The sequence below is a fragment of the Phragmites australis genome, chromosome 19, assembly GCF_958298935.1.
Source record: "Phragmites australis chromosome 19, lpPhrAust1.1, whole genome shotgun sequence".
NCBI lineage: Eukaryota > Viridiplantae > Streptophyta > Magnoliopsida > Poales > Poaceae > Phragmites > Phragmites australis.
Window position 1 is genome coordinate 4,839,141 of NC_084939.1, and position 132,452 is coordinate 4,971,592.

The 132,452-nt window shown below is 42.5% G+C and overlaps 9 protein-coding genes and 2 pseudogenes across 12 annotated transcripts in view; 5 read left to right on the top strand and 6 right to left on the bottom strand.

Annotated features, from left to right (window-relative positions):
- Positions 1-1,327, bottom strand: part of LOC133900780 (ABC transporter E family member 2) — a 6,437-nt gene extending 5,110 nt beyond the window's left edge. For both annotated transcript variants that reach the window (XR_009906589.1, XM_062342015.1), the window contains exons 1-4: positions 1,095-1,327; positions 547-632; positions 361-458; positions 122-239 (exon numbers count right to left, since the gene is read on the bottom strand). Coding sequence is in view for 1 of the 2 variants with exons in the window: in XM_062342015.1 (XP_062197999.1) it covers positions 122-239; positions 361-458; positions 547-632; positions 1,095-1,197 (405 nt within the window). In the remaining variant the exon portion in view is untranslated. The remainder of the gene's footprint in view (positions 1-121; positions 240-360; positions 459-546; positions 633-1,094) is intronic.
- Positions 1,328-8,186: 6,859 nt separating this feature from the next.
- On the bottom strand, positions 8,187-9,772 carry LOC133900146 (probable glycosyltransferase 6). The gene has a single exon (XM_062341285.1). It carries the CDS (start codon positions 9,770-9,772, stop codon positions 8,447-8,449), a length of 1,326 nt encoding a protein of 441 aa, XP_062197269.1. The 3' UTR covers positions 8,187-8,446.
- Positions 9,773-11,710: 1,938 nt separating this feature from the next.
- LOC133900148 (probable glycosyltransferase 6) lies at positions 11,711-12,716 on the bottom strand (annotated as a pseudogene).
- Positions 12,717-28,801: 16,085 nt separating this feature from the next.
- LOC133900523 (centromere/kinetochore protein zw10 homolog) lies at positions 28,802-36,376 on the top strand. Its single transcript, XM_062341683.1, has 14 exons — positions 28,802-29,444; positions 29,542-29,685; positions 30,486-30,656; positions 31,076-31,234; positions 31,971-32,201; positions 32,304-32,414; positions 32,667-32,759; positions 32,918-33,013; positions 34,050-34,178; positions 34,282-34,359; positions 35,190-35,348; positions 35,422-35,578; positions 35,680-35,762; positions 36,113-36,376. The coding sequence occupies exons 1-14, from the start codon at positions 28,905-28,907 to the stop codon at positions 36,194-36,196; spliced, it is 2,235 nt and encodes a 744-aa protein (XP_062197667.1). The 5' UTR covers positions 28,802-28,904; the 3' UTR covers positions 36,197-36,376.
- Positions 36,377-40,821: 4,445 nt separating this feature from the next.
- Positions 40,822-45,677, top strand: LOC133900801 (glutamyl-tRNA(Gln) amidotransferase subunit B, chloroplastic/mitochondrial). Its single transcript, XM_062342047.1, has 9 exons — positions 40,822-41,059; positions 41,616-42,288; positions 42,780-42,989; positions 43,430-43,570; positions 43,650-43,853; positions 44,142-44,339; positions 44,681-44,749; positions 45,142-45,258; positions 45,340-45,677. Exons 2-9 carry the CDS (start codon positions 41,665-41,667, stop codon positions 45,415-45,417), a joined length of 1,641 nt encoding a protein of 546 aa, XP_062198031.1. The 5' UTR covers positions 40,822-41,059; positions 41,616-41,664; the 3' UTR covers positions 45,418-45,677.
- A 558-nt stretch (positions 45,678-46,235) lies between these two features.
- LOC133900803 (uncharacterized) lies at positions 46,236-51,421 on the bottom strand. Its single transcript, XM_062342048.1, has 6 exons — positions 51,262-51,421; positions 49,537-49,609; positions 48,961-49,054; positions 47,218-47,334; positions 47,049-47,100; positions 46,236-46,970 (listed from the first exon to the last, which is right to left on the bottom strand). The coding sequence occupies exons 1-6, from the start codon at positions 51,292-51,294 to the stop codon at positions 46,575-46,577; spliced, it is 765 nt and encodes a 254-aa protein (XP_062198032.1). The 5' UTR covers positions 51,295-51,421; the 3' UTR covers positions 46,236-46,574.
- A 980-nt stretch (positions 51,422-52,401) lies between these two features.
- LOC133900395 (uncharacterized) lies at positions 52,402-62,396 on the bottom strand. Of its 2 annotated transcripts, XM_062341514.1 has the most exons (9): positions 62,234-62,396; positions 61,294-61,399; positions 60,129-60,397; positions 56,387-56,492; positions 55,902-56,258; positions 55,754-55,830; positions 55,556-55,680; positions 55,007-55,261; positions 52,402-52,688 (listed from the first exon to the last, which is right to left on the bottom strand). In XM_062341514.1, exons 1-9 carry the CDS (start codon positions 62,326-62,328, stop codon positions 52,666-52,668), a joined length of 1,413 nt encoding a protein of 470 aa, XP_062197498.1. In that variant the 5' UTR covers positions 62,329-62,396; the 3' UTR covers positions 52,402-52,665. The 2 variants fall into 2 exon arrangements, with proteins under 2 accessions (XP_062197498.1, XP_062197499.1); XM_062341515.1 differs by lacking the exons at positions 52,402-52,688; positions 55,007-55,261 and adding an exon at positions 55,282-55,411.
- Positions 62,397-62,782: 386 nt separating this feature from the next.
- LOC133900090 (uncharacterized protein At1g10890-like) lies at positions 62,783-67,524 on the top strand. The gene is made up of 4 exons (XM_062341206.1): positions 62,783-63,105; positions 64,412-64,627; positions 66,682-66,901; positions 67,108-67,524. Exons 1-4 carry the CDS (start codon positions 62,975-62,977, stop codon positions 67,372-67,374), a joined length of 834 nt encoding a protein of 277 aa, XP_062197190.1. The 5' UTR covers positions 62,783-62,974; the 3' UTR covers positions 67,375-67,524.
- Positions 67,525-76,864: 9,340 nt separating this feature from the next.
- On the top strand, positions 76,865-79,308 carry LOC133900006 (protein AUXIN RESPONSE 4-like). Its single transcript, XM_062341071.1, has 2 exons — positions 76,865-78,077; positions 78,737-79,308. The coding sequence occupies exons 1-2, from the start codon at positions 76,956-76,958 to the stop codon at positions 78,809-78,811; spliced, it is 1,197 nt and encodes a 398-aa protein (XP_062197055.1). The 5' UTR covers positions 76,865-76,955; the 3' UTR covers positions 78,812-79,308.
- A 3,667-nt stretch (positions 79,309-82,975) lies between these two features.
- On the top strand, positions 82,976-85,779 carry LOC133900733 (protein AUXIN RESPONSE 4-like; annotated as a pseudogene).
- Positions 85,780-85,829: 50 nt separating this feature from the next.
- Positions 85,830-88,477, bottom strand: LOC133900732 (uncharacterized protein At3g49140-like). Of its 2 annotated transcripts, none has more exons than XM_062341956.1 (11): positions 88,171-88,477; positions 87,931-88,078; positions 87,749-87,851; positions 87,504-87,625; positions 87,305-87,430; positions 87,080-87,211; positions 86,885-87,002; positions 86,689-86,783; positions 86,393-86,545; positions 86,183-86,278; positions 85,830-86,009 (listed from the first exon to the last, which is right to left on the bottom strand). In XM_062341956.1, the coding sequence occupies exons 1-11, from the start codon at positions 88,401-88,403 to the stop codon at positions 85,908-85,910; spliced, it is 1,428 nt and encodes a 475-aa protein (XP_062197940.1). In that variant the 5' UTR covers positions 88,404-88,477; the 3' UTR covers positions 85,830-85,907. The 2 variants fall into 2 exon arrangements, with proteins under 2 accessions (XP_062197940.1, XP_062197941.1); XM_062341957.1 differs by having other exon boundaries at positions 87,305-87,460; positions 87,558-87,625; positions 88,171-88,476.
- Positions 88,478-132,452: the final 43,975 nt, after the last annotated feature.

Below are 132,452 nucleotides of genomic sequence, written 5' to 3' on the forward strand. Positions count from 1 at the left end.
ATCTTTTGTGAGGTCTATATGAAAGAAAAGAGGAAAGGAACTTTCTCCCAGAAAAGAAAAACTAATATGGAACCAACAGACAGGAAAAAGAAATTAGGTAGGAGCAGGTATTGCAATATACTTTGAAGCGTCCCAAATTAGGTTTCAGCTTGCCAGCCAACACTTTGAGTGCTGTCGACTTTCCAATTCCATTTGTTCCAACAAGGCCCAAAACTTGACCAGGTCTCGGGACAGGCAACCTGCAGGTGGCTAATCAGTAACACTATGAAAGGGGCAAGCTTTAAGCCAGATTAGATAACTTACAAATGGCCAACAATGCAAAAGGTTATACTTCATACCTATTCGATCAAACAAGCGTACCTGTGCAACTTGAAGGTATTTGGCCCATAACGGTGAGTAGTATCCTTTTCCAAATCTTTTGGAAGGTTGATGATTTCAATGGCATCAAATGGGCATTTCTGCAACAAAGATTACAGCAGGAGTGAGAAGCACGTATAACTTCACAGACACATCATACAAAGTTGGCTGGATAAGTTAGCTGCGTACCTTTACACAAATACCACAACCAATGCACAGCTCCTCAGAAATGAAAGCGAGCTTCGACGCTGGTGTTACTTCAATGCAAAGCTTCCCTGTTCAACAAAACAGTATATTGTCATACCATCGCTCCAGGCAAAGCCAAAAAAACTAGCTAGCGTACAGAAGAGCTGCAGGAATTGTACAATCAAAATTAGCACTACTAAGATGCACTCGTATTCGTTTCCTCAATAAAAAAAAGACGTGCTTGTTTTTGTACACTGGATTTTCACATGTTACAGCACGAACAACTAAACATCTAGCATCATGTACGAGAAGAATTCGATTTCACTAAACACGCAGTTCTTAACCGAAATCCTACAGCCGAAAAAGTTAACATCTCAGCATGCTAGCGGCTCCGATTCCCCGGATCTTGCAAGGAACAACGCATCAATCAGCGCCCGTTCTAGCACCAAATTCACCCGCGAACAGGTTGCCCGGTCACGGCAAACTTCTGGGACCTAAACTTCGAATCGCCGAAACTATGGGGGGAAAGCGCATCGAGGGAGAGGAATTACCGGTCTTGACGACGGGGCAGCTCTTCTTGCACTCCTGGCGGCACTTCTTGGGCTTGCACTTATCCTCGCTGACGATCGCGATACGGGTCAGCCGCTCCGTCATCTCTACCGCCGCCGAGAGGGCTCCGATGAGAAAGGGATGGAGCCGAGAGCCAAGCGGCGGCGGTGAGGAGGGGGGGGGGTAACCCTTTGGAAGTGTGGCGGACACGTGCGCGGCGGAGGGACGGACCAAGCCCTAGGCTCGGGTCTCCCCCTGGCTTTTATTACCCACCTGTGCGACCGGACCCGGTTTCGTTCGACCGGGACACTTCCTCTCTCTCTCTCTCTCAATAACTTACGGTCGTGGAAAAAACAGCCGGTATATTTTAAATTGTAAAAAAATAAATTATATAATTTATAGAAGTAGATGGAATCCAAATTATTGAATTATGTTTTGAAATGCTTGTTTCAGCTTGTAAATTATGAATCACAGCTAGCAATTGCAAGCTGAAACAAACAAAACCTTAAACTGTGGTATAAGCAGTAGACTAGCTAAGTGACTGTGTTGCAACCAAAATATAAATATTAGATGTGGTAACATTAAAAATAAATTCAAAATATGGGGATATGGATGTGTCATGAAAGCGCAGCTGAACGAATACGTCAAGAGCGATGTCGTGATTTGATTTTAGACATGATCCAAAAAAGAATATATGATTATCTTTTAATTTTTTTCTAACTTTTTTATTTTTTTATACGGGTCTCATATTCGTAGCTAGTAAAGATGTGGGGGAGGCTAGAGGATGGGGATTGATGATAAAAATAGGTAAAATATTTGAATTTTATAGAGTTTTATTAGATAGAAAAGGAGTAGAAAAAGATAATTTAAGAAACAACTTCTATTTTATATAATAGAGATCTTATGACTTGGATCAGAGTAAAAATATTGTGATTCGATCAGCTTTTTAACTCAAGACTGTCAAGAATACAAGCTCTAGCCCAACAAGACTCCTCAATCTCTATTGATGTCGGCTGATCAAATGAACCTAATATTGTGGAATTCTAACTTTTATGTTGTTGGATTGTCTGTACAAACCGAAATCGTATGCTTGAGTCTGCCAGCCCACGGCAAACCGTGGGGTTCTAGCCAGTTTACATCACATGTCTAACAATCGACAAATTACAGAAATTCAAATTTAATTAGTCTCTTATACTTCATTTTATTGCTAGATGTCGTTCCCTGCTATATGTTTTTGTATTTGAGCACTCAATCATGTCTTATGGTCCTCTTTCTCTCATCCGGAAGAAACACAAACATATATACCGAACGCAAGTGGCTTCGCTCTTGTTTCAAAAATATGATGCAATAACGCACGAAAAACATAGGTTACTGATCTTGCTCCACTCTACGTTCACTAAAGCAGCAGTAAGAGCGTCTATAACAATAGGTCACTGATATCTATTATTTCTTCCATATCATTTGTAGATAGTGCAATAACTAACCTCACTGATTTATAGTATAATAAATTTTTAATTAATCCATCCATCCATATTCTCTCTCAGTCAATTAATCAACATGCACCTTTTGTCTTGTTTTTAATGCTTCATATGTTATACAATTTGTTTGGCAAACCTATAGCCTCTAGCTCCACGTCAGATATTGCGTTGTACAGTGGTAGGCCCAGTAAAGTATATGGTTGTACATATATACACTCAAATTTTTATACACATTTTTTAATATGTTGTACTCAGTCCAAGCCCCATTGACACTAGTCAGGTCGTAGCTTAAGTCGTAGCCCACTGCCACGCATAGATGCGTAGGCGCAGGCGCACCCACGCCCCACAGCTCGAAGCGCGAGTGACTGCGTCGTGGGCACGAGGTAGGCCTAGACAATAGTGGCGGCGCTGGCTCTAGTGAGGGTGTGAGTGGCTGCGTGGTTGCGGGCGCGAGCTAGGCCCAGGCAGGACGCGGTGCTGGCACGTAAGCGAGCCAACCGGGTGGCGGTGACAGCTGAGGCGTGGGCATGAGCTAGGCAGGTGGCGGCAACTGTTGCTACTGCAGTGCGGGCACAAGCTAGGCAGGCGGGCGGTGGCAGCGTCTGCTGCGGCATGATCGAGCACGAGCGAGGCAACGGGTTGTGGCAGCGGTGGAACTGGTAAGACTAAGTAAGATTAAGATTTGGTATTGAATACTAATATCATCTAAAAAAGAAATGGTATTGATAACGTGTGAAGTGAAGTAAATTGACATCATGAGAAAATCCAAAGCAATTAAAAGCATGTTGACAGTACATCGATTCCTCTTGTTTTTTGTGAGATTAATAATTCAAGTGTTTGATGTTTTCTGAGCTTTGTTTGTCCAAATTCTAATATGTATGTTGACTGATACACAACGAATAAGATCTGGTTATATTTGTTGGATGGAAACTTGCTTATCAATTTACATAATCTCTTTGGAGTCAATATATACTATTTCATATAATCAATAAACAGATACAGGCTTATCAGTATTGTGTTTGTAACTTTGCATGCTTATCAGATGATGTCTAGATTTCCAAATTGCAACTGGCATTTTCCTCTATATTGTTTACAAGGACTCGGAGTGTAGGTCTGTTCCAAAAAAAAATATTTTTTTTTTGTCATTTGGTCATTGCTTATTCTTTTAGGATGGTAGTATGAAGAACAAAGATTTGGAGTGTAGACGTAACAACATGAAAGTCTAACGAATATGTTTTTTCATGTCATTTGGTCACTGCTTATTTCTTTATGATGGTTTTGTGACGGGAATACTCTCCAAGCTCATCAATAAGCAGACGTGTCACTTTTCATTAATCACATGGTTTGTTATGTGACCCATTTAATTCCTTTGGTTGTTCTTGGTTGACCATATGAGAATGCATATTGTATCATGATAGTATTTGACTTTTTTTCTTACATGTAGTGCTGATAATCAGACTGAACATGCGTACTGACTTTTTTTTTATCTAGGATGGCATTTGCCCTCTTTGGGTTGTTTTGTTGTACTGCAATGCAAAATTGAGGGAGGTTATTTGTTGTACTGTTTTGGTGTATTTGTTTAATGTTTATATGCTCATATGCTTAATATTTATGGTCGTATGCACCAAATTTATGAGCACAATATGACTCAGGTCTTTGTGATATACTTAATTGTACAATCTACTGGTGTACAATCTATTAATGTGCACTTCTTTATTTTTGGTGGATTTTGGGGTTATATGGTTTTTGTCATCTTGTGCTTTTCTTTGAAGAATGGTTTCTCTGTAAAATAATTTCCATTTTCCAAGGTGTATGCCTTCACGCACCAAATGTCTGGTTTAGTTGAACTCGCCATCATTTGAATTGGTGCTCACGAACCATGTTGGTAATTGAATTGAGTTTGTGGTTTTGTACTCTCTTTTTAATTTATGGTCAGAATAGATCTGGGTGCTAATTTGGGATAATATTGATATCCCTAACCAAATTGATGCTTGACAGCTGTGAATTGATTGTAATTTTTTGTCTTCATGATCCAAATGTAGCATGATTTGCTTCTGTATGTCTAGCATGTAGCTGATGGTCAGCGGTCACTAATGTCTAGTAAAATGCTTAGTTATTATGTATGAGTTAAATTTGGTGCATTTGTTTTTATACAGTCATGTCTTGGAATCAGTTAGAGCTCTGATTTATTAAATGAGTGTGTCATGAAATGGGATTTGATCATTTTAGTTTACTTCTTACTCTGCAATTGTGCACATAGCTTCAACTTTATGTTAGCTAATTGGATTAGTTTGGATTAGCTTTATGTAGTATATACACCCAAGTTCAAAATTTTAGGCCCACCACTGATTTGTATGCTAAGATAAAGTAGTTTAAGTCTCTATTTTTAGTCTAAAATAAAAATAAAATAACTCATACAAACACCTTCAGTGTACCCACGGCTCTAGCTGTACGAATTTCTAAAACTAGAATACCCAGCTCTAAAAATTCTTGGAGCTAAAACTCTATCAAACAGACCTATAGTCTATCTACAGATTAAAAGCTAGATTTTCTCTATTTTCTTCACCTCTCTCATTCATCTAGACAAAATCTAATATGGACAACTGTATAGCTAACAAACATATCTTGTTGTCTCAACCAAATATTCTACGAAGCAGGCCACCCCATCCACCGTGTTGCAAACCAAACACCACCGTTTGGTAGGTGGCCATCTCCCAGATGGAGCGATCGAGTGAACCAAACGGACTCTAATAAAACCACCATAAAATAAGAAAGGATTACCTCAAGTATTGCAATAATGACAAGTCACAGATGACCGTACTCAGGATACGACCCCTCTTTCCCTAATTATATAAATAAAGGTAGGGAGCACAATCAAGACAACTCAATTCAAGTATTCAAACCTAGGAGAAAAACTCAACTACCTCAAAGAACTCATCAAATAGCTTAAAATTTAAATCTAACTCAATTCAAGTATTCAAACCTAGGAGAAAAACTCAACTACCTCAAAGAACTCATCAAATAGCTTAAAATTTAAATCTAGACAATTTATATTGTAATCCTTTTCTAGAGTTAATAGAAAGCTCAAGGCAACCTATAGGACTTAGAGCTATTATTCTGTAGGAGGTTCAAACCTGTTTACATCATGTGTCTTTTGTTTTAATATATAATTGATAACTGTTGGCCAAGTGATCCCTACCCATACAAATATTGTATTGTCATTTTTATACTATTCCTCGACAACTTGATATACGTACCTTAATCACGTCTTGATCTTCATATAATACTAGGACTGGACGAAAAGCTCGAAGCTCGCGAGCTAGCTCAGCTTGTATCTGGCTCAACTCGGCTCGGCTCGTTCTAAAATTTAACGAGTCGAGCTAGAGTTTTAGCTCATTTAGATAACGAGCCGAGCTAGAGTTTTAACTCATTTAGATAACGAGTAGGTTCACGAGCAGCTCGCAAGCTAAACGAATCAGGACCATCATCTGCATCATTCACTCTCTTTCACTGTGGTTATCAGTTTGCTTATTGGTCATCTTCATCTTCAATGAAGAGGTTCCTCGCCAGTTTACTTGGCTTTCTATTAGTTAGCTCATCGTTACTATATAGCTCTTATCTTTTTTTCTCCTCCTGTCAATCATTCTTTTAGACTTTGCATGTATAAATGGATGTGTGGGAACGATGTTTCATATATTTTTGGATGAATGTTTTGTTCCAGTAGCAGAATATATATAGAGAGATCTATCTACTGATGTGTTGTATGTGGGTTTGAAAAAAATTTAGAAGAGATTCAGTTTACAGTAATTATATCTCTAATTAAACCATGCAAATAAGTATTATATTTGTAGATGTTATTGCTATTGTTGTATGATTTTATCGATACATTTTTCAGTGAATGTTTATATTCTTTTCATTTTAATAATGAGTTGCTCCTTTAAAAATAAGTACCGAGCTGCTCGCGAATCAAATTGGCTTTTCTACTCGTTATATTAAACGAGCCAAACGAGTTGAGCCCAAACAAGTCGAGCTGGCTAGTTATCTAGCCCTATATAATACACACCTTAGGGTACCAATAGTCGATTGTTTATGTTCTCTCCTCCTTCGTCATTTAGCGTGCTCTTGATGATTAGAGAACAAATACTTTTATATGTATGTACTAATACACACCATTTCTTTGGACTCTTAAACTATATGCATATCTATTTCTGTTGGACTACCGTCATGTATTGGTTCCGAATTGCCGTAATACATGAACTCATCTCTTCAGTTGGCGCATGCAGTATTTTGTCCTTGTGCTTAGCCGTAATACATGAACTGATCTCTGCTCATCGTCATGAAAGACACAAACACCCTCATGATCATGTGAGCGTGCATGCAGTACTTTTTCTTTGTGCTTTGCCGTGAGATACATATGCAGTGGACGGATGGGTGCATTTGAACCGTCATGTCCGCACGGCAAAGGACACGTGCGGTTACAGCAACTGCACCATAACTAACTTTTCTAATTAGCACAAGGTCATTAAGCCTTCTACGTGATTAGCCAAAATAATCACTATGTTGTACCGGCTATATATCCGTTGGAATATATGAGTTTGACCAATTATATTTGTGTAATTTTAAATAATCTTAAATGTCCAATATGTGGAAGGATATTGTATTTCTTTTAGTCTCACTTTAATAGTGAAGGTGGAAGAAATCAATTTAAAATAAATTATCTCATCTACTCACTTAGCAAGTGTGAATTAGAGGACTAGAAAAACGCCGAAAAACACACCTGCGTATTTGCCTTACCGGGTTGTGGTTGTGGCGAAGGGCATGGGCGAACGACATCTACGTGAATGATTTGTCAAAATTGGGTCTAAGTAGTTTGCATAGGTGCAACTCCTTTTGCAGTTTTTTTTGCTACGTAGCCAAATGAATATATATATATATATATATCATGTCGGTTAAAAATTTGATGGTGACACATCTCAACCACGCAATTTTCTCTATATACAGCTATCGGTCGTCGCCATAATAGATATACGCAATTAGGTTTTGCCTGTCTATCTCAGCTGCACCATCACACGTAGTCTGCCCTATCCCTCCAATATGCACCAGCGATCAGGAGAGCAAGTCTTCGGAACTCGTCTTCAGGAGAGAGTGAATAAGGTTTTCGGAAAGCGTTCCGCGTGACTGCTCGTGATCTACTTTATCATCACCATTGATTGTTCGCGATTAGCTTTCTGTTCGTCGTCACCTTCTGCATCGTCACCACGGGGGTTTCGGCGTCGCTCACTGCAGATTAATATGTTTGATGTGATTAATCTTATTTTAATCATGATGTGCAATATTTTGTCATTCATGTTATAGAGTGTATTAGAAATGCGTAGTTCTGTTACATACGTGTCTAGGTTACACTCTTGTTGCACAATAATGATGATATATTTGTTTCTGTTTATGATTTATCTAGAAATTAAATTAAATCTAAAAGTGTGTATTTATCCAACAATATCTCCCATGTACATACACATATACACCCATAATGTTATAAAGAAAGGAGAGAAGAGGGTATTTAAACCCAATAATTACAAATCTTTTAGAATAGCAACCGTCACAGTAGAACATTAATTATTGAGATTATCTGATAAATTACATGGGCAACATTAATTAAAAAAAATATTCTTACAATGGGACCAAGAAAATCTACACGAAAAGTTTAGCGGCCGAACTGAAGTGTTTAACAATGATAAAGTGCATGAGAAAGGCCCAAATCGATACAAATAGGGCCCAAATAAGCTCCAAATCCGTTGGTCCTTGTTTGGGAAAGCACGAGCCCTTATTGCGATGGACACTCGCATGGACAAACGCAGCTCCGATCTCGCCGCTCCTGGTCATCTGTTCCGCGCGGGCGCGGCCGGGTAGTCGAACGGCAGCGGCCGCACGCTGTCGTTGAGCGGGGCGGCGTGGCGGAACCCGTAGGCGCGCAGCACCTGGTCGTCGGCGAAGTCCAGCGCGCGGCGCATCCCGTCGTCGCAGCTTTCCCTCGAGTAGATCGGGTTCCGGTTCCCGCTGCAGGGCTGGCACCCCGCGAAGTGCGTGATGAGCGGCCGCCGCCACCCCGAGCTCCCTCCGCCCGCCGGCCCGGGGACTGCCTCCCTCACCGCCACGTTCCTCGCCGCGGCGTACCGCAGGTGCTCCCGCTCCGCGTGCCGCCGCCGCAGCCCCGGGGTGCGCCGCTCGACGGCCTCGTACCGCTCCGCGACGCCGTCGAGGCGGTCCATGACGCCCTTCCAGAAGCCCTGGAAGTAGTACTCGGTCTCGACGCAGGTCTTGTTCCCCCACCTCGCCCAGTTGTTGAGGAGCATGTACACGAGCGCGGACTGGTCGCAAGACACGTCGTCGTCCTTGTCGCTGAGCGTGGCCTTGAGCACCTTGCCCCACCGGGCGTACTCCGGCCAGGTGGGACCCATGCGCGCCCACTCATCCATGAAGTCGAGCGACCACTGGCAGTTGCGGATGAGGAACACGCCGGCGTTGAGGCCCAGCCACGACTTCTTCTCGAACAGTTTCTTGGGCCAGCCATAGACGACGAAGTTGTGGCGGCTGTACTTGGCGAGCGGGAGGGAGAAGTCCATGTCGGTGAAGATGGCGTCCTCGTCGACCCACCAGACCCACTCCGCCTCCGGGTGGGCGAGCATGGCTGCCCGCACCATGGGGATCTTGGCCCAGTAGGACGTCATGGCCGGCTGCAGAAAAGCCCTGTTGTATAAGAGCTGGATCCCGTGGAGGCGGCAGTAGTCGAGCTTGTTCTTGAGGGACCGCAGCAACAGGTGGTCGCCCGCAGCGCCGGGGCACGGCTCCGGCTGCGACCCGGACACCATCACCACGCGCTTCGCCGTCGCCTCCGCGCTGAGCCCGCGCGAACGCAGCCACTCCGCGCGCTTGGCGTCCCACCCCGTGATGCGCCGGTCGACGGTGTACGCCACCTCCGGGTCGTCGTAAAACGTGCGCGTCTCTGCGGCGGGGAAGACGGCGGGTAACAGGCTGGGCCCGCTCGCGAGGACGGACGCCGACGCCAGGACCACGAGCACGGCCGCCGCGGCGCCGGCCGCGAACACGAGCGCGTCGCGCGCGCGGCCCGCGAGCACGACGTGGCCGTGTGGGGTGGCCTTGCGCGCCGCCGAGACGCCGAACGGCGCGGCCTCCGGCGCATCCATACTCTTGACTCTTGACTCGCCAGCGCCGCACCGGCGCCGCAGCGGTGCGTTTTCAAGCGGAGAAGGGCGAAAGACCTCGCGCGAGCTCTCTCGTCCCGGGTGGCGGCCCTTTTTGACGGGAGGAGAGAGACGAGAGGAGCGTGGTGTGTGACTGACTAGACGGAGCGACGACTCGGGAGCGGGGAGGCCGAGACAGCGGGCGGGCTCGGCCGTCGCGGGTGCGCGGCATCTGCCTTCGCCGCTCGCGCTCGGTGGTCACGTGAGGCCTCGGCCTCGGCCTCGGCGCGGGACGCGGCTAGGGATCGGAGTCATTCCATTTTTTTCTGTAGTCTGGACAGTTTCAGTTCTGGGGACTGGTGATCCGCAGAGTGCATATAGAAAATAAAGCTAGTTGTACTCTCTTAAGTAAAAAAAAAGATTATATACATATATTTATCACTCAAAAACTCAAACCAGATCACCAACCAATCACCGAGCTGAGCTTAAAGGTTGAATCTACAAGTATTCTCTCCAATCACAGAAGATAGTAGTTTTGGATCGTGAGCTGAGCTTAATTATCTACATGATCCTCCTTGTTTAACTATGTTGTTGCACCTTCCTAAAGTATTAGATGGATGACAGGCTATAGGGGCGTTTGGTTGGTATTGCATGTGAATTGTCAGGGCTGCGATTCAAGCAATATTTTTTCGTTCGTATTTTGGTATTGTCTACGTTTTGGTGATATTAAAATTTTGATGAGACTAAGTTAGGGCTCAAATCAAACGAAGTCCTAAAGCTCCCTAAAACTGATGAGTAGCGTAACTAGCTCCATAGGTGGCTCTCGCTGACAGGTATTTGTATGTCTGCATGTCGATATCAGTTTCTTGAGATGCCAACGCCATGCAGTTGCTGTATTGATATGTTCATATGTATATGCAGTGATGTAAACTGTCAAATCAGTTCTATATTTATATCACACTCCTGTCTCAAAGGCGAAGGAACTGAGCTTGATGTATGTCCACACTATCTAGGTTCGAGTACTCTGGCCAAATTTAGGTGTCTATTTCGGTTTTATTAATAGCACATGTAGTTTCTCCTATGTTCATTTTTTTTTTCCTCAAGGCGTGCGGAAAGATCTGTGGTTTTTTTTAAGGATGTAAGATCCAATATAAATTTGGTTTCACCTATTTCAACTTAGCTCTAAGTTCCAATTTGAATCCGAATTTGGTGTCATGGGGATTCTATTTTCCTAACTACATGATTTTGATTTGTACGGATTCATCTGCTTCTATGTGTGTACAATGTACTGTAATTCCTAAGTACATTTGAATACAAGGTTAACTACTGCTGAGAGGAATTAGACACATGAATTTTGTAGATCTTCTCTTTGCTTGATCCCCGGTCCCTCTCTGCAGTCCATAGATTCTAAGTGAGGTAATTTTTAAGAGCATGAGAAAGGCAAAGCTAAAATTGATACAAATAACAGGTCGGTGACGTCACTGTCACTTGCAAAGCCCTGCAGTGACTCTGTGTATCTTCTCAGCAACTCGTATGTGCATAGTGTGTATACGTGTGTGCACCATACATCTTACATAATAAAAACAATCAACAATCAAAATTGTCTCCCGTCTCCTCCTCTCTTAATTGTTTAGAAACCCCAATCAATTTGAAAACATACAATTAATAGGTATCATCAGCATTAAAACATATTAATACACTATTATTTTCTTCCATCTTTATCCAATAACCAGAATCAATACATCCTTGGCTTTTTATTTTTTATGATTTTCTTCTCCTATCACATATTATTAATTTTATTTGTGTGTAACACATGCGTAGTTACTAGTACTGTAATCGTTCAAGAGTACATGCTGAAAAATTCCTTAGTCCACCTTTGGGAAGTCTGGCCATGTCCATTACTGCGATGGACATACGCAACTCCGATCTCGCCGCGCTTGATTATTTGTTCCCCGCGCGCACGGTAGGATAGTCGAACGGCAGGGGCAATATGCTGTCATTGAGCGGGGCGGCGTGGCGGAAACCGTGCGCGCGCAGCACCTGGTCATCTGCAAAGCCGAGCGCGCGGCGCATCCCGTCGTCGCAGCTCCCCCTCGAGTACATCGGGTCCCAGTTGCCGCCACAGGGATGGCACCCCGTGAAGTGCGTGATGAATGGCCGCCGCCAACCCCACTGCCCGCCGCCGTCGGGCCTCGGGACCGCTCCCCTCATGGCCGCATTCCGGGCCGCCGCGTACTGCAGGTGCTCCCACTCCGCGTGCCACCGCTGGAGCCCGGGTTCGCCCTCCCACTTCGCCACCTCGTACCGTGCCGCGACGCTGTCGAAGCAGTTCACGATCTCTGCCTAGTAACCCTGGAAGTAGTACTGGTTCCCGATGTACGTCTTCTTCCCCCACGTCTCCCGGTTCTTGAGGAGCAGGTAACCAGGTACACGAGCGTCGACTGGCGTCGGACTCATTGTCGACCTTCTTGCTGAGCGTGTCCCTGAGCACCTTGCTCCACTCGGCGTACTCCGGCGAGGCGGGGCCCATGCGTGCCCACTCGTTCATGAAGTCGAGCGACCACTGGCAGTTCCTAATGAGGAACACGCCGGCGTTGAGGCCCACCCACGACTTCACGTCGTACACCTCCTTCGGCCAGCCGTAAAAGACGATGTTGTGGCGCCTGTACTTGGCAAGCGGGAGGGAAAAGTCCATGTCGGTGAAGACGGCGTCGATGTCGACAAACCAGATCCACTCCGCCTCCGGGTGGGCGAGCATGGCGCCCCGCACGACAGGAATCTTGGTCTAGTACGCCACCATGTCCGGCTGCAGCAGCGCCATGTTGTACAGGAGCTGGATCCCGTGGAGCCGGCAGTAGTCGAGCTTGTTCTTGAGGAACCGCAGCAGGGGGTGATCGACCACAGCGCCGCAGCACGGCCCTGGCTGCAACCCGGACACCATCACCACGCGCTCCGGCGAGCTTCTTGAATGTACTTAGATGTCATCTACAGGGGGGAATAGATGTATTCTAAAAAATAAAACTTGATAACGGATTAACAGAATCCGGATACACCAGGTTTAATACGGAACTTTCGGATTCTGAAAGTTCCGAGCTCAATCCGGATAGTCTAACTGAAACACAAAATTGAAAACTAAGAATATCTAAGTGAGTCTAGTTGGTTCTAAATGTTAACACAGGTTTCAAAGGTTCCATAGAGGTTTTTACACCAAATACCTGCAGTCACAAACTCAAAAAACATAGATCAGGGCAAATCGTCCAAAATAACAACTAGAACAAGTATGAACTCGAGAAAACAAATGAGACACGAATTTGATTCCCGAAGTTCGGATCCAACGATCCTATGCCTCCGTTGAGGTGCTTATAAAGAGCTGGGTCTCTTTCAACCCTATTTTTCACCGAGCGACCACAAAGATCAAGCTTGAACTTACTCAAGTGTTCATCTTCCCTTGCGAAGGCGAGGATGACCTTTACAAACTTCTCGGGCACTCCACAGGCTTAGATGCTTTCTGAATAACGTCTAGCCATCTAGAAGCTCCAAGCTCTAAGAGTAACGAACGCGAATCGATGGCTTGATGATTAACTCAAGTGCTCAAGATTTGAATTTGGCTCAGTTGCACTCAATTTCTTGCTCCCACACCGAACTCTCAAATCTTTGTAACAATTAAAACACTAAAGGAGTAGGGAGAGCTATTGAAGGGCTATGAATGCTTTTGTATCAAGATAGTTCAGCAGCCAAAGAAAGGAGGAGGTGAAAAGGTATTTATATCCTTCCCAAAAAACTAGCTGTTATAGGCTTTTCTGGCTTAACCTGGATACTCCGGGTTCAACCCGGAACCTTCGGATTGTCAATTGAACGTGTAACCGAGAACCCCTGGCCGGAACTAATCTCGGAGGGTCTAGTTAAAACATTTAGACCTTAACCGAGCAACCATGATCGGAGCAAAGTCCAGAGACTCCGGCAACTCGGATCATCCGGGTTGGCTTAAAAACCAAAACCGAGCACCTCTGGGTCAGCCCGAAACATCCGGGTATAGACAAAGACTTATAACTTTCCGGTGTTTGTGGCGTGATTTGTGTCTCTCATCTTTGGTTTAAATGGGTACTTTGAGCATCGAGACATCTTCAAGTCAATATAAACGCATCCCTCTTTATAGTACGACACACATATACCCAAATTCAAAGATAAAACAAATTTTAATTTATTGAGTAACTACATGCCGTTTCTCTTTTCTTTTTAAGGGACGCCAACGCCTTTTAACATCTTCAATGTGACTAAACCTATGCATATTCTCATTAAACTCATTAACCCCTTAATCGTTTGTCATTAATTATCCAAAACTCACTTAGGGGACCTAGATGCACTTTCAATCTCACTTAATGGTGATTAATGATAGTTCGATTAAAGCTTACAAAAGATAATTCAATTAAAAACTTTGAATTCCAAGATATATGATGATCTCTCCCTAAATATGTGCATTAATTAAAATTTGATGTTGACATCAAATACACATATTTAAAAGATTATTTTGATAGCTCCCCTTATATCTTAGAATTCATGGGGTGCAAAGAGTGTGAGTGAACATGATAAACGTGATGCGTATGACATAATATATCACATAAAGAAAGAGAGAAACAAATATTACACCATAGAATGTCATAAAGACCTCACATTAACAAATTAAGTTTTTACAAATTTAAAGTTTGACATCAAGCACACCACACATAGTTCATCACATATTACAGTAGATCTTACATGTCCATCAACGAAAACGATAAGGATTTAAACTGATAAAGGAGACAGACTATGCCTACAGAACCTGGAACCTCCGGGTCAACCTGGAGACTTCGGGTTCAGGCAGAACAGACAGCTGACATAAAGATATCTCTCCCCTTTGGCATCAAGTCACCAAAAAGAAAGAGAAGGTGAAGGTGATAGATCTAGTCGCTGCCCACGTAGTCCTCATCTCCATGTCCATTGGCGTCACTTCCATCATCATCCTGAGAGCTTTCCTCGGCACCACCCAAGTCTTCTTCTTCTTCCTCGGTCTCTTCCTCAATGTTTTGGGCATAAGTGGATGGTTCGGTACCCCTTGCAGCAGCTTGGGTTTCATCATACCAAGCTCAAGGGTTCTCAAAAACTTCAGGCTCACTCACTTCTTCTTCGGAGGCAATCGAAGAACATGGAGGCTCAATTCCCAAATGAGTATGAATTGCTTTTTGCCTCTCCTCAATCTTCCTCAACCTCAAATTTTTCCTGTCCTTGTGCTCCTTTATCTTCACGGCATTGTGAGTGCATACATTGAATATTGCCTTGAGAGCCTCTTGATAAAGGAAGGTAAGTCATGAGAGGAAGAACTTTGCCTTAGTGCTGCTATTTGTGTTGTGCTAGGTGCTGTCCTTGGAGGGGAAGGTGGCATAGAAAGAGTTGATTTTGAGCTTACCAACCTTACCCTATAAGACTCATGCTTTACTTCTCAAGGATGTGCTTAAGAAATTTGACATGGAGAATGTTAAACCCATCAAGACTCCCATGCAAGCAAATGTACATCTCGATCTCAACGAAGATGGAAAGGTCGTGGATCAAAAGGTATATCGCTCCATGATTGGTTCTTTACTTTACCTTTGTGCATCTAGACCCGATATAATGCTTAGTGTGTGCATGTCTGCAAGACTTAAAGCCACTCCAAAAGAGTGCCATTTTGTAGTTGTTAAGAGAATTCTTAGATATTTGGTTCATACCCCTCACCTTGGCTTACGGTATCATAAAGGCTCAACCTTTGACCTTATAGGCTATTTGGACTCTGATTATACCGGTTGCAAAGTGGATGGGAAGAGTACCTCGGGGAGTTACCAATTCATGGATAGGTAATTGGTGTCTTGATCCTCAAAGAAACAAAATTCTGTAGCCCTATCTACCGCCGAAGCCAAATATGTTGCCACGGGCGCTTGTTGTGCTCAAAGTAAGTTATCACATAGGATAATCCGGTGCATGTGTCCGGTGTTCAATAAGTTATTACAGGATAATCCAATGTTCATAGATGAGTCTGAGTGAGTTCTAATGGCTAGTTTCTTCTGCTACACTCACCGGATGATCCGGTGTTCACAAAATGAACACACCGGACTATTATTCTCAGAGAGCACCAAAATAAAACATATACACATAGGATAATCTGGTGCATTTGTCTGGTGTTCAGTGAGTCATCACAGGATAATCCGGTGTTCACAGAGGGTTGAGTGGGGTTCTAACGGCTAGTTTGTGAGAGTGTACTCACCGGATGATCTGGTGTTAGTACTATTATTCTCACCGGATCATCCGGTGTTAACAGCTTTGTAGAGTCATTTGGTTAACGACTAGTACGCGAGCTTGAGGCTATAAATACTCATCCACTTAGTTATTTGAGCGTGCTGGAGTCCAGAGAAGTTCATATACAACTGAGAAGACATCCAAGCCACCAAAGTGCTTAAAGTGATCATCCAAGGTGATTAAGCACAAGATTAGTGAGTGGTTAGTACTTATAGGTTTAGAGAGTGAGTTGCTAGATGATTGCTGCCTAGAGAGTGGATCAAGGAGTGATCCAACAGTGTACCTCTTGGTACGTCGGTATCTTAGAGTCTTGGTGACTCGCCGACAAGCTTGTTGACCCTCTGACTTAGTGTGGAGCGGCGTCAAGGCGATTGTGTGGGAACGTGGAGACCCTTGACTTTGTAGCTCAAGCTCCGAAGTAATCACGACGGCGATGAACCGGAAGAGAGGCTAGTGATGAGACCTTGCCTTAGTGGTGTTGGTAATATGCCCTAGAGGCGATCGAGTTTGCGGATTGGATCTGCTAATGGGCTTTAATGTTGATTAAAGGACCATTAGGGTTTAGAGTCATAATGGGCTTTAATGTTGATTAAAGGCCCATTAGCGTGCTCTATATAAGAATAGGCAGGGGCCAAGGCGCATGGTGTTCTTTAGAAACCCTAGCCGCCTCCTATTCCCGAACTCCCTTCGAAACCCTAGCCGGGCGCGCGGTGCTAGCACACCGGCGCACGGCGATTCCATCCTTGTACGTGTGGATACCGTGGAGGCGCTGCTATTATTGCGGTGCTGATCTACTCGGGAGTACTCGGGACGTACCCGCGAGTACTCGGAAGGTGCTCGGGACGTGCTCGGGACGAGGTTGACGATCGACTACTTGACGCGCACGACGTTGGATTGGTCTGCTCCAACTCTTCTTCCGCTGCACTGCTCGTCAAGTGGTAACGATTCATGATCCCCTACTCGCATGGCTTCCTGGTTGAATAAGGTAGAGAAAATTTATTTTGTGCTAGCGTAGCCTACCCGCAACCCTTCAGTGGTATCAAAGCCATCCTGCGTAGTTTTCGATCTGGATCAGTCACATATAGAAGATATGTGATAGAAATAGATTAGATCTATTGTTTTTGATCAGTTCATATGATGGATTGATCAATGCACGGTTGGTTAGGTGAATTAGAGATTGGATGAGATGCCAGTCGATGAAACCACATAGCCAAAAAGATTAGCTCGATCTCCCACCTGTTTTTGCGTGCGACTTGCCCCTACCGGCTGGAATCACCATCGGGGCTAACTGCATGCATCGCGACATGGTCGGGAGAACAGCAGATCGAGGTCATGTGTGCTGTCATCGTTTCTGGAAAAACCTCACGCGATGATCAATGGGATTGATCTAATGGAAATTGAGACATTATGAATGACTCGGAATTGGCTCGATACGATCGATCCGATGAGATTTTCATAGCGATTTCATAGATGCGATCTATGTATTTTCGAGAGGTTTTCAGGGCGCTGCCATGAAACCCGCGGGGGGCGGCTCCCCCCTCGACCCCCCGCCCGCTGACCGGCCAGCGGGACTGCCGTCGCGTACACGCATAGATTGTTGTAATAACATGATCCCATCACGACATTAGAATTCGATTCTACGCTTAACTCGTTTTTGCAGATAATGTTGTGACTGGTATGGCCTTGTGATATGTGATGCATGTGTGTAATTTTTCATGGCCTGCGTGTCATGGTTAATTGCAGCCCAAGGCTGTCATGTTATTGTATAACGGCCTGCGTGTCGACTTGTGATGCTTCTTCTCATGTAATTTATCTAGTGCTATTAGGTGTAATAGACTAGAACAAGATCATGGAGATTTAAAGCATGATGACCCGGAGGACAGGAACCGTGGCGATGAAGATCACCATGTGAAGGGGCCATACTATGTCACAGTTAATATGATTGCCTGTGATGTTTTTATGTTCCTGTCATACTATTCTTTCATGTTTTATATGTGGTGGATATGATTTTCATGATAGAGTAGTTTCCCTCAGAAAAATCAAGAGTAATTGATGCCCTTCCAATAGCTGCACCTACAAAGGTTTTGATCATTGTGTGGTAGGTCTGCCAAAGCAGGGTGCCATTATTTATCTTAACCAGTTAGAGTGGATGTCAGACATCCACACGCATAGTATTGGTTTACTTGATAAAGCTATCAAAATGGTTTTGGGCTTTGGGGCATGGTGTTGGGCGCCGGGGCATTCGATGCCACCCAGCAAATAAGAGTCACATAGGGATGTGATTAGCAAGGCGTTGCTTACCTATGTCACTAAGTTTCTAGCAGTGATGCCAAAGCTCACTAGAACTTAGTTGAATATGGATCTTGATCCTCTATATGTTGTTAGAGGGAAAACACATATAGTGGAGTATCTTTTGTTAAATTGTTTAATAGAAGATTCACATAGGCATAGTGCTGAACTTGCATTTTCTGTTGTAGATTATGGCACCGGCCGCTAGTAACACTTCCAGTTTTAATTTGCGATCGATTCTTGAAAAAGAGAAGCTTTCTGGAACAAACTTTATTGATTGGTATAGAAATCTGAGAATTGTTCTCAAACAAGAGAAAAAGGAATATGTTCTAGAGGTCCCCTATCCTGATGAACCAGCTGATAATGCTCCTGCCACGGATCGGAGGGCTTATGAGAAGCACACCAACGATTCACTGGATGTTAGCTGCCTCATGCTTGCCTGTATGTCCTCTGAGCTTCAGAAGCAATATGAGAACAGGGATGCCCATGATATGATTGTGGGACTCCGAGGCATGTTTGAGAACCATGCTCGGGCCGAGAGGTACAACACCTCAAAGTCCTTGTTTGCGTGTAGGTTAACAGAAGGCAGTCCAGTCAGTCCTCATGTGATCAAAATGATTGGTTACATTGAGAGCCTGGAAAAACTTGGTTTTCCCCTTAGCCCTGAGTTGGCTACGGATGTAATTCTCCAGTCGCTCCCTGCGAGCTTCGAGCCGTTCATTTTGAACTTTCATATGAACAGCATGGAGAAAAGCATGACTGAATTGCATGGGATGCTAAAAACTGCTGAGGAAAGCATTAAGAAGAGCTCTAGTCATGTGATGATGGTTCAAAAGGATAGCAAGAAGAGAAAGCGCAAGGGTAAGGCTAAAACTTCGGATGAGATCTCGAGCTCTAAGCCTAAACCTGTTGGAAAGCCCAAGGCTAGCCATGCCGCTTCTGACACTTGCCACCACTGCCATAAGACTGGTCATTGGCGGAGGAACTGCAAATTGTACTTGGAAGAACTCAAAAAGAAGAAGGGAAGTAAGACTTCCTCTTCAGGTATAAATGTTATTGAAATTAATCTTGCTACTCGTCCTGATGATTCATGGGTATTTGATACCGGATCAATGATTCATACTTGCAAATCGTTGCAGGGACTGAAAAGGACTAGGAAGTGTGCAAGAGGCGAATTGGATGCTCGCGTCGGTAATGGTGCAAAAGTTGCTGCGTTGGCCGTTGGCGTTTACTCCTTATCGCTACCCTCAGGATTAGTTTTGGAATTAAATAATTGTTATTATATTCCTGCTTTGGGCAAAAACATTATCTCTTCTTCATGTTTGGAAGAAGATGGTTATGAATTCATAATAAAGAACAAGTGTTGTTCGATATTTTTGAATGGTATGCTCTATGGTAATTGTCCATTAGTAAATGGATTATATATATTGGATCTTGAGGATATAACTATCTATAACATTGATACAAAGAAGCCTCGGCTTAATGATTTGAATCCCACTTTTGTTTGGCATTGTCGATTAGGTCATATAAATGAGAAGCGTATGCAGAAGCTCCATAAAGATGGTCTTCTACATTCATTTGATTTCGAATCATTTGATACATGCGAGTCTTGTTTACTTGGCAAGATGACTAAGACGCCTTTCACTGGTCGAAGTGAGAGGACAAATGAATTATTGGCCCTAGTACATACAGATGTATGTGGACCGATGAGTTCTACAGCTAGAGGTGGTTTTCAGTATTTCATTACTTTCACCGATGACTTTAGTAGATATGGTTACATCTACCTAATGAGGCACAAGTCTGAATCCTTTGAAAAGTTCAAGGAGTTCCAGAATGAAGTACAAAATCATATAGGCAAGACAATTAAATTTCTGCGATCAGATCGTGGAGGTGAATATTTGAGCCATGAATTTGGTGATCATCTAAGGCAATGTGGAATCGTTCCACAATTAACTCCACCGGGTACGCCACAATGGAATGGGGTGTCCGAGCGGAGGAACCGAACTTTGTTAGACATGGTCCGGTCGATGATGAGCCAATCTGATCTTCCATTGTCCTTCTGGGGATACACTCTAGAAACTGCTGCTTTCACGTTAAACAGGGTTCCATCTAAGGCTGTAGAGAGGACACCATATGAGATATGGACCGGAAAGCGTCCCGGATTATCTTTCCTTAAGATATGGGGTTGTGAGGCTTATGTAAAACGTTTGTCGTCTGATAAGCTCACTCCCAAATCTGATAAATGCTTCTTTGTGGGGTATCCTAGGGAAACCAAAGGATATTATTTCTATAACCGGGAAGAAGGCAAAGTGTTTGTCGCCCGGAATGGTGTCTTTCTTGAGAAAGAGTTTCTCGCGAAGAGAGTTAGTGGGAGCACGGTGCAACTCGAAGAAATTCGGGAACCACTTGAAAGTGTTTCAGCTCCTATTGAACCACAACTCGGTATGCAAGATGTTGCAGAACCTGTTGTCGAGACACCAGCCCCACGTCGGTCGGAAAGGTTCAGTCGTGCACCCGAGCGGTTTATGTTCCTAACCACGGGGAAGCGCGACATATTATTGTTGGACAATGATGAACCTAAGACTTACTCGGAAGCAATGGTGGGACCAGACTCCGAAAAATGGCTTGGAGCCATGAGATCCGAGTTAGAATCCATGCGAGAAAACCAAGTTTGGAACTTGGTCGATCCACCTGATGGCGTGAAAACTATCGAGTGTAAATGGGTTTTTAAGAAAAAGATAGACGTTGATGGAAATGTTCACATCTATAAGGCACGATTGGTGGCAAAAGGTTTCAGGCAAATTCAAGGTGTTGATTATGATGAAACGTTTTCGCCCGTCGCAATGCTAAAGTCTATTCGGATTCTCCTAGCAATTGCTGCATATTTCGACTACGAGATATGGCAAATGGATGTCAAAACGGCTTTCCTTAATGGAAACCTAAGTGAGGATGTGTACATGACACAGCCTGAAGGTTTTGTCAATCCGAAAAATGCTGGGAAGATTTGCAAGCTGCAAAAGTCCATCTATGGACTAAAGCAAGCTTCTCGGAGTTGGAATCTTCGTTTTGATGAAGTGATCAAAGGGTTTGGTTTCATCAAGAATGAAGAAGAGCCTTGTGTTTACAAAAGAACTAGTGGGAGCGCACTTGTGTTTCTGGTCTTATATGTGGATGACATATTATTGATCGGAAATAATATTCCAATGCTCGATGCTGTCAAATCTTCATTGCAAAAGAGTTTTTCAATGAAAGATTTAGGAGAGGCAGCATACATATTGGGCATAAAGATCTATAGAGATAGGTCGAAAAGACTAATCGGATTAAGCCAGAGCACGTACATTGACAAGGTATTGAATCGGTTCAATATGCAGGATTCCAAGAAAGGTTTCTTGCCAATGTCACATGGCATCACTCTCAGCAAGAATCAATGTCCTAAGACATCTGATGAGCTCGAGAGGATGAGTGCGATCCCGTATGCTTCTGCTATCGGGTCCATCATGTATGCTATGTTTTGTACACGCCCAGATGTCTCCTATGCTCTAAGTGTTACGAGCAGATATCAATCGAACCCAAGTGAATGTCACTGGGCTATAGTAAAGAGTATCCTCAAGTACATGAGAAGAACTAAGGATATGTTCCTAGTCTATGGAGGTGAGGAGGAGCTCGTTGTAAATGGTTACACCGATGCTAGCTTCCAAACCGACAAGGACGACTCGAGATCGCAGTCTGGTTTTGTGTTTTGCCTTAATGGAGGTGCGGTGAGTTGGAAGAGTTCCAAGCAAGAAACGGTTGCTGATTCCACGACAGAGGCCGAGTATATCGCAGCTTCGGAAGTTGCAAAAGAGGCTGTTTGGATCAGAAAATTTGTTTCTGAGTTGGGTGTGGTCCCTAGTGCGTCCAGTCCAATGGACCTCTATTGTGACAATAGTGGTGCCATTGCACAAGCCAAGGAGCCTAGGTCGCACCAGAAGTCCAAGCACATACTTCGGCGCTATCACCTCATTCGAGAGATTATTGATAGAGGTGATGTAAAAATATGCAAGGTGCACACGGATTCGAATATTGCTGATCCGTTGACGAAGCCTCTCTCACAGCCCAAGCATGAGGCACACTTGAGCTCTATGGGTATTAGATACTTGCGGGATAGACTCTAGTGCATGTGAGAGAATGTGTTCTGTCTATGCTAATGTACTTTTGGATAATTGTTATCTGGTTCCATGAATAATTATCATTTACATTGATCAGCAAGTATGTGACTTGTTTGTGAAACTCTTTGTTTTTATGATATTATTCTAAATAGTCCCTAATCTCATATCATTATGTGGGACAATAATGATTTATAGATTAGCACATTTGACTGAATGATGATCATGTTTCACGGATCATAGATATGGAGATATCAAATCAGTAATGTGGACACATGTTAGAGAACATGATGTTGGATAGACCCACCCTGAGATACTGCTGGGATTGTTATTTTTAATGTGCCATCAGTTGTTATCTCAAATGGTGTACCTACAGAATCCTTTGACCTGAGATCATCATTGATTCCAGAATGTGTAGTAACACACTTAGGAGCTTCCAAACGCTATTCCGTAACTGGGTAGTTATAAAGGTTGCTTTCGGGTATGTTATGAAACATGTCGTGGGATGTGAGTGATCAAGATGGAATTTACCTCTCCTAAATAACAGGAGAGATATCTCTGGGCCCCTCGAGGTAGTTGGATTGGAAAGTGCATGGCCATGCCAATGTGATTAAAGAGTTAATCATGGTGAATCCACTACTTGATCGAGTGAATGGTCGAGCTATCACAAGGGTGGCACGAATCTCGCCTTGAGCTTGACTGGTATCGTGTGGTAAAGGGATTGGTGCATGAGTATATCAAGGTTCAGCCGATATGATCTTTGTGTGCATTCGGGAGTCAATATGTCCTGCTAGGTACCGCTATTGACTTGCAATTCGGAAAAGGGTTTCCGGATAGCGGCCGTTTACACATGAACCTAACGGGTCACACACTTAAGGGGATGGAATATAAAACTTGTGCTGACTCTAGTGCAAGTGGGAGATTGTTGGTAATATGCCCTAGAGGCGATCGAGTTTGCGGATTGGATCTGCTAATGGGCTTTAATGTTGATTAAAGGACCATTAGGGTTTAGAGTCATAATGGGCTTTAATGTTGATTAAAGGCCCATTAGTGTGCTCTATATAAGAATAGGCAGGGGCCAAGGCGCATGGTGTTCTTTAGAAACCCTAGCCGCCTCCTATTCCCGAACTCCCTTCGAAACCCTAGCCGGGCGCGCGGTGCTAGCACACCGGCGCACGGCGATTACATCCTTGTACGTGTGGATACCGTGGAGGCGCTGCTACTATTGCGGTGCTGATCTGCTCGGGAGTACTTAGGACGTACCCGCGAGTACTCGGAAGGTGCTCGGGACGTGCTCGGGACGAGGTTGACGATCGACTACTTGACGCGCACGACGTTGGATTGGTCTGCTCCAACTCTTCTTCCGCTGCACTGCTCGTCAAGTGGTAACGATTCATGATCCCCTACTCGCATGGCTTCCTGGTTGAATGCGGTAGAGAAAATTTATTTTGTGCTAGCGTAGCCTACCCGCAACCCTTCAAGTGGATCATCCGGGTGGAGGTCTTATCTTTGTGACTTAGTGGCTCAAAGGTCATGACCGGGTGTCGATCGGGAGCATATCCTTTGTAGAGCTCCAACGTAGACTAGGGGTGGCATTCATGCCATCGATACCACAGAAGAAAATCTTTGTGCCGAATTTACTATCTCTACCTTATTTACGTTTTCGCATTTACTTACTTGCAATTTACCTTCTTAGATAAGTTGCAAGCACTTTGATCGGTAGAGTAGACACATTAGATAAACCTAGAACACTTTAGATAGAAATTGATATAGGTTTATCTTATGTTGTTTGGAGCCGAAATAGTTTTAAGATTCACCCTCCTCTTAGTATGTCACCGATCCCTACATAGTTCATTGTTGTGCCACCCCCAGTTACTACAGGTCAGTTACTACAAATATATATGGTCGTAACTCAGTATCTTCTCTAGTTGTAATTATGTACCTTTTGTCATGTGATCGTAACTTGTTCACCTCTGTGCACACATCTAGTTACGATCACAAAAGAAGTATAATTATGATCCACAAGATATGTTAGTTACTACAAATATATATTGTTGTAACTCGGTATCTAATCTAATCGTAATTATATACTTTCTGTCATGTGATCGTAACTCAACTATTATGTTGCCGTAACTGATTATTTTTTCTCAGTCGTAACTTGAGGGTGGCACAAAGGTAATGCAATTGCGCCTAGGCGCAAGTTATCATAGCAATATAACAGAAATCATAATTGGGATGTCTACCATATTAAAACTGGATAAAAAAGTGAAAAAAGCTCCCCACCGCTCACATCAAGACATCAACCCAAATAATGCTACACAGAGCGCACACACAATCACGTACCGCTCACTCGCGTGCATACATCTTCGCTCCATCTCCAAGACGAAGAGCAATAGATCGGCCAGGGCACCTCCCTCGCCGTTTTGCTCATCGTGACGCTGGTGGTCACCCGTGACGCCTCCGTAGGGGTAGACCGTCTTGCCGCCTCCAACTGTGTCAAGGCCGCCACCGAGGGCTTTCCAGCCCTCGACTTCGCCCACGCGGCCGCAGTGGCATATATATATATATATATATATATATATATATATATATATATATATATATATATATATATATGTGTGTGTGTGTGTGTTTGTGTGGGGCAGTGGTGGGGGGTGTTTGGAAGCACACAGTAGTAGTTTCAGGTATCATAATTATACTTCCTTGTCACTGGTATGTTGGGTTCTCATCAGTAGCAGTTGCTGGTAAACAGAAAATCTCTTTCTTGGCAAGTGTCACATTCAGGTCTTCGTACAAAATGTGTTCTCATGGTGTCTTTTCGGTTGAACAATTGTGGTAAGAGTTCTAGTGACGAGAATATAGAACGATAGTTCTACTAGGCTATAGTTTGAGGCACACACATTTTTGAGTTGAGTTCTGTCATGTTACTACAAGATACAGTACAACATGTGCTTGTCACTGCAAATGGTTCAACTTAGTTCTAAGCTATCTATCCGTACACACAATATGTGCTGGTTTTTCAAGCTGAAATGGAAGGTGCACTATAACTTGTCAAGAATTGTTTTCCTTTTGGCTTATCAGATTTCTGGCAATAATGGCTGTGTTATCTATTAGATAGTAGCAATAGTTGTTAAAAGAAGGTTTCTCAGTTCATATTTGATTGCATATTGTTTTTGTGCTCTGAGCACCTAAAAACATCCGGTGATGATATTTACACATAGGGATAATTACTCAGTTGTCATTTTTAGGAAATGACAATTACTGCTGAAGATAACATACGGACCGTCTCGAATCTATACATATAGGGTAGGGTGACAAATAAGATATCACTAAGGGTCACCGATGGAAAAAAAAACAAATGCCCCTTACATAATGGGGTTGGGAGGCGCCAATAGTACTTTTTTTTTAAAGAGGGTCATTCCTCTGGTGGATAATTGGTGGGTTACTTGCTGTCACTACAACTAATTAATGGTGTTGATTCGCTTTTGTAGTTGCCTGCATAATTTCTACCCTACACCATATAATCGCAGTTTTGGCTTGTGCTGACAATCGACTGCTTTGCAGGGACATGAAAATGACGTTGACTATTTTGAGCCTATGATGGTGGCATTTGGAAAGAATGCAAGGGCGATCCATGTATCATGTGGCTTCAATCATACTGGTGCAATATACGAGTACAGCGAGAACTGACTGGTATATATTACTTGTTTAATTATATCAAGTAGAAGTGCACAGAGAGACAAAAGGAAGAAGTTTTGCTATTGGATTGGCGTATATGTGAAAAGAAATCTAAATTACACTGATAACTCCCCTTGAGTGAGGGGGATGTAAATGAAACAGAAAAAGAGTATTCTGGATGCACCAGAATTACAGGTTAGCAAAGCTGTATAGTGCTGGCAAAAATCTAAAATTAGACAACATACGCGATATATTTATCGAAATAGATAATATGTCGTCGTATTTACCGAAAATGAGGTGCCGAATACGTATAATTTTAGCATTCATATTCGGCACCTCATTTTCGGTAAATACGACTACATGTTGTCTATTTCGATAAATACAATCACATATGTTGTCTAATTTTTGATTTTGGAGTATAGTGTTCCTTCAAATTTTGTTTTGGCTAGAGATGTATCATTCTGTGGGCTAATAAAAACTCTGATGTTTTTGGCTGGAGAATGTACATGGTGAGTGCTCGGTGTCCATGCTTGCTGTATTTTCATGTAAAGATGATTTGAATCAGAATAAATCCCATTTTTACAGTTTCATATTTGCAATGTATATGGATCACCTGTTATTTTCGGAAGGTGTTAAACTGTTTCTTCTCCCTGTCAAACTCCGATGTTTGCCTATTGGGTGAAGCATGTGGTGGCACAGTGATTTTGTTATATGAACATAACAAGAGAATGATTTGCTTTTTCCAGCAGTTTAGCGCCCCTTCTCGGCATGGCGGGAACATCCCAAAAATAGTTTACCTGCCTCTGCCTGCATAATTTCTACCCTACACCATATAATAGCAGTTTTGGCTTGTGCTGACAATCGACTGCTTTGCAGGGACATGGAAATGACGTTGACTATTTTGAGCCTATGATGGTGGCATTTGGAAAGAATGCAAAGGCGATCCATGTATCATGTGGCTTCAATCATATTGGTGCAATATACGAGTACAGCGAGAACTGACTGGTATATATTACTTGTTTAATTATATCAAGTAGAAGTGCACAGAGAGACAAAAGGAAGAAGTTTTGATATTGGATTGGCGTCTATGTGAAAAGAAATCTAAATTACACTGATAACTCCCCTTGAGTGAGGGGGATGTAAATGAAACAGAATAAGAGTAATCTGGATGCACCGGAATTACAGGTTAGCGAAGCTGTATAGCGTTGGCAAAAATCTAAAACTAGAAAACATACGCGTCTGTATTTACCGAAATAGATAACATGTCGTCGTATTTATAATTTTAGCATTCGTATTCAGCATCTCATTTTCAGTAAATACGACGACATGTTGTCTATTTTGGTAAATACAGTCAAGTATGTTGTCTAATTTTGGATTTTAGAGTATAGTGTTCCTTCAAATTTTGTTTTGGCTAGAGATGTACCATTCTGTGGGCTAATAAAAACTCTGATGTTTTTGGCTGGAGAATGTACATGGTGAGTGCTCGGTGTCCATGCTTGCTGTTTTTTCATGTAAAGATGATTTGAATCAGAATAAATCCCATTTTTACAGTTTCATATTTGCAATGTATATGGATCACCTGTTATTTTTTCTGTTATTTTCAGAAGGTGTTAAACTGTTTCTTCTCCCTGTCAAACTCCGATGTTTGCCTATTGGGTGAAGCATGTGGTGGCACAGTGATTTTGTTATATGAACATAACAAGAGAATGATTTGCTTTTCCAGCAGTTTAGCGCCCCTTCTCGGCATGGCGGAAACATCCCAAAAATAGTTTGGCCGAGATACCACATTTCACCGTTTGACTTTCTTCTGCAATGGAGGTAGGAGTATTGTGCATTGATTTGTCCCATCTTGACGCCCAGTGCATTTGCGCCTTGAAGCATGAATACTGTTGGAAATGCATAAATTTGACTGAAGTTCAGACATCTCCTTTGACATCAAGAATGCACCACATATTTTCAGTTCTAATACTCCCCCAGTTAAAAGAGTGCTATTTTAAGTTACGTGTAGTAATCGTGTTTAAACATGGACCATCAATATCTTTTTTGAACTTTTTGATGAAATTTTGAAAATAGTAGAGCTAGAGTTGTCTTAGAAAGTAATGTCATAATATTACAACTTTGTTATATTTTGCACATATTTTTTACTAATAATTAGTGGTCAAAGTATTATGTTGGTGATCGTGTTAATGTTCAAAACAATATAATTTTTTTACCGGAGAAAAACTTACTTTCGGTGCTCAAACATAAAACTAGTGCAATGGAGAAGTTGATGTACAACTATTGTCACATTCTTAATTGTAATTTGGGAAATACCTTAAAAGATGAGGCTTGCTTTATGTGTTGATCAAAACTATAAATTGCACAGCGATCATACACCCTCAAGTCGCAAATTCCTTTCTATGCATTTAGTTGGGTTGCGTGCAGTCTGCAAATCTATATTTAGATCATAAATTATTTTTTATGTGTTGAGCTTTAGCTATTTAAAAATAATATGAGTAGATTTGTTTTGAAAATTATATCCATAATACTATAGTAGTAGTCAAGGTAGGTAGTGAGAACAATATCAATGTTTAATATGGTAAGGGTAATAATATAGTAAATCTGATAATGCAGATCTCAAAGCTCAACGCTCCGCAGCGCAGTCAGCAGACAGACCGACCGGATCCGCGCGCGGCCGAGCACACCACTGCGCGCGCCGCCGCCGGCGAGCCCCGGCGATGGCCGACGACGTGCGCGAGCTCCTCCTCTCCACCACCGCCGACGCCTCCGATCCGTCCACTCCCCTCTCGGCGCCCGACCTCCGCCTCCTCATCGACCGCCTCCGCCTCCGCTCCGACCGCCTCCACGCCTCGGCCCTCTCCTTCGCCGCGTCCCACCGCGGGGTCCTCGCCTCCGCGCTCCTCCGCGCGGCCTCCACCGCCGACTCCTCCGCCTCCCTCGAGTCCTCCCTCGCCGCCGCGCTCTCCCCGCTGGCCTCCTCGCCCGACCTCTCCGACCTCAGGGCTCTCGCCGCCCGCCTCCTCACCGCCCGCCGCGAGCTCGCCGAGCTCCAGGAGCACCTCGCCGCCGCGTCCTCCGTCGCTTCTCTCGCCGCCCGCCTGCGCGAGGCCCGCGCCGCAGCGAACCCCCTCGACACTGCCGCCACTGCCGCTGAGCTCAAGCCCCTCCTGATCGATTCTGAGCGATCCGAATCCGGTCAAGACGATCCAGTCGTGTTTGGGCTCCTCCGGAGCGACTGGGAACAGCTAGTCGATGAGGTGAGGGGAGCTTCTAGTTTTGAGTGCTTCAGCTTATGTTGGGGTTTGCATATGTGCTAATTTTTGTTGTTGGCTTGTGGTTGTGGTGGTGATGCAGCTGCAAGTGGGGCTGGCAAAGAATGTGGAGGAGTGCGTGGAGTTTGCACCGGAGGGACGGAAGGTGGTGGTGAGGGCTGCTCCGAGGGGCCATTCCAGTGGAACACACTGTGTTGAGCTTCGCATGGCACTGCATGCATTGGAGGTGAGATTTACTGAGAAAATCTAATTGGTGCTATTGCCGTTAGGGCTTGGCAGCTCTAATAATTTTGACAATAACCCTTAACTTGTAAACAAAGTATTATGAAGAGATTTATACAAAATTTAGTGATCCTCGAAAGTTAACTGCCTTAGAAATCAAGTGCAAAATACATATTTCAGATTTTAACTTTTGGGGATGGTATTGGTATCCATCTGATGAAAAATCACTAACGTAGTTTAGTTTAGAACTTTGGACGGACATCCAGTACATAAATTGTGCATTAGTTTAAGCTTCATTATTTAAAGATGGGTATTAGCCAAGGATTGTGGGTTATAGTGGTGGACATTTCAAATGCTAATATAAACATTAGGCAGTTAACAACGCCACAGTTCTGAAAAGAAACATCCACTGCCCTGGAAGCTCCACCAGCTTCATCTACCTATGAGCTAGATTGGAATTGGAGCGCATGGCGTAGTTCTGGGGGATGGCAGGCTGAGGGTGAGGCCTCAGAGGGGGCTGACCTTGGTGAAGGTGGCGGTGCGGCTTGGGATGTGGAGATGTGTGCGGCTTAGACGGAAGAAGGGAGGGGGGGGGAGAGGAATGAACCTACGATCCTTATTAGTAACTTAACTAACTTATGGGGACAAACCAAATCACAACAGACACCACCCTCCTAGAGTTTGGCCAGTGGCTGCTGCTGTCGTGGGTGCCTGGCATAGTGCTGGCCCCACACATTACACGATAACTGTTGAGCTTGCCCAAATGAATCGCCTTTTCATTTCTTTGCATTGTCGAATATGCAGATGATTGATGCTCTAGACTATGGGATGGCAAAAGTTGCAGACTTGATGAAACATGTCCTGGTTCCAGCAATCAGTAACATATCTGTTGCAGTTTCTGTAGAAGTGCTTGAGGAAGGTGGTCCAGAATGCTCTGTATCAGTATTGAGCTTAGTCCCTTCAGAGAAACAAAAAGTAAGCATTTCATAGTTTTTTCTGATTTATAGGAGTGAATTGTTCCTAAACACCTTTATTCAAAGTATGAATTTTTGTTATTGCAATGTCTATCTGCTTGATTCGGTGTACCTTGACTTAGATCATTGTAAGCTGTGTGCCATCTCCTTAGTTTTAAGCAAGTACCTAAATTCTCTAATTTATGCTGAATATGAAATTGAATGTGTATCTTTTTTCCTAAGAAACAATTCAAAGAAGTAAATACTTTTGGTTCTTCACAATTTATTATTGAGTAGGGGGAATTAGATATTTGTACATCTGGAGCTACAAACTGTGATTGCTTTAATTTCCTGATAAATTTCTGCTGACTAAGTAAATTTGCTTCTTGTTTCTTTTATGGCTGTCTTGGACGATCAAGTAACTGGTTGTTATTGTTGAAGGATGATAAAGATGGTTCAAATCTGTACTCAAGAATAATTGATATCATCAACTTCGTGCGCAAGTTTATTTGCATGGAAAATAGCGAATGGGTGCAGTCTTTTGCCAAGTTAACCTGGTCAAGGATTTCTGACCTGGTTATCACACATTTTCTCTCCAAGGTATGGTTCTTGAGGATGGAAATGCTCATGACTACTTGGTTTCCTGCGTTTCTTCTTGTGAGCAGCCTTTAGCAACATGCTTGTCTCTAATCAACTACAGTACTATCATTATGAATTGTGATTAGTATTGCTTATTGTCTATAATGTGAGGCTTATATCTTAACTGGCATAGTCTTTATCGAACATCTACTTGTGCTCGGGCATATGGGACTTCCTGGCAAATTCAAGTTTCTAGTTCTTTCTTTGTTTAGAGCTGATTGAACCGGCAATCTTTCTTTTCCTGTATAAAACAGTAAGCTTCGATTGGTTGAGTTGTGATTGATTTGATTTGCAGCCAATGCCCTGTGCCCCTATGTATATTTTTTAATAGCTATAGTGAGCACTGAGGTCTGTTAGAAAATATCTATATTGAATCCCTCTAATTTGCACGTTGTAGTATCAAACTTCGCATTGATTGAACAGTTGACTCAGATGGGTCTTTCTAGTCCCATAACGGGAAGAATCAAATTTGTTGAAAAAGGAATAGAGTGACCTAAGCTTACTAAATATCATTACAGGCTACTAGCAACTTTGTGTTCTATGAACTTCCTCTTTTCAATTTTCTTGTTTGTAGGCATTTGCATGGTTTCAGAGGGAAAAAATGATGCCATCAGATACACTCTGATGACCTATTGAAATTAGTTTTGTTGCATATCTTCTAATTAATTAGAATTATCATTCAGTTATGTTGTTTCAGGCTGTTCCGAATGAGGCATCCAAGCTAATTGAGTTTCAAGATGTTGTGAGAAGTACAGCTGAATTTGAGAACAAACTTAGGAGTATGATGTTTATTTCTCCTGATAGAAAGGATGGCAAGTTGACCCAATTTGTTGATGATGTTGAAGTTCATTTTGCTGTAAGGAAGAGAAGTGAGATCTTGGTGAAAGCAAGGGACATTCTTGTGCAATATGATTATGATAATCCTCTGGTGAGTTGCTTTGGTTAACCCAAGGTTTTCATGTGCAAATTACAGAGCAGGATAATATGGGATTCTTGTTTGCAAACATACTAAAGAGGGCTGTTACTGCAGGAATCTAATGACCGAGATGATTCTGTTGTTGATTTACTTTTCCAACCAGAGAAATGTTTTATATCTAAATCAGCACTTCAATTAATGAAATTGGTTCATGGAGCCCTCAAGGTATGCCTGCCACCACATTCTCTTTTTTTGTTCTGCAGATCTATTAGCACAGACCAGAACTACTGTTCATAATGGCATGTGACCTCACCTATAGTTGATTGCCGATGTAACATGTGTTTATTATTCGTTTTCGTCGTACCAACCACCATTCTGTGCAAACACACTCTTCCAGCTCACTACCCGCATGCTGTAAAATCATCTTGGGTGCGGATTTGATGTACATCCATTTTTCTTGTTGAATAACCAGAGCAGGATGCATGTTTGTCATCCGCAAGAGTTGCTAAGGAGCTCTGCTATGCTGCTAGGGATGTCTTACTTTTGTATAAGGCTATTGTGCCAGTTCAGGTTTGTGAATATACAACCATTTTTCATGATGGTTTTATACTTGCTCATTATGTCATGTCATTGGTACTTAAAGCGAACACAGCATGTTCTATTTTCAGTTATCTGTTCTAGACACTTGTTTCATAGTAGTTGACCTTTGTCAAATATTTTTCCTGAAGCTAGAGAAGCAACTTGATAGTATAAGTCAAGTGGCTGCTATTGTGCACAACGACTTCTACCATTTGTCTCAAGAAATTCTTGGCTTTGCATTTCAGGTATGCATATCCAACTCATTGCTGCTTGTTATCATGATTGATTTCGGGACTTGTTTATTTATGTGAATGTATTATTTTAGAATTATTGCTACAAAAATACAAACTTGTTAGTTGTTACGAACTATGTATTCTCTATCTTCCATGTGCATGCATAGAACTTTGTTGTACTGTTCCTATACTTTTATAGTAACTGAAATCAGTTTACGCTTTTTGGGTTGAAACTAGGGGTGCGTTACGGGTTGCACTGGTTGACATGTAACCACGGCCTCAACACCACCACAAGAACTCCAGCTGCTCTATCTCTTGCGTGCTGCTATCCCTCGTTGCCACTAGCATCTCCCTTTTCCCTGCAACCACCTCCCCTCCTGGAACCAGTGCCAAGAGCACCTCAGTCAGGGGGCTTATGAAACCCCAAAACAACCCTAACTTGCCTGAGTTGTTGCCGTTTGTTGTTGTCTGTTGTCAGAGGCATGTGGGCTATGCGGCGCTATTTGTTGCATGTCGATATACAGTGTTTACTGTTTCCTTAAAACTAGTATGTGCATGAATAACCATCCAGGATTGATCTTCTCCTTCAATTCAGACAAAGTGAAAAAGAACCAGCCTCATATTGCTGTAAATCTACTTTTCTCTTTTGGCGACCAATTTGAACAATATTTTTCAAGATATATTTTTCTTTAGCAAATTTTGCTGTGGGACACCCTTCGATGTTGGTTTTGGCTGTAGAACACCGCAAAAAACCTGGCTTTTCTGTTGGACACTGCATTTTGGTGGTTATTTGCTGCTAGACACTATTTGGTGTCCTACAGCAAAATGTACCAAATTATGTACATTTGCTGTAGGACACATTTTGGTGTCCACCAGCAAATGTACCGCAAAGTTTGGGTGTCTGCCAGCAGAACCAGGTTTTTGGGGTGTCCACAAGGAAATTACACAAAATATGTCCCACAGCAAAATTTGCTTTTTTGGCAAGATATATTATGTCTTTACAAAATGAAAATGCATTTTACTGACCTTTCTGGATGCTTTTGTCCAGTACCGTGCAGATTTTCCTAGTGGTATACAGAAACAGGTTGTTTTTGTGGATTTAGCCCCAATCTTCTCCCAGATGGCAGATGGTGTATTGAGAAGACAAATACAGCTTGCTACTGATACCATAAGCGAGGTCATTAGATATTTCTAATTTTTAGTATATCATTTCCACATGCATAATTACTTCTAGTTTTGAACATTTATTTAAATTTCTTATTAGTTGCATTACTTTTCAGGCTATAGATGGCGCTGATTGTTTTCAGAACACACACCAACCTCAGCATTACGAGTCAGCAAAATTTAGTATCGAGCAGGTTTGTTCCATTGCCGAAGAATGAGTTGTTTGAACCTCGAAGATTTTCTTCGAAGAAAATTTAGTATCGAGAAGATTTGCTAGACGATTTTAGCTTTCACTTGTTCACCGAACTAATCACTTGTAGTCCCAACCAAATATCACCTAGACAGTGGAAATAAAACCAAAAAAACGATGGGTTCTATGTCCAAATTAACGTTTGTGAAAGTAAACAAGAGAAATGAGCATTTATTAATTATGGGTTGATAGAATCGTGTATCTCATGCTCTGCTACTCAAAATGAGTGGGGGTGTTTTTCTTTTGTTACCTTTACTAACTTGGAATTGCTATCGAAAAAAATTATGATGTGAAGCTTGGAAATGCTTCACGCCCTGTTGCTACATTTGTTGACCAATTTTTCTGTGTTACCCGGACACCCGTGTCCAAAATTTTTTGCCGAGTCGGATACTCGTGTATCCGTGTCGGATTCCGACACCCGTGTCGGATTCCAAGTGGTATTTGGCGTGTCCCAAATTTTTTTTGCCGAATCGGATGCCCTAACACGAGTCGGATTCCGACACCCGCACCCGTGTTCATGTAACACAGCAATTTTTATGACAAAATAAACTTTACCAGCAATAGTCATCTTGCAAGTCATCCATAAAACAATTTTGCTTGAATCGTTCCTGGACCTGCAATGAAATAAAAATTGTCTTTATGTAGTGCCAAATCCTCAACGGCAATCAGTTTCAAATTGTGAACTAATTGTCTACATTTATCATCAAACTGGAATTATGGATTTAAAGCATTATTTTGACTCTGATGCTCTAATGATCTATGGGTTGAATTCAGGTTGTGTTCATTTTAGAAAAGATACGCATCATGTGGGAATCGATACTGCCAAGATCAACTTACAAGAAAAGTATGTGTCATGTCCTTGGATCTGTCTTTTCTAGAATTACAAGGGATATGCTTCTGATAGATGACATGGCAGCAGAAGAGACATTACAGGTGATACAAATGATCCCTTCATGGGTTGAGCTGATCATTCGTGATGTTCACTAATATGTTGTACCGCTTACAGTTGCAAGGTCTTATCCATTTGGCTCTTGAAAACCTCTCTTCGCTATTTCTTTCTGTGGTTGAGAACGATGATGGCAGTGAAAAATTCTTAGACCATCATACTTGGATTCAATTGGATGAAATTGTACCCTCTTTGAAGAAGTTCCGGAAGCTAGCAGGTATGTTTTGTTGTTTCTATTTTTTTTAAAAAACTTTAACAAGGCTATATATGTTTTTTATTCACTCCAATAGTACTGATAAGAATTATAATGTTACCCAGAGTTGCTTGATATGTCGTTGAAGTCCATCACAGCTGCTTGGGAAAATGGAGATCTAGTTAGCTGTGGTTTCACATCATCTGAGGTGAGAAGCGCCCCTCACCTTTTCTTTTTACCTTCAAGTAGAGTTTGGTATACAATTTCAGAGGCTTTTCAATTTCTTTTCGGGCATCAATTTATCTCATAGTTCCTTTGATATGATGCCCGATCCAACATAGTTATAATCTACATCTTCTGCCTTTGTCCTCTGCAAGATCAATGCCCTCATACGTTCCTGTGTAGCTCATTCTATGATCTGGACAACTTTTTTATGAAAGTCGAGTATCCCTAATTCAAACTGCTGCACGACAGCTTTATGAACTTTTCCATGTTGAACAAATATCCTAAATTCTCAGTCTGTTTAGTCATTTTAATCAATCTGTTAATTGTGTGCAGGTGCAAAATTTTATCAAAGCAATATTCGCAGACTCGCCTCTTAGGAAGGAGTGCCTAGGATGGATCGTTAGGACACCGGCTTAGGATGCAGAAACATCACCTTGTTCTTACACAGATTAATAATTAGGTTTTTTCCTATTGGGTTTTGTACACACCATATCAAGATCTCATCTCTATCCCCCAGTTTAACATTCTCATCACAACTGCATGGACTACGGACCAGGGAAGATTAACACGTGCATTTGACTCGATCTCCCTGATCAAGATTCCAATCGCATCTTGCATGTATGAATTTTATAAGATCTTTTTGTTCGTTTTATGGCGTGGAAGCAAATTTTAACAATGTTCCCCGATCGTTTGGTACTACTGTGCAAGCCATCCGGGGCGTCGAGAAGCCATATGTTCAGGAGGCCATGGCAACACGGCTGCCATTTTTCAAGCTGAATGTCAAGCACCTGGGCGGCGCCAAGAAGCTACGGCACACAGGAGATTATTCTCATCTGAAATGTGACTGAATGCAGTTTACAAGTTTTCGGTACTGGATTTAGGTCAGGATGCTGATTTAAAAAGAATCTTGATGGAGTTGGAAAATTCCATTGCAAGAGTCAATGAGTATAACTTGATGGTATTTTTCTAATTTGCTTGAGGTTATACGGTGTTCGGTTTTTTGGAACGGAATGATGATTTAACATTTAATCTTAGCTTCGAATCTAGTTAACAATGTTGGCTTTAGGAATGGAATGAATCAGTGGCAGAGCTATGCTTTTGACAAGACTAGGCACCATGCTTTTGGCAATACTAGGGTCACTAAGAGCAACCACAGTGTGTGCTTCGAACCGGTGCCTGAAGGAACATTCCTCTTCAAGCACGGAAGGGGCAAGATGGAGGACCCGCTGCTAGAACAGCCCCTTCACCTCCGATCCCAGATGATGATGGTGGCGTCCGGAAGATGATGCGGTCAAGATCGACTCCATTGGGGAGGAAGAAGAAGCCATGGGCGACCAGATGTAAGAGAGGAGAAGCCACGATGCAAGGGCGGTTGGTTTTGAGGGGGCTGCTAATCGGGCTCATCCCAGTTGAGGAGGCGACCGCTCGGTTGCTCGTCCATGGGAGAGAGATGTAGGAGCAACTATGGGAGGGAATAGATTCATCGATTTGAGATTAGATTTGCTTGATTTGGGGCTAGATTGGATTAGCTAGGGTTGGAATGAATCTATATGGGCTCGATTGGGAGGATCTAGTGATTGATTGTGAGTTTTTTTTTAACCCAGTACAACACGTAGATGTATATACATACTTATATTACTATATACACGCACTCACATACTTATATTACTATATACACGCACTCACATAACGTCTACTGAATATCGGAGATATAGAGCTTATAGATTGACAAAGTCACCACAAGCATCTCACTGTCGATGGATACGTCACCTATCGCTAAAAGAAAATTCCATCTTAATGAGACACATAAAGAGCAAACCTAGAGTTTGATCCTTAGTGGGTGGAAGATACAACCACCCCACTAACCAGCTAAGGCTTGGTTCTCACTTAATTGTGGGGTTTGTCCATTTCTTCATCCGTGTGCTTGATTGTGAGGTTTTGGAGGCAGGCGGATGAAGAAAGGGCCGACGAGGAGGTGATATGAAAAACATGAGAGTGCAGATGGGGTCCTAGCCTGGGGAAGAGATGGGTATTTTTTTCTTCTTCTTTTTGTGTAGTGGGTCTCGCCACTTATGCTTGTACATTGCAGTCAAAACCAAAATCAAGCATTGCTACGAGGTGACAATGAGACGTATTTTGAAGCACCAACTATGCTATGGCTGGCCTAAGTGTATAAACCACGCTTTCTTAGTGACACATGTATATATATAACAAAAGTAAAACATAACAGACACATTTGAGAATAGGGATGAAAACGGAAGGGATAAATTCCATCATGTTCCGATCCATTTTCTACATTTTCTCGTCCGTTTTCGAGAGAAAATATGAAAATAAAAATAGATAGGGGTTTTCCTGACCGTTTTTGGATTTTCTGTTTTTAATCGAGAATTATTTGTTTTTCCAATTAAAACTAAACTTCACAAATCACAATATAGCCCACAGGCCAAGTCCAGCCGACTAGCCCAAACATCATCCCTATCCTAAACTTCACCTAGATTCCAATGGTACAGTCTCAGTCAGCTACCGACCTACTGATGTTGTTCAAGCTCTTGTGTTGCCTCCAATCCTAGTCTTTGTGTGATTGTATGTTATATCGAGTACTTAAGTTATGGCATGATGGTTGTTTTTCAGTTAAGACTTATGTCATTACATGGTCCATCTATGTATGGTATGAATTACTTTTGTTGGTATAAATTAATTATGTGTCGCGTCGATGCTCGAAGTCATGGTTTACAGATAAGTCTTCTCAGTTTGAATTATTGGTTTCTGACCAATACTGACATATTTATGTTTGGATTGGTTTGTTTTTTATATCTCGACATTCCTTCGTATCTGTTTCTAGCTTTCCCGTTTTCGATTATGTTTTCGAGAGAAAATATGAAAACGAAAATGGTTAGAGGTTTATTTGACCGTTCCCGCCCGTTTTCATTCCTATTCGAGAAGATACTTGAGATCCATTCTTGACAATACAACAAACTAGATAGAAATATAAAGCGATACAAAACTAATTACATAATTAATTTTGATTTGGTTCATCCTAGCCTATCATTTCTTCATCAACAATAGCCTATGAATATGAACCTACAAAGACAAGTTGGATATGTCGACGAAAATAAGGGATGCAAAAGTACAATTTATTACGGAACATAAATTGCTAATCAGAAATATAGCATACCACTTACAGTAGTAGGAGGTAATCGGGATAACTTTTTCATACACTACTTCAGTGCTTGAAAATGGTGTAAATCATCATTGTAATTCTTGCAAAAGTATCTCTCTCAATGTAGCATACCATCCTATGATTCAATCAATCATTCTCTATTTTATTCCTCAACTCAGTCTTAATAATTTTCATAGCTAAGAAAGCTCTTTCAACTGTGGCAGTTGCAACAGGCAAAAACAAGGCCAATTCAACGAGGCGATAAACAAATGAAAAAACTTTGTGTCTAAGGTCTCTAAGGTCATTACAGTAAGACCTCTAAGGTCATTACAACTTATCAGATTGGCATCATCTCTCGCATCAACAACAAATATCTCAAATTGGGTCCTAAGGAGTATATGGTCATATTAGGAGAAGTTAGCAGCATAAATCTTCATAAGTTCTATTAGTTTATCTTCATCAAATTTGGCAAAAGAATTCCTTGGATCTAGACAAGCAATGCACTTCAATAATTGAGTAGATCTTTCAGCAAAACGATTATTTAATTCCACAATTACTTGGTTATGCATCACATTAAAGATTTCATGTTTAAGCGAGTGTAATAAGTTACCAGCTGCCCGCCATAACCCCTTGAGTGACCTCTAACCGTTATTGTATCATACATATTTGACACAATGATGAGATGGAGGACACAAAATGTCTTTACCTCCTCAAATAGCCACTCCTAACTTATGTCATTAATTTTTTGCAAAGTGGTCCCAATCAATCCTATAGCACGAACAATGTGCTGGTCTTTTTCTTTGCAAGCATTGTGACAAAATCATTAGTTTTGCCCATAGTTTTTAGCTCTCGGTTGCTTAAAGATCAAAATGTAGCATCCTTTGAAACATTGTATTCCAACCATGCATGATTTTTGAGCCATTTTTCATAAAAACTCATATTCCAACCACATATTAACCTTCGTGGATAACTATGGCTTTTTGGTTGGCATGAACCTATCGAAATATACTCCCTTTTAACATCATCCCATGTTTAGATCCATTTCCTCAATCGGCTTTAGAAGCCTAGGATCAGCGACAACACCATCGAGAACAACATGAGGATTATTTTGCTCGACAGTAGCATTGCCAGCTCTGGTTCCTACTATTTCTAATTCTAGTTTTGTTCTTAGTTCTGGTTTTGGAGGTGGAGGAGGTGTGCTGGACCATATTATAGGAGTAGGATCGGGAGCATAATAAGTTGTTAATGTCTTAGTCCTCTTGAATAAGTTACATGAAATTTCATCTATACCACCAAGCTTGATCTGATACTCAATGATACCATCAAAGATGAATGACTTAACACCTCATGCCTCAGAAGGCCGGTACAAACTTTACGGGACCTATACAATTTTTCTGGAAGATGTAACAAAACAATTTTTGAAACCCAAAGCAACATTTTTGGAAAGACTTCAACAAATTGTGAGGCCTACACAGCATTTCTAAGGAACTTAAGCAGCATTTTTGTGAGACTTAGCGTGACAGTTTTGAAAGAATATATGAACCGAGACTTGAATAACATTACCAAAAGACCTAAAGCAATTTAGGGGTCTTAGCTCAATATTCTTTAAAATAAAGAACTTTGGGCAAGTCTCATGCACCATTTCTAAAAAAAAATAATGCAGCTTTTTTCGTTTAATTTCTTGGCAAGACCGTGAGAAAAAAATAACATGACAGGACATGCATACAACAACTAGTGAAAAAAAATACAGTAAGAAATTTAAACGATTTTATATTGGGCATGCCTTCAATCAAATTTGGACACAATAAAATTACAATAATGACAACAAAATATTGCCTTTAAAAAGAGAAAAAGGAAAAGAAAAAAAATCTGAACTATCCGTTCCCATTTGGGCCCACCCACAGCCCAACTCGTATCCTCCCAATCCCCTCCGCTCCGCCGCCCGAACCCCATCCCCTCCGCCACCCACGCGAGCTCGCTCCCCGCCGCTCTCCCGCTCCGGCCCTCACCGTCACCCCGAGCACTGTGCCCTCCCTCTGGTGGCCGCGACCCACGCCGCCCTTGCTGCTCGCTCCGCCCCCCGCCTCATTCCCGCTAGCTTTGAACGGCGGCATGATCAGGTGAGGCGCCCCTCCGACCTGACGAAGTCTATGCGGAATCCCCCTTTTTTTCTTCTCTTTTTTTTTTTTAATTTTTAGGTTGCTACGAACCCCCAAGGCCAAACTCTACCGCGTGTCATGTGCATTTGATGGCTGTCGCGTTCTCTTGCCTGCGTCGCTTTGTGATGCTTATGCGTGTTGATTAGTGGGCGGCGATGGAGGAAGGGCCTGGCGGCGGTATCGAACAGATGTATGAGGCTGTAGGGGTTTGACATCTTGGGAAGATTTGTGCTGACTGTGGTATATAACTAAAGGGGTGTTCTTTTGATGGATAAATAACCAATTTTACCAAATAAATAAATAAATAAATAAATGTGTCACACAAAATCCCCATGGAAGTACAGTAAGGTTTTGCTCAGCAGTTCGAGCAAATGTAGTACCGAGCCGTGGGATTGTGTTTGACAGGTATGGTAGGGTTGGTTTAATGAGTAGAATCATCGGTGATTTCACATTTACATGACTCTTCTGTCATCCTGGAATCCCATCCTACTCGAGGTTTTCATTCACTTCCTTGCAGGTTGTGACTGGGGCAATAGATTGTGGTTCACGAGAGACGCGTGGCCGCAATGGCTCTAACACTTCTCCGAGGGATGAGGACACCGATCTCATTTAGAGCGAATGCCGGCCTGTTCTTTACTGCTCTACGTCCTCCATTGGCCCACTTCACGACCAGGGCGGAGAGTATGCAGGCTACTGAGGCTAAAGTAGCGCCCAAGTCAATTCAACTGGCCACCAAGGAAGCGGCAGAGCAGAAGACGCAAGGTTTTGAAGCGGTCATTGGAATTGAGACCCATGTCCAGCTCTCAACTGTCACAAAGGCATTTTGCTCCTGCCCTTACAACTATGGCTCCCAGCCCAACAGCACTATCTGCCCCACTTGCATGGGCCACCCTGGGACGCTGCCGGTTCTGAATGAGAAGGTCGTTGAGTGTGCCGTGAAGCTGGGCCTCGCTCTCAACTGCGAGATCTCCATGACATCCAAGTTTGATCGGAAACAGTATTTCTACCCTGACCTCCCCAAGGGGTACCAGATTTCGCAGTTTGACATTCCCATTGCCAAGAAGGGTTACGTTGATTTGGATCTTCCAATGGAGTTTGGCGGTGGTCACCGGAAGTTTGGGATCACAAGGGTCCATATGGAAGAAGATGCTGGCAAGCTCCTTCATTCTGAATCCAGCAGTTACTCTCAGGTTTTTCTTGTTGTCCCTGATTAACTGCCTAATTTCCGTTAGAGGTTTGTACTCTCGTTTTTGTCAGGCTGTTCTGATATGATTATTATATTGGTCTGGCATAACAGCTCTGGAACCACAGAAACAGTTTTTACATTTACCGCAGTGCAATAGTAAAACTTCTAGGTTAATGCATAAAACCACAGACAAGTATTAAAGATAAAAAATCTGGGAACTTACTGCCCTAGGAGAAGAATTATTCGAAAATTTGAGTCCGTTGGCTTTAAACACATGAGATGGACTAACACGAGGAATTGTATTTCTTGTAAGTGTGATGCATGAAAGGACATACAAATAATAAACAAGCAATGCTCCAATATTGACAGGAAAATGAAGAAACAAAGAAAAGAAGGCAAATTCAACAACAAACAATTACACAATGGCTCATCAGTCATCACTTCAGTAACAGCATATTTAATTACTAATCAGTGGTTGCTACTCTGGCTTCCTAGGTTGACCTAAACAGGGCTGGCGTACCTTTGCTTGAAATTGTCTCAGAGCCAGACATGAGAACAGGGATAGAGGCTGCTGAGTATGGTGCTGAGCTGCAAAGGATTGTTAGGTACCTGGGAGTGAGTAATGGTAACATGCAGGAAGGTTCCCTTCGTTGTGATGTGAATGTTTCTATTCGGCCAATTGGACAATCAGAATTTGGTACAAAGGTAATGTCCATATATTCAGAACTTCCCTAACTGATTGTTGTGCTACGTTCTATGTTGACAACATTTGTTACCAGTGTTATGATTTGATGATTCATCAGTTAACAAACTGATGTAAGGACCATATATAGTAAGGGCTAAGATTGTCCCGATGAAATTTTTAAGTTTGAAATTATGCCCTTGTATTTTCACATCCCTTATAAAAAATTCACGTTGCATGCTAATTATATTTGGGAACATACATAATTGCAGTTACTTAGCTATTTTGTGACGTTCATGTAATGCTAATTATTCTCAGGAAACATACATAATTGCAGTTATTCTGCGTTTTCTTACCAGATTAGTTGTCCATGCCACATTATTTTAAGGGGCAATTAGTTAAATTGTGTTTATCCATCATTATTTGTAGACGTGGCATCACACTCTTCTTTCAATTCTAACAGGTAGAAATAAAGAATATGAACTCATTTTCTGCGATAAATAGGGCAATCGATTATGAGATCTCCCGGCAGATTCTGCTTCATAAAGAAGGCCAGGCTGATCAAATTGTACAAGAAACCCGTCTGTGGGATGAATCTTCTCAGGTTGCTGCTCCCCACCCTATCATTTTTTTTGCTGGCATTTAACTACCAGTTCTAATTATTTTCTTATCTACATCCTCAGAAAACTTTTACAATGCGAAAAAAGGAGGGACTTGCCGACTATAGATATTTTCCTGAGCCCGATCTTCCTGAAGTTGTTCTCACTAGTGACTATATTGATGAAATTCGGAAGTCAATGCCGGAGCTTCCAGAAGCAAAACGTAGACGTTACGAGAATATGGGACTCAGCATGCAAGATGTTCTGTTCCTTGCTAATGATGATAATGTAATCATCTTCTGTATTGTTTTCCTTTTCCCGTTCCTATGCTTGTGCATGTTCGCAGATAATTTAGAAGTCCTCATTGTGGGTGTGATCTTTAACTGGCTATCTAATTGAAAGATTCTATTTTGGTCAGGCTTGGTAGAGGTGCACATATTTGCCTGGTGACCTAATGCCTTGGCCGTTGTTTTTATAGTGCATAAGGATACTAGATTTTTTCCCATAGGCATGTCAATACATTTTCTCTATTGTTCACAATAGCTTTAGTAATCTGACTGGTGTGTGTCTTCCCAGGTTGCTCATTTCTTTGATTCTACTCTTGAGCATGGTGCTGATGCAAAGCTGGCTGCCAACTGGATCATGGGTGACATTGCTGCTTATCTGAAGAATGAAAAGCTCTCCATTGATGAAATTAAATTAACACCTCTGGAGCTTTCTGAACTGATCTCATCCATAAAGAATGGAACTATCAGTGGGAAGATCGGCAAGGAGGTAACTTTGCTAAACTGGTTTCTTTTCTCTTGTCCTTTTGGGCTCTATGTCTTAGTTAGGCTCTACTCACTTCTAGGTTATGCACCCTGTTCATTTTGATTGCGGTGCTTTAGTGATTGTGCAAAACATTGAATTTTGGCAGTTTTTTCCTTTCCTTTCTTTGGGAGGGGGGAACTTACACCTAGATTTGACAAAAAGTGAACTGTGAACTTTACTATTGTTGTTTGAAATATCCCACATGCCTTATTGCCTTCGATAGCCACATTCTATTACGACCAATTCAGGTTTTACCATTAGTCAAAATGTTCGATGACAATATCTCTCTAAATCTGTCCTTGCAGATACTGGTTGAGCTCATTGCCAAAGGCGGCACAGTTAAGGCTGTGATAGAGGAGAAAGATTTGGTTCAGGTAACTGCGCTCACATTTGTTACTATTTGGAATTTGTAACCATATTCATCTAAAAAATATTGCGATCTCTGCCACCAGTGTACAGTTTTTTTGTCAATACATACTCATTATCCTCTGACATTGCCAATGGCTACTGAAACTTTCAGACTTTTCGTTTGGTTAGGGAACAATATATATTCCTGTTAATGACGTATGGAAGTGAAAAAAAATCTGGGAAATATTGATGTGCCCTGTTGATATCATCAGTGTTTGCAGTTTGTATGTTCTTATGCTTTCATGAGAGTAATCCGGGTCATTGTTGTGCGATGGTCCACCCTAGTTGATGTAATTTCATTATTTTGATTTCTGGTTGGGTTTTATGAAACAAAAACTTACATTCCTTGAAATGGCAGATAGCGGATCCAGCAGCAATCGAGGCAATGGTAGACAAAGTACTTGCTGACAATCCGAAGCAACTTGAGCAGTATCGGGCCGGGAAAACTAAGCTGCAAGGTTTTTTTGCTGGCCAGGTTTGTTTTTGAACACTTGCATCTGTTTGCCCCTGCAGCTACGAAACCTGATGGTAATGATATTATTCAAATTGATTCCAGGTGATGAAAGCGTCGAAGGGTAAAGCCAATCCTGTTTTGTTGAATAAAATCCTTGGAGAGAAGTTGAAGGCCAGTTAGTTTTTTGCCACAGCGCACTGAGAATCTGAGGTAGTCCATGAAGAGTGCAACATCGGATGAAATCCCGGAGCCATATTTGTTGGCTAGGAAAGAGCCCTTATTTGGGTTTGGAAGTTGCTATCATTACTCCATCGAATTTGGAATGTGATTACTTTTTTTTTTCTTTCTTAATGTGAATTTTGTAAAAGTTCAGTTCACAATACAAAGATCTTTGTACTCAAGCTGATTTTGAAAGAGAAGCACATTTGTATTTTATGCTAGCAGCATACCTGGGCTGAAGATTAATAATTTGCATACGCTTTCCATGGATTTTGTACAACTGGTAATGGAGGTACACAAATCTTGTTCCATAAATATCATTGACAATCTCCATCTTGATTTAGCAGATTAATTCTGATTGAACCAAAAATGTTCTTTGAGTTAACCTTTTGCAGCATACTATGTAACAATTCTGAGTGAACCAAGAAAGTTCTTTCAATTCACTATCTTTCATGCTGTCTTAAAAAATTTCAAAGGTGCAGATGTCCAGCATTTTTTTTGTTTACGTGTTACATCAGATGTCCAGCAGAGGTCATGTAAATGGCAGATCGCAGCTCCCCTGCGAGTGCCATTGTACCACAGCACCCACCCCCGACCCCTCAAAAGTTATCCCTCATGTGCCACTACTTCAAATTTTTTGAAATCCTTGAGTTTGCCACCTAAAAAGTTGGTTGACATGAACTTTCAGTGGCAGATCGAGTATTTTGATACCTGTCGATGGCATAAAGAAATTATCTCAAAAAAGTAACATTGTACACACAAAACATGATGCTAAGCAATTGTATGATCTGAATCGCGACAAAGCAATCCTGTTCGCATAATAATATAGTTGATTACAGCATAATATGGTGAAAAACTGCTGATTACAATGTGATCTGACAACAGAAAATCACTACTCCAATACTGGGATCTGACAAAACACTTAGACAGTCAATCATGTCAATAATGTGAGGTAACTAGCATGCAATTATTGGGACACAGAAGCTAAACAGGACAACTACATAACTGCATAACATCAGCAGCACATCACAGCTAAGCTGTTCCAACTACAAACTATATTTACATTTTACAACACCAGAACTGTCCTGTTAGCACATACATTGAGACGATGATCATGCCTAATCCTCGTTGTCGTAGTCCTCATCCTCATCAACTTGCACCGTCAGATGCCCAAAACCAGATGGTCCAACACCGATGTTTCCAATGGCATCTGGCATCGGCCAATCTGCCTGATGGTCGGTGTTCGCTTCTTCCACCTTCGAACTTGTATCTGGTGCAGCAGCTGATGGAGCCTCTACTGGAGGATGTGTACTTTGGGGTATGCTCTCATTGCCATGGATGGTCTCTGGAACTGTATCCTCTCCTGGTAAGGGCTCACCTTGTTCAGCGAACATGCTGCTCTCATCCTCGAATTGTACATAACCAACTTCCTTTCTCTTGGTTGGTGGTCGTCCTCGCCCTCTACCTCGACCTCTCCCACGCCCTCTGGGACTGATGTTTGAGCTTCTTATGGCCTGCAATAGAAAAGGTTTTGTTATCAAATCCATTACTAAAATATTGTTAATCAGGTGACCTGACAAATGTAGGCATACCATTTTGCTGGATCTTGATTCATCATTCTCTGGGTCACTGCCATTTGACTTTCTGAAAAGTGAATTTTAAGCAGTAGTTAGGTACTTGTTATAAAAAGTGAATTTCAAGCAGTAGTTAGGTACTTGTTACAATGAGTCATGAAAAGCTGATTATATCAACTGAATTTACCTTCTTCTAGGTAATCCTCTTTCATCTCCACAAGAGTCAGCACCACCGAGGTCTGGTACCTTGTTGACAACTTCAGTTAGGAAATCAAAAGAACTGTACCTCTTCACACACTGCTTCCTGAACACCTCAAAAGATAAATATGAAACCATTAGTCATCAATTGCTCAAAGTTTGAAACTCCAAGCATAAACTAATTGTGAACAAAAGATTAAAAGGTCACTTGTGTTTAACTAATAAAGCTGACAAATAAAAATGTAACATGAAGTAAAGAACAGATGACATCATACAACCTCAGTATAACAGCTGGCATTTCAAATTTTCAATTTTCAAGAAAACAAATTGACTTTCCGTCAAGATTAATCTCAATATAACAGCTCGCATTAAAAGATGAAATCTTAACTTATAAGAAGTTGGATGAACCCACACCCTAGACTCCTATGAGCAGGATAAGATACGTATATGCCCAGTTTCAATTTGGAGGATATATCTTCTCAACAAATCTCCTAGAGGCTAGAGCTCAAGTTCCAGAAACCACACTAGAGTAGCTTACAATGAAAACAAAAATACAAGTTTCCAATTGGTTACCAAAACCAACCTGATTTCATATTTAAAATCCAGATCTTAGAAGATTATTTTGAAGTCGAGACTTCCGCTGAAAGCGATCTGTTCATCGCTTCCTTCAGAGGTCAGGCAAAAACATTAGTTGAGTCTAATTTGAGTACCTTATCTTTTTCTATACAAATTAGTTGGCCATTGACAGGGACCGACCATTTCTCGAATCCCACCTACAGATATTATGAACATTAACTTAGACAACAGTTTTTTTTTTTTTAAAATAGTGCACTCTTACATCAGTGAATTTACAAACAAAACCTATACTCCAATTTCTCTTTCAAAGGGAACATGGATAGCCTGTAATGTGCAGTGGCATGGAATATGGAATAGTTATGTGAGGCATGAGTTATACATAATCAATTCTGGACAACTTATCCACCAACAAGATATCCATAACCCTTGCCAGTAACATATGCTTTGTAATTTACAGGAAATACTTGGATCCACTGCTATCGTATTTATAAAAAATCTTTTTCTCTGCAAAGGATTTGGGGGACAAATATTTTGGAAAAATTATATGTCAAACTAGATCTCAAACTTAGGAGATAAAGTCATTAACTGGCGAGAAATGGGTAAAATATCATGAAAAACACAAGACTTTTTTTTTTGGGCATACAAAGTTTAAAACTGCACATGTTAAGCAGTATACACAACAAGAAGGTAAGGTTTTCATGGCGTTTCAAGAGGTTTGTAGCTCCAAAGGGTTCAAACATCCAAAAATGAGTAAAACCTAGCACTTTAGGATTGTTAGATCCTTGAAGATATTTGGAAGCTTCGGTGTTCGGGAGAAGCCAGCCGAACTATAACATGTTATCAAGAATCAGAAGATGAATCATATCTAAGGTAGAGAAGATAAGAAAACAATCTCAGCTTCTCTATCACACCAAGATGCAATGTATTTAAAAAGATGCCAAAAAATAATGATATCATGCTTCAAAGTTCAAACATAGCAATTAGAAGCTTTCTGGTTTGAGCTTACCAGACGTGATAAATGAAAATCACTATTGAATGATTCATCTGAGTATATTATTAGACAAGTACTTGAAAACTTCCAAGATATCAATTGGTCTAAAAAACAAGGAAGGATACAATACATCGACGATAAAAATGTCAGGTGGTATCAACTCACAGGTGGAAGGAATTCAGTGTCTTTGCACCACTTTGAAGAGTAATTTCGTAAGTCCGGTCAATTAAATCTTGCAAAAACAGTTCAAGCGCCCTCGCTGCATGCAAACAATAAATAATAATGTCAGAAATTCAATTTATATGCTTCACCATGATTCCAACTAATAGTTACAACATATACAGAACTATAACAGAAAGCACAGATGCCCGAAAACTCAGAATTTTTTTTGAAAATGTTGACCAAACAACCTCATCTCCTCATATAAAGTATAAGTTGATTTTTTCTTTTTTATAATAATTAGTGTGATAAGAATGAACATGAAAACAGTTTGTCCAGAAAACTATTAGCCAGATGGCCAGACATCGAACTATATGACAAAAAAAAAAAGATAATTGTGGGGTTCTTTCTGACAGGAGCCGGCAATCGTAGGTAAATTTAAAATATTACCTTTCGGTTCAAATGCTGACAAAGAGCATCCTTTTTGCTTGTTTTATTGAAATAATAATACTAGATTATTGTGGAACGACAATGCAAATATGTACATCAATGCAAGAACACAAATATTGTTGTGGAACTTACAAACTAAAACAGGCACCGCTTGTGCTATCTTGCCAACATCCTCATCTGCTTGCATTATCTTTTTGATCCGCGCCTATCATAACAGAGAACATAGTTAGGGGATAACTTAACACCATTACAACAGTACAAATATTTGAAAAATCAAATTCTCCAATACATTGCATAACATGGAGTTAGTGCATTGTATACCACAAAAACACTAAGGCAAACACTCAAAATTATCTAGGAAAGGTACCCATCCTGTAGTAATAAGCACAGATATCAAAACCTAAAACTTCCAGCAATCAATACAGACACCAAAAGAAGTTGTTAGAACCGTGTTATTCCATATAAAAATATAATCATGAGTGTGATTTCGTTAAAATGCCCAAAAAAGTATGATATTATTCAGCTAAATACACTAGAAGATGCTACTGCAGCACACACCATACTAGTCTGTGCAGTTTGGAACTTCAACTCATGTTAGCCTCATGACAACAGAACAATGAGAGGGTTTTGAAGATTCAAACTAACACAAGAGATCACAATAAATGCTGCAAATATCGAATTCCGCTGCTTAAGCACTCAAGCACTACACCGCAATTAACAATCTTCATAGATGCTCACGTGTTCAGGAGACCTCGGGAACAACCAAGCATGCTAACTGCATATTGGACCACAAAACTTCAGTACACCTTTTGCATCTTGGAAGCGGGAGAGCATCTGAACCAACAGCACTGCAACATCGGACTAAGCAGTTCCCTCATCGTAAATTTGCACTCACAAGAACTAACTACTAGATAGACACGAGCAAGTGCTCAAGGATCTATCCCTTCGTTGAACACAAAGACCACGAGTGAGTCCTCAATAATAGTTCGCTTCACCAAACAAATATCACGTTCACCTAGAGACAATAGAACAGTGAAAGGTCTCATTATTTCGAAGGTTCCTACCAGAACGAAAGAGAAATCCCACGACATAGGTTGCACACGTCGAAATCCCACTGCATACGCACTCCGGCACTAGATCACACACCGAAGCTCCCCAGCAATACACGCTCTATATTCAGGAGATCTCACAACAAAACCGCAGTGCAACCAGCGGACCTCGATAACAAATCTAGTGCATCTGACGCATCACGGAAGCCTAGCGACAACAGAGCAAAACCTATAGCGCACCGAGATCGCACCAGTCTGTTCCGTCAACAAGAACTTAGACGGTTACACTCACCAGAAGTCCAGAACAGAACCGATTAGTCTGCTGCGAGCGCCCATGAATCTTGTACCTCCACCAAAGCCAATCCCCCAAACTACCGATCTCACCTCACCTCACCTCCACACAACACGGACCCAGAGAGCCCATGAATCTTGTTCCTCCACCAAAGCCAGTCCCCCCCAAACTACCGATCTCACCTCACCACACAACACGGACCCAGAACCAACCACAAAATTCCCAACCTCCTCAGTTCAAAACCAGGAGAAACAAACCCAAAAAAAAAGAGGGAAAAAACAAAAAAAACGAATTAATTTCCCCGCGCGCGCAAGAGAGAGAGCACAGGAGCCGATCTACACCCTGCGCCCCATGGCGCGTCACCTCGCACAACGTGCCGAACCTCTCCCCTGCGACCAGAGAGATCCACCGCGCGGCAAGCTTCCCCAACCCAGATCGGATCACGAGCGCGCGGATCAGAGCGAGAGAAACAGAGACGGGGGGGGGGGGGGGAGGAGCTCGGAGATGGATACGAACCGCGGGGAACCGGGTGCCCAGCTTCTTCCTCATCTCCGCCTCCGCCGCCTCGCCTCCGCGCTCGGGCTCGACGATGCTATCGCGGTCAGCTTTCCCTTTTTCTTTTTCTTTTTCTTTTTCTTTTTCGAGTTTGGACGCTTCGTTTTCTTTTCTTCTTCTCGCCTCGCCACGGCCGCCAGGTCGCACCACGCCCGACGTGTCACGGCGTCACCCTCCTCTCGAGGCGCTCGTGTTCGCATCACATCACGGTAGGAGGCTGGCGGAGTGGGCTGGGCCGGAGTTTATTGGGCCGATATGAAGTTCGGGCTGGAATGGCCTGGCCTGGTTTATAGTTAAAGATCATTCTAAAAAAAGAGTGGAGATAGCAAAATCGTGTTTCTATACTTATAAAACGGACGAGTCGTAGTAGATTTAAACGATCTCTAACATATATCTTACATGATCAAACAGTTTATAATCAAAGTTGATCCTGTTTCTTCTCTCTCAATTGTTTGAAAACCTATAATTAATAGGCATTATTAGTATTTAAAAGTATTAATACATTATTATTTCTTTTCATCATTATTTTATTTCTATCTATAGAGATGCATTCTCAATTTTTTTTTTCAATTATTATTTTCCTATGATTTTTTTAATCTCATAACAATATTATTGACCTCACATGTTTAAGTTGTTACTACTCGTAGGTAATGCTCATGCCCACACAACGATAGACACAATGATATGTAGAATTATTTTCTGCATATCATACTAAAATGAAAAGGCAAAATAACCACGAATATGTTGCGTTGCGCTAAGGAACCTTTTTGAGTTAAGAATATTGGCCGATTCATATAAAACTTTGCTGTAATAATTCAAAAGGCGGACATTTTAAAACCTAAGTAGTTAGTATAAGTAAAAAATACTTTGAAAAGCTAACATAGCGCCAATCGGAACTTCAGCCCGCTAGTGGCAGAACCTGCTTCAACAATAAGTTGAGCATTATCCTTCAAAGCCATTTCAACAAGAACGAGCAAATGCATCCAAGGAATATAACTTCAATCCCTCATCTACAAATGTTTATAGATTAGAATTAATAAATTAATAATGTCCTCATTCTCTGCTAACTGAAATGTTCTACGACTCTTGCAAGCTACACGATCATCAACAAGATGCTAAGCTGACAAATTTGATATTATACATGACTACAGAATCATATTCCCTAATGTTTCACCAACACTGAAGCTAACAGATGTTTTTTCCCGAATAAATAAAAGCTCTATCATCTCTCACACACAAATAAACGTCACAAGATAAAACCTCTGAACAACTGACTACATCCACAGACACATCGAATTTACAGAGTCAACATGAAGCTGAACCTATATGGTCAGAATTGATTCCACCTTATCTGGGGCACGCGAATCAATCGCTCTCCTTTTCGGCATCTGCACACATGTACAGAAATGTTATTCAGGATTAGAATAAGAAGTTGCATTTCTAGATAGTGCTCAGGTTGCTGGTGCACCAAGGCTTTCATAAAAGCATTGGATGTCCAGTGGTGGTAAGAAGCAGAAACATTTGAATAAGGAAAAAGACAACCAAGCAACCAGCTGTGCGTATAAAGATCAAATGCAGGAAATGCAACTGATTAAGATACCAAACCATATGATAGTATAAATATAAGAGAACCTACTGATGCTTTCATAAAGAATAGCATGGTGGGAAGATACTCTGATGCCTTGCACCCTTAACTATGAGAATGTGAATCCCATTCGACCACTGATTGCTACTTTTGTATTGAGCAGTGTTGCCCAAGCTGCTAGGCTTGGTGCCGCCTTGGGCCTAGGTACCACCTAGGTGCCCGGACTTCATAGAGGAGGGTAGGGATGATCAGACATGGTGGGGGAAGGAGCAAGGAGAGGAGGAGAAATGGGGAGATGAGAAAAGAGGAGAGACCTACCAGGCTCCTGGAGCGCACCTGGGCATGCCCACAAGGCCTAATTTGAACCCCTAACCCTAGAACCTTCTCCCTGCTCAACCTTCCTCAGCCGCCACTTCTCCTTTGCTTCTGCCCCTCAGCCGCTAATGCCTCCTCCACTTCACTCGCTCCTCCACCCTCCTCTCATGCAGCCTATGCTTCATGACTACCACTGCCGCTTCAATATCACCAGCGTCCTAGATGCGAAGGGGAAGCGACGACGGCCAAGCTACAGAGAGGGAGGAGCAGTCTAGTGTCATGGAGATGGCAGGGAGGCAGATTTGACCGGCAGCTTCCTAGACTGCTCATTATGTGGGAATCGCTGTGATGACCCGCCGCCTACCGATTAGGTGACCGCCTTCAACAAAACTGGTGTTGAGTAATTTTTTCAAATAACATACCAAACATAGTTGCAAAAAGCATCACCAGGCTTTGTGGCACACAAGCTGCGAAACCCCTATGTTGAGTTAAGGCCACGATAATCATAGAGCACCATGATGGACATTCTTAACTTGCTAGCTGTGCAAGAATCTTAAGATGTGACATACAATACATGCTAAACTTGCTTAGAAACTGTTGCATTCTTAGAACTGTTAGTGTTAAATAATAGTACATAGTCCTTTGGATATCCTCCATTCCAAAAGTCATGTGGAATTCCTCCATTTGAAAAAGGGAAAGTGCCGAAGGATCCAAAAGCTACCAGATTCTCCATGAAATCAATAGCAACTAGCTCTAGGGACATAGTCTAAGGATTTTTCATGATACCGTCTACTGAAGTGATGAATATGAGTGTTTCCTGAGCACATACTCAGCCTGTACGCAGGTCAGCTTCAAGAATTTCTCCACGGAAGTGAGGCACTGAGGCATGCTGCTGTGTGTATTGCAGAAGCTGCCAAGGTCTTCTTCTTCTTTTTCTTTAAGGCAGGCCATCAGGATTAAACGTCAAACCAAGTCATCGATATAATGGCAAGAAACACCAAGCTGGTGACAAAGGCCCTTAGTGATTTGCTACTTATTTGACCCAGTTTCATGATCCAAACATACAGGTGTCACTGATGTGGGCCTGACAGGCTGGGCTTACAGGCTGAACGGTGGGCTATCTCCAAGCCCACTCGGATGAAGAGGCAACGCTACATATGGAAGCCAGCAACAGCGAGCAGGGCATCGACGAAGAATAGACACCAAAGGCATTAGCCTATGCTCTAACCCCAATCTCGTGCGCTTGCTTCTAATCCCAGCCTTGACTCTTCCCTTCCCAGTCTAGATTCCTATCCCCAGTCTATGCTTCCATTTCTCCCCAAATTGTATCCCTAATACTTGTTATCCGGAGTTCGAGTATCTCTATTGTGTTCGGTGCTGTTGGTGAATCGGTGCTTGTGCTTGGATCGTGACAACAGGTCACCTTTTAAAGTCATCAATATAGTTTTGTAACTTGTTCGTTTAAATAGGATAATTAAGGCAAGAACATAGATTTGATGGAGTAGTCCCACGATAAAAAGGATTGGAGTAGCGAGGTCATCTTCAGGATCCTTGCAAAATTGTTGATCCAGTTGTAATACCTTGCCTCAGTGCATAATTTGTTTTTTTTGGCAAGTTTGGCATGTTCAACATGACAGGTTTAAAGGAAAGTCCTTCCTAAATTGTAGGTTGACATGAACTGAAATGTAGCAATTCTGAAGAAAATACAGCACAAACTTAAACTGCAATCTATATCAACACAAAAGAAACTGTAAATAACAAAGCTGAAAACAACATATTTAGATGTAATAGATTATTGAATCATACCGTCAGCAGATCCTTCAGCTTCTGCATTGTCATTGTCACCTTTGCCTCCAGCCTCTACATTTTCCTCATCATCTTCACCATCGTCTTCTGCACCATCTTCATCGTCATCTTCGTCACTATCAGCTTCTATTTTAGGTGTTGGCAGGGGTATGAAACTCGATGTGGCTTTCCGGCGAGAACTCGTGATAATATTACTCATGTCTATGCCCTCAAGTTCCTTTGCTCTTTCCTTTCTCTTCTTCACTGCTTTAATTTCTGTGCAAACAGAGGATAACAAGCATGTCCAATGATTATGGCACACTTCAAGTAATTATATGCACATTTCTACTTGAGTCCAAAGTGAGGAAACTAGTATGCCAGAGAGATCAGCCCAACACAGTCCATGCCTTTGGGAACTAACAATTTCTGTAATGTTCAAAGCTTGGGAGAAAGATAAAGGAAAATAATGATTACCAAATATCATACTCATCCAAGTAGAAAACAAAAGGAAATAAACAACAGAAGTTTCTGTAAATAATTTATTAGAGTTAATTCAACAAGAGTGCTGACCTTTTTCAGAAGGATTTTTCGATAATCCTTCCTTTTCAAGTATATCCTCTAACTCCTTTATCAAACAGGCTTCACGCTTGTTCTCAGGAGCCTGCTTTGCTCTCCGGTACACAGTAGGTGGGATACTAATATAAAGGAAAGATATTAGTGAATTTATCATTTTTAAATCATAGAGTGGATTCATGTATGCGTAAGTACCTCATTCCACAAGATTTGACTATCGACTTCAGATGTTCTACCTGCTTCCCATAAGCTGGTGCTGATTGTCGTTTTCTCTGCACATCAAGATATGACACAAGTTTTCAGAACATGCAATAAAGTATGCCGAAAGTTCCAAGCAGAAAACCTTGTTCTCTTCCTCAGCGGATGAATGGGAATTATCCTCTTCTGCTGAAATTCCACCCTGTTCTTGTGTACTTCTGTCTCGATCTCGTTTTGCTACCTTTTTAGCCTTTGGAGTTGATAGTTTCTTCGCATCTGCAACTTTTTTCTGCCTTTTGACAACTTTACCCTTCTCAGCCCTTCTCTTTTTTGGCCTTGTATCCTCGTCACTGTCTTCCATCTCACTCAGACTATCATTTAATTTAGAGGTGCCAGAGCCTCCGCGGACTCTTTTAGAGCCTTTGCTTGTTTTTTGGTCTGCATCCTTACGAAATCCAGTTTCACTATGTTTCTTTGTCCCATTTGCAGGTTCTTGCAAAACCTGACGCACAGAGGAAAAAAAGAAACAGAACCTGAGAATTTTCATATCCTAGAACTATTTCAACCACAACGGTCAAACCAAATTCGATCCAAAGAAAGACATATTTCTAACGCATATGTTAAACACACCTTGTCTAATTCTGTGGTAATAAAGTTCTTGTAGGCATCCAAAGCTTTCTTCTCAAGCTTGAGATCTTCTTCTAAGGTCCGACGAACTCCTTGTAAAGTAAGAATTCTGCATTGCTTTCAATTTGTGAATACATGCTGAATAGCCAAATGTAAAAAAAAAAATCAGGTAAAGTGGACATTTAATATATACAAAAATGGGTACTGAATATATCCAAAAATATCATTCCAGGAAAAAACCATAAAATGCTATTTTCTATTTCAGAGGCAGCATTTTCATGGTCCAAAATCAAGTGTTCAAACCAGAATCATTTAATATACAACACTAAATAAGTAAATACATTATAGGAAAAACAATATTATTAGGACAGGATTAGGAGAAATCCAAAGTTGGGACATGTCTCATTCTCATACATCAATAACCAGCAGTGCACTGTATAATGCAATCCAATTCCCAGCAAAAAGCCCATTATAGTTGCTCCATAATTCAAAGGATTGCTTTGCATACTACTACAACAACAACAACAACCTTTGTCCCAAGCAATTTGGGGTAGGCTAGAGATGAAACCCACAAGATCCAACTAAAAAGATGATGTGAAAACAATAATGATAATAAATATACTAGTAATAGTAACAAAATAAAAGATATAACGGTATAAGGGGACTGATGCATATAATCCAGAATTGCAGTCTCTGCTTCTACACCTACTAGTGCTAATCAATTGCATAGTTACAACACTACTGCAATAGCAAATTATTTTGCTAATTTCTAAGTTGCCCGTTAGAGCTGGCCAACAGGGCTGTGCCTACTGGGCCAGCCTGAGACCCGCTACTGTAGGCACAGCCCAGGCACGGCACGAGTCGTCGGCACAGCCCGACCCCGCTGCTACGGGCCGGGCACGGCTCGGAGCCGTTGGCTCGTGGCGTCAGCCTGGCTGAGCACGACCGGCACGCGGGTTAACGGGTTGTAGCTGGCCTGTTTAACCCGTTAACCCGATTTTTTTGAAATTTCTAGCCGTTTTATGACCGTTTGTGCTCCAAAAAATTCCATTTTTTTTTTTTGCAAAATGCACCATTTTCACCTATAAATAGAGCACATCCTGCCCTCCTATTCCACACCAGCAACAACATTTGCTCTCTTGTTTCCTCCTCTTATTCTTTTGTCCCAAAGTTCTTGAGAATTAATGATAATTTGGCAAAATTAGTTTGAATTGCTGCAAAAAAATCTGAAAATTTTCAACACCATCATCCTACTGTCTTGAAGAAATCTTGGTGATTTTTTGCATCGATGTTCTTTCTTGTTTCTTCCTTTTTTTTGTTTTATTATTTGATTATTTCTCTTTTCTAACTCCAAATATTTGATTTTTTTAGTGCCATTCAACGATTATTCTACTTATTATACTAATGTTCGTTCTAAGTTATTCGATGTTTATAATAAATATGAAACAAAGTATGCCGGAGTTCGCCTACAATGACCTCCACTAACATCCACAGCAAGTAAAAAGACGACAACGTGGGAAAAAAATATTTGGTGGAGGTTCTTCATCAAGAAGTTCAGACTTTCGTCACGATCGTCTACGAGCGCCAGAATTCCAACATCAAGAGGGGAGCTAACATCCTTCATCGACAGCGATGTTATCAGCCATGAACATGAAAATTTCAACATACTGCAATGATGGCATGATCACAAGACGAATTATCTGGTGATTTCACGGTTACCACGAGATTTATTAACGTTTCTCGTATCTACAGTTTCTTCGGAGGCTACCCTTCAGTCTTACTGGAAGGATAATCAAAGAGAGAAGAACAAATCTCACAAATAAGATGATAGACATACTCACTATAGTAAAAGAATGGGAACAAGCTGAAACGCGAATGTAACACACTGCAAAGAACACTGAGCTTGAAGCTTACATTAACAAATTTGTATCTAGATGTTGATGTGAACGAGTAATTTTTAATTTTCTAAGCTAGGTTGTACTCTTTTTTCCTTTATTAGAAAGGTTTTTAATGAGACAACTTATCAATAAAGCTCATTTTTAGAATTAATTATGTGTCCATATTATTTCTAATTTGACTTTTCTTGATTTTTTCAAAAACTAACCCGTCACCGACCAAATTGGCCCATAAATAGCCACCATCGACACTATCCACAAAACCACTCACGAGCTCATGGTCTCTAATTCTCTATCTTGCTATCTCTCTTTTGCTACTTGCTACTTTGCTAGCTACTTCAATAAATCAAATCTATATTTCCATTCATGGATCAAGACGCCGAGAACTCGCGTGCATGGTCATCAATATGACAACATTTTGAAAAGATCTACAGAGAAATAGACGGGAAACATGTAAGATTTGCTAAGTGTAATATATGCAGTAATGAATTATATGCAAGATCTACAAGTGAAACGGGACACTTGAGGAAGTATATTACATGTTACAAAAAAAAAATTTGGAGTTCCTAATGAAACCGTGTAATTTTCTGAGCATATTACAGGTTGTACTATTTTTTCCTTCTAGTAGAAAGGTTTTTAACGAAACAACCAATCAATAAAGCTTATTTTTATATATTTTCTTTTTTCTTTTTATTTTTGAATTTTTGAGCTATTATTTTTTGAAATTTTCTATTTTCGGAGGATTTTTTCACAGCCGAGTCGACCGTGCTACTGTGCCGCAAATATGCTTGGGCCGGCCCGGCCCGGCACGATTGGTCATGGGCCGTGCCGTGGGCCGTGCCTCTGGCACAACCTGTTACCTTAACCGGGCCTGACAGCTTATGCCTTAACCTGGCCGTGCCTAGCCGGGCCCATGCTGGGCCGGCCTGTCAGGCCCATTTGGACAGGTATGTTGCCCGTTGCCCTGTTCCAAATTAATGCAATCATATCCATAACTCCATATTAACAAAGGACTACTATGATACTCAATTTTACTACCTTAGTCCATAAAGTATATTAACTAAGGTCAAGTAAGGTTCATGGTGAGCATCCCTTTGTCAAAAAAAAATTCATATTTATTTCAGCACTTGCTACACAAAGCAAGAAATGGGAAGCGTACAACCACGAGCCCACGAGATACGCAAGCACACCATGTAACAATTTAGTATTCTCTTCAAAAGAATATTAGGTCACTGCAGGTAGCTCAATTCAATTGATTTCTACATGCTCCAAAATCACAGTTCTCTAAAGTTTCTACCAGCTGCGACTAATACGGCCCCACATATCCAGTTCTCAGTATCATATATTATTTATTACACAGAAGATTCCCCACTCAAAGATCAATATCGACCAGCGCGAAATCCAACCTTTCAACCATGTATTTATATCTCTGTTTATTGCACTCATCCAGCACCATCCTTTACTCATGATAATTAATGGTCAACCAAAGGGAGCATCAAATATATCCTTTTTTAACCCTTTCCAGCTACTTCACCACAAGATATGCAATAAATTGAAGTTTTCCAACTAAAATACTCTAGTCACAAAACGTTGACACTTTTCTACTTTTCACGACCTCCAAGATGCAATGTTGATCACTAATTTTACCAAAGTACTAAAAATCTATAGCACTATGAAAGTACTTTTGATGATGTATCTGTTTATGTCATTTTATGTTCAGTGCCACATACATTAATGCACAAAAGTTGGTAAGTTTGATAAACTAACACATGAAAATTTCAGACATATCACATATGTGTCAACTTTTAATGAGAAAAATACATCGATGGCTACTAGTTGAGGACACATACTCAGAGTTCTTTCTAAAATAAGAAGCCCTTTTGCCAATGGCTTCTTTTATCATGTCTTCACTTATATCACCACTGCAAGCTTGATCCTTTTCTCCCTCTGGATCCTTTTCTGTCTCACTGGATCTTACGATTTGTTCATCAGCACTGGAGGACATTTTGTTTGAGTCAGTCGGTTCAACATCCTCTAACCCTTCTTTGGATAAATGACCAGCTTCAGCCTTCTCCGATGCATTCTTATATGTGTTCTCATCATCAGAACCAGAAAAAACCTGGTATAGTAATTAGACCAAAAAAAGCACGTAAAAAACTATAAATGAGTAATCAAAGACAACTGACTGTTAAAAAAATACTGAAAAAACACAAGATGACAGGTTTTAGCTGGGAATAAAAGTTGCAAATAGCACCAGGAAAACTAATTTCATGAACTTCCTAGATTAAAGAACAAGGGAACTAGTCATCTAAATGAGCAACACTGCCGCCATTTAAAATTTAATATATTAGAGAACCTAAGTTCCCAACCTAGTCAAAGCTCCGTGACTACTAAATATATGAAACCAAAGCTTGACATTTGTAATACTAACATGACATCATCTGTTGAGCTGCAGTAACTTTCTCCTAACAAACATAATCACCATTCAACATCTTCCCCTATATGTGAACTTAATGCACAGAAGATAATGCCTGAAGAACCATGCTACTCCTACTCACGGGTAATGATTGTATTTTATATTTCTTATAGGAAAAGAAAAATACATGAATCTCATAAATTTCATTGTCGGCACAAGATATGATTAACCAGAATACTTGGCATATGCACATGGTAGGCTTGGACAAATATTGTCAAAACCAGGGAGTGGTAAAATAGACTATCTATTTTCGAAATCCATTTGGTTTCATCACAGACAATCGCCATGCCTAAAAAGAAAAAACTGAATATATTGAATAATTATGTAAAAGCCCACCAATTTTGAGCAAAATATCTTTATCTTATTAGCAAAAACCAGTTTGATAAGTCTGTTAAATTAAGCTGCTTACAGCAATATCAACTATGGCATTTTCCCCCTTTTCCGAAAGACGAAAAATGTACAAATATGAATAAAGTTGGATATACAGAAAACCATGGCAACACTTTTAAAAGGATAGCTCCATGAACTGTTGACCATACCTTGTCTACGCATTTCTTTATAAACTTTTTATGGGCATCGAGTGAATATATCTCCAAACCCAGGTCCTTTTCCAGTGCTCTCCTAACGCCTTCAAGGGTCAAGGAGCTGAAACAGAAAATCTCTTGAGTAAGCGATACATTCATCCTTGTTAAAGCTGAAAAGGTTCGAATTCACGTTAAACCACATCACCTCAAAAACTATAGCCATCGGATCAATCTCAAACAAAATATTAACCATCAGATCATGAATAAGTCTGATAAGTCAGTTAAATTTTGGCTAGGGATTTGAGAGGCTGGCGGGGAGAGAGATAATGCGGGAGAGGAGGGTAGAGATAAGTGCTTTGATCTGAGTCAGCAAGAGGGCCATATTGAATCCTCATCGGCATGACCACGTGTGCAAAATCACCATGGAAACAGCCGAAGGACTGATGTCGACCGGTTTCGGGAGATGAGGGACCAAACTTAACCGGAATAAGAGTTGAAGGACCAAAGTTGGACTTTTTCCAAAAAATAACTCTAAGTTTCTATCCCCCACCCAACCCCTAAAACCCTAGGCGCTGCAGGGTGCCGCAAGAACAACACTGCATTTAGAAGACCACTGATTCAGGAATCGTCACCACCGCTCGCCTTCTCCTCCTACCCATCAGCTCACCGCGACAGAAGAAACCCCGCCCCGACCCGCCCTGCCCGGCCAAAACCCTCCTCCCTCTGCGCACGACCCTAGCAAGCGAGAGCGCACTATCGACCGACCTACCAATCGAGACCCGGTGAAGCGCCCCCAATTCCAAACAAGCGCGAACACGCCCGCAGCAGCTGCAGACCCGTCCGTGGGCCGGAACCCTAGGCGCGCAAAACCCTAGAGGGCGGGCGCAGGGGACAACACAACGAAACCACAGGCCGAGAAGGGGAGAGGAGGAGGAGGAGGAGGAGGCGTGCTTACTCGGCCTGCTTCTTGAAGTCGCGGACGCGGGCGCGCATGGCCTTCTCGATCTCCGCCTCCCTCTCGCGCGCCACGGCGCCGGCTTCCACCTCCATGCGGGCGGTGGCTGCCGCTGTCCCGTCGCTTCACTGCTGCCGTTTCTGGCTTTGCGCAGCAGCGGAGGGAAAAAAACCGCCGGGCGATTGACGGGTCGGGTTGGTGGTCGCTGTTGGGCCGGGCCTCGCCGGGCCGGTCGGCCACGTCTCGCTTCCAGATTCGTGTTCGGTCGATCTAAAGTCATGAGAGAAGGGATTATATGAGGAAAGTAATTATAGGATTAAAAATAATTTTTAGGTAAATAAATAAATAAAGCGAATTAGTGAAAATTAATTTTTCCAACTTTTAAAATCTAATTTATTTTAAAATATTATTTCTACGGAATCACTATTAAAACTGAAAATTGTAAACGGCTGTTTCTCCTGATTTCACTGTAGAGCAGGTCTGCGAGCTCTCTACCAAACAAGCCTTTATGTACATGGGCATACCCTTCCCCAGTAATTACGCCAATTTGCCACTGCATATATTAGCGACGGAAGCAGCTAGCCCTTCCTCCTTCGGTCTTCATCTCCCCAGCCCGGCGGCGGCGGCGACTCCACCTGGACCCGCGACCTCCCGTCTCCGTCGCCATAGCCGTCACCCCCAAAACCTCTCCGATCAGATCCGCAGGCGCCGGGCTCCGCGGAGGCTCTTGTTCCCGGCCTGATGCCGCGCGACCTGTCGCGGTCGCCGCCGCGCCGGCGGCGGCGGTCGCCGTCTCCGCAGTACCGCGGCCGGAGGGGGCGCAGGGACCGCAGCCCCAGCCGCAGCAGGTCCCCTTATCGCCCCTCGTATAGGTGACCTCATCTCCCCTGTCACACGCGACTGCAATCTGGCGCCTCTTTCCTTTTTTTGGGGAGTTTCCTTGTACTGTAGATGATGTCATGTAGGAAGCAAAAGGATGATGCCATGAGGTGATGCTAATCCGCTCGTTAATTTTGTACCATAGCTTGTTTGATGGAAATGAACTTGTGGTTCTGCTCATAGTTCGTGGACTTATTGACGATGGGGTTGGCTCATGTGAATTTGTGATTGTTAGAGATAGCTAGTGTTTTGTGCTATATCATACTTTAAGTGATTATTCTATGAGAATATGCAGTGTTCACAGCGCTATGAAACGATTAAGATTGCCGAGAAAACAGACATTCTCTCGGTTTTCTTTGTTGCAGAGAGTTAATATTAGCATCGTTGATAGGATATGCTTGAACTTCTTTAAACCTATTCAGAAAATTCGGGATAAGATACATGTAAGGAACAGAACCTGTTCGGAACTTCTTATCCTAGATCGAGATAAACCGTGTTCATGCGGTGGTGTTGGGATGAAATGCACGAGAGTGGTGGTGTTACTCTGGCTGTTTTCTTTTAGCAGAAGAGATGTGTCTTGAATGAAGAGCTGTACGGTTTCAGGTGAGCAGTCCTGCAAGCTGCTGGATTGCCTTCTGAGTCCTGATCCATGAGATACTTCTGCAGACTCATCGTTCTATCCAACCCCTCATCCTGAACCCATCCAGTTGCAGTAGTTAACAATGATCTGGATACTTAATCCATCAAAGAGGAAACTACGAGGTATGCCTGGTGCAGTTGCTCTCGTAAAACTGCTGTCTTTCATGCATGAGGCAGTGAAAAGAAGGGCATATATTCAAAGTGTTTAATGTTTTTCTAATATCATTCGGGGTATACCCTAGACGATTAGCTTAGAATCCCCTTAATCAAACAAGGCCTTGAAGTGATGTTGCTTATGACACAGATCTGATATAGAAACCAGGAGTTATTTTGCATCTGAACCATTAGAAATGTTTTTGAAGGGAAAATAGAACAAGGCACCTTGAGATTTGTAAGAAGATGATGATTGAATACAGCCATGCCATGTTTTACATTGCTTACCTGACTAACAAGAGTTCCTTTCGCAAAAAGCATGGAACCTGCAAAGATTTTACTCTGTGCTGTATTGCTGTGGAATGCTTCATCCCAAAGGTTATTGTAACAATGTTTGAGGTAACTGCTTTCGTTTACGTTTTAGGGCTTCAGGAGCTGACAGTAATTTTTTGTTTAATACTGTTATGCCACTGTTTTATCCTCACAGTGATAATATTTGTGTCGCAGAAGGAAGAGCCCTTCTCTTTCCCTAAGAAGGCGCAAGAGCCGTTCTCCTTCTCCTAGGAGGCGCAAGAGTCGATCTCCTTCACAAAAGCGTTACAGAAGAAAAAGAAGTCAAAGCGTCACTAGCTCTTCAATCGCCAAATCTGAAAGTTCTCACCTTCGGCAGGCAGAGAATAAGATTGCTATTGATAAGAAAAAGCTAGAAGAAGAAAAGAAAAGGTGGGGAGTATCTGCTTTGCTACATAGAGTCTAGATTATTCTTTCTACAGACCAAACTGTTTACTGTTGCACCCTTTCCTATACCTCTTTTACCACTTCGACAATAAAATTGTAATAATTTAGCCGCTGTTTGTGCCATAATATATCCAAAGGTCAGCTCTATTTGGCTATCTATGGTTTAAGTATCTGTTTTTTGGTACACATCTACTGTGATTTTGTTATTCTTGTATTTTTTAAGTAATAATGAAAAAAGACTACTTAAGAATATATTTTTTAAGACTATTAAATGTGGATCACTTTGGTTTTATTATTTATAAGATGATTGCACGTACAATTTTCCAATTTGGTAGGAGCACTTGATTTGTTTGTAATTGTGCTTTGGGTGTTGCTAGCTAGCTCCAAAGAAAGCATCTATAATGGGCAAAGTGCATTGGAACTGAGATGACTTGTTTATAAACTGTCTTGCCTGAAACAAAATGCTCGTTATAATTTTCTGTTCACAAATTTAAGTGAGCTTCTGAGCAAGACAATATTTTTCCATATGCTATCTACTAAGAAGTGGAATGGCTTTACTGCATTTTGAGAGTTTTTAGAAGTGTTCCCATGCAATACACTGATTAATGGGTTGAATTAATAACTCTTGGAGGCACCTTCTTTGCTAGATTTTGCAAATTAAAACATTTGTATTTCTTCCTGGCAGTTTGTTTTGGACTTAAAATTAACAGTGAATTAGGCATGCCTCAAGAGAATTTAAAAGAACAAAAGAAAGGTGCATGTAAAATTAATTACTTCTTACCAGTACCATCGATTTTAAGTCTAACACGGCTGTTTAAATTCCATTCTACTCATAACCCAGGAAATGCAAACCATTAAATTTGTAATTATTGAAAGAAACCATGTTTGTTATATAAGGAAGCATCATCAGAAACTTATGAGTTTTGTCTAAACCCAAGTCATAGTAATAGTTATTGGCCTTTGAACATGTTGGCTGAGCTAAATGATGATAGACAAATGGATTTGGTCATCTGTTTTTTGTACACTGTAATACCATTAGCACAGCTGTTATTCATGTTGTGTTTTGTTTGGGGATTAAAATTTTGTTAGCGTTAGTACATTATTTGGTCATGTGGAGGGGATTGCAGTTCTCTCATTTTTATGCCTATTGAACTGAAATTATCGGATATCTAAGATGGCCGATTTATCGATTGGGGACATTCATTATGCCTGTATTTCCAATTTAGCAAGGTTCATCTTTTTGGCTTCACTTGCTGTGTATTAGACTTTCTGTAAGGACAGTAGTGTGTTGCCTGTGCACTAGTCCAAGTGTTGGAAAATATCTGATTTAGTTTGATCAGTGCCCTGCAGTGCTATCATTAGAAGGTAAGAGATTCAAAAGGGCTGTATTTCAATTCTCTACTGTGGTGTCATTCCAGTCTGCTTTTGTTTGTGTTTTCAGATCTGTAATACAGTGTGATTTTAGTTTGTTTTCATTTTAGTTAATTCATCACATACAGCATGTGATAGCCTGTCAATACAAAGTTTCCAGAAATCATTCTTGCTTCTGCAGTACAACTAACAAGCAATAGTAAGTAATTCATTCTATAATTGCTTTGAACTTTGACTTTGGGTGGGCATGTAGCTAGCTTGTAAAAATATGCTTTAGTTGGAATATTGAAATGCTTCATGATTAGCTCTAAACCTGCCACAAGTTACTTGACATTCTTCTCTACAGGCTTTTCCGAAGGAAGCTACTGCTATAGTTCCACTTGTTATATTTGATGATGCAATTGGTGATCCTTTATCTACTCTTGACCAGTTTTGATAATTCGTTTTTTGGATCTGGAACGTTCTAGAGGTATGCCTGAAATGCATTAGCTTGTATTCAACTTTATGCCGATGAAAGGCATAGTTGATCATAGATAGTGTTAAAGATTTTAAATCATGTGCTTTGCTTTTGGCTGCTTTTATGGCCTTGAAGAATTGAATAAATAATCGACAGTGGCCAGGCTCTGCTTTCAATTGTACATTTCGTTAACTTGCTATCTCAATTGCAGGCGCCAACAAGAAGTTGAATTGAGACTATTAGAGGAGGAAACTGCAAAAAGAGTTGAGCAAGTTATTAGGAAAAAAGTTGAGGAGAGTTTGAATTGTGAGGAAATCAAGTGTGAAATACAACGACGAATTGATGAAGGGCGAAAAAGAATACATGAGGAGGTAGCGGCCCGGATTGAGAAAGAAAAGGAGGCAGCCTTAATTGAAGCCAAGCAGAAAGTGGTAAGCTTGCTCTTTCTGGCCCATGTATCTCTTTCATGATGACATTTTGTCTTGATCAACACATGAAACGCAAAAACCACCATAATAGTATGTTCTGAGAAGATTGTAATCTTATTGTGTCTCTGCTGCTTGATTATTGGGTTCCTGTTGAAATATGCTGGGGATGCTGCCGAGAACATTTGTTTACTGGGGTTTTGTGCCTGCAGGAACGAGAACAAAAGGAGAGGGAGGAGCGAGAGAAGAAGCTTGAAGAAGAACGAAAGAAAGCCGAAGAGGCATTGATGAAAGAAGCAATGGAACAGCAGCAGAAAGAACTCGAGCGGTATCAGGAGCTTGAGAGGCTTCAGAAAGAACGGGAGGAAGCCATGAAGCGAAAACAGATGGATGAAGAGCAGCAGAGGCAGAACCAGATGAAGCTGCTGGGCAAGAACAAGTCGCGGCCAAAGTTGTCGTTCGCTTTTGGGATGAAGTAGCGCATGGATTAGCAGAAGGAAATTACTAGCATCTCGGTTGATTTGTAACTGCCTGTCGCTGTATGAAACCGCCCCTGTGTTCTGCAAACAAATCGCATTGTGGTACAATGTAATTGATCTGCTGTGTAAAAGCTGCTCTCTTGGTGAATATTCTTCTTCTCATGATGCTTGTTTTTAAAGTGCTCTTTATTTTCTGTTTCATTGACAATTGCCTGGACAAAAGAAACTGACTCTATATGGAATAGCATCATTAGTATAATACTCCCTTCATTTCAAACACTGTATTCATGACCCAAAAAAATGATACTAAAAATGTGGAGATTTTGTGGTAAAAATGGTACATCAGATTCATGTCAAAGTTTAGTTTCAGAGACCCTACATAGTCAAATTGCTCCTTATATTAAAATGGAGGGACCTTTTAACATTGTATAGATGCATTCCAAGATTTGAACTTTGTGATTTTTTTTAAGCAACAAGATTTTGTGATATAAAATAGTACCATTGGCATCATATTGAAAGTTTTTTTTTCTATTGTCATGATTTTATTATTATGAACAATGTACTGTAAGGGAAATATAAATGTCAACTTTAGTTTCGGATACCACACCAAGTCAAACCATGTCTCAAAACATGAAAGGGATAAAGTAGATTACAAACACTTGCTAATAGTTGAGCCCAACATTTAGTGTTTGTTGATATTCATGAGAATTTAAACAGTGTTCGCATATCATCCAAAAAGCACGAGTGAAACTCAATTATACACATACGTAAACTCAATCTGAAAAATAACAATGAAGCAAGATCTTACCATGTAATTGCATTACCAAGTTTGGACTTCTGCTCTGAAATTGGAGCTGATCAAGGAATCCAAATCTCAAACTTAGCATCGCAAGAACATCATTTTTATTACGATATAAATGTTACCAACATATCTGCTGAAGATGGGCAAATGCACGAAGTATTTATACTTCCTACAAGAATGAGCGCGTAGCTCGGTGGTTGGGTGCGATGTTGCTTGCCTCACCCACCTGAGTTCGATCCCTAGGATCAACCCGGTGTTTCACCGGGGATTTATTTCTCAGTATGATATGCACATGCGTGCGTGTTCAGTGGTACTACATATTCCCGCACATTGAAAATCTCGAGCCTTCCAGTCCCTTTCTAGCGTGTGTGTACGTATGATATGAGTGTGGAGTGCGTGGGTAGTATGTCCCTTATACCCTTAAAAAAATACTTTGTACAAGAACAATGTCACACACACAATCAGGATCAAGATTTTCACAGGAATTTCACATAGAAGATTGGCATAAAACCATTTCACCTCCCTTAATTCTTCTCCAAGTCTGATTGTTAGGGTTTTAACAGAAGCATCATCAGGATCGACAAGTCAAGCACAAGATCAACACATGAGATACTATATTTTTTAATGAGGTTCGGCCAACTTGTCTATATCCTTAGGGCATGACTATGGACGCTTCTTCTTATATTTTGTTTCCGTCGATATGCGGTTACAACGGTGGTGCATTCTATTTAAATGCTCAGAAATAGGAGCCCGACTACAACTCTATTCCTAGTCCCACATGTAATACCCCAAAAGCTTAATCTAGTCTTTAAGCATGCATACACATCATGACATCATGCTTCATGTTGTTGATTTTGATTTAAGTAATTAAACACGTTTAAAAAATATCATTTTTTTTTATCAATGTGCACTTCCACCGTATCTTTATAGTGGCAATTGTTTAGAGATAGTTAGGAAGACCCCAAAGTCATTTAGGAAGAAGAAGAAAAGAAAGAAACGGGGATAAGAACGAAGACTTTTCAACACATGGGCTTTGCTTGCGATCTTATTGCCAGAGCGTAGGTACTACTTAAAACCATCGACCAACTCTCACTTGTTCTCTCTCATTCATTCACTCCCTTACTCCCCCCCCCTCCCCTTCACCAAACAGAGAGAGAAGATCACCTCAACGGTCGGAGATCGATGGAGAGAATTTCCCCGAGCTCCCAAAGGCTTCCTCGAGCTCCTTCCCGCCGTCTTCTTCGCCGGAGACGCTTCCACGTGACTTCTTCCACCTCAAGATCAATCACCACCCTGGAGCCCGATCTTCGAATCAAAGCTTCCCCGAAGTTGGCCACCCTCCTAGAAAGCCTCCCTGCACTGAGGTGAGACTTTCCTTACCATTTAGCCATTGTTCTCGAGCTATTATTGGTCCCCATTTCATTTAGACCCGAGCTTCACCCTAACCATGCACTTATTCGTGGGGTACTCAAGTTTGGCCCCGTACATATTGCCCAAATCACCCAAGAAACATTTTCCTAGTTGCTTCACAATGAAAATAATGTTAGATGGATGAGTTGTGAGAATGAGACGAGATGTGAGCAGTGATAAGGGTAGGTTGGGAGAGAAACCCGAATGTCATAGACCGCTTGCATCGATTAAGCACCGACCATTATTTGACATTGACTTAAGCACTTTCTATACTTTCACACATTCAATAAATATACGAATGAGCCGATTATCATACGCCATGCTAACGTTTGACTTGCGACCCTATGAAGCATAAGACAAAAAGAATGAGTAGAAGCAAAGTGGCGGGGAGCCAGAGGTGTCCATGACACGCTCGCGGTGACCCCGGTGCCATAGGGGTATGTGCAAGTGGGTAGTTCCGGGTATGAGAAATATTGTCTCAGGGGCTAAGTGGATAAGCCCGAGTCATGTAGGTAAAGATGTACCCACTGCAGGGTGTAAAATCAATTCGAATTGTCGCACTCTCGGTTATGAGCATGCTTATATCTATCCGCATCAATCGTAGAGTTCTGATGTTAGAATGCTTGTGGTATGTTGGGAGGTGGCTAGTGTTGGTTATATTGGGAAGATTATGATCAGGTGACAGATATATTTATGGTTATGATCTCATGATAGGAATGCACAAGTTGTTAAGTTGTAGATGCTCACACTATTGAGTCAGTAAAATGCTTTTGCGTATAAAATCTATTTAACCTTATGGTCAATTCCTTGCTACGCATCCCCAAATGCATAATCTTTGGAGTCAGGTTATTATATGTACTCAATATGGAATAAGTCTTGTGAGTACCTTCGTACTCACCTTTCTTTTATTGAGTTTTGCAGGTAAAGAAGAAGTAGTGTACAATTACTTCACGCCCGTCGATATCGGTGATGGGCAAGAGTAATATGGGCTAATCATTTTGTTCTAAGGTGGTGCCTAAGGCAAATGGTGGCACCTACCTTTTGCTATTTATAAACTTTAATTCTGTTGCGTAGTAACTCTAACCCGCTGAGAGATGAACTTGTAGTATTTTGTTCTCTTAGCATCCGTCGTTCGTTCTGGAAATTGTTGAACTTGTGATAACTTAAAGGTTTGTAATATATTTACATTACTCGCTCTTTATTATGCCTTGATGTGATAAAGCTTGTTGTAAAGACGTATTTTCTGATCTTAGATATAAAACACATGTTGGGACTACCAGAGTTGGATTCTAGTTAATCGTTATTGGCCGCGGTCATTGTGGTGAGATATAGGTTAGCATGTGGCATGTCGAAAGACGGCGTGTGTTACCTCTCATCTTATTAAATGATCATCATAATAATTAATTCGAATATAATTTGAACGGATCCTCACATCACTCAATTACAACTTAAGTATATCTGTAACCGATCATGTACATATATTAGACACATATCCCAATACCAATTTTCCTCCATCTTTTTCTCCTTCAATCGTAAAACCAGATACTCTTCCCTGAACTATCCAATATCGTACAAATCATATTCCCCTATTTTGAAGGTGGTTTCAGATGACATGGCAGTGAGCTTCATATGTCAGCCTCTCTTTGTCTTCTTTTTTCTCCTTCTGCGCAACACTTCGACACGGCACATAGCGGCGCTAGGGTGGGCTACGCAGCAGAGGTGCCAGAGCACTGAGGGGGTGAACTTCGTGGCCATGCAGGATTGACCCTGGAAGTGGGCAAGTGGGGCGGCCGCCCGAGCCCCCAAAACTCATGGCCCCCTCTCACATAGGTATTTACCAAGAAGTTGCAATCATCATCAACGTGCATCGACTCTACCTTGAAGCAAATATAATGTATAATGAATTACTTTGACAAGTATAGAAATGAAGGGTTTGTTTCTAGTATGATCATTGCCAAAAATAATGCATCTGAAATAGGTGTAGAGCCATTATTTATAGTAAAGTGTCGTGCTCTTAGGAAGAAACAAGTTGATGAAACTGACTACAATAAAGAAATTCTATAAGCTGAGAAGGCTTTTGAAGTTAATTACTTTTTTGTTATGGTTGATATGGCAAACACTTCATTGAAAAATATATTTGAAGAACTCCAAACATTCAAAAGTATATTTGTGTTTTTTACTAAGCTCGATAACCTTGAAGTCATTGGATGATATTGAACTGAAAGATTGATGCGCTAAATTTGCAAATGTGTTCTCTCTAAATAGTCTATATGATGTTGAGTTAAATGAACTAATGTTTGTGTTAAGGGTTATGCAATTGACTTTGCCAAATAGTTCAATGTCTTCTATGAAGATTTTTTAGTATGTCAGAGAAGAAAATTGTTATCCTAATGTTTCTATTGCTTATCGAATCTTATTTATTATGCATGTGCCTGTGGCATCAGCTGAAAGAAACTTTTCAAAGTTGAAATTATTGAAGAACTACTTGAGGTCCACAATATCTCAAGAAATATTAAATGGCTTGGCAACTTTATGCATTGAGAAAAATTGCTAGACGTGATTCATGTTGATACCATCATCAATGACTTCGCATCTAAAAATGTTAGAAAAAATTATTAAGATGATATCTAGAAAGTGTTTGAAGTGAGCGTTGTTTTTTTAATATACTTTTAAGTGTTTACTTAGAAAGAATTTATTAATGCACTAAATATTATCTTTATAATTTATATACTAATTAATCTTTTTATGTTTCAATTCAATGGATCCTGTTTTTAGTTTCGCTCCGATCCATAAAATACTAGGACCATCCTGTGGCCATGTCGGACACGCAGAACATCTTCTTGACGAGCACCGGCACGACCAACACATGCGCGCACACGACTTCGAGGCCAGCGTGGATGCACAGGACACTCTCAAGCACGACGAGTGCCTTCTCACTCGGTCCCTTGTCAATGTTCACAAGGAGCTTCATGACGATGGGCACTGCGCCGAGCTCCGTGAGGCGGGTAACCGTGCAGTCAGAGGCGGAGACGAAGTAGTAGGCCATGAACAGTGCATGGTTCTTGATATAGCCTCGATTATGGCTTTGTTGACAGAGGAGGCGAGTTCACAGAGCACGATAGTGGCCCTGGCCCATGCGGCGAGGCTAGCCGTGGGACATCACCGAGACGATAGACTTGAGCGAGGCTACGGAGGAAATGTAGCACCGTGACTCATCGTCGAGTGGGATGAACACGGTCAGCGTGGTCAGGATCTCCCCTAGTGCTCTGGCACCCTCGACACGCTCGCCAACGAGGCACCCGAATGCCACCAACAGCACGCCGCACCGGCCGCTGCAAGGAGCCAGTTGCGGTCGCTCTCCTTCCCGAGCGCCCTCATTTCTGCCACCCTGCACCCCGCCCATGGAGGAGGTTGCTCTCCCACTACTCCCGAGGGACAAGCAGAGCTGCAGAGAGAGAAAATCGGACTGCAGAGGAGGAGAAAGAAAGACAAAGAAGACAAGAGCGAGGCTGACATGTGGAACCCAATGCCACGTCATTTGAAAGCACTTAGGGATGTGATTTGCATGATATTATATGGCGGATGCTATTTGTCAGGCGTCTATTTTTTTCAGACGATGAATCTGAGCCATTCAATCTTAATCTGACAGTCCACATCCATTCTTCTTCCTCCCATCTCTAACGCACCGTTCTTCTTCTTGCTTTGCCCCAGCCGCTCCACCCCCGTGTTGTAGGGAACTGTCCAAATTATATGTGAATTAATCTAATCATTAGGATGATCATTTAATAAGATGAAAGGTAACACACTCTCGTCTTTCAACATACCATGTGTTAACCTACATCTCACCACAACGATCATGACCAACAATAATTAACCAGAATCCAATTCCGATAGTTTCGGTATGTGTTTTATGTCTAAGATCGGAACACACGCCTTTACAATAAGCTTCATCACATCAAGACATAATAAAGAACGAGTAATGTAAATATATTATAAGTCTTTAAGTTATTACAAGTTCAACAATTTACAGAACAATAAACGCTAGGAGAACAAAATATAACAGTTTCATCTCCTAGCCGGTTAGAGTTACTACGCAATGAAATTAAAGTTTATAAACTGCAAAAGAGAGGTGATACTATTTTCCCTGAGGCACCACCGAAACACCACAAGTAACCTATACTACATTTGCCCATCATTGACATCGGCGGGCATGAACTAACCGTACACTACTTCTTTCTCACCTGCACAACTCAACAAAAATAAGGTGAGTACGAAGGTACTCGTAAGACTTATTTCATATTGGGTACATACAATAACCTGACTCTAAGGATCATGTATTTAGGGATGCGTAGCAAGGAATCAGTCTCAAGGTTAAATAAATTTATTCGCAAAAGCCATTTGTTGACTCAAGAATGTGAGTATCTACACATCTTAACATCTTGTACCCTCCTATCATGAGACCATAACCATAAACATAACTTTTATTCGATCGTACTCTTCTCAACAGAACTCATCACTGGCCACTTCCCAACATACCACATACATCCCAATATCGGAACTTTATGATTAATGCAGATGGATATAAGCATGCTCATAACTGAGAGTGCGGTAATTCGAATTGATCTTACACCCTACATAGGTGTACATCTTTACCCACATGACTTAGGTCCATCCTCTTGGCTCCCGAGACAACATTTCTCATAATTGGAACTACCCACTTGCACATACCTATATGGCATATGGGTTACCGCGAGCGTGTGCCAGACACATCTGACTCCCCACCACCTTGCTTCTCCTCATCATTTTTCTCTTACGTGTCATAGGGTCGCAAGTCAAGCGTTAGCACAGTGTATGATAATCAGCTCATTCGTACATTTATTAAATATGTGGAAGTACTGAAAGTGCTTAAACCAACGGAAAACAATGGTCGGTGCTTAATCTATGCAAACGGTCTATGGCATTCGTGTTCTTATCTTGAACTACCCCTAGCACCGCTCACATCTGATCTCATCATCACCAACTCTTCATCCCAACATCATTTTCATTGTGAAACAATTATTAAGCCATATAGCTCATGAACAATGGTCAAACCACTACTCGACTTCTACTGATGGCCTATGCATTGCTAAACATCTCAGATAACTTTTAAGTTAGACATCATATTGTTATACACATGTTACAAGAATGGGGAACATCAATAATTCATGAACATAGGTTCTACTCACAAATCTCGACATTGACTCGCTAACATACACAACATACATAAAATGATAACTTATCAAATTAGACACCACAAGATCTAAAGTAAAAGGTGAAGTATGCTTAGATGTTTGCCTTGTTGCTCCGGCGCTTCGCTCACTTACAATTCTGGTTCGGTGTTGGCCTTGACCGCTTAAACTGTTGACGCGTCACTCTCTAAACAATAGAAGAACACATCTAACGAAGAAATTAACGATGAAGATGTATGCTTATGATGCATGATCGTGAACGAGATGCAATGAGCCATGTTATGAAAACAATTGCAAAAGAACACCTAAGCGATTGGGTTAAAAAATGTTTGAATCTCTAAGGTCACAAGCTACTGAGTAGCTGGCGATCAAACTGACCCAAACGATAGTCAGACCGTGGGGGTCAAACAGAGAAGAAATCGATAATGAGTAGACCTGATGGTCATACCATACCCATGGCAGAAATACCACTAGGTCCAGTGGTTAGGCCTACCATAATGGTGATCTGACTCTTGACTATGGAGTTTTACTGGAAGTTTAACCGGCCAAGTCACAACCTGGTAGTCAGACTGCTGGGCCTGGCCGATGACACCTTGGTGAGGTTGCCGGCCAATGCTCTGGCGATGCCTTCGACCATGAAGGGTACCAAAACACTCTACAATACTAGGGAAATGTTTCTTAGGTGGTTTAGACAACATGCACGATGCCAAACTCGATGGCCCCATGGATGAAGTCCATGGCTAGGGTGGAGCTCGGGTCTAAACCAAATAGGGACCGATTGGAGTACAGGAATGGTGGGAAAATGATAGGGGAAGTCTCACCTCGGTGTGGGGAATCTTTCTAGGGGTTGGTGAACTCCGGGGAAGATTCGATTCGAAGATTGGGCTCTGGGTGGTGTTTGGCCTCGAGGTGGAAGAAGTCGTGTGGAAGCATCTTCGGCGAAGAAGACAGCATGAAGGAGCTTGGGGAAGCCTTCAGGGAGCTCGAGAAGTCCTCTCCGTCGATCTCCGGCCGTCGAGGTGGTCGCCTCTCTCTCTAGCGGTTTGGTGAAGAGGAGTGAGTGAGGGAGTGAATGAACGAGATAGAGCAAGTGAGAGTTGGTCGATGGCTTTAAGTGACACCTCTGTGCTCTGACGGTCAGATCGCGGGGAGTCCCAGTCAGACCGCGAACAAGGACCACGTGCTGAAAGCCTTCATTCTTTTTCCTAATTCTTCTTTTTCTTTTTCTTCTCCTTCCTAAATGACTTTGGACCTTCCTAATTCTTTCTAAACAATTTTCACTTATAATATATATGGTAGAAACGTGCATTGATCAATAACGTAATATTTTTGAAACGTGTTTAAACACTTAAATCAAAACTAGAAACACATAGCATGATATCATTATACATATGCGTGCTTAATGACGAGATTAGAGTTTTAGGGTGTGGCACGCGCCACACACCTCCTACCGGACCACTCATAATATATATGGTGGGACACCGCCGGATCCACCACCATTGTCCTGCCATCGCGCTAATAAATCTATTTTCGAGCTCCCCCATTGCCAACCCCGCCCATTGCCCACTTGCCGCCCACGGCTCTAGCGATGCCACCGCTGCCTCACCGCACCATCTCACCTCATTCCACCGCCGATCCGGCTGCCACCCCAACCTTCCTCTGACCCCAGAGTTACCGGTGAACCCTGAAAACCCTGACCCCTTTTCTAAACTCGCTGGCGTTCACACATGCGTCTAAAATCGATCTAGTGATTTCATTTCAGACGCCGAAAATTAGGAAGCGTGATATTATATAGTATAGGGAGGAAAGATGTTTAACATTTGAAAGAGGAAATTCGGGCAAAAATTCGGGCCACCAAGGCAAGAGGGAGGTCAAAGGGAGAAGATTCAATTCCTTTTCCTAAATTTTGCTTTGTAACTAGTGGGCCCAATTGCTAGGGTGCATGCTTCTCTTCCTGCAGGTGGGACCAACGCCAACCCTGGTGTGGTGGGGCCAGTGGCATTCCCCCAGCAACATCAGCACGCGCAGATCCTCAAGCGCAAAAAAGCTCCCAAAACACCCGCTTTCCCAAGCAAGCGAGCAGCTTTTCCACACTGCCCACTCCGCTCCCCACGCGGCGCCGGCCAGCAAACCAACCAGCAATGCCGGCGGTCGACACCCACGCCGCGGAGGCGCTTGACGAAAGCGCGCCTCCTCCCCGCCCACTCCGACCGCCGCCGCCAACCCGCCCCTTATCCCTCGCCTCCGCGCTCCCCTTCTGGTTCTACCTCGCCGCCGCCGTCTCGCTCCTCGCGCTCGTCCTTCCCCACCTCCTCCCAGCCTCCTCCCCCGCGTCGCTCCCGCCTCTCCTCCGCCGCCACCTCGCCGCCGGCCGCGTCCTCAAGCTAGACCCCTCCCCCGGCCTCTTCGCCCTCACCTCCCGCCCTGCCGGCGGTTCCCCCGCGCACTGCGTCCTCATCCTCCCCGGCCTCGCCGCGGGATCCTTCTCTTTCCGCCGCGTCATCCCCGCCCTCTCCTCACGTGGCATCCTCGCCGCGGCCCTCGACCTCCCCGGCCAGGGCCTCTCGCCGGCGCCGCCCCCCGCGGCCGCCCCCGCGCGCGCCAGCGCTCTCCGGGAGATCATAGACCGCGGAGTCTTCCACGCCTTCGAGCACCTCGTCCAGACCGGCGAGGTGCCGTACCAGGAGCCCGCGGCCGCGGGGGCGCCGCCGGCCGCGTCCCCGTACGCTCCCACCGAGGCGGCCGCGGCCGTCGCCCGCGCTGTGGAGGCGTTCGGCGTCGCCCCCGTCCACCTCGTGCTCCACGACTCCGCTCTCGCCGCCGGGGTCGCGTTCGCGTCGGCCAACCCGGGGGCGGTCCGGAGCGTGACATTGGTCGACGCCACCGCGTCCCTGCCGGCGTTCCCGGCCGCGGTCTTCGACGTGCCCGTGCTGGGGAGGCTGGTGCTGCAGTTGCCGGCGCTGTTCCGTGGGCTGGTGCGGCTGTGCTGCGCGCGGGCGATGGGGGCCGAGGAGGCGGAGGCGCACCGGGCGGCGATGCGTGGGGAGGGGAGGACACAGGGGGTGGTTGAGGCATGGAAGGCGATGAACCAAAGCTTGGAGCTTGGGGAATGGAGGCTTTCTTCGGAGGAGGTGAGGAGGCTGCCGATGATGGTGCTTTGGTCGGGGACTTGGTCAGATAAGTGGATCGATGAGGGGAAGAAGGTGGCGGCTGCGTTGCCGGATGCTAAATTCGTCTACCATTCCGGCGGTCGATGGCCTCAGGTAAATGTGATGCTTTACTCTTAACAATTCCATTTTTCAGAGAGCATGCTTAGTTATCAGTCATAGTTGGCTTTCTATCTACTTCAAGTGACACTCTATGCATCATTGTGTTCACAATGCTAATACATAGTTGTATCTAAGTAGTTCTTGCTTAAGTGAGTCTAGTACAGAATGAGATATTGCAAATGAAATTGCAAAAAATTAGGACATGTAGGGGTACAAATTTATTAACCTAAGGGTATCCACTGATCCTTTTTAGTTCAATCAATAACACTATTTTTCTCAAATTGAGCAATTTTTTGGAAAACTAGTGTTATTGGTTGAACTAAAGAGGGTCGGTGGATACCCTTACTTTCACCACTTCGCACCGACATGCACATTCTACATCTTGATCTTCCCCTAGACTGACCTTCCCCAGTATGTTGTGAATTCTTGGTGAAATTACTTTTAAGACAAAGTTGTACCAGCATTTGCGATATGTGCCAATGGCAAAGGATGCAAATCATTCCAAGAATAGGAGGCACTAGTGAGCCCTAGGCACTACTACGTTTTTAATCGGGCATTGGTAGCTTGGCAAGGGTACAGGGTACTCCTATTTTCTATTATAGCTAAGTGGCAAGCTGAGATGATGATTTTATTATTTTCATCGCTTTGTTCAGGAGGATGCCTATGAGGAAATCTCAGAGCTGATAGCGGAGTTTGTGACCTCAACACTAGCATCTCCAAAGAAATAAAGAGAAGAATACCCGCCACAGCATGTCGACCATTAATTTGAAGAAGCATGGACCAACTACTCTTATGACAACCTTTAAGGACCAGATTCATGGCCATTGTCAAGGATCAAAAATCGAGATTCTGATTACTGATCTGTCTTGGGCAAGCTGCTCCTAATCCTGCTGATCCGGGGACGATATCCTCCAGGGACCTTTTTTTATTTATTTACAAATGCGCCCTTAGAGCCTCTTGTCTTGGTTTTTCGGTTGATGATGATAAGCTTAACTTGAGACATCGGCTTCAGCAGAGTTTCTCTTAGTAGATACTTAAGATATGAATCACACTAGTGTAATGTTTTTTTTGTTGTTATAAATGTGCACTGATACTTGCTGTCTTGCTTGTATCTTAAAACTGCCAGGTACTGATTCAGGATAGCATTTGTGTTTTTACCAAACATGCCCTGTGCTAGTATGTATTCATTTTAGCATTACTTTGAAGGCAATATATTGTATGCATTCACTTCTTAGGATGCAATCAACCAATCGCCTCCCCTCCCTCTCCCCCACCCCATTTGAAATGATGGGATTTTGCATATTTCTGCAGTAATTGAAATATTTCCTATGAAAATCCTGCGAAATTACTGGGTTGGACCAGGAATTTTGAGGCCTTGATCCACGGTCCCCGAATTGAAGGGCACTTCTGTTACCTTGAAATTTGGTTGGTTTCCGTTTTCCCATTTTACCTCTACATGCCCCCAAAGTCAAAATAATTATGTCAAGCTTGAAAGTTATACCATAACCTTCATGAACATGGCCAAGATTTTATTTTGCTAAAATCGATTTCCTACCAAATGAATAAAGTTATCACATCAAATTACATCAAGACTCTTTCTGTTTAGCCTGTAGTGATTGCCCCTCTTGATGTGTATTCCCAGGAAACAGAAGCTCGTGTATTTGCTTTTCTGCGCCAAACTCTGAAGTGGCATGCAGTGCAAAAGATTCAGAAATCAGAACCACATGATAACGCAATGCCAGTATCTTCTTTCTGTTCTTTTTTTTTTTTTTGAAATGTTTGTTTTCAGATCCCAGGTAATTAATATGAGGGCAAATAATTTAGCGTAGCAAGCATCTGGTTATCGAGAACTATGAGTGAAGTACATGAAGGTATTTGTGGAACACATCAGTTAGCTCACAAAATGGTATGGTTGTTAAAGAGAGCTGGATTTTATTGACCGATTATGTTTGGTGATTGCTCTAGATATTACAAAGGATGTGAAGTATGTCAAAAATTTGGTAATATACAGTTAGCTCATGTTTTTATGTTGAATCCTATCATCAAACCATGATCATTCTGAGGATGGACTTTGGATTTCATCGGCCAAATTCATCCTTCATCTTCCAAATGTCATCGTTTTGTTTTGGTTGCTACGGATTACTTCACAAAGTGGACCGAGACCGTTCCCTTGAAGAACATAACATACAAAGAGGTAATCAAGTTTATTTTGGAACATATTATTCATAGATTTGGTATTCCGTAAACTTTAACTACATATTAAGGTTCTTCTTTTATTTCTCATCAAATGCGTGAGTTTACCGAATCACTTAGAATTAAGCTTCTCAATTTCTCACCATATTATGCTCAGGCTAATGGACAAGCCAAGTCTAACAATAAAACTTTTATTAAGCTTATAAAGAAGAAGATAGAAGAGCATAAAAAAAGTGGCATGAGGTTTTGAGTGAAACATTATGGGCTCATCGTATATCTAGGCATAATGCTACTAAGGTTACTCCTTATGAGTTAGTGTATGGACAAGAGGCCATTTTACCCGTTGAGGTAAATCTTGGCGTATTGAGAGTAGTACAACAAAATGACTTGTCAGCCGGTGATTATTATAATGCAATGATAGATAGAGTAGATAACCTCAATGATAGAGTTGAGAGTAACTAAAGCCTATAATAAGAAAGTAAAGGCAAAATCGTTTCAAATAAGGGATTTAGTTTGGAAGACGATTTTACCTATTGGGTCTAAAAATAATATATTCGGAAAGTGGTCTCCTAGTTTGGAAGGTCCTTTTAAAGTTGTAGGAATTGTGATTGGGAATTCATACATGCTGCAATATGTACAAGGAGACAAGATGCCTCGCGCTATCAATGGGAAATACTTGAAGAAATATTATCCGAGCGTTTGGCAAGATGCTTGAGAAGGTAATTATACATGGCCGATGTAATTTACTATCGTCCTAAGATATATCACTGCACGTGGCCGGTGTGAATATCATCGCCCTTAGAACATGCACGTATGGCCGATATGTTGTTTGTATCGCCCTAAGTCATAACTTAGAGTAGAAGATGAGGTATTCGTGATTATCTTGTGTAAAAATATTTTTCGGTGCGCAAGCTTTACCAAAAAATAGGGGGGGGGGGCATGTGTTGATAGCAAAAAATGGCACGCCCGGATTTTTTTATACACCGGATAGTCTGGTGATCAATGCCGTATCATCATCGGACTATCCGGTGCTTATAGTTCGATTTCGGCCAGAAGACATGCTTTTTGGAAAAAAATAGTCCGGTGAGGGGCTCATTGAAAGCCGGACTATCCGGTGCCTATAGTTTGAATTTGGTGCAGTAAAACATGCTCTATGTATAAAATAGTCCGGTGAATGATACGGTGAAAATGTCGGACTATCTGGTGTGTAGAAGATCAATTTGCACCAAAAAATTGCTCTCTCGAAGAAATAGTCCGGTAGAGATTCCAGGGTATCACCGGATTATCTGGTGTGTAGAAGTTCAATTTGCGCCAAAAACATGCTCTCTGAAAAAAAAAATGGTCCGGTGGAGATTCCGGGGTATCACCGGACTATCCGGTGAGAAGAAGAAGGTTTTTAGCCCAAAAAATGTTCTCTAGTGAAAATAGTCCGGTGAGGTATTTGATGATCGCCGGATTATCCGGTGCGTTCAAAAGGAAAACTTTGCAAACAATTTGCTCTCTGCAAATATTGGTCTGGTGACATACTCCGGTGAATATAAATGTGATGTCGGAATATCCGGTGTGTGTAAAACCGAGTCTTAGAGTTTCTCACTGGATGGTCTGGTGTTCTGAAGTTTGTTCTCACCGGACCATCCGATGTTTAGTTCGAAACCGAATCGAAGTAGATTCGTGGATTTGTTCGTATCTCTTTCGCAATTTTGACCGAATAGAGCGTGTTTAGGGTAGGAATAGTGTTCTGCTTCGATTCTATAGGGTCAAGACCATACCCCCCTTATAAATGGTCGAGGGGTGGAGGCCGATTGCAGATCCATCAGTCAGTCGCATCTATTGTATTTACTTTTTATTTGCCTTTACTTTCCTGCAATTTAGGGTTAGTTCTTCGCTGCTACTTTGAATTCCTGTGATTCGGGTGGTAGTTCTTTGTTGATTTGCTCGTAAATCGTCTAGACGGCGATCCTTAAGGTTGTTGGTTGAAATCTTTGCTTGTTTGCTTGTAAACAAGTCACGTGTCGCTGCGAAAAGCGACAAGTATCCTTGACGAAAACCGTGTTGGTGAGTTGTTGCCCAATTCCGCACCAACAGTGGGTGACGAAGAATAGTCAGTAGGCCAGGTGGTGACGGGGTGACTCAGGCCTGGGCTAGCACGGTGGCAGGCAGTCGCTATGGATTCAATGCTGGGAACACCGCCGCCGGAGATGGAGGAGGCAGGCGAGGCGAGGGAGTGCGCGCTGGTGTGGGAAAAGTAGGGAAAGAAAAGAAGCGGGAGGTAGAAGACAATATCCACTGAAAAAAAATTGTTTCATTTTGATAACAACTCCCAAAAGACTTTACCTGTGGTCAACAAATACATAATATTCTATAGTTTGATAACAGATCGCATTGCATAGTACAAATGGTAGAGAAGTTGTGTACTAAGGCCACGACCAACGGTTTTTTTTCGGGGACGAAAATCCTGTCACGAATGGATTTTCTGTCCCTTCAGTACTCCAACGGTTTCCCTTCATAGTTCTCATCACGAAAGGATTTTCAAGGTCATTCCTTTCAGGATATAATTCTCTCTTCTTTCTCTTTATGATTCCCTCAAAAAGAAGCTGTTGTAGATGAGAGAAAATAAAAGAAATAGAAACGAAGAAAAGAATCAGAAAAAAACAAAATGAAGGAAATATAGTTGGAGATAGTCTAATAATACAGCGTTCCAACTGCACACTCCACTTTCCCATGCCGCGTCGGTGAGCAAACCAAGCCAGCGATGCCGGCGGCAGATCCCCTCGCTGCAACCATCGACGCTGTGGTGGCATCCGACGAAGGCGCACCTCCCGTCCCACCACCGCCCCGACCCCTCTCCCTCGCCTCCGCGCTCCTCTTCTAGTTCTACCTCACCGCTGTCGTCTCCCTCCTCGCGCTGCACCTTCCCCACCTCCTTCCTGTCTTCTCCCCCGCGCCCCTGTTCTGCCACCGCCAATTCATCACCTGCAGTGTGCTGAAGCTCGACCCTGCCCTCGGCCTCTTCTCCGTGACCTCCCGCCCCTATGGCGTCTCCCCCACGCACCGCGTCCTCATCCTCCCCGGCCTCGCCGCAGGAGCTTTCTCCTTCCGCCGCGTCTATAGCTCCCTCGCCTCCCAAGGACTCCTCGCTGCGGTCCTCGACCTCCCCGGCCAGGGCCTCTCTTTGACGCTGCCCGCGCGCGCCAGCGCTCTCCGCGGGATCATGGACCATGGCGTCTTCCATGACTTTGAGCGTCTCGTCCAGAACGGCTCGCCGCGGGCCTCGTCCCCTTACGCGCCTGTTGAGGCGACCGCGGGCATTGCGCGCGCCGTGGAGGCGCTCGGCGTCCCCCCACCCACCTCGTGCTCCATGATTCCGCGCTCGCCGCCGGGGCCGCATTTGCATCGGTCAACCCGGGAGTGGTCCAGAGCATAACGCTGATCGACGCCATCGCATCGATGCCGGCATTCCCCGCGGCAGTCTTCGACGTGCCTGTGCTAGGGAAGCTGGTGCCGTTGGTGTCACCTCTGTTCCGCGGGCTGCTGCGGCTATGCGTGCGAGGTATGGGAGCCAAGGATGCGGAGGCGCACCGGGTGGCGATGTTGGGGGAGGGTAAGGCAGATGGGGTGGTTGAGGCATGGGAGGCGATGAATCACAGCTTTGAGCTGGGGGAGTGGAGGGGTTCTTCAGAGGAGCTGAGGAAGCTGCCGATGATGGTGCTGTGGTCGGGCACTTGGTCGGATAGGTGGATCAATGAGGGGAAGAAGGTTGCGGCTGCGTTGCCGGACGCCAAATTCATCCACCATTCCGGTGGCCGATGGCCTCAGGTCAGTGTGATGCTTTACTCTTACTTAAAGCTTGTTTGGCAGAGTTCCGGCTTTAAGAATTCTAAGAGCTGAGTATTCTTAGCTCTAGGAATATGTGAAGTTGCAGCTGTAGGTACACCGAGAATGTTTGAGGTGAGTCATTGTGTTTATATTTTAATTTAAAGATAGATATTTAAACCACTTTATCTTAGCCTATAAATTTAAGATCTGGAGTTCGGAGCTGGAGCACTGCTAGACAGGGTGGCCTTTGTGTAGCTTAGTTCATGTAAGGGTACAGGCAGAGACATGATTGGCTTCTGCGGTTCTACCTCTACTTCACGTGAACTACTACGCGTCATTGTGTTCACAAGGTTGATACAGATTTATATCTAAATAGGTCTTGCTAAAGTGAGACTTGTACGAAATGAGATACTGCAAATAAAGTTGGCAAACTTTAGGACAAGATCAATGTTGCACACTCCACACTTGATCTGCACCTAGACTGACCTTCCCTAGCTTGTCGTTAATTTTCGGTGAAATTTCTTTGAAGACATAGTCCTACCGGCATTTGTCATGTTTCGATTGGCGAAAGATGCAAATCATTCCAAGAATAGGTGGTAAGTAGTCAACCACATCACTAAATTTCGGGACCAACAAGCAAGTCATGCTCTTTTCCACTGAATCGACTGTCCATGTTCGACTTGTTTTTTTTTTCCATTTTCCTTGAAGAAGTGCTCCTTGGTTTCAGGTTTCCATCATCATACTGCTATTTTATAGCTACACTCAGGAGTGATACTTCACCCTTGGCCCTTAGGCACTACTCTGTTTTCAACCAGGCATTGCTAGTTTGGTACGTGCACTCCTACAATAGCTAAGTGCCAAGCTGAGATGACGATGTTATTATTTTCATTGATTTGCTCAGGAGGATGTCTCTGAGGAAATCTCGGAGCTGATAACAGAGTTTGTGACCTCATTTGAGGAAGCAGCAGGTGGCTACATTGAGCAGCCAGTCATATGGCAACATTCTAAGCATAACATTGGCAGATTCATGCTTATGGACTAGGATCAAGGTTCTGACTATGAAAATGCCTTATGGACATACACATTTGCTCGCTCAACCAAGGACATTGCTCTGCCTTGGACAAGTTGTAGCTCCTGTTGCCAGCAGTAAATGATATCCTGCCCATGTATGATATCCTCGTTCCAGAATCGATGAACAAATGCACGCATAGAGCTCTTGTCTCGATCTTTCAGTTGATGCAGCGACAATGTAACTTGAGACTTTTGTTTCAGCCTTTCAGGAGAGTTTCTGTTGGCGGCGTCTGTACTGAGTTCTGACTTGCACTAGTGTATTTTTCCCTTGCTGCTAAATGGGTATTGATACTTCCTGTCATGCTTGAACTGTAAAACCGCGAGGTACTGACTCATGCTAGCATTTCTGGTTTTACAAAACATGTCCTATGCTTGTATGTATTCATTTTAGCGTTACTTTGAAGACAACATATTCTATTGAATCACTTCTGGGGGTGCATTCATGCAATCTATGTTTCCTATGAAATTTCCATGTTCCAAACGAGGCCTGGGTCTGAGCAGCAATTTTTAGGTCTTGATCTGAGCCTGTCCTGGGATTTAAAATCCCAAGCCCCTTGGCTCCACGATCAAAGAACAACCTTGAGACCGGTTAGTTTGTTTTTTTTTACTTGTGCATGCCCCCAAAAATGGAAATCATAATGCCGAGCTAGAAAGTTATACCTAACCTTCGTCAACATGGCTAAGATTTTATTTTTCTAAAATCGATTTCCTACCAAATGAATAAAGTTATCACATCAAATTACATCAAGACTCCTGTTTAGCTTGTGGTGATTGCCCATCTTGAAGTGTATTCCTAGGAAACAGAAGCTCGTGTATTTGCTTCTCTGCGCCGAACTCCGAAGTGGCCTACATTTCAAAAGATTCAGAAATCAGAACCACATGAGAATGCAATGCAAGTATCTTCTTTGAGTTCATATTCTTTTTTAAAGTGATTGTTTTCAGATCCCAGATAATCCACTTTTTTCCCGTGCCAATTTCCAGATACGTACGTTCCTTTAAGTAGATTCATAAAATGTCACCTTTGCAGGGAAAGCAAATCTCAACGTCTGCACTTGTGTTCCTGAGCACACTCTCAAGTCAAAGCCAAGGCAGTCCACTCCGATCACCGCCGCTTCCTGTGGAAATATAACCGGACAGTGTTTCAGTACCAACCTTGAGAGGTAATGTGCTTCTCTTCTATAATGTTCACTGTTAGATGAGTGCTTGGTAGAAATCTGAAGAAACTGTACCTCTACTTGAATGGCCTTGCACCTCCAGCAGAGTGATTTCAGAGCCTGTGCGATCTTGTCTCCACCGGCTCTCAGGCGCGATATTATGTTCAGTGCGGAATGCGCAATGATGTCCGGCCTAGCTTTGCGGTACTCTTTGATCTTTACCTTCGGCTGCAGGGAATCAAAGCTTGAAAAAGACTTCAACAAAATACACAATACCAATGCTAGAATTTCGTAACAGAGCACATTGTTCAGTCAATGCTATTAAGTTCTTCTGGATGATTAGAAAAACATATCAAATGAAAGAAACATGCCTCAGTTCCATATGCCGTGATCAACTCAATGCTCAGGACCTCAACCTTGAAAAATGTGGCACCACTCTCCTTTTTATCTTTCTGCAGCTCGTCACCTGCACCAATGTCAGAAACTTCAATAAGAATCCTATGTTCCCGGAAAATGGGGACATCTGCTGAATATGAGGTTCATTTCTGGGTTTATCGCGGTTTCTACTTGATAAATGTTTGGCAACCATGGTGCTCTCTTCAGCAAAGGCAGGTCTCAGCTGACCCTCCACAACAAGGCTTGCAGGTGGCCGGTCCAACCAATCTATGTTAGACTTGGTTGCGGTCTGAGCATGAAAGTTCAGAACATAATGGTTAACAAAACATGCAAGTACAACTGACATATACTGAACTAGTCACGTACCTCCACAATCATCCTTGCAAAGTACAATGGATGGCAAGAATTCACGGTCTCAAGGTTGGACCAGCTTGGTGGATCATCATCTTCTTCATCGTCACCGTCGTCGTCGTCCTCATCGACAGCAAACACACCCTCCTGTACATTTTCAGAGTCGCGGCGTCAATGTAAACAGACAATCCCTGCTACAGTCCTAATAAGTAAAATTAGCTGCTCGAGAATTATTCTCACCACGTCGTTGAAGTCATCGTCAAAGTCGCTTTCCTCATCGTCCGAGCCATCGTCGTCGTCGTCGTCGTCATCTTCTTGCGCAAAATCGGTGGCGGACGCCGCTGCAAGATCCAAGTCGGCGAAGACCTGTGTGTTATCTAACCCAATGATGACATGCTGTAGCCATGAAACAACAACATGAGCAAGCTCAATGTCATACTGACAAATTCATGAAGAGAATCAGGGGAGGACATGGGAAGAACAGAGTCGTCACCGCGATCTTGTCCTCGCCCATGATGCTCTCCAGCAGCGCGTCGTCGTTGTCGACCTCGAAGTAGATATCTGAGCAGATTGCCACACAGCAGCTTCAAGAAGCAAAAAGAAGAGTGTCCGGCAGCAAGTTATGACTTATGAGAGCTTCTAGCTGCATTGCATCAGCCAGGGAGCTCGGTAGGCCTACCATACCTCCGTTCTCGTCGGTGAGGTAGGGGAACTCCGGCAGGATGATCCGCTCATGGATGCCGTCGCCGACGAGCGTGGAGATCATCACCGTCGCCTTGCTGTTCACCTGCAATTTATGCTCTGATTCTATTAGCATTTCTTCGTCAAGTGGCAAGCAGAGACAGAGAGCGGTTCAGGTTGGCGACCTCGACGATTGTCCGGGCGGATTCGGCGTCGGTCAGGTGGGACGGCTCGCCGTCGTCCAGATTCACTGCCTCAGCGATCTCCTCGAACGGGTGGTAGCGTCCCCTCGCCGGCAGCTCGTCCATGTGGTCCGGCGCCGACGCGACGGCCCTGGATCAGTCAGTCAACAGCCGGCTCCATCAAGACTCTGTTCGACCAAGACGCACGCACGCGGAACGCAGACGGCATACACAGTTACGTACCGGCAATGGCGGCCGCGGCTGACGCTGCTCCGGCGCGCGCGCTCATTGCAACACCATGCGTGGCAGTGACAACGGCAACGGCATGGAAGACCGTGACACCGGAGCGAGAGGGTTGAGCTGCTGCTGCCTCTTCTCGCAAGAAGGATGCTAGGGGACGGGGCGGGGCGGCGGGAGGAGGGGACGGGACAGCACGGGTGGTCCGGGGCTGCAGCGGTGGCCGCCGCCAGCAGCATGGTATACCATGGAAAGGGAGGAAGGCGACCGAGCGGAGGAGGAGATAGTTTTTTGTGGCGCCTATCGCTGCCTATCCAAAACCGGAGTTTTTTTTTTTTTGGGAGAGAGAGGGTCCAAAACCGGAGCTTGACGTGTTATCAAAATTTTTTCATTCAAACATAGCACCGTAGTATCTTGTTTCGTAGATAAAATTATAAGAAATATTATATTGCAAATAAATTACAAATCAGATATATGGTTTAGTTGATATTAGCATATGAAATTTGATAATAAAAAAATTTCAAACTATATCCAAGCAATGGGCTGCTGACACATCATCCTGGCATGGTTGGCACAGCCCCAGTTTGCTAGTCCGCGTCGACTATTTACTGTAGCTAACACCAGCCAAATTTTCATTGATCGGCTAAATTTTGACTCTGAACCAAACAGTAGCCAAATTTTTAGGGCAGACCAAAATTTAGCTTTCCTTACCCAGGTCTGAAACAAAACATGCCCTAGACTTCCTTTGCCCGGAGTCCTTTTAACGGGTGACAGGTCATAAAAAAAATTGTATTCTATTGCTCTCAAAATTTAAAACACTATAAAAATATTTATGAATTTAAAAAAAAATATTTGGTGGTGTAGACTATGCTACTATCTAGCTCTGTAAAAAATTTCAGACAAAAATATGATTTTACGATGAGAATAAAAAAGGACAAATTTCACTATTCTCTACAGAGATATTTATCATTTTTTGTTTTTATTGTATAAATAATTATTTGAATTAATTTTTTGGAAAACTAGATAATAGAATCCTCTAAATCATATATATTTTGTAGAATTTTTTATAATTATTTTGATGGTGTTTTGAATTTTAAAAACATTGAAATGTTGTATTTTTATTTTTTTACCTTGTTATCCATCGGAGAGATGTCTGTCGCCCTTTCAATGAGTACTGTAGTCTAGATGTTCGATTTTTAAAAAATGGATACCTATTTTTTTATAATTTTTTGATTTAAGAAATATAAAATGAAAAAGTTCGCTGGAAGGCTGACGGCCCTCGGTGGGCTGCACCTGACTGGTCTGGACGTGGGCTAGCTGAGGTTTGCAGCGCGACCAAATTTGGCCCAGCCCACTGTGCAGAACATTCTAAAGAGCAACCATATTTGCAGCCCACCAAGGGCCGTCAACGCAATAAACCAAAAAAAATTCATAGGAAACATTTGGTCGCCAAAAAACGAAAAAATGAAGGGAAAATTGAAAAGTGTTTTAACGTTTATTTATGGTACAATGCCACTTGAATAAAAATTCCTTTGTTTTCGCCGCTCTAACGAGGTCAAATAACATTGAACACTGAAAAGAGAGACAAAAATGGGTTTCATATGTAGCCGATTTTCCTTCAAAATTGACAGAATTAGGTTCATACACCCTAAATACTATAAAAAGTAGTATGCCTGTTGGACGAAACCATAAAGTGTAAAATTATACGGCAAATCATGAAGCTAGCTACATATCCTCTTCTATTCCAACCGTTTGCTTATCGACATTTTCTCTCTCTTGTATGCTACCTGTCTCGCTTCTCTCCCCGCCCTCACCTTCCTGTCTCTAGCTGAGGATTCGTTGGACCGTCGCCACTTCGAATTTTTTAATAATATTATTTTATTAAAAAATTATAAAAATAATTGCTAAAATTACAAAATTGTAAAAATAAGTACTTGTCGGTACGTGAAGTACTGACAAGTAAACTGTCAGTATTTCGAATACCGACGTCCTATGTGGTATTAGACTCGGGACCTGTCGGTACGCGATAAGCTGACACGTGGTGGTCCCGGCTAAAGAAGTGCCCTGTAGGCTTTTCGTATAGCGCAGTGGCCTGTTGTCATTTTGCGTGTCAACAGGTGCCAGCTCAAGCCTATCGACGCGCGAAATACCGACAAGCCTATAATAATTAGGTAGCTGCTGATTTTCCTCTCGGCATTTCGTCCCACACACGCGGTGGAGCAGTGACAACGGGAAGCGTGGCGGCGAACTACAGTGCGGTGGTGGGAGAGGGAGCGGCGGCACGCGAAGGGAGGAACCGACAGCACGGAACAGCTACATTCGTCGGTACATTTTTTCTTCTTTATTTAGATTAGAATAGGAATAGCAATAGGTAGAATAGAAAAATATAGTAGAGTAGAGACAAATTTAGGTAGATTAAAATTAGGTTAGAGATATAGCTGTATAGAATAATAGATAGAAAATTTAGAGTATGATATTTAGAGTAGTTAGAAATTTTAGTGTAGGATTTTTGTGGTATAGATAGAAAATTTAGAGTAGAATTTTTGTAATATAGATAGAATGTTAAGAATATTTAGACTAGAATTTGTATGTAGAATATGAATTTTGCAGTACATGTAGAATAGGAAATAGCGTAGGCCTATAATTTAGGAAATTTCGGTATATTTAGAGTAGAAATATTCGATACATTTAAGATAAATAAGATTTGGTATAATATAAATTAGGTATATTTATTTAAAGAGTTGGAAGAAATTTGGTAGTGTTTGATAAAACTTTTTTAAGGCATATTATTGATTAGGTGTGGCTTATTATTAATTTATAGTTTTGGTTAGATTTGGTAATTTTATGTAGCATTGATCCTTAGAACGTGACGCCAATGTTTATTGATATATTATTAATTTATAGGTTTGGTTAGATTAGGAAATGTATATATAAAATTTAGGATTATAGAAATTTAGATACAAACATAGGAATAGAGACATACACTTACAGTAGAGAAAATGTAGAATATGTAAAGTAGATTAGTTACAATGGAGTATGTTCAAAATATTGAAATTATTTAGAATGTATTATGTAGTAGTACTTTATTGCGATTTAGTAGAAATGTTGGATTAGAATATTTAGGGCAATTTAGAAAACTAGAGCAGAATGTTTGCGATATGTACTAGATGTTGGTGAAAATTATAGTTATAAAATATAGAGAGTATATAAGAATATGTGGTATGTTTAAAATTGGATTTGTCGGTTGAAATATTTAGGTAGCTGGACATAATATTTTTTAGTATTTTATAGTTATTTTAGTATAATGGGTAAGGTAATTAGAGTTAATTTAGCTGACGAAATATTGATATTGTATATTGAATCAGGGATGTCGAATGGAGTGGGGTTTAGGGTGTTTTATAGCATTGGATATGTCATGTATTGTGACAGTGAGGTGGATTTCAGTAACTTCTTTTATGTGGACATAAAATTGAATAGTCCGGGAGAGTTGCGGCGGGTCCAAGTGTTAGGTTGGCTGTATAATCTGCTGCAACTTAGTCCGGCACATTAGCTATTGACGGTGAAGGTTCTGATTCCTAGACGTCGAGAAACCGGATGGCAGTGGGACATTTTGGAGGTTATATGTTCAAAGCAATGACAACAATTTGTGTCACTGGGTTGAGACAGCGTTTTTCCCACTGCATGCTTGTAGAAATGAGTGATGTTGGTTCGATAGAAGCCAGACCTAGCACCGTAGAAGTTGTAGGTGAAAATATTTTTCATGAGGAGCTGCAGGAGAGTGTGGTTGTGGAGGAACCCCTGAGGACTAGTGCACCGGTTGAGATACAGACAGCAAGAGAAGAACATAACGACGGGGAAGATAATCAGGCCACGATGCGTGCTGATCAGGAGGAGCGGGACGAGGCACTCGTGGACCAGTTAGAGGCAGATGACGATGAGTTTCGCATATTTGTGGACTCAGGTCCATTAATCTTGGAGGAATGGTCGAATTTTGCATTGGAGAAGTTAGCGGTGAACAATGAACACGAGTCAGCATGGGAGTATGATTCTATCGTGGTGACCAAAGGCCAGGTGTTTCATGACACAGTCCATTTGCAGCATGCAGTTAAGATATGGTGTTTCTCGGAGTAGAAGAGAGTTCAAGGTGGTAATTTCTAATCCTCGAACATATGATGTGACATGTTTATGTGAAGGTTACACGTGGCAAGTCCATGGATTTTTGCCGATGTGTGACACTGTATGCATAGCGTCAATTGTTGAGCCGCATACTTGCAACTTGAGGCGACCTCTATGCGCACACATGAACATGGCTGCTGATTATATTGCAAATGAGATATATCTAGAGATTGTGAAAAAGACTAGTATATCCCCATTTGGAATTATGAATGCTATTGACAATAGATTTGGGTATGAGATTTCATACGACATGGCATGAAGAGCGAAACAGAAGGTATTAGAGAAGAGGTTTGGCACATATAAGGACTGATACCACAACCTATCTTCATTGATAGAGGTTATTTATGGGAGGAACCCGGGCACAAGCATTGCTACTCATGATTTCGTGAATCAGGATGGAGATCGAGTCCTTCAATGGGTTTTCTAGTTGTTCGGTTGTATGATCGAGACATTTCAACATTGTCGGTCGGTGATGTGCGTGAATGTGACATTCCTCATAGGCAAATATAGAGGTCAAATACTCACAACTATCAGGGTAGATGGTGAGAATCAGGTTGTGCCTTTGACTTTTACATTCGTTGAACGCGAGTATACGGATAGTTGGTTGTGGTTCTTGCAGTGGGTAAAGAGAAGTGTTGTTGGTAACAGGCCTAACGTGTGTGTCCTCCATGATCACCATACAGGCTTGTTGAACACTATTAACACATTGCAAAGTGGTGCGGGCGGGGTGTTGCTATAGCCATATTTGCATAGCCATTGGTGCATATGGCATCTCGGAGCAAACTTCTACAAATAATTCAGGAGCAAGAGGTTGATGCATCTTTTTAAAAAGCTGTGCAAAAAGAACCAAAGGAGAAAGTTTGATACTCTATGGGAAGAGCTGGATAAACTAACTAGTAGGCACATGGATAAAGTTTTGAAGAAGCCAGTTGTACCAAGGGAGGAGGAGCCCGAGGGTCTAGAGCCTTTACCACTTGAGCCACAGAGTGTGATCAGAAGAAGGAATGGTGGAAGGAGGGTTAAGTGTTTCTCCTACTGGATCAGACACAAACCATTGGAGAAATGACACTCATTGCGGACACTAATGGTTCTTGTTATGGGATTATGACAACTAACATCACTGAGGTTTACAATTAGGTAATGAAGAGGAATAGGTCACTGCAATTGGTAGCATTTGTGGAGAGTCACCCTTGGGACGAAACGATATCTTTGAGAGCCTTACAGTAAGGCCACGCTACATATGGGGAACTAGCAAAGGGTGTACATGGAGAAGATAACGTCTTACATGGAAGAGAAGAGTGGGAAGGGCAAGTCCCACAGAGTTCATATTGTTGGTAACCGTCAGCACGTCTTCGAGGTGACGTTGCGTGACAAGGGCGGACTGGGTATCAGAAGGCAGAAAATTACAATGGAATGCAGGTTGTGACCAGCGTACAACAAGTGACAATGCACTTGCAACAAGCCATCACTGATGCATTTGCCCTGCTCTTATGTGCTTGCATGTTGTGCGAAGGGAAACATAGAGTTAGAGTTTTTTGTGTAATTGTACTACCGTAAGGAAGCTGTAGAAAGCACTTGGGCCGCCGAGTTGCTTGGGTGGTGGGTGGTAAAAGATTTCGTGAACCCGCATGAAAATAGTGCGTTTTGGATTCTAAATCCAAACAACAAGGTCAACACAAACAGGAGATGCAAGACTCGGCATATCAGGAACGATATGGACGATGTTGTGGTAGCACGAGCCTGCAAGGAGTGCCTGGTATGCGGAAGTCCACATTTGAGGGGGCAGTGCGATTAATATCTGGTGGACACTCTGGCGTCAGACGAGTAGGTTAGGCATGTCTTGATACGCAAGCCGAAGAAGAAGAAGAACCCTTCGAACGAGACTATTATTTGAAGCAAGGGATTACTGTTTCCATGTTGTATTAATAATTGGATGGTGCCTTATGTTTGTAATACTTGGAGCATGTTGTATTATGTGCTATTTGGAGTTAATGGACAATCTGAGTATGTGATGTTATATTTTAATCATGTAATATTTTGACCATGTTGTATTATGTATTATTCGGAGTGCCTGGCAACCTTAGTATTTGGTGTAATATTTGGATCATGTTGTAATATTTGGATCGTTTGGGTTATATTATATTCGCACTACCTGACTGTTTGTTGTAATATTGCAAAATTTTGGAAGTAATCATAATTTGTTGTACTATATGATGTTTTCGAACAACCTGCTACATTTCTCCTCATATTGTGTTTAATTTATATAGTATTCTTTATGCTTTATTTCTCTCGAGTTCAATTTTTATTTTTCATATTCTATGTTGCATTACTATGTGCTTGTCGTATTCATTATGTTATACAATACGGTATTTTTTACTTCTAGGTATGGAGCTTATTGACCTGGTGATCAATGTGACGCATTGAACACACTTGGATGGCACCCAATTGTACACCATCTTGCGTTTACGTACTCTTGACCACTTCTGGAGGCTTGAACATCGTTGTATCCCAAGGTAATAAGTTCATTCATTATATGTTTATTGTTCAAAATCATCTGATAATTTACTCTCATTATTTATTTTTCGTAGGTTGAGGGCATTGGGTCTCCTTCTGATAGCGTGTCTCCTCGACTCGATTTGGGACCAGGCCCCTGAATGCCCCTTGACCAGGCACTACTTACTGCACTGGTTGACCGCTGGAGGCCAGAGACGCACATTTTTCACTACCAATATGTGAGATGACTGTCGACTTCAGGATGTCTCCATACTACTGGGATTGCCCTTAGCGGGGATTATAGTGTTTGGGCCCGACTTGCACGCCGGGTGGAGGGACGAGGTCCTTGCTAGGTTCAACAGAGTCATCCTTGAGGGTCAGCAGCCTGGGCAGGTGGGCTTCAACTCGCCCTACGGTCCATCAAAGGCCTGAGTTGAGCAGTTCCAGGTGGATCGCCTGACGCCAGAGTTAGAGGACTGAAGTGTGATGGCATCTGGAGGCATACCTGTTGTTGCTGTTCGGGTGGGTCCTCTTCACTAGCACGCACACGGACACCATTGACAAGCCCCCCTAGAGCAAGTCCTTATGTGATGTCGCCTAGAGGGGGGTGGGAACTTTGCAGTGGATTAAACAGTCTGGATATTCTGGGTCAAACTGGATACTCTGGGGTCCGGAGGTTCTGAGCTCAACCCAGATAGTCCAGGTAAAAATAGGAATTGAAAGCTATGAATTCCTAAGCAATTCTAATTGATTCCAAGGTTACCACAAGCTCCTAAGATTTTATGTAAGCCTTTTGGTACTTCACCTGCAGCTAGAAATACACAATCACGTAGATCAGGGCAAACTACCCAAAAATTAACTAAAATAACAATGAAAGCAAAGGAGACACGAATTTGTTTCTTGAAGCTCAAATCCAATGATCCTACGTCTCCATTGAGGTTCTCACAAAGAGCCGGATCTCTCTCAACCCTTATCCTCATCTAGCAACCACGAAAATCAAGCTCGGAGCTTACTCAACTTTCCTCTTTCTTTGCAGAGGCAGGGATGACCTTTACAAACTTCCTGGGGCACTCCACAAGCTTGGCTGCTCTCTGGGTGGAGCCTAGCCATCTAGGAGCTCGGAGCTCCAAGAGTTAAGAACACGAATCGATGGCTTGATGATGAACTCAAATGCTCAAAGATGGATTTATGCTCACAAGCACTCGATCGCACTTTCCCAACCTAACTCTCAAATCCTTTCAAGATTTAATGCACTAGAGGGGTGGGAGGGTTCTAAAGAGGCTTTGAATGCTTTTGTCTCGAGTTGGTTCAGCAGCAAATGATGAAGGTGGTGAGGGGGTATTTAAACTAGTCATCCTAAAACTAGCTATTATAGTACTTTTTGTATTGACCCAAAGTATCCGGGTCAACCCGGAGGCTCCGAGTTGGTACTAAAACGCTTAGCCGTGAGCCTTGCCCGAAATCCAACCTGGAGGGTCCGGATAGACAACAGAACCTGGAGTGTCTGGGTCAACCCAGAGACTCCGGGTGAAACAATTTGACTCAAGCCAAGCACCTCTGCCGGAGCAACATCTGAAGACTCTGGTCACCCAGGGTATCCAGGCCAACAGGGAGACTCTGGATCCAGACAGACTAAGAACTACCTGGTGTTCGTGGGGTGATTTGTGACTCACATCTTTGGTCTAACAGAGTCATTTGGTCACTGATATATCTTCAAGTCAATCTAAACGCATCCCTCTTGATAGAACGGCACACCTATACTTAAATTCAAAAATAAAAAAATAAATCTATTAAGTGACTACGTGATGCTTCTCTTTTCTTTTTGATGGACGCCAACATCATTTAACTTTTTTAATGGGACTAAAACCTGTTCATAATCTCAATAAACTCATTAGTCCCTTAATCGTTTATCATCAATTATCTAAAACCCACATAGGGGGTCTAGATGCACTTTCACTCATGCATAGGTTTTTCTATGCCACTGCAGTGATGCACGATTATGCAACATTGACTCATGCACAGGTTTCTCCCTGCCGCTGTAGTGACGCATGATTATGACCTAACCAGAGAATCTGATGCCTTGTGTCAATATAATGCACCTCCATCTCGACCATCTAAACACAAATAACACTAAGCATGGCGGGAAGAGGTAGATGGAGAAGGGCCATGCAAATATTTGAAGGTTATCCACCAAGTGATCCAAGAAGGGACACGTTCAAAAACAGCTTAATGCCAAAAGGTATGCCGAGGCCTAAATGCCATTATGGACAAACATGCAATGTTCAATGTTCACATGACTTGGATACCTTCGGGAGGAGGTACTTCTGTTGTTTGAACATAGATGCGCTTTTCAAACAGAGCAAATCCACCTCATGTAATCACTTTGAATTGACACAATTTTCCATTCACTTCATGTACTAACACTTTTCGTCCGCATGCAACAAATCGCATCCAACTACCAACTGGGGTATGTGCATTTCACTAGTGGATCGATGACTTCATATCCCTTAAGGATCAGGAATGGGTGGATCAAAGGAAGAAGTGGGACGAGGATGAGCCGAATTGGAGGAGAGAGAAAGAAGCCTACGCACAAACGCATAAGAAAGAAGCATCAAGGGATGAGGATTGATTATGGTGCGACTCCATTGTATGCTGGCTATTTACTTTTCCTAAGGCGTGTCTATATGTTATGCTTACGTTTTGTATCGACCATGATACCTAACGCCACAAAAATTGTAACTTTCCCTGTTGCGATGAAAAGTCACTACTTTGAATGTATCATTTCCCCTCTATGCAGATAATAGGTACGAATCAATTATTGTTGCCCTTGTATCATTGAACTTTAGTTGAGACTATTCCTGCAAGATGTAAAAGGAACCACTCCATGTTATCGGAGAAGATGCTTGAGCGTGTGACGCATCACATCCACAACACTTGCACCTACAGCTGGCCTACACCTATAGCTTGGACACATCCTCACTCCACGCAGTAAAATGATGAGGAAACACTCGCCCATGACCTTATCCCTTCTTCTATAGTACCACACCTCTTTCTCTCTGTCGGCGAACGCTTTCGACAGACACATAATAACTCCCCCTCGAACACAGTGAACAGTTTCTAGAAATATTTCCACCTCTTGCATATAAGAGTAACTCATCCATGGCTACTTCATCTCCAATATAGTCCAACACAAACCCTTTCATGGCTACCAGGTCCGGGCCCAAGTTCGACAAGGGTAAGGGCAAGATGGGCCCTTACGAGCTATGGCACGACATCCTTGATAGACTGAAGCATGAGGATGAAGAGCGAAAGAGAAATGAAGACCAAGAGCAGAAGAAGAGGGAGATCGAGATGCAAATAGAAGGGCACGAGGCATGTATGTCACAGTGCGACTGCGGTGAAATAGCACGCTAGAAACTGTTTCCGCTTGCTATGGTTGCTTGGTATCGATCTGGGGTAAGTGTGCATGACATCCTACTGTGCTATGAATTTCATCTAATTCACATGCTTCCTTCCAACAGTACGACAAGCTTAGTTGCAAGTACTAATGGTATACAAACGAAGAAGAGTACGCGAACATCAGCTACGACTGCATTGGGGCTAAGGCAATGAGGCACGTGGATGTTGAACGGCCGAAGATGAGGCTATATGATCTCAATGAAGAATGGTGGGATAAGTACCTTACTACATGCGGTAACATGCAGGTTCCTCTACAATACGTGTGCGGCCTACCGACTATGTCGGTGCCTGTGGCACGTGGATTGGCACAAGGGTACGTGTGTAACAAGCCCTACCCCTAGGGACGCAACTTCCAAGAGATCCGTTGGGAATATCTAGATGAGAAGCCTCCATCTTTTTCACCAACCCAGTAGATATTTTTTTTGCACCTGACTATCTATCTTTCCATAAACCATGCTTCATTTAGCGATGGAGTACTACATGCCAAAGTAACTCGTTGTAGATTGTGTACTACATGTGATGTACTTTACTTTCATTAATGAAATGGCCGAGATTTATCATTCTACCAATATATTTTTTCTAAGCTCAATGCTTGTATAGGATTTCCTTTCTTCCATGCAGATGTAACGATAATTCCTTGCTGAACTTTTGCAGAATGAAATGACCACACCAAGCAACAACTTTCACAGGGAATCTCTGTCAAGCATCAATGTCACATCTTTTTTATTTATCCTTTTGCACAATATTTCCATGCTTCTGTCCCCAGCCATGCCCATCTTAGTCCATGCACCTGCCCCCAGCCACCATAAATAACCCCACCCTCAACCATGGCTACACCACTCATTCCTCAGCTATCTCAACTGCAATATCTTTCTCAGCTCCACCAAGCCCACACAGGAAACAATGGGAGATTTTTATCCCCTAGGAGGTTGAACCACCGATGTGCTTCTGTGGTAACTCTTGTAGGGTTCGTGAGTTACAAGAAATCTTCTACACCTATGACAGATGCTTCTTTATGTATGCCAACTACCAGTAAAACTCATCTCTACACGGACCGTATGAGTACCCACCGGTATAGCAACATAGATCACTCTTGTGGCACTTTCCATATGATTTCATGCATTGTCTTACTAATATTCCCTCTTGTTCCATTTGTCCAGTCTCCTTCACCTATCTGTGACTTCATGGAATGGCTATACATTGAGCAAAATGAGCATCAGAAGCGGTAGGTCGACATGGAGATGTAGTGGAGGAGGGAAGCTTATAAACACTGGGAGTACGAGCAACAACAGGAGAAAATATGGCTTAAGTGTCAGGAGGAGGAGCGCATGACAAAGGTAGCGAAGGAGCACACTGCGGCTGAAGCACATGAAGCAAAGAGGGAAAGGAGGGCTCGTCGCGCTAAGGCGGAGGGCCACGATGCCCTGCGAAAGGGCAAATATCCTAGGTGCACTTAATAGAGAGCATATATTGTAACCCAACCTATTTTCATTCCCTAATGCATGTTATATTTAGCAGCGGCACACTATTAGGTTAGTCTTTAGACGTATCGTACATACCAATATTTGTTATCATCACTTTATGGATGGTCATGGTCCATTTGCACAATGATAATAAACCCCATGTCCTATTTAATTTTTGTCAGCGTATGTAACATCTGTGACAAATTCTATGATAATTATGCTTCACTACTACTGTTGGTCAAAAATTTAGATTATGTATCCTCCTAACGTTACTTCACTAAAAAATTACTCACACAATTTTACATCAATTAAATAAATAAATATCGGCAAAATTACATCGAACCAAAATTAGGAAAAAAAATGAACCACTCCGTGATGTCGTTTGGACAACTATTTGCACGACAAACATTTTCGGCCGTTCAACATCCGCATGCCTTATTGCCTCACTGTCACACCTGAGTTTATAAAGGGACAAAACTAGATGTAAACCACATGTATGTCAGGATCAAATTTCATACATGCAGCAACTTCATCAGTGCATCACACACAGTGCTATTATTACAACATTTAATTTAAATAAAATAGAAAGACCCCAAAGTCTTTAATTAAAACACACTAGCAAAATAGAGCGAAGCTCCCATCTTTTACAGGCAATTGACTGGGGGTCCACCAGCCTAGCAATCTTCATCTTCATCGATGTAGTAGTCTGGTTCTCCTTCATTGTCTAAGCAGCGTTTGATATATATTTGAATGGAAATAGCAAGTGTGAGTACATGTCGTACTCCCTAAGTGTGGGAAATAAATGATATGCAAGCTTAAATAAAGGAACAAGATATAACCGATTAAATTGGCATAAATACCAACTATGCTATCTTAGAGTTATAAAAGCAACATATTTAATTATGTGATTCATCACAAGACTTCCATCTCCTAGAAACATCTCCACTTGCTTCCCAACTATCTGAAAAACCGCTTCAGGTTCCCAAACCATCTGACTTGATACCCTCCACAGGTAACCAAGAACCATCCAACCAAACCAACTAATCCAAACTAACTAATCATGTGAGGATCCAAGTCTCTCATGACCATTAGCACGACTGATATATCAGATTTTACACTCTACAGAGGCTGTCTAGCTTTCCCCATGAGTCGTGTTTTCCTTGTTGCCGTGTTCGCAAAACACTTAACACATGCACATGGTGTGTCATCCAAAAAATCACTACAAGACCGTTACAAAGTTTCATTCAATAAGTGCACGCCCGCTAGATTTCACCGCCGTCAAAGTGATATTGACGCCACCCAGAAGCCCCCTTTTGGACCTTGTAGCTGCAGTAAGATTTCAATCTTCCCTTCCACTACACATCCCATATCACTAACCAAATGGTTCTGGCCTTTGCCATCCTCACACATCCACTCTTAAGGTTTGGCACGCACAAAACTAGAATTCACTAATTAATAGGCCAAACATGTCCCACATCAGGTCTCATGGTTGGTACAATACTTTTTGGGTTGTCGCTCCACGAACCGGTCGTTACTTAGGTCACTTGAACAATTGCCAAACCAACAACATAACTATAACCACCATCACTAGCACATCTTTGCTTAAGACCTAAGATTTCATGTTGCTGTACCATTACCAAAATTTCCCAACTTATAGTTGCATAGATCATTAGTCATGTTCAATTGACTACCCATCCCCTTGTGCAAAGCTAAGCATAAGCTACCCAACATAATCACTACTAACAACTAGGCAATTAGGAATATATGGAACATGGTACTATAAGTAAATAGGATTCATAAATAACAGTATGCATGTTTGAAATAAAGAACACATTTGAAAAGCTAGGATCAGAATGTTCAAGGACACTTGTCTCTTCTAACTTGTTGATCAGACTCTTCAAAGACTTGGTCCTAGAGATTCTCGAACTGCTCCTTGTCTACTCTAGGAACACACCAAAAAAGCATATAACAAAACTAACTAAGAACAGTACACCAAACAATAGCTAACATATATAAAAAAAAGTATTGAAAGATAGTACACGTTGCTACGAATGTGAGAGCGCGAAAACCGTCTAAATCAGAGCTAGGATGACAAAGTTACGCTAAAAATAAGCTTAGGGTTAAATCTGTAAAAGAAAAAGACTTGTTTTGAATAAAATAGAGAGGACATGTGCCTTTTTACAAAAATAGATGGACCTATTTGTAAATAAACAAAAGTTTAGGGACTAAACTACAAAAAGACATGGGCTTTTCGGTAAGTACAGAGAAGTTCAGGGGCTAAATTGCAAAATTGCCAATTTTCTGAATTAAAAACAATTAGAATTGATTGGGTAAATGGATAGCTGACGTGGCTGGTGACTAGGCTAACATGTCATCAAAGCGGCTAATGGGGCTGCTGAGGTGGACGGTGACAGGGCATTGAATGGATTAATGAAGGTGACACGTGGCGCTCTGTGATTCAATCGGCGAAGGATATTCTAGATCTAGTCTCGGCCATCGGTGTTAGATCAAATGGCTTAGAGATGGGGGAGGACGATCAGAGAGGGGCGTTTGGTGGCGGAAAACCCAGCACGACGGTGGGAGAGGAACCACTGCGACATGCATGCTGGAGAGGGGCAGAAACCTCGTCACCGTGCATGGAAAATGTCGGCGATCGGCGAGAAACGATGCTGGGAGTACCAGGGACCCATTTGATGGGATACCTTGGGCAGCGCAGCTTGGGAAATCAGTCGGCGGCGGGGTAGACTATGGCAGCGCTCGGGGAAGTGGGTGACAGCGAAGCTCACGGGTGGGTCAACGACGGCAAAAAGGCGATGGAAACGGCCGGCGGAAAGCTTCGCCGAGAGCAATGGAGATGGGCGGTAAGCTCGGCCGAGAGCAATGGCGATGGGCGGCGAGCAACCCGGGAAGCGGCCCTTGAGAGAGGGAGGTGAAGGAGGTCGGCTCGGGCTGCACAACAGGCTTCAGCCTGGAGAAGGAAGAAGGGTGGGCTGGAAAGGGAAAAGAGAAAAAAAAAGAAGAAGGAAGGAAGATTAGGCCCAAGGGGAGAAAAAAGAATTTTCTTTTATATAAGCCTTTTTCAACCCTTTTTCCAAAAATTCAAATAGCGCGCCTCGGTGTTTTCAGAAATCATTTTTCACATAATAGAAACTCTAGTGCATCAATTCCAGCATGAATGCAACACATTTTAACAAAACCTAAATTGATTACTTAATTTAGAAAGTAAATTTTTCTCGTAAGGTTTTGAGATAAAGATTAACACCCTAAATCTAAGGAAGGAACAATTTATTACTATTTCCAAAAAAATTAAAAATTAGGGTGTTACAAACCTACCTCTTTAGAAGGAATCTCGCCCTCGAGATTAGCAAGGATTGGAGAGGAGCTGCGGAAACTTGACTTTCAGATCTGATTCTCTTTCCCATGTTGCTTCTTTTTTGGAATGGTGTCTCCACTGCACCTTGCACATACAGATTCTTTAGTTTCTGATGATTCGCTCTGACGTCTCTAGAATCTTGATAGGATACTCTATGTAGGTGAGATACTATCCAACTTTTATTTCCTCTAGGGGCATCTCGGGAACTCGTAGACATTTATTCAACTGTGATACTTGAAAAACACCATGAACATCTGCTAGCTAAGGCAGAAACTCCAATTGATACGTGACTTCTCCATGTTTTTCTAACACCATAAAAGATCCTATAAATCTAGGTGCAAGCTTTCCTTTGACTTTAAATCTATGGAAACCTTTGATTGGTGAGACTCATAGATATACGAAGTCACCTGCTTCAAAAATCAACTCACGACGTCGATGATCAGCATAACTCTTCTGTCATGTTTGAGCTGTTCTCAAATTTTCCCTGATCTGTTGTACTTGCCTTTTTGCTTCTCTTAGAATTTTTAGACCAAACACTTGACTTTTGCTAGTCTCATTCTACTACAACGGTGTCCTACATTTTCTTCCATACAAAGCTTCAAATGGCGACATCTTCAAACTAGCCTGATAATTATTGTTGTAGGAGAACTCCTCATAGGGAAGATTTTTATCCCAACTAGGCTTGTTTTTAAAGGCACAAGCTCTCAACATATCTTCCAGAATTTGATTTACCCACTCGCTCTGACCATCAGTCTTCGGATGATATGCCGAACTAAAGTTTAACATGTTGTCCAATGACTCATGTAGGTTTTGCCAAAACCTAGAGGTAAACTGGCTTCCGCTATCAGACACTATCCTCTTGGGTACTCCAAGCAAACATACAATTCGGGTGATATACGACTCAACAAGTTTAGCTTCTGTGTATGTGGTCTTGACTAGAATAAAATGAGCAACTTTCGTCAAGCGATCCACTATAACCCAAATAGAATCATATCTATATTGAATTTGAGACAATCCAACAATAAAATCCATACTAATTTCTTCTCATTTGCATTCTGATATCTTCAAAGGTTGAAGCAGTCCAGCGGGTCTCTGATGTTCAGCTTTGACCCTCTGACATATAACACATAGTGCTACATACTCTGCAATATCTCTCTTCATATCATACCACCTATACCAGTATTTAAGATATTGATACATCTTGGTGCTTCCAGGATGAATAGAATACACAGACTCATGTGCTTCTCAGAGTATAGTTTCCTTGGTAGGTTTGATATCTAGAACGTAGATACGCTTCTCAAACCATACCGTTTCATTCTCGTCCTCAGTAAAACCTAGGGCTTTACCCTCCTTAATACACTGCTTGATTTCCATAATGTTCTCATCCTCAAGTTGTCCTTTACGAATTTCTTGTTCCAATGTCGAATCAACTTCTATTACCACGGCTTCTGTGTTGTTTACCAATCCGAGATTGAGCCTTTCAAACTCTTTGCATAACTCGGGTCGTCGGTCTTGCACGATCATTATTCCGAGATAAGTCTTTCTGCTCAAAGCATTGGCAACTACATTCGCCTTTTTGGGATGATAATTAATTCCCAAGTCATAATCCTTGATAAGCTCTAACCATCTTTGCTGCTTGAGGTTGAGATCTTGATGAGTAAAGATATACTTTAAATCCTTATGATCCGAATATATCTCACACCATTTTCCAATCAAATAGTGTCTCCATATCTTGAGTGCATGTACCACAGCGACTAACTCTAAATCATGTGTAGGTTAGTGTTCCTCGTGCTTCCTCAATTGTCTTAATACATAGGCTACAACATGGCCTTCTTGCATAAGAACACATCCTAATCCTTGATAAGATGCGTCACAATAGATGGAGAATGGCTTTTGTGTATCTGGCTTGACTAATACCAGCGCAGATGTTAGTCTTTTCTTCAACTCTTTAAAACTTGCCTCACAAGTAGGGGTCTATTTAAATGTTTTACCCTTCAAAAGTAACTCTATGATAGGCTTTGCAATATTGGAGAAATATTCTATGAACCGATGGTAATAGCCTGCTAATCAAAGAAAACTACGGATCTTGGAGACATTCTAGGAAGGCTTCCAATTCAAAATATCTTCCACCTTTCTGGGATTAACTGCTATTCTTCCGGTGGAGATGATATGAGCGAGAAAAGAAAATTGGTCAAGCCAAAACTCATATTTGCTCAGCTTTAGCAAACAACTGATTATCCCTGTTAATCATTGAGGTTGTGATTAAGCAAATGATCCTCCTAAGATTAATTGGAATACTATTTGGACGGTTCCTCATAGCCAGAGAGGGGTGACCGGCGGCGGAAAGCTCTACATGGCGGTGGGAGAGGAACCACGGTGGTGGGCTTTCCAAAGAGGGGCGGAAACCTCATTGCCATGCATGGAAAACGTCATCGATCGGAGGAAAATGATGCTGGGAGTACGGGTGACCCATTTGACGGCATACCTTAGGCGGTGCAGCTCGGGAAATCAGTCGGCGGTGGGGTAGACGATGGTGGCGCTCGGGAACGCATCAGGGAAGGGCTCCAGTGGCTGGAAAGAGAAAGATGAGGGCAACAACACACAAAGTGGGTGATGGAAAAGCTCACGGGTGGGTCGGTGACGACAAAAAGGTGGCGAAAACGGCCGGTGGCAAGCTCGGCCAAGAGCAATGGCGATGGGCGTTGAGAGCTAGGGTTTTTGGCAAAAACTGATGAAACGGAGGGGAGGCATGGACTTATATAGGGGGAGGGGTCGCATGGGAGTCTGATTCGGCTAGGAGTTAGTTGGGATATGGGCTTGGGAAGGCGGCGGCACTCAGGTTCAACTCAGACTCAATCGGAGCAAGGAGGAAGGAGTCAGCACGCGGGCGTCGCGCGAGGAAGGAAACAGATTCTAGTCGGGGAGCCAACTGGGAGAGGCAGGCGGCCTGAGCGGTTGCTGGGCCTGGCCTTCGGTCGGCCCAGGCAAGAAGGCTGGGGAGGAAACGGCTCGACCTGAGAAGCAACCCAAGCGGGAGGGAGGTGAAGGAGGCCAGCTCGGGTTGCACTGCGGGCTTTGGCCAGGAGAAGGAAGAAGGGTGGGTCGGAAAGGGAAAAGAGAAAAAAAAAAGAGAGAAGGAAGATTAGGCCCAAGGGGAGAAGAAGGAATTTTCTTTTTATATAAGCCTTTTCAACCCTTTTTCCCAAAATTAAAATAGTGCACCTTGGTGTTTTCAAAAATCATTTTTCACATAATAAAAACTCTAGTGCATCTATTTTAGCATGAATGCAACACATTTTAACAAAACCTAAATTAATTACTTCATTTAGAAAGAAAATTTTTCTCCTAAGGTTTTGAGACAAAGATTAACACCTAAATCTAAGGAAGGAACAATTTATTACTATTTTCAAAAAGCTGAAAATTAGGGTGTTACACTCAGCCTCTGTGTAGCCGTAGTTGATATTTTCGATGGAGTTTGACTTCTTTTATACAATATACACTGAGCTGGCTATGTCTCAATAAGAATCACATGATATTTCCTAAATTATTAAAAAAACAAGTAAAATGGGGTGCTACGTGTTTAGCCTATCAGCAGATGGTGTGCCGATAGCCTATTGGCAAACGGAATATCGAAAGGCCTGTCGACTGTCAGCTACTATGACACCCTTATCAATGTCTACCCGGAGGCCTACCGGTACGCAAAATGCCGATAGGCTTTTTGTCCGCATTCTGCGTGCCGATGTGCCCTAGGCCCAGTGCCACGTCGGTTGTTGACATTCGGAGTACCGACAGGTCCCTTATCGATATTCCGCGTGCCGACAGGTATATATTTTTGTAATTTTGTAAAGTTGACTATTATTTTTATAATTTTTCAATAAAATTATATTATTAAAAAGTTCTCGCCACTTCACTAACCCAACAGTGACCGGACTGCCGTTTTGCCTATCTCGCTTGCCTGCCAATCGATGCTCTGGCAACGCTGCCGCCCCACCACACCACCATAACCGGCCATGCCATCTCCATCATAAGTACGACCATTGCACCAGACATCCCTCTAAGCCCAAAACCTAACCCTAGGCACCTCTCGATCCCCTAGCCCCGCTCATCTCCATTCTCAGTCGACTAACGTCGAGAAAGAGTATTGCTATACACACAACGTTGTCACACGACTGTTTTGGGCGCTCACAACGGAGCCAACATAATCAGGAGAGCATCGCGCTTGAACCTGCAGCATTTTTTATCATCACCGCGTGAGCCAAAAATCTACATATCCCTCCGCTTCTGCCGTTCGGTCGTACAGCGCGATCGTATGTATAGCATTATTTGTCGAGATATTCGTGTTCTAAACTTCAGTTCCAGGAGAATATAGGCCCGCATTTCCAAATTGATTTCCAACGGCAAGTCTGTAAGGGCGTCTCCAACAATGCCATCTCAGCATCCATTCATTCCACCTAATGTCTCCTTCCCGGGACCATGGCCACATGCGATCAAAGAGAGTCTGTCGACACCCGACACCATGTACTTATTCAGGCACTCAACATGCTCATCGAGATCGAAAGCCAAACCCGTCATCAACATAGATGATGGCGTTGATGTCAGGACTCGAAAGCGTCTTACATATGAATATGAATATATAACCGGATGAAGACTTGTGATTGGTTAGTAAAATTATGATTTTGGCGCTGATTGGTTACTTCTTTTTGTACCTTCACCAATATATGAAGAAGCTACCACTAATCTTGTATGCTAAATGTAGGTGAGCGCATGGTTGTACCGCTCGAATGACCCCATCAATGGGAATGGCAAGAAAAATGAGAGCTATTGGACAGATGCACTACTTACACTCTACAACAGCACTACACCAGCAAATCGGAAAAGAAATAAAACATCTCAAAGATTTTCCTGCGCCTCTTGGAAGAAGGCTAGTTCAATTTATGCTAGCGGACAATCAGATGACCAGTTGAGATACAAAGCTCTGAAATTTTATTTGGATGACTACACAGAAGGTCCATTCACACTTATGCACTGCTAGAAGGTTCTTCACGATGAATCCAAGTGGCATTCAGTTTTGGAGGAACTTGAGAAGTCGAACAAAAGGAAGTTGGATGATGAGGATAAGGTGAGGGACATCATGGCCACGCATGAAGATGCCAGAGAAAAGGAATGCACAATAGGGATGAAAGAAGCTAAAAGACAACGCAAAAGCCTTTGTGATGGAATTTACACAAAATAGGCAACCTTCGTGAAGTCTATAAAGGCTCCTCAACTAGAGAAGTACAAGCTATTCGCAAGGGAACAAGAAGGGGCAAGGAAAGATGTGAAGCGTGCTTTTGGGGTGCTGCAAGCTCGCTTCAACATCGTGCGTCGTCTAACACGCTTGTCGAGCAGGAAGACTATTGGAAAAATCATGAAAGCTTAGACTATGTTCAAGTGTTTCCCTTTACGGTCTAAATTCTCGTCATGAAGGGATTTTCATTCTCTTCAACGATCCAACAGTTTCTCTTCACGATTTTCGTCACGAATGGATTCTCAAGGTCATTCCTTTTAAGACGGAATTCTCTCTTCTTTTCCTTCACGATTCCCCTCAAGGAAAAATTATTAGAGATGAAAGAAAATAAAGAGAACTACAACGGCTGGAGAAGAGAATCGAGAAGATAACGAAATGAAGAGAATATAGTTGGAGATGATCTTACATTATTCTCCATAACATGACAGTGGAAGATGATGAAGAAATGAAACATCCTATTGACTTGAATGATGTCCCAGGGGCATCGATTGTTCTTCCACCTGAAGTGAAAAAAGGCACTAGCAGTGACCCAAGCTTCAATGACGACGTACATGCGAAGTAGAAATGATGCTGCTAGCCGTTCTCGTCCAATCCATACCCAACTGAAAAATGACTTAGTTGAGCATATTTGGCAACGATCTCGAAATAGGCAAAATAATTAGCCATTGTTTCTATTACATTTTTATATAATCTCTAGCATCCAATTCATTTTAATTCTTCTGTCACAGTATTGATCACCTTTCATTTACAACTAGATCTACTTCCTTAAGGCGGAATGCTAGTATTGGCTGTTTGGCACTGGTGTGCGATGCTCAGGTATGCATTTTAAGGAAATTTTTTAATAATAATATTTCATTAAAAAAATACAGAAATATTAGTTAAAATAGAAAATTTACAGAAATAGAGCATGTCGGCACACGGAGTACTGACTAGGAACCAGTTTGCACTTTCCGTGCCGACAGCCGACATGGCTTGACGTGGTAGTGGGGCTTGTTGGGCCATCAGGGCTTGTCGGCACACCATGTGCCGATAGGTCCCCTTGTATCTATAAATAGGTATGTGGACAGCATAGTTCTAGCCAAAAGGCCTATTGTCACACTTATTACCGACAGGTATGACGGCACACCGAGTGCCGATATGTATTTTTTTATTTAATCTACTTAGAATTTTGTATGAACTATTTTTTTTAACCAAAAATAATAATTTTATGAAAATGAAATGGAGTACGACTCAATTGCATAGTATTTAAATAATAAATTATCCGACAATAATAATTGAATACGACAATTTTATTCACGCAAGCCATAGAGGAGCAATAGTGTTGATGATTGGCGAACCACCGATCTAACAAACTTGTAGAAAGAATAGGGGATGCTTCTTATAGACAAATCACATAGCATATACAGAGTTTTATATAGGTTTAAGGCTCCCTTAGGATAATAACCCTATGTCGTGTTGGTCTTGTATTAATATCTGAGACTGTTTACAAGGGGTTTCTTGACTAGCCTAGATGAATCTAAACCTAACCAAAGAGGCTCCCTTGTGTGTAGTTAGGGAGAGATGCTAATACAAATCTAAAATATAGAAGGCTCGATGGTTCAGAGCTCCTGTAGGCTTTAATGGCTTCAGTTGACTTTGATGGGCTTCGGTGGACTTGTATATTCCATGGCTCCGTATATATAGGGGGTCATCGTAAGACTCCTGGAGTCTTTTCTTATCATTCTTGAAGATAAACTTTCTTATTTACCAGATATCCTGAGCATCTGCGGACAGTTTCTATACGTCCAGGGATTCTCTTATTAGAAATGGAGATATGCCCCGAGAATATAGAAAACCCTAGGATATCCGAATATAGTAGTTTTATACTACTCATCATCAAATTCAAATGACATGTATGGTACAATTTTCATACCAACTTAGACATGTACCAACTATGAACCTAACATGCCTTAGAGAATTTAAACATAGGCTAATCGCTCTTTTGACTTTGGAATACTCAATTACTACTGACACAAACCACAAACGGGCCACATACCGACTCTAACAGCAACAATGCATGTATGGTACAATTTTCATACTAGCCTAGACATGTATCGATTCCAAACCTAACATGTATTATGGAATTTAAACTAGCCTATTACTATTGACATTCTACTGAGTGTAGCGGGGTACTTTCCCTTCCTCACCACCTCAGGTCCAGCTTCAAGCGCCCACTGTGCCCTCTCGCACTTCCTCTCCCTATCCGCCTTACGTGCCTCCTCCTTCTAGCTGTTCTCCTCCTCTCTTTTAGCTTCTGTTGTTCCTCCTGTATGCATTTGCGTTCAACCTCTCTCCTCTCGTCCGCTTTCATTTCATAGAATCGTCTTCATGCCACCTGGTGCTGCTCGTCTCCATGTCACGAATATAACATAATGAATATTACAACCATATAGCAATAAAACGCAATAAGTGGATAACAATAATCGAACTCACAGTAAACACAACATAACAAATACTACATCATTTGAGAATAGATTACAACAACTGCTAAAACATTACCACACAGTCCAAAAATTACAACAATTCCAGGAATAGTGTCACGAATGTTACAACCGTTCAAAATATATTACAACACAGTCCGAAGTTTACAATAGTTTGACACATAGTGCCATCAATATTACAAACTTACCACACGAAACACTTAATAACACAACATAACAACATAGTTAACACAAACTTCAAATCTGACTCTTGTTTGAAGCGCGCTTCTTCTTCTTCGGCTTTTGGACCGGCACATGCCTTACCAGCTCGCCTGCCACAAGAGTCTCCGTCGGGTACTGCTCGCACTACGCCCTCAAATGCGGCCCTCCGCATATTAGACACTCCTTGTGGGCTTATGTTCTCTCAATAGCATCCATGTCATTTCTAATCTGTTGAGTCTTGCATCGCCGTTTTTTGTCAACCTTGCTATTTTGGTCTGTAATCCAAGTGGAGCCATTCACAGGCAGCTTCGTGAAGTCCATTATTGCCCGTCACCCAAGCAACCTGCCTCACCAAGTATCTTTTACGGCTTCCTTCTGGTAGTACGGCAACACAAAATGCGTTGATTCTATATTGCCCTTTGTGCCACAAGCAAGCACATGAGAACAAGGTAAATGCAACAGGGATGTCTTGTTGTAGGTGCATTGGCACTTGGTGTCTGCTAGCCACAAGTTGCATTCCATAGTTATTTCAGATCTTTCAATGCCAAGTCCACCCTTGTCATGCAAATCGAACACGTACTGACAGTTACCAATAGCAAGAACCATGTGCATCTAGCCCTTCCCACACTTCTCTTTCATATAATACGTTATCTTCTCTGTGTACACCCTCTGCGGATTAGCCATGTGTAGCAAGACACTGCTGTAACAATCTCGAAGATATCGCTACATTCCTCAAGTCACTCCCACCACAATTGACACCAATAGCATGAACCTGTTCCCCTTCATTACCCAATTATAAACCTTTGCAAGGTTTGTTACCATAATCCCGTAATGCAAGCCATCAATGTCCGCAATCAGTGCCCATTTCTCCAATGGTTCGTGTCTTATCCAGTCCGATAAACACTTAACCCTTCTTCCACCCTTCCTCCTTCTCGTTACACTCTGTGGCTTCGGTGGTAAAGGATCCAAGCCCTCTGGCTCCTCCTCCCTTGGTGCAACTAGCTTCTTCAAGAATTATTCCACATGCCTACCAGTAAGGCTATCCATCTCTTACCACAGAGCATCAAACTTTTGCCTTTGGTTCTATTTGCACAACTTCTTAAATAGATCCATCAACTTTTTGCTCTTGAATTGCTTGTAGAAGTTTGCTCCTAGATGTTGCATGCACCAACAACTATGAAAATCTAGCCACAAAAGTACCCCATCTCCACCACTCTATAATGTGTTGATTGCGGACAAGAAGTTTGCATTGTAGTCATAGATGACGCACACATTTGGCCTATTACTAATAACACCTCTCTTTACCCACTGTACAAACCACAACCAACTTTCTGTAGGCTCGCGTTCCACGAATGTGAAAGCCAAAGGCACAATCTGGTCTCACCATCTACCCTGGTAGCTGTGAGTATCTACCTCTGTACTTCCCCGTGAGGAATGTCCCGTCCATGCACATCACAAGTCAGCAATGTCTAAATGCCTCGATCATACACCCAATTGACCAGAAAGCACGCTAAAGGACTTGACCTCCATTCTGATTCACAAAGTCATGAGTAGCAATGTAGGTGTCCGGGTTTATCCCCTGAATAACATCTAGCAGTGACAGCAAGTTGTGGTAGGAGTCCTTATATGTGACAAACATCTTTTCTAACACCTCCTGCTTCGCTCTCCAAGCCATATCATACAAAATTTCATATCCAAATCTATTGTTAGTAGCAAGCATAACGGAGGATGGGGACATACCAGTCTTCTTCACAACCTCTGGGTACATCTCATTAGCCACAAAATATGCGGTCATGATCATTGGGAGATATGAGGTCTATCCCAATTGCAAGTATGCTGCTCAACAATTGACACTGCCCATACAGTCTCACACCTCGAGAAGAAACCATGCATTCACCACGTACAATCTTCAGCTACACACTGCTTGTCGTATGCCCTAGGATCAGTGTCAACAATTGGTGAACCGCCAATCTTACAAACTTGTAGAATAGGTACGAGATGTTTTGAGTAGACGAATCAAAGAACACATAGAGAGTTTTTTGTACAAGTTCAAGTCTCCCTTAGGATAATAGCCTATGTCCTATTTTTCTTGTATTACTCTCTAACACTATTATAAGGAGGTGCATGGCTAGCCTAGATGAATCTAAACCTAGTCAGATGGATCCCTTATGTGTAGTCATGAAGATGTTAATACGAATCTAAACTGTAGAAGGCTTGGAGGGTCAGAGCTTTCACATGCTTCAATTATGTGTTATGTCTTCTAATGACTTGTTCTTCGCATGGTCCCCTGGCTCCGTATATGTAGGGGGGTCATCGCACGGCCTCTAGAGTCATTTCTTCTCATTCTTGGAGATAAAATTCCCTATTTACGAGATAACCTGGGTATCTGTAGGCAGTTTTCATATGCCCAGGGATTCCCTTCCTAGAGATAACATATGCATTGAGAATGACAGAAAACCCTAGAGTATCTGAATATGGTAGTTCTATATTACTTATCATCAAACCCCCTATCTGTACATGAAATGAGGCTCCGATGGATCAAAGACCTGATCGGCAAAGATAAGCATTTTGACCGATCGCATCATCGATTAGAACTTGGATTCCCAATTAGGATGTTGCATCCAACCAGATTCTTAGGAACTTTGGGTCTTCTATTCGACCTCCGAGTTCTCAAGCGAGCCCTCATGAAGGTATTCCATCCGAGTAGGATTTCCAATTTGCGCAAAAAAATATCATCCCAACATTGTGAAAGGACATATAAGAAAAGACTTGTCACTAGCTAGGTTTGAAATTTGAGTCGTCGCAGTGGAGATTTTGAGTAGTTATGAGAATCTTTTACCTGACAAGAAATCATGATGATGCTGGGAAAATGTACACACATGGCAGTGCAATGTGCTGGGTTCCCTGGTTATTGCTCCAACCGCTCCCACATGTGTCGGGCATTAAACGTGATGTGATGGTAAAGCAAGAGATTGTGGCCTTGATTTGTGCTTGGAACCACCATGGTGTTAGTCGAAGAGCGAGATAGGGAGCCCACACAACGTTTACCCCTTCCGTCGTCATTCACCTATCATCATTTCCTTGTGCATATATTGCTTTCGACCATCTCCAAACCCCTAAAAAATCCTCCAATTGCCACCTCTCTGGCGCCATGGGCTGCAAGAAGATCGAGAGAGTGGAGAGCTATGCTGTCGATGCTATGGCGACCGTGCCTCTACCCTGCTAGAATTTGAGATCTCAGAGGAAGCTTTGGCCATGGTGGAGCACAACGAGGTCATCTCCTCACGTGCCTTAATCATTTGCGCACCAGCCAGAGCACTTGTCAGGATAGGTGTTGGGCAGGTATGCAAAAACATCATCAGCTTTTGTATTCCTGCCCTTACCTCCATTAGAGTTCTTCTTTTGCTTACTCTTGGCCACCCCGTTGTTGAACCTGGGCTAGGGGCGTTTGATGCCCTAGGTCTTCTCTGTGACAAACAGGCGTGACTCTTCGGCCCTTGCTACCATATCAATGATCTTCATGAGCTCCTAACTATCTCAGGCTCCTTCCTAGCGACGTCTTCAATGCATTATCTGCTCCTAACCCCTTGACTGAACACTTGGATGGTATCATAATTGCTGATCTTGGGGATGGTGTTCTGGGTGTTGCTGAATCGGCGCACAAACTCGCGCAAGATTTCTTTCTGTCTACTCACAACGGTAGAGATTGTTTTTCGTGGCAGGGTGAATGTACGTACCTTGGAAGTTAGCTCGGAATACATCGCAGAGCTACTCCTATGAGTAGATTGTTCCTAGCGATAGGTTGGTCGGCTAGGTTCTAGCAACCCCTTTAAGGACCGTGGGGAGGTAATTCGCCATTACCTTCTTGTTTCCACCAGCCACTAGGATTGTTGTGGTGTAGATCTGGAGGAACTCAACAGGATTCATGCTCCCATTGTACTTCTCGATTGACCTGAGATGAAACTGCGTCGGTCAGTTCACATTCCGTAAATCTGAGGAGAAGGTCTGGCACCCATTTATGGCACCTTGCTCGGTCCGGGCAGCCACAGATGATTTACCCACGGGGGTCGGAGATCGGTCCTAGCTAGAGCGGTGTCAGGACATCCTCTAATCAGACCGCCGAGGCGTAGTTGATGCCTCCTCAGGGGTCTTCGAGTGCCTCTGTTGGTTAATAACTTCGCACATATCATTGATCGGATGATCTCTAACTGGTGAGATCCTTCGGCGTTTAGTTGCTCGGTTATCTTCCTGGACCATCTTGTTATGGGAATTGTGCCTCTCTGAATCTGATCCATCAAAAGAAGGGGTGGTGCGAGACTTCCCCCAGTTAGAGCTATCCCTAGCGATTGCTAGATGGGATTTATCAGCCTAGGTGATGCCCCCCTTAGCCATTCTGGTCACCGAGTTGATCTACCGCTAACCGGCAGGGGTCGTTATATCTACAGTCGGAGGGCACATGAGAGCCTCTATTAGAAGGAGCCTTTGTGCTATTGCATATCTATAGCATCTAACCCCTTGCTGATGGTGAGGAGACGTTAAACCCTGTGTTCTGTTAGTGTTTTGGATTTAGGGAGGCATGGCCAACGGAAGCTGGCCGTCGCCTGGAACTAGAGCAACTGGGATCTGCATGTTTGCAAAATCGTCATCATGATTACCCAGACTGTCATCCCCGTCTCCAATGGCAAAGACTTCTTAGAGGTAATCTCCACTAGAGGAGGAGTCCAGATCCATTATGGATTTGTCATCGGATTGCTCTGGGTAGGTATCTCAACAATCCATGTTGTCGGAAGCTGCGGCGGAGGATCCTAACTTGTAGTGAACATCACTTTCGCGATTGTCTTGGTAACTGAGTGGTTCAAACTCGATGTCATAGTCCTTGGTGCATTGATCCATAAAGCGACTTACCTCATCACCGGAGTCATCGCCAGATAGCTCTTCATCGAGGTCTACCCGATTGATCGCTCATCGATCAAGGGGGTAAAGTTGTTGTACAACCCCTCATCTAAGAAGCCGATTCTTAGTGCAGGCTTGGGCGAAGTCAACGGCATGTCATGTGTAGATATTTCAATGCATATTGTCATGATCCCCACATATGACGCCAACTATCAATGATTGGTGAACCGCCAATCTTACAAACTTGTAGAATAGGTAGGTGATGCTTCGAGTAGACCAATCAAAGAACACACATAGGGATTTTTATACAATTTTAGATATTCCTTAGGATAATAGCCATATGTCTTGTTTGTCTTGTATTACTCTCTAAGACTGTTACAAGAGAGGGCGTGTGGCTAGCCTAGATGAATCTAAATCTAGTTGGATAGCTCCCTTGTATGTAGTCGTGGAGATGCTAATACAAATCTAAATTGCAGAAGGCTAGGAGGGTCAAAGCTTTCGTATGCTTCAAGGGTATCTGCGGTAGTTTTCATGCGTCCATGGATTCCCTTCACGCAGATAAAGATATGCACTGATAATGATGGAAAACCCTGGGGTATCCAGATATGGTAGTTTTATACTACTCATCATCAAACCCCTATCAGTACGTGGAATTGGCTTCGACAGATCAAAGGCTTGATCAACAAAGATAAGTGGAATGGTGTCCATCGTTGACCGTCAAATTTTCCATTGCAAAATTCGTCCATTGCTCTAGGATACCACATTCCATGCATCATTACGTTCCAGCAGCTGAATCCACAAACGTGTGGAACTCATCGTCATTTGCCTCCATCTAGTCAACAAGTGCATCTTCTCGCTCCCCCTGATTAGCAACCATTGCGCCATGAGTATTTTCATCATCGCTACGATCTTATCCTGCGGTCTGAACCTCCTCCGGAGCAATTGTCCTTATAGGAACCTGAGGAGCCACATTCTCCTCTACAACAACAACATGTTCGCTAACCGCATTGGCGTTACTACGTCTGGCTTCTGTCAAACCAACATCAGTCGCTTCTACAAGGATGGCATGGGAAAAATCCCGTGTCAACCCTATTGTCACAAATTGCTGCCATTGTTTTGAACTTTTCAGCTCCTAGAGCTCCCACTGTCACCCGGTTTTACGCAGCCTAGGAATCAAAACCATGACCATAGACCACTGCTATGACAGACTAACTTGCAGGAGGTTATGCTACCACCCAAACACTTTGACCCGCCTCATCTCTCCCGGACTACTCAGGATTGTGTTCACATACTTGAAGTTACATAAATCTATCCCACTGTCACAATACATGACATAACCATAACCGTAAAATACTCTGACACCCACTACTATCGACATCCCTGATGCAACAACCATACTAAATTCTATGAGCTAAAATAATCTTATGACCATACAAAATCTATTGCAATACATCCTTTTGACCTAAACATTTCTAATCTACATATCCATCAAATATAACCACTAGTATACAACAAATGTAACTCTAAATATTCAACAATGCAGATTGGCGTCGCATTCTAAATTTAATGGTACCTAAAATTACCTAATATAAACATACCTACAAATATTTTAATTGTACCAAAATTTTCATATCCTAAATATACTGAATATTTCTACTCTAAATATGTCTCCAATTAAATCAAATTGCCCCAAAATTTTCTAAACAATATGCCTACACTATTTCCTAAGGTACATGTACCAAAAATTCTACCTACACATTCTACTCTAGATATTCTAACAATTCTACTTTGAACCTTCCAAACATTCTACTCTAAATCTTCTAAACATTCTACTCTAATTTTTCTAAATCTCTAATATAACTATTCAACTCTAAATATTTTCTCTAATATTTCCTATTGTATTTTCATTCTAAATATTCTAACATACACATCATATTCTAAATATTCTAACCTACACGTCCTATTCTAAATATAACGCGAAATTTCTACTCTCATATTTCCTATTCTAATTTTATTCTACCGAATTAGGTCTCTAAATTTTCTAAACTAATTTCTATTCTAAATCTTCTAATCTAATTTCTACTCCAAAATTCTACCGAACTAGGTCTCTAACTCCTACCTAAATATTCCTAATGTATTCTACTCTAATTTCTCATCTAAACAAGGAAAGAAAGGAAAAACAACTCACCTCCACTGTCCTCCGTACTTCACGCGCACAAGCCGCCAATGCACTATGCCAGAACATCACATTAGTGGTAGGTGATAACCGTCATTAGTGATGGGTCCCATACCTACCACTCTGAATGCGTCACTAATGATGACTTATGAGTGACGGGTGCCACATGACGGTCAACTGTGACGGGTCACAGTTGAGACACGTCACTAAGGTGCCATCTTCTATGGCCTGAGCATGCCTATTGCTCGCCACTAATGGATGAGTCCTAGTGACGAGTTGTAATCTCACGCATCACTGATGATGTAGTCATCAATGATGGGTAGTAACCGCACATCGTCACTGGGACTCGATCATCAGTGACAGGTGGTAAATGCATCTATCATTGTGACTTGCTCATTAGTGACAGATGGTAAATGCACCTGTTACTAATGAGCGAGTCATCAATGATGCGTGAGTTTACAACCCACCATTGATAACTTCTTTAGTGACGCGTGAAAGTTTTCACACGTCACTAACGTGCTCATGCCCCGAAAAGCTTTACCTTTTTCCTGGTTGTATCCTGAAGCACTGTTAGGATTTAGTAGTCATCTTCTCCTACAAATATTTCATACCAAGAAACATATATATGCACATATCAACCACATCTTTGACATCAGGTAACATATACAAGAGCTTAGGTAACATATATATGCACATATCGACCATATCTTCAACATCAGGTAACATATACAATAGCTTAGTCTATATAAAAGGGCGCCATAACAAGACAAAACAATACATTGACCATATCAAGTACATCATAGCAGTACAATGGAATATATCACATCAGTACAATGGAACATATCAAACATATCAAGTTAGTGTGCCACCATCCTACAATTGAACATGTCTTTCAAAAAGACGACTTTTGTCATTATGAACGAGGCGATCTGTCCTTGAATGTTGAAGAGTGCAGATTTCTCGATGTTGCCGTTTGGTATGCTGAACTCTTGCTGAATGAAAATAGTAATGGAAAAAGTATGCAATTAGTTTGAGCAAAATCATTTTATTATCGCATATTAAATGAATGAAAGCAGTTATGAAAAGACTATACGCTATTATCTTACATCTGGGGATTTCATATCATTTGCTGCCATGGCTAGCAGCATGTGACACACAATGTAGAAGCCGCATGCATTGCCCAGTGGCTGTTGGTGGCACTGGAAAGAAAAGAAACTATTAGTTCAATAGGAAAAGATGTAGTGGTAGAGTATTTGCAAATATGACTGTTGGCACTTACCGTAAATACGGTCTTATATGTCAGTGTGTGGAGCTCATTTGGATCGTACTTTGGATCACATCGCATATACGTGTCAAAAGCCCAACATGCAAAGAGGGATCCGTTGCTCAACATTTGGAAAAATATAGAAAAGTTCAATATGTAACATAAGTCATGAATAACTTACTCGTTGAGGATTGGTTTGACCAAAGTATAGTACGTACTCCCCATTCGCTGTTACGTCCTACTACTGGTCTTGCTGAATCAACGCACTATACCAAGTTTCACTTAGGGGCAATGACCAGAACAATCCAATGGTCACCCGTATTGTGGGCAGCTATCAAGTAGTCTTCTTTGAAAAGTGGCTCATTGCCCTTGCCACATATCCCACAACGGATTCCCTATCTTATTTCATCACAAAAATTATTATAATTTAGGAGTTAAGGAATTCAAATATCTAACTATGGGGTATATACGCATAAAGAGTATACCATATACAGATAAGGTATGTCATGTGCATGCTTAATAACTCCGAATATTACAGAACCAAATCTGCGGTACCTGATACTCTCGGAGATAAAGAAGGCACATACTAGGAAGGTCTCGATTGGTTACCCAACTCGAAAATAACTAGTATCCAAGTGAGATAGGAGACGGTACAAGACCCCTATAAGGCGGGGACCTAGACCCCCAAAGAGAGTCAAAGGAACACAACTCATCTGTAACTCGACACAAGCACTAGAGCCACAGGAGATATTCGACGACTTCGTCATTAGTCTAGTTTAGATCCCATCTACTCCTTGTAATAGATCTAGACACATTGCCTGTTACTAGAGTGAATATAGATACATTATCAACCACACAAGACATAGCGTATTACTCTAATCAAGGGCCCGAACCTGTACACATCGCGTGTGCCTCGTCTCTTGTTTGATTCCTGGATCACGAATAGAACCCTGTTATTCTTATGTACATATTGTCAGGGAAAATCTCTCGACAGTTGGCACGCCAGGGAGGGGTCTTCTGCTTTTCAGGATCGACTATGTCTCGAGTGCACATTTGCACCGGATTCTCTGACGCTGACTTCTACGACCGCTTTGAGTCACCAACGATCACTCTCGATTCGCCTCCGGTCAAATCGAAGATCATGTTCGAAACTATGGTTTTTCGCTGGGACGATCAGGGTGGACTGATCCACACCAATATTCTTTAGTCCAGCTCATTAGACGCATACCACGAGGTGGAACACCTTGAATTGGGATCCTAAGGAGTCCAATATTCTGCAGTTCATGGACATTGATAGCCATGTGAGAGGTGACGATGACTCCGTCGACAGTCAGAGCAACCGAATAGATCGATTTGTGTTTATGGCTAGAGGAATCGAGGTCCCACCTGCCAATCAGATGGTGGTAGATCCAAATGCCATGGTGAATAATGGCACGACAATCCCCGAGGATCCAGCAGCGGTGGCCGCCATCACCAGCAACAATGGAGATATACCGCTGGGACATCTGCAGCCAGAGCTCTATACGCTCCTAATATCATCGATCATCGATGAATCGCAGGAAGACCGGTGCCTCCTAGTCTTCAACGATGGCTTCCAGTAGGCACACCTACACCAGCACCGGTCCCGAGATTGAGGAACGGACTCCCTCATGGCAGCCATCATGGGGCTTCGTTGGCTCAACCGCAACCGAGCCTCGGCAGTGATGTTTTTAGCACTTCAGATGCTAATATCCAGGGAGCCCATCTGATTCTAAGATCTCTTCCGGAGTTGGATTTGGCAAATCCTTTAACCCCTATGGTTAATCAGGTCAGGAACCTACTCAATGCGACTCTGATCCATGTTGCTCGAGCGAACAACCCTAGTGCCTATAGGTCCCCCAGCCGACAAGGTGCTGGTTCAAGGAGCTGCAGACGTGGACGCTCTCGAGTAGAAGGGTTGCAAGCAGGCGGCTTGAGAGGTCGACCCCAAGTATAGCCCTATAGGTCGAACTGCAACTACTCCATCCATGAGCACAGAAATCATTGAGACCTAAGGAACCTCATCCCTCACAATAGATGTGACTTACTGAGGTTATCAATAACAACCATGAGGAGCACCGTGAGGATGATCAATGCTACAACGATCGCAGATCTCCGGGACGGAATGATCGACGTGACTCCCCTATTTAAAGGGACTGACGTGACAGTCCTCCTCCTCCGCCTCCTGAGGAATTCGATGGAGGTTGCAAAGCCTTTGTCCCAGAGCTTCGCTTGATACGATGGCCCGAGAAGTTCAAGGCGGGCTCGATCTAGAAGTACGATAGGAAGCTCAACCCTAACGAGTGGTTACAGATCTATACCACCGTTATCCAAGCAGCGGTGGTGATAACAAGGTAATAGCCAATTATCTGCTAACCACGCTTGATGGACTGGCAAGGTCCTGGTTGTTGAATCTGCCTCCCAACTTGATCCGATCATGGGCTAAGTTGAAGGCTCACTTCATAGCCAACTTGCAGGGTTCTTTCGAGCGCCTAAGAATGAAGAATGATCTTCATCAACTAAACCAAGGAAAGGATGAGTCTCTCTGAGAATTCATCTGACGATTCAGTGATAGGTGAAACACGATCCCAGATATTTCTGATGAATCCGTCATCATCACCTTCAAGAGAGAAATCAAGAACATAGATCTGGTCGGGAAGCTTGCTACCTAGAAGATCCAGACGGTCAACGAGCTCTTTGAGTTGGCTGATAAATCTGTAAAGAAATCCGAAGCTCAAGCACATGCCAAAAACCCTCAGCCTGGCAAGGATAATCCTGAGTCCTCAAAGAACGAGGGGGAGAAGGGCAAGCCTGGTGACAAGCGTAAGGGTCAGGACACGACGTAGAGGTAGTTGATAGGAGCAAGTCACGCAACACCGGGGACAGTAAAGGCCTGAGTCAAGGTGGCAAGAAGTGGTACCCTGTTCATCGGACCAATTGGCATGACTTCAACGAATGCTACATCCTCAAAAAGAAGGTTGAAGAAAAGCTTAAAGCCACCGCTATCGAGCACCACGGCAAACAGGCTAAGCCAGACACTAAAGGTGATGAGCCCAAGTTCCACGAGCCTGACCAAAGTTTGTCACACATCTTCAGAGGATCCGCCATGTACGAGTCCAAAAGACAATACAAGGCGGTCAAACGAGAAGTCAACCTGGCTTTCATCGGGCCTACTCGGTACCTCAGGTGGTCAAAAGTTCTGATTACCTTCAATGAAGTCGGCCATCCGCCCATGGTCCCACATCCTAGTTGATATCTAGTCATGGTACAGCCGACTATCGTCAACATCAAAGTTTCTCGAACCTTGGTTGATGGGGGTAGTTCGCTTAACCTCATCTTCGCCAAGACTTTAGACAAGGTGGGGATTGAGAGGTCAGAGCTCAAGAAGGGAGTCGAGCCTTTCTACGGTATAATCACCAATTCATCGATGATGCCCCTTGGCTAGATCGAGTTGCCAATCACGTTTGACATGACCGACAACCTCCACATAGAGAAGCTTACCTTTGACGTTACGGATTTTTAGATGGCATACAATGTGATCCTAGACCGCCCAATGCTAGGTAAGTTCATAGCTGTCGTGCACTATGCGTACAAGACACTTAAGATCCTGGGCCCTAAAGGGGTCATAACTGTAAAGAAGATCAACGAGCAGCAATCAAGTGCGACAAGCAGAGCCTGGATATAGTCAAACACTTCAGTCGATCATCAATTACTTGAAAAGGTGTGGAGTCCAAGCGCCAGAAGCATCAAGTAGCCGGTGATTTCATGTTCGTAAGCCTTGCTAGAACATCCCAGTCCAATGATACCGCAAAAGAAGAGACCAACGACAGCGCCAACGATAAAAGAACTGATGGTGGTGTCAAGGTAGTGCCTCTCAACCCATCTGATCTAGCCAAAACAGTCAAAGTCAGGGCTGGTCTCGATCCTAAATAGGAACTCGAGCTCGTTGCTTTCCTCCGGGTAAACCAAGATGTGTTTGCATGGCAACTATCTGATATGTACAGGGTTCCTAGGGAAGTAATCGAGCATCGACTAGTTATTAAATCCGATGTCAAAGCTATGGTGCAAAAGCAGCGAAGATATGCTAAGGATAGGAAGCAAGCCATCCAAAAGGAGGTCAAAAAACTCCTAAAGATGGACTTTATTCGAGAAGTTCGTCATTCTATGTGCCTCGCAAATCCTATCCTCGTCAAGAAGGGTAATTGTTGGTGGAGAATATGTGTCAACTTCACCGATCTCAACAAAGCCTACCCCAAGGATCATTTTCCTCTCTCGTGCATCGACCAGAAAGTCGACTCCACGGCAGGTTGTGCGTTGCTGTGTTTTCTAGATGCATATTCAGGGTATCACCAAATCATCATGAGAGTTGAGAACGAGGAGAAAACTGCTTTTACTACTCCTTTCGGTGTATTTTTTATGTAAAGATGCCTTTTGGTGTGAAGAATGCCAGTGCTATGTATCAAAGATGTACTCAGAATTGTCTACAACCCTAAATTGGGCGCAATGTAGAAGCTTATATCGATGATATTGTAGTCAAGTCTAGAACTGAAGATGCATTGATTAACAACCTGAAGGAAACATTCGACAACCTTAGGAAGTATCGCATGATGCTCAACCTTGAAAAGTGCACGTTTGGCGCGCCGATTGGCAAGCTTCTCGGCTTCCTGGTGTCAAGTCGAGGTATTGAGGCTAATTCATGCAAAATCGAGGCATTCGACCAGATGTGGTCACCTCGAACACTGAAGGAGATTAAAAAATTAATAAGATGTATAACTGCCCTTAGTCGATTCATTTCCATGATGGACGAACGAGGGATGCCATTCTTCAAGCTGTTGAAAAAATACGACCGGATCGAGTGGATGGGAGAAGCGGAGAATGCCTTCAAGGACTTAAAAAGGTATTTATCGTCTCCGTTAATTATTACCCCGCCTAATAAAACAGAGGAGCTCTTTTGTACATTTTAGCTACGCCACAAGTTGTAAGCACGGTTCTGGTGGTCGAACGGGAATGCCCTGAGAAAAAGGCCAAGGTCCAGAAACCCGTTTACTACATGAGCGAAGTCCTACACGATGCGAAACTACGATACCCGCAAGTGCAAAAATTGCTTTATGCAGTCTTGCTGTCTTCCCGGAAGCTACAACACTATTTTCAGGCGCATAAGGTCACTATTATGACGACGTATCCATTGAAAAATGTCATACGCAAGAGGGAAGCTACTGGAAGAATTGCCCAATGGGTGCTTGAACTCAATGAGTTCGACACACAAATGTGATGTCGGGAGTACTGGCAGAATTCATCGTCGAATGGACAAGCGTTGACGAAACTAAGCTAAGTGTGGTCGAGGATCACTGGATGATCTTCTTGGACGGATCGCTCACACTTGAAGGCTAGGGAGCTAGCATCATACTCAAATCTCTGATGGGTGACAAACTCAGGTACGTTTTTCAATTATATTTTAAAGCTTCCAACAATATTGCAGAATACGAGGGATTGGTAAATGACCTCCGCATAGCTGCGTCACTTTGAAGCAGGTGACTTCTCATGAAAGGGGACTCATAGCTAGTCATAAACCAAGTGTAAAAGGAATACCAGTGCTTGGACTACAACATGGTGGCTTACTTGCACGAGGTGCGAAAAGCTTGAGGAAAAGTTCAAAGGGCTAGAAGTAACGCATATCAGAAAGAGTGGTAACTCTAGTGCAGGTGAACTTGCTATACTTGCTTCTTCTTGAGCACCGGTGCCCGAAGGAGTCTTCGTTGAGAAACTTCTCAGACCATTTGTCCTGACAATTTGGCGAACGGATGTTGCCCAACCCGACCAGCAGTCTGGCCAGGTCAGCGAGGCAAAAACCACATACACGGTAGCTGCACTACTCGAATGTGAGCCAACTTAAATGACTCTGTACCAAGCCTATCTCAAAGGTTAAGACATCCCTGACGATAATGCGACTACAGAGAAAATTACTCGTAAGTCTAAGCTATATACTTTGGTAAATGGTAAGCTCTACAGAAATGGGAGTAACAGAGTATTGATGAAGTGCATGACTCAAGAAGAGGGCAATAAATTATTGCTCGATATCCATAGAGGCATGTGTGGTAATCATGTGTCTTATCACACCTTGGTTGGAAAAGCTTTCCGCCAGAGATTCTATTGTCCCACTGTCCTTCAGGATGCTTCCGAGCTGGTCAGAAAGTGCGAGAGTTGCCAATTTTTTAGAAGGCAGACCACTCGATCGTCCTAAGCTTTGCAAATAATTCTTATTTCTTGGCCTTTCTCCATCTCTGCAAACAATTCTTATTTCTTGGCCTTTCTCCGTCTGAGGCTTGGATATCTTGGGACCATTCTCAAGGGCCCAATGCAGTTACAAGTTCCTATTCGTGGCTATCGACACATTCACTAAGTGGACTAAGGCCGAACCTGTTGGGAAGATAACTGCAGAAACGGCTAAGAAGTTCATGAGCATCATTACCTGATTCGGAATTCCGCATCGGATAATTACAGATAACGGTAGCCAGTTCAAAAACGAGGCCTTTATTGCGTTTTGTGAAGAATTCGGTATTAAAACTTGTTTCTCCTCTGTAGCTCACCCCGAGAGCAACTGTCAGGTTGAGCGCCCAAATGGTATAGTCTTGCAGGGTCTCAAAACTCGAGTTTTTGACATGCTAAAGGATACTCAAAACAATGGGTGAAAAAGCTTCCCTCAGTACTATGGGTCATTTGTACCTCGACTAACAGGACCACCAATGAAACTCCGTTCTTTTTAGTCTACAGAGCAGAAACAATGCTCCCTATTGAATTGCAGTTCGGATCACCTCGTGTGAAAAATTACTCAAAAGAGGGGCAAGAGCAGTTACGAGTGGATGACATCAATTTACTCGAGGAGTATCGTGATTGAGCATCCATTCGAGTGGCTAAGTATCAACAAGCATTGTGTAGATATCATAGTTAGAATGCAAAAAAAAACCCTCCAAAAGTTACTTGGATTTTGACTTTCCCCTCAGAAGTTGTTTTGTTGCAAAAAATCCCCCAAAAGTTTGGCTTTGTTGAAAAAACCCCCAAAAATTCAAAAAAAAATCACAAAAAAACTAGAGACAATTCTAAGGCCTTCTGTGAATTTTTTTTTTAAAATAATAACCTTTGCATCATATTTCATGGAGAGGAAGTTTGGAAAAAAAGAAAAACGTACACCTCATTTATTAACTCATGCTATTTTAACTTTGTCATGTCTACCATTATTTTTCCTACACAAATTATTGTTTAAGTAAACTAATAAAAGTGGTTTCACTAATTTTGGTGGTGTTATGGATTAGTTATGAATTAATCTATCTGCAACACATTTACTCAATCCTGCACGTTACAATAACTATTTCAAGATTTCATGTATTTTTAGAAGATAGAGGATCATATAAGAAGACTAAAAAAATTATTTTCATGATTTTTGTCTCTAGTTTTTTTTAGAATTTTTTGTGAATTTTTTTAAATTTTCTTGAATTTTTAGGGGTGTTTTTGCAACAAAGCTGAACCTTTGGGTTTTTTTTTTAACAAAACAACTTTTAGAGGTGAAAGTCAAAATCCAAGTGACTTTGGGGGGGGGGGGGTTGCATTTTTCCCTAGTTAGAAAGTCCAGCCCAGGAGACTCGCTACTGGATATCTTGTCCTACGGAAGATGCAGAAATAAGTCTGACATCATAAGTTATCACCTAAGTAGGAATGATCCTATATAGTAGTTGAAGTTACTCAACCTGTATCAGTATGGTTATCTAGTCCAAATGGTGAGATACTCGAGAACTCATGGCACACGAATCAACTCCGATAATTTCATTCATAGATAAGGTAAATTATAGGTAAGTCAATTATTTCAATCAGATTAACTAACCTATTATATACTTTTTCCCCTCTTGACCTACATGACAAAAAGTGAAGATCCACCACCTCCAAGAGTTTAGAAACTTGTGGCCCCTATTCGCCCTTGAACGAGTCGAGAAACCTTTTATACTCTTCCCTAGGGCGGCAGTTGATAACCCCAGAAATCAGACACCGCCAAGCATTAGGGCCAGAAAAAATGGCTGACACGACAACCCCGCTGGAGATGCTGACCGATGCTGGTGAGCTTGGTGGACCCTCCGCTGGTAGCGGAGGTGATATGACAGTTGTCGATGGAGAAGACGACCACACTTTCTTCGCCGTCGGGGGCTTAGGGGCTTCATCGCCGAAAACTTTATCAGCAGCCTAGTTGATGATCTCGTCAGGATCACCACCAGTTCATCCCTCTCTCGTGTCATTCACATTGCTCACCGCATGGCATAAGAGGCAATGAAGCGCTGAACCCACCGGGAGAGGGGCCGGCCATCCCCAAGTGATTCTCTGTGCTTTCTTCCTCTAGGCCCCTCACTCGATTCCTCCTCGTCAGAAGAAATGGTGATGATGCCGGGTGGAACCATGGCGAAAGGCTTTGGGTAGAAAGTTCCCTCTTCTCTAATTCCTAAGCTTGACTCAGGAGACGGCGGTAGAGTGGAGGCCATGGCTTCAAGCTCTCCAAGTTCTACCAAGCAAGGCAAAGGAAGAAAGTGAGGAGACAGAGTGGAAATAAATAGCCTCAGTCCCCTCTATTTATAGCTGCAGGAACGGGTCGTACTATGTAAATGGAGTTGTCAAGATCTGAAACGATATCGTGCTCGAGAATGCCTCGGTCACGTGGTGCACCCGGCGGAAGTCAAGGCATCGTGGGAGTGTTATGATATGTCTAATCTCTGCAAAAAGGGATGGATGGTCATTATGACGCGTCAAATCAAAGATTGCAATGAAAACGAGCACAAGAGGGAGCGGGTTTTTTATGCTCACCTACCCGTCCGCTCAAGTTTACTCAGTGACCACATCATAATTGTAACCCAATGCTCAGGGGCTAAGGCCATCGAGTATACGGTTAAGAACGGTGTGTTGATGCTTACGCTATACTCTCCACTTGATTATCATATCGAGCGCAAAGTCGGGGGCTACATTATAATTTTTTTGATGCTTTTGCTTCACTTTTTGTCTCTGGTTATCACGCCATTTAGAAGGCTAGGAGCCACATTATATAATATTAAGCGCTTATGCTCCATTATCTACTCGAATTTAGTCATTGAGTAAGAGACAGGGGCCACATCAAGTATGACGTATATGCTTTACTCTCTGTTTCGATTATCATATCAAATAGAAAATCGGGGGCTACATCGCATACTTTCGATACTAAGACTTTACTCTTCACCCTATTACATCATCGAGTAGAATGTCGAGGGCTATGCTATATTCCTTCAATGGTACATGTATGTTCTTTCTTACTCTCTACTTGAGAAATCTTCTTCTCAACCAGAGAGTCGGGGGCTACATAATAATATCATATAATTTTGTAAGTATTTTTGCAAAAATTTATCTAGCTTTGCGTTGATCATGCTGGATAGAACTAACAGAGACATGTGTTGAGTCGATGACGGACAATTACACCTCATAAGGCATAACAATACCGAGATTGTCAGACATCTCATGCCTAACGGCCAACAAAGGTTCTGAAAGTCCTAGTCGGTCTCGTGTGTGTGCTCTGAAGAGTTCTTATTCGTTTGCTGATCAAATGCGCAAGTCAATAAAAATTTGCAAAAGGCCATCATGTGTTCTGTTTCTAGTTTTACACTGGTATTTTCCTTATTCCTTTTTTGGTCGCCTCGAGTAATTACTCGAAGCCACGCTTCTAACGATTTGTTTAGTTGAGATTTCAGAAATTAACATATATTCAATAAGTGATCTTCGAGGATAATAATAACACTTGCTAATTAGTTTTGCATCTACTTATGCTGACTATATTTCATCGATAAGGAAATAGTAGGCAGTAGCATATCAGACAATCAAAATAATAGTAGTGTTCATAGACCTCCCCAAAATATGGATCAAATCTAAATGTTTTGAGTCCCACACCACGGGCCATCAACTAAAGGGACTATCTTCGCTTTCGCCGTCGGACAGGCTAAGACCCAAAGACTCGACGAAAGCAGGGATCAAAGGTTCAACACTTTTCATAATTTTTATTGCCTCTTCTATAGGGCATCCAAAACCTGCCCATCATCATTGAGGTGTCGACATTGGGGTCATACCTCTTGAGGAGACCAAGCATTGTTTTGGTGCTGAGGGAGGTTGACTAGCTCATGCGATCAAGGGTTTGCTCCTCCAGCTCTTGGAGCGTTGTAACCGTAGCTCCCCAATTGGCAATCGCAGTGTCTCGATCAGCCTTTGATTTCTTTAAAATTTCGGCCATTGCATCCCCATCTACTTCTGCCTTCTTTAAAGCATCAACCATGGCTTTTTGGTCAGATCTGACCTGCTTCAGGTCGCCTTGGAGCTTTTCTAGATATTTGTCATCATTCTCGATGGTTTTTGATTGCTCATTAATAAGGGCATTTTTGTCCCTAATTATAGACTGAAGAACTGAAAAGAATAGACATGGATCAGTTAGTAGTTACTCGATGAACGAATCACTTACTGGTGATCAAGGGGGGCACTAATGTTCGATTCTTGCCAAGCTAGAGGCGAGCTTCGCATCCCTTTTCATTTGGCAGTTGCTATGGTTGACTTCCAAATACCGGACCTTGGTAGTAACCACTTGGGCGCTTGCAGCCTTGATGAGGTCCTCCAGAGCCGCAAAAGGGTCTTCTGTTGAGGTTGATGCCAGCACCTTAGCCTTGTTGGTTTGTAGACTTGACATAGAGACATCCACTGAGGGTTTCTCTACTCGAGGAGACGATGACGGAATAATTGTGGAGGCCGAAGCCGGATCGATGACTGGGTCACTTGCGATTTGCTCCTTGGACTTTTCCAAAGTGGCAAACTGCGATGAACAAGATAAAGAATGGAGCCAAAAGTTGCGAATTAGGACAAATACTCAAATTTAACCTCTTGTTGACTGGGACAACCGCATTGACTTTCAACTTCTGCTTCTTGATTATTTTCCTCCTCAGCGTACCAGCAGAAGGATTCGATTATGTTAGAGGGATGGTCAAGGGGTCTGATGAAGCCAAAGCAGCCATTGCCTGTAAGAAATCAGCCAACAACCACGCATAATTATGAGTTTATTGAGTAAATTCTTAAAAAAAGAATGACCAATTAAAAGAAGATAACTCGATAGGAGCTACCCCTTTGGTCGAGTCATCGGGCATGGTAGCCTCTCGGGATGGTGATTACGAGGATGCACCAGATATCCCCTGAAAAAGACCATCCACGTAGACCTAGTGTTTAGAAGGCATTTGCTCGATAATAGAAAAACTATTGATTACTAGAAGATTTGATTTCAGTACCAGACGACTTCTTCGCTTGCGCTTGAGGGGGTTTGGATCATATAGTGGATCAAACGATGAGGACGATCTTTTTAGTCGGTGAGACCCCTCGGCTTCTTGAGTGACTGGTTTCTTCCTCTTGTCGCTAGCACCTGAAGGAGTGTCATCAAGATCAAGGACCTCATTTGTGATAAAAACAAACAAATCCAACAAACAACAAATAGCAATGTTTTCCTACTTAAGGAATCCCCACCTCTGGTCAAGGATTTGTAAGGGAGTAGGGCAGAATATAAACGCTTCATCGGAGAAGAGTTTGTTCAGATGAATAGTAACTTCTTACGGGGACAGAGCTAAAATAGAAATGAGGAAAATCATTAGAAAGAGCTCAATTGCAATAACAAATGTAGCAGAGTGCTAATTAAGTCTTACATTCGGTCGCATCCCTGGAGCTATCTTTGACTCCATTGTCCTCCGAGGCCAAGTGTTCCTGCACCTTCAAGGGGCTCAACCTCCGACTGATAAAATCTTTGACTACATGACACCTAGTTAGGACAGATTGCTTGAGCATGTCGATTCGATTGGCATATTACGAGGCGTGGCTGGTCTTGTGGTGTTTCTTCGTCCAATATAGGATTTGATGGGGAAAAAGGCCTCTATAGATTAAGGGAAACTCGACCAAATTAGGATTGGAGAGATAAAACTAAAGTTTTTTCCCAATCTCTCGATCAGGAGGAGATCAAGGAAACTGTGATGTAGAATTCTTCTATTCATTTCTCAGTTGGAAATCACATCCCCTGACACTTTTATTCTTCTTAAACCTTTTCATCTGGTAAAAGTATTGGAACAGATTCAAACTCGACTCATGACGAGAAAGGCTTCGCAAATGAATGAAAACGCTAAGCATAGTGTTGGAGTTCGGGTTCAAGTGGTGAAGCTCAATTTGGTACCAATCGAGTACATTCAAGAAGAACTTGGAAGGAGGTACGTTGAACCCACAACGGAAAAACGATTCAAAAACCATAAATTCATGATCAATTTTGCAAGTTGGGAACTACTCACTAGATGCAAGCCTCCATTCAACTAGATCGTGATGATGCATTATTCCCTTAGCCTCGAGCTCCTTCAACCTTGATTCTTGAATCAAGGAGGCCTATGTCTCAGTCAAGAGCTCTGTTTTGTCAAGCTGCTTGAGCGAGGCATCGACGGACTTCACGTCAGACTCCTCTTCCGACAAGGAGGGAGTAGGGGCCTTTGAAGGAGAACCGGAATCCATGGTCTCCCGGCCGTGGCGAGTGTATGGGTGGAGAAAGATGGAGGCTTATGCGAGAAGGTTGACGATGAGAGCAAGGAATAATTGCTATACTTCCGGCTAGTATGGGTAAATAGCCAAAAACTTATTGTCTTTCAGCAACCACTCCCGTCTCTGTGGCGCCTCGATCGGCGTGAAAGGCAGAGTGATGATATTGTGCGAATCTCTGTATGCATTAAATGCGCCTATACCCATCAATCCAATTTCGAAAGTTTTTTTTAACTCTACTCAGAATCAGGTGTCAACTAATCGAGCTTTTTAGTCCTTTCTTGAGCTTCGAGTACGGTTAACAGCAGGGCGCTTGACCCAATTGTGTTTCCACTCGATACTCGAAATAGGATCCATTCTTACTCGATTATCTCAACTGAGCCTGAATCACCTTACTCAACCAGGCTT

What these genes read in the sequence shown, in the direction of transcription:
- LOC133900803 (XM_062342048.1), bottom strand. Translation starts at nt 51,294, where the DNA reads ATGAGGAAGAAGCTGGGCACCCGGTTCCCCGCG. An exon ending in AGAGGATTACCTAGAAGAAG is followed by an intron (nt 47,101 to 47,217) that starts GTAAATTCAGTT and finishes TTCACTTTTCAG; the next exon opens with AAAGTCAAATGGCAGTGACC. An exon ending in AATCAAGATCCAGCAAAATG is followed by an intron (nt 46,971 to 47,048) that starts GTATGCCTACAT and finishes TTTCTATTGCAG; the next exon opens with GCCATAAGAAGCTCAAACAT.
- LOC133900732 (XM_062341956.1), bottom strand. Translation starts at nt 88,403, where the DNA reads ATGCTGCTGGCGGCGGCCACCGCTGCAGCCCCGGACCACCCGTGCTGT. An exon ending in CCGCCCGGACAATCGTCGAG is followed by an intron (nt 87,852 to 87,930) that starts GTCGCCAACCTG and finishes CATAAATTGCAG; the next exon opens with GTGAACAGCAAGGCGACGGT. An exon ending in ACGATGACTTCAACGACGTG is followed by an intron (nt 87,212 to 87,304) that starts GTGAGAATAATT and finishes GAAAATGTACAG; the next exon opens with GAGGGTGTGTTTGCTGTCGA.
- LOC133900006 (XM_062341071.1), top strand. Translation starts at nt 76,956, where the DNA reads ATGCCGGCGGTCGACACCCACGCCGCGGAGGCGCTTGACGAAAGCGCG. An exon ending in CCGGCGGTCGATGGCCTCAG is followed by an intron (nt 78,078 to 78,736) that starts GTAAATGTGATG and finishes CGCTTTGTTCAG; the next exon opens with GAGGATGCCTATGAGGAAAT.
- LOC133900523 (XM_062341683.1), top strand. Translation starts at nt 28,905, where the DNA reads ATGGCCGACGACGTGCGCGAGCTCCTCCTCTCCACCACCGCCGACGCC. An exon ending in TCCCTTCAGAGAAACAAAAA is followed by an intron (nt 30,657 to 31,075) that starts GTAAGCATTTCA and finishes TTATTGTTGAAG; the next exon opens with GATGATAAAGATGGTTCAAA. An exon ending in CAAAATTTAGTATCGAGCAG is followed by an intron (nt 34,360 to 35,189) that starts GTTTGTTCCATT and finishes GGTTGAATTCAG; the next exon opens with GTTGTGTTCATTTTAGAAAA.
- LOC133900090 (XM_062341206.1), top strand. Translation starts at nt 62,975, where the DNA reads ATGCCGCGCGACCTGTCGCGGTCGCCGCCGCGCCGGCGGCGGCGGTCG. An exon ending in CCTTATCGCCCCTCGTATAG is followed by an intron (nt 63,106 to 64,411) that starts GTGACCTCATCT and finishes TTTGTGTCGCAG; the next exon opens with AAGGAAGAGCCCTTCTCTTT. An exon ending in CTAGAAGAAGAAAAGAAAAG is followed by an intron (nt 64,628 to 66,681) that starts GTGGGGAGTATC and finishes TCTCAATTGCAG; the next exon opens with GCGCCAACAAGAAGTTGAAT.
- LOC133900146 (XM_062341285.1), bottom strand. Translation starts at nt 9,772, where the DNA reads ATGGATGCGCCGGAGGCCGCGCCGTTCGGCGTCTCGGCGGCGCGCAAG.
- LOC133900801 (XM_062342047.1), top strand. Translation starts at nt 41,665, where the DNA reads ATGGCTCTAACACTTCTCCGAGGGATGAGGACACCGATCTCATTTAGA. An exon ending in AATCCAGCAGTTACTCTCAG is followed by an intron (nt 42,289 to 42,779) that starts GTTTTTCTTGTT and finishes CTGGCTTCCTAG; the next exon opens with GTTGACCTAAACAGGGCTGG. An exon ending in AAGGTTTTTTTGCTGGCCAG is followed by an intron (nt 45,259 to 45,339) that starts GTTTGTTTTTGA and finishes AATTGATTCCAG; the next exon opens with GTGATGAAAGCGTCGAAGGG.
- LOC133900395 (XM_062341514.1), bottom strand. Translation starts at nt 62,328, where the DNA reads ATGGAGGTGGAAGCCGGCGCCGTGGCGCGCGAGAGGGAGGCGGAGATC. An exon ending in GACTTCAAGAAGCAGGCCGA is followed by an intron (nt 61,400 to 62,233) that starts GTAAGCACGCCT and finishes TTTCTGTTTCAG; the next exon opens with CTCCTTGACCCTTGAAGGCG. An exon ending in TTACCACAGAATTAGACAAG is followed by an intron (nt 56,259 to 56,386) that starts GTGTGTTTAACA and finishes TCTGTGCGTCAG; the next exon opens with GTTTTGCAAGAACCTGCAAA.